This window comes from Macaca mulatta, chromosome 12 (assembly GCF_049350105.2).
Source record: "Macaca mulatta isolate MMU2019108-1 chromosome 12, T2T-MMU8v2.0, whole genome shotgun sequence".
Lineage (NCBI taxonomy): Eukaryota > Metazoa > Chordata > Mammalia > Primates > Cercopithecidae > Macaca > Macaca mulatta.
In genome coordinates this window covers 121,316,149-121,460,327 of record NC_133417.1, presented here as the reverse complement: position 1 = coordinate 121,460,327, position 144,179 = coordinate 121,316,149, and the positions used below count along the sequence as shown (strand labels likewise).

Sequence of the window (144,179 nt, the reverse complement as noted above, 5' to 3'; positions counted from 1 at the left end):
CTATGGGAAACTCACGCCATATGGTTTTGGTAGGGCTGAACCACTAAAATCACTGTAGCCATAGAAATGAGACTGTGATTCAGGCTTGGATAGTCAAAGTCTCTTATTTCTGTGTCCACAGGGGTTGATTCAGAAATTGGTATGTGACTGAAGGCTCTCCATGCCCTCCCTGGGACTTATCCAACAGAGCTAGTGGGAGACACGGTTTCCCTCCACTAGGGTTGCTAGCTGCACTTCTGTGTGTCAGGGAAAATAAAAGGTCCCATCTTCTGCTGCCAAGGAAGCATCTACCTTCTGAATATGGTCAAGAAATAGAGACACACAAAGCAAAGAGCAGGAGAGAGATGGTCCTGCCTCTCCTGGAACCACTCATGACTGAGCCAGCTTCTCCACTACATTTCCCAGACATTAGCCAATCGATTTCATTTTGCTTATATTAGTCTGAGCTGTGTGTATGTCACTTGTAATCAAAATTCTTTAAAATTGTGAATACAAAGCTTTCCTTATATCCCTATGACAAAACTTTGTGTTAAATCCAAGGATGCACTGGTTGGGAGACCAAAGACAGTAACAGGTTGCCTCCCTTTCCTACCGAGTAGGGGTCAAGGTGGCTTCCTGGCAGCATTCACAACAGTCATTCTCCTTTAATTTTTTTTTTTAAGAGTCTTGCTCTGTTGCCCAGGCTGGAGTGCAGTGGTGTGATCTCAGCTAACTGCAACCTCCACCTCCTGGGTTCAAGCAATTCTTGTGCCTCAGCCTCCCGAGTAGCTGAGACAACAGGCACGCAACACCACGCTTGGCTAATTTTTGTATTTTTAGTAGAGGTAGGGTTTGTCCACGTTGCCTAGGTTGGTCTGGAACTCCTGATTTCAGGTGAACCACCTGCCTTGGCCTCCCAAAGTGCTGGGATTACAGGTATAATCCTCTACACTCGGCCTTCGTTAATTCTCTTTGTGAATCTGTTCAGTTGTCAAATGATAAAATAGAAAGACAATATGCACCTACATACATACAGAGAGTGTTCTCTTAAGACATTTTTTAAGATTACACTGGGGAGACAAAGAAGGGACCTAAAGTGAAAAATAGGCAGACCTATGATCAGAACTCTGATCTAAAGGCTTTGGAAGGGGCAGGATCCAGTTATGAGGCCTTCAGGACACCAGGGTTCAGAATGGAAGATAAGAGGCAAGGCACAGAGCAAGACCTTGATCCACTGGCCACAGTCAAAGGGGTCCTCCATTACCCCTGGCATTGACCATGGCATGGCCCCCCAACACGTGCCACCTTACTGCTACTATTATCATTTTTCCTGGATTAAATAAGCTACCATGGGTGTCTGACTTTAAAAATGGGGACCTATGGAAGCAGAATCAGGTCAGAATCCTTTGTGAACACGGGCAAGTATCTTAGCTTTTTCGGTCTCTGGTTTCCTCATCTTTAAAATAAAGATAATTGGCCTCTGAGGACCTTTGTAATGTCAGAGATAATGCATATAAAGTAGGCAGTAAATAAATAATTGCCATTATCATTTTTATTGTTCAACAGAGTAATAGGAAATTTGTACCATTACCATAGCATATAAAAAGCAAGGTTACATTTCTTTTGGGTATATATCTGGTAGTAAGATTGATGAATCTTACGGGGTTAGTTCTATTTTTAGTTTTTCAAGGAGCCTCCAAACTGTTCTCCATAGTGGTTTGTACTAATTTACATTCCCACCAACAGTGTACAATGGTTTCCTTTTCTCTGCATCCTTGCCTGCATTTGTTATTGCCTGTCTTTTGGATAAAAGTCATTTTAACCAGAGTGAGATGATAACTCATTAGAGTTTTGATTTGTATTTCTCTGATAATCAATGATGTTGAGCACTTTTTCATATAGCTGTTTGCCACTTGTATGTCTTCTTTTGAAAAATGTCTATTCAGATCTTTTGCCCATTTTTAATGGAATTATTAGATATTTTCCTATTTAATTGTTTGAGCTCCTTATATATTCTGGTTATTAGTTCCCTGTCAGATGGATAGTTTGCAAATATTTTCTCCCATTCTGTGGGCCGTCTCTTTACTTTGTTTATTGTTTCCTTTGCTGTGCAGAAGCTTTTTAACTTGATGTAATCCCATTTGCCCATTTTTGCTTTGGTTGCCTGTGCATGTAGGGGTATTAGTCAAGAAATCTTTGCCCAGACCAATGTCCTGGAGTGTTTCTCCAATGCTTTCTTGTAGTATGATAGGGTTTGGCTCTGTGTCCCGACCCAAATCTCATCTCGAATTGGAATCCCCACAATTACCATTTGTCAAGGCAGGGACCTGGTGGGAGGTGATTGGATCATAGGAGCAGTTTCTCCCATGCTGCTTTTGTGATAGTGAGTGAGATCTGAGGGTTTTATAAGTGTTTGATGGTTCCTCGTTTACACTGTCTCTCACCTACCACCATGTAAGATGTGACTGCTTCTCCTTCTGCCATGATTGTAAGTTTTCTGAGGCCTTCCCAGCCACGCAGAACTGTAAGTCAATTAAACTTCTTTCCTTTAGAAATTACCACGTCCCAGGTATTTCTTTATAGCATGTGAAAACGGGCGAATACATAGTAGTTTCAAAGTCTGGGTTCTTAGATTTAAGTCTTTAACCCATTTTGATTTGATTTTTTTTATGGTGAGAAATCCCGATTTCTGGGATATCCAGTTTTCCCCAGTGCCATTTATTGAAGATACTACCCTTTCCCCAATGTATGTTCTTGGGACCTTTGTCAAAAATGAGTTCACTGTAGATGGATAGACTTATTTCTGTGTTTTCTGTTCTGTTCCATTGGTCTATGTGTCAGTTTTTATGCCAGTACCATGTTGTTTTGTTTATTGTAGCTCTATAGTATAATTTGAAGTTAGATAATGTTACTCTTCCAGTTCAGTTCTTTTTGGTCAGAATAGCTTTGGCTATTCTGGGCCTTTTGTGGTTTCATACACATTTTATGATTTTTTTTCTATTTCTGTGAAAAATATCACTGGTATTTTGATAGGGATTGCATTGAATCTGTAGATTGCTTTGAGTAGTATGGACATTTTAATAATATTGACTTTTCCTATTCATGAACATGGAATATCTTTCCTTTTTTTTTTTTTTTTTTTTTTTGGTATCCTCTTCAATCACCACTAAGCATATACCCTAAAGAAAGGAAATCAGTATATTGAAGAGATATCTGCACTCTCATGTTTATTTCAGTAATATTCACAATAGCAAAGATTTGGAAGCAACCTAAATGTCCATCAACAGATGAATGGATAAAGAAAATGTGGTACATCATATACAATGGAGTACCAGTGAGCCATAAAAAAGAATGAGATCCTGTCATTGCAACAACATGGATGGAACTGGAGGACATTAAGTGAAATAGGCCAGGCAAAGAAAGACAAATTTCGCATGTTCTCATTTATTTGTGGGAGCTAAAAATTTTAAAAATTGAACTCATGGAGATAGAGAACAGAAAGATGGTAAGGCTGGAAAGGGTAGTGGGAGAGGGGAAAGTGGGGATGATTAATGAGCACAAAAATGTAGTTAGATAGAATGAATAAAGTCTAGTATTTGATAGCACAACAGGGTGACTACAGTCAACAATAACTTATTGTACATTTAAAAATAACCAAAAGGGTATATAATTGGATGGTTTGTAACATAAAAAAAGATAAATGCTTGAGGCGATGGATACCCCATTTAACCTAATGTGATTATTATGCATTGTATGACTGTATCAAAATATCTTATGTACCCCAAGAATATATATGCCTATTATGCACCCACAACATTTTTTTTTTAAAAAGCAAGGTTGAATCAAAGCAAAATGAGTACCTGGAATCAGCACTGTGTCCCATTTAAGTTTTTCTTCAGTTACAAGTAACATACCCAACTAGCAGGAGTTTAAACAATTAAGGGTGTGTTTTCCTTTTGTAATAAGATGTCCAGTGTACATGGCTGCTGGCATCAGTCCAGTTGCTTGGTGATGCCACTAACAACTCAGGCTCTTTCTGTCATCTGCTCTGGCACCCTTAAAATGTTGATTTGTCATAGTCTCAAGATGATAGCTCATCTTCAGATGAGATAAGACAAGAGAAGGGGTGGCCCCAGTCACATCTCTCCTTTATGTCAAGAAAAGCTGGCCTGGCACGGTGGCTCATGCCTGTAATCTCAGCACTTTGGGAGCCTGAGGTGGGTTTATCACCTGAGGTCAGGAGTTCAAGACCAGCCTGGCCAATATGGTGAAACCCCGTCTCTACTAAAATTACAAAAAAATTAGCCAGGCATGGTGGCGTCCTCCTGTAATCCCAACTACTCAGGAGGCTGAGGCAGGAGAATCACTTGAACCCAGGGGGTGGAGGTTGCAGTGAGCTGAAATCATGCCATTGCACTCCAGCCTGGGCAACATGAGCAAAACTCTGTCTCAAAAAACAAACAAACAAAAAAACTGAAAAGGTAAAGAACTATGTTTCTACTCCAAGATGCTTCCACGTGTAGTATTGTGGCCAAAAATGTGTTTTATAGACACACTTAGCTGCTGGAGGGGCGGGCTAGGAAAGTGATTATTTATACTTTTTCTATTTATTTACCAGCTACTACTATGGAATGCACCAAGGAAAAGGAGATGGAACTGGATGCTGGGTAAGCCAGCTGGGGGCATCTGCCCCACCCTGAGAGTAGGGGGATAAATTAGTAGACTGTTTTTGAGGGCTATTTAGCAGCATTCTATTGAATTTTAAATATACATGTCCTTCAACGCAGGGATTCCATTTCTTGGAACTCTCCTAGAGAGAGAGTAGCAGATGTTGCATTCGCAAAGAGCTTGGTAAATGAGAGCAACATGAGCGTAATAATGAGACAGATTGGAAAGAACCTAAATGTCTGTCACGTGGGAGTGATGGAGTATGAGATATTGAAACCATGGGATGCCATCAGCATCACAGAATGTCATAGGCATGGAAGGACTGACAGGGAAAGGTCTCAAAATCATATCGTTAATTGAAAAATGAAATCTGCAGGACAAGATGCACAATGATCACGTACTTGGAGAACAACACCAAACCACACCTACATCTCATATGTTAAGATGCCACATCCAAAAGAATATGGAACGATACCACCAAACTGATCAGAGCAATTTTTTTTGGGGAGAGGATGAGGTTGAGGAATGTGAAGGGGGAACTTCCTTTCTGCTTATATTGTTTGCATTTTAATTATAAAAGTGAATTCATGTGATATTTGTGTAATGTTTTAAATTATGGTGCATATATACAGTAGAATATTAAGTAACTATTAAAAACAGTGAGTAAGCCGGGCGCGGTGGCTCACGCCTGTAATCCCAACAATTTGGGAGGCCAAGGCAGGTGGATCATCTGAGGTCAGGAGTTTAAGACTAGCCTGGCCAACTTGGAGAAACCCCGTCTCTACTGAAAATACAAAAATTAGCCAGGCGTGGTGACGCACACCTGTAATCCCAGCTACTCAGGAGGTTGAGGCATGAGAATTGCTTCAACCTGGAAGGTGGAGGCTGAAGTGAGCTGAGATTGTGCCACTGCACTCCAGCCTGGGTGACAGAGCAAGACTGTCTCAAACAACAACAATGACAAGTCAAATCTTTTTTAGAAAATAGGTACTTTGTATTTGGATGAAGTCCTGGGTCATCTTTCCTGAGACATTGTAGCAGGGTGGGCCCTGAGGGGTTTGGGGTAGAGGACTCCTGAGGCTTCCCACTGCCTGTGTTTCTATGGTTCTGTGATAAGGAAAGTTTGAGAGCAAGGAAATCTGCACTTCAGACTTTATTTGGTAATTTAATGAAGGGCAGGGGCAGGGAAGAGACCTTGAGTTGGACAGCAGGAGTGGCCTCCCCTACCTTCAGTTAGGCCTTGGTCATCCAGACCAGAAGTTTTTCTAGAATAGCCTTTGGAGCAACCAGAGATCTGGAGTTTTTGCTGCCAGCATGCAGTTGAGAGGAGTCCACTTGGCTGAGAGGCACCGCACACAGATGCAGCCAGGCATCTTTGAGAGTGACTGCCTGCTAGTCCAACTCCCTCTGTGCCCAATAGAAGCTGCAAGCAACTGGCAAGTATAGAAGCAGGATCGTCCAGACTGCAGACAGTTGGTTCTTTTCCTTCTCTCCTCTAAGTTTTTTTTTCCCACCTTCCAAATCCTTCCTAGGCCAGGGTTTTCCTTCCAACAGTAGATGATGGCAGACAAGGTGTATGATGCCCCGTGCCCACTCCAGGTTCCAGTCCTCAGGGGCCAGCCAGTCCTCTGCCCAGGGACTGACTGGGGATATTCACTGAAGGTTTCTGCTTGTCCAGCCAAATGCCTGAAGCCTCACAGACATCAATCCTGGCCACAAAGCCTGCCAGATGTGACTTGGGAAAGTCAGTCAAGGAGACTGACAATATGGAGCTACCGAAACAAACAAAGTGAAGGCTGCTTTCTGAGTTCCAAGGCAGATGGAGACCCTAGGGAATCAGACAGAGTAAACAAACATCAAATAAATAAAGTCCCTGTAATCCTAGCACTTTGGGAGGCTGAGGCAGGTGGATTGCTTGAGGTCAGGAGTTCAAGACCAACGTGACCAACATAGTGAAACCTGTCTCTACTAAAAATACACAAATTAACCAGGTGTGGTGGCAGGTGCCTGTAATCCCAGCTACTCAGGAGGCTGAGGCAGGAGAATCACTTGAACCTGTGAGGTGGAGATCACAGTTAGCCGAGACTGCACGACTGCACTCCAGCTTGGGCAATAGAGCGAGACTCTATCTCAAAAATAAATAAATAAATAAAGCCTCATTTAGCTAAAACAACAAAACAAGGAGGTAAAACAAATGCATTACCTTCTTTTTGTGTGTGTATTTGAAAATTTTCATGATAGAAATTAACAAAATGGCCCTCGTCACAACACCCTTTGGTGTCCTTGTTTATGTAGTTTCTCTGACCTGGAAGGCCCTTCCTCTCTTACACCCCTTGTATAAATCTTAAACAGGTCCCACATGGCCCAATCCAAATGCTTTCTCTAGGAAGCCTTCACTGATTCCTCCTCCACCCTCCATTCCCAGTGAGAGCAATTATACCTTCCTCTGGTTTCTTATTTCATTTTGCTTATACCATTTTGAAAGAAGCTATAACATTCTCACTTTTAATGTCATTATCTGCATGCTAATCCCATTGATCAGCCTAAGAGTATATTAAAGTCAGGGATTCTGGTTCATTAATCTCCCTATTCTCAGTACCTGACACATAGTATGTGGTGATGAGAACTGATAAATAAATAGATCCATTATTCATCCATTTCATAAACATTTATGGGGCATCTGAATATAACAGGCACTGTACTAGGCAGTGATGTTAATAAGACAAATAAGACAGTAAACTCCTTAGCCCCATGGAGACTGCAGTTTGGGTGATAGGGACAGCCATGTAAGCAGATAATTACAGTAAAGAACCATTGGTATAATCATGAAAGTACATGCAAGGTAGAGGGGACGGTGTGAAAGAGAGAGAGTTCAATTCTACTTGAGGGAGGTTAAGAAGGGTTTTAAGAGAGAAGTGATGTTAACTTGGTACATTAGTTTGAGTTCACAGAAAAGGAGATGCAAAGAGAGGGTGCTATAGTTTGAATGTGCCCTCCAAAGTTCATGTGTTGGAAACTTGATCTCAATGCTGCAGTGGTGTTGGGATGTGGGACCTAAAAGGAAGGGTTTGGGTCATTGGGGCATTGCCCTCATGACTGGATTAATGCCAGCCATTATCTTAGGCTTGTTATCTCAGAGGTGGGTTCCTTATTAAAAAGATGACTTCACCCTTCCCCATCTCTCACCCATGTGATGCTTTCTGCCATGTTATGGTGTGGCAAGAAGTCCCTTACCAGATGCTTGTACTTTGATCTTGGAATTCCCAGCCTCCAGAACTGTAAGAAAATAAACTTCTGTTCTTTATAAATTACCCAGCCTTTGGTATTTTGTTACAGCAGCACAAAATGGACTAAGACAGAGGGTTACATACAAGAGATTCATTGAGGGAGGGAGCAAAAAGCAGGCAGAGCCCTCACACCACGATGCAGGCCTGATTCTTGTGGAGGAAGAGAGGGATAAAGGAGGATAGGGTTGGTGAAGTCTCAGTTTGCAGAGAAGCAGTTCCAGGTAAGATTTGGCTAGACCAATGAAGAACGCTTGAGCCAAAGTCTCCCCCTGGAGGAATCTCATGTCTTATTGGATGGGGCTGCCTTAGTACCCCGTTGTACTCAGCCATTGGCTGGGAGCAGCCCACTGGCACCACAGCCTTGGTGTGAACATGGCAGCAGAACCAGAAGGCCATGGCAGTTATGCTTTCTGCAGCAAGTGGTCTGAGTGGCACACTTTCATGACCACTACACTTGGTCTTTATATTTAAGTATATATCAGCGGGCATATAGGTGAGAAAATGTGGGAGAAGACAAAAAGGAAACATTCCAGAATGAGGGATCTGCATTAGAAAACACACCAAAGCATGAGTCAATGTAGCTCATTAATGGACCTGGAAGTAATTCTGCATGAATGGAGTGAGGGGAGGGACAACGCGGCAGGAGATGAGGTTGGCTGATTGGCAGCAGCTTGGCTATGGTAGGCATTGCTTGTGAGCAGTGGAGGGACATGAAAGGGCTAACATCAGGAAAGTGGAGCAGGTTTGGGCTTGGAAAATAGGCTCTGGAGGCATGTAGAGGAGGGCTCAGAAGAAGGCAGGCCAGGCCGGGCGCGGTGGCTCACGTCTGTAATCCCAGCACTTTGGGAGGCCGAGGCGGGCGGATCACAAGGTCAGGAGTTCGAGACCATCCTGGCTAACATCGTGAAACCCCGTCTCTACTAAAAGTACAAAATATTAGCCGGGCGTGGTGGCAGGCCTGTAGTCCCAGCTACTCGGGAGGCTGAGGCAGGAGAATGGCGTGAACCCAGGAGGCGGAGCTTGCAGTGAGCCGAGATTGTGCCACTGCACTCCAGTCTGGGCGACAGAGCGAGACTCCGTCTCAAAAAAAAAAAAAAAAAAAAAAAAAGAAGAAGGCAGGCCAGAGAGGATGGCCCAGCAAGCATTTGGAATGATGTGCTGTGGAGTGGGCTAGATCAGTGGTGGTGGTGGAAAGGGAGAGGAAGAAAGGGATGGATGAATGGAAAGATGGGTGAGTGAAGGAATGAATGAGTAAATGCAAGTGGTCACATGCAAACCAGCTGTACCTCTTTCAGGGACAGTTCCATTGTATTCAAATCCCTGAATTCTGCTCTGTGTCTTGATGAAGCTCATAACTCATTCCCGTTAGAGTTTCATTAGGTAAAAAATACACCCTGATACATTGTCAAGGGACATAAGCACCTGTCCCAAACATCCTGCTCTACAAAAACACATCAGCACTTGCTGCCAACCCAGGCTGGTCTCAGGCGGGCATGAATGTAACTCTGCCTGGTTGGAGCAGGAATCCCCAGGAGACAAGGCCTCCTTTTGTGCTCCATTCATTTTCAGGGCCAGATGGTGTTTGCCTCATTGACTTTCATTGCTGATTTAGTCTTGTTTGCTGGTTTTTTACAGGTTGCTTCCTTATTTCAATTCATTTTTTCACTTGTCCCACTTTTGCACTCTGCAGCACGTTCATCGCGATGGCAGGGAGACAGCTGGAGCTCTCAGCAGGTAGAAATTTTCAGGGAGTTGGCCAAACCTAGTTCCCACAGCTCAGTGCCCTGGCTCTGGGAAAACATTGTGCAGAGGGAGCTCTGAGAAAAAACAGTAAATACAGTTTCATTGAAAAACACTGTTGATTGAGCAAGATGGCAGAGCAACCAACAGCCATGACTGAAAGGATGATTTCTGGTCCCAACTGCTTCCTTTTTCTGGTCTTTCTGTTACCATCTTGTATAAAGACTAAGTCTAAACAGCAGATTCAGGGATGCTCACCATCCGGGTGCTCTCTGATCCTGCAGCATCCTTGTTGGGTCACCAGCAAGGACAATCAACTTATCCATCTGTTCACACCATGCCTCCAGTCCTCAGATGCTTATCCCCAAATCAAAAGCTCCATCCTTTCTAGTCAAATGATATCCGCTTCCACCTTTTTTTTTTTTTTTTTTTTGAGACGGAGTCTCGTTCGGTCACCCAGGCTGGAGTGCTGTGGCGCAATCTTGGCTCACTGCAAGCTCCGCCTCCTGGGTTCATGCCATTCTCCTGCCTCAACCTCCCAAGTAGCTGGGACTACAGGCACCCGCCACCACGACCAGCTAAGTTTTTGTAATTTATTTTTATTGTTATTTTTTTAGTAGAGATGGGGTTTCACCACGTTAGCCAGGATGGTCTCGATTTCCTGACCTCGTGATCCGCCCACCTTGGTATCCCAAAGTGCTGGGATTACAGGCATGAGCCACTGCGCCTGGGCTCCCTTTCGCCTTTAAAATTCAGTTCTACACCCTGCTAGGATGAGTGTTTCCAGCATTCTCTGTTACTTTTATCTACAGTCCCATCCGGTTGTGGCTAATTATTGACTTTGTTTTGGTCTGAGTTCTTTAGAAAATTAGGTGTTTTGTTCTATCTTCCTCACTAGACTGTCAGACCCTCAAGAATGAGAATGAATCAAGTTGACAGATGAGCCATTTGAAAAAGCAAACAAATTTTTAAAAATAAAAATAAAAATAATGAGAATGGAGCCTCCTCCCTCTTTTCAGGCCTCCAAGTCTCTGGAGGAATGGCCTGTCACCATTGTGCACTCGAGTGACGTATGTCTCTGACTTGCAAGGCTTGGCTTCTAGTTCTGTCTTAGCTATGCTGTGAGTTTTAGGCCAGCACTTGTCCCTGCCCACTCAATGGAAAAACCAGCTTCTGCTCACCTACTGCATTATCTGGGTTTGGATGCAATGAGTGTGACCTAGAAAGTCTGAGATTCTACAAACAGATAGGACAAAGAGACCCATGGCTGTTTTTAGAAAGTGATCAACACTTCAACATTTTAAACAACATTGATAGCCTAACATTTAAAAAATGTATTATCACCACTCTTATGGACCTTGGTTCTTCTTATTTGGCTCTGTCATGTGCCTTTCTTGCTCCTCCTCCTTGCAAGTTTTTATGACATTGTGTAACTGCCTCACATTTGGATTTAATTGACTCTAAGTGTATTGTTCCAAAATCTTTTACCGACTAGCACATGGCTCTGCACTTGTGTGGTAGCGGTGATGGTGTGTGTGTCTGTGTGTGTGTGTATGTGTGTGAGTGGAACTGACAGAAAGAAAGCAACTCAGCAAGTGCCAACTGGCAGCTTCTCTGGATCAATAATATTAACTATTTCAGAGACTTCCAAGGAGCTATTGCCAACTCTTTTGTGTTTTTTCAATACTATTATCACTATTACAAGGGCACTCCAAGGCCCTTTTACTTAAATACATAACAGAATGACCCAAATGAGAGTACTATCGGTTTCTGTCTTCAAGAGCTACAACCTCAATGCCTCCTACAAGATGGGTGGTTGGGGTTAGGCTTAATCTTAATTTTGAGGTCAACGTTTCAGAGGGAGGGATGGCAGGATCTCCTGGGAGCTCATTTTGTGACTGGTACCCATGTGACCACGTACTCAGCCTTACCCTGAGAGTGTCCACCTACCCTTATGAAGACGTGTTTATAGAAATCTAGGACCACATTGGCAAAACAAGGTAGTGTTTAAGTGCGTAGGCCTTGGAAAAGGCATTCTGGTTCTACTCTCTGCTCTGTCATTTACAGATGTGTGATCTTCTCAAGGCCCTCCATCTCTCGAGGCTCCATTCCCTATTCTGTGGACGGTGGGACTGAGAGGTTGTCTAGTGGTGAATGACAACTGAGATTCTGTGGTGGTCATTCATTGCAGGGGTGGGAGAGCCAGAGGGAGGGCATGTAGCTTAAGTGAGAAGACAAAGGCCTGAGAACTCCATGGGAGCCTTTATTAATTAATGTACTTATTTATTTATTTATGTCAAAATATTTTCAAATTGACACATACTAATTGTACATATTAGTGAGTTATGTAGTAATGTTGCCATATAATACAACGTTTGGCTGTGTCCCCACACAAATCTCATCTTGAATTCCCATGTGTTGTGGAAGGAACCCAGTGGCAGGTGATTGAATTATGGGGGTGGGTCTTTCCTGCACTGTTCTCATTATGGTGAATAAATCTCACGAGATCTGATGGTTTGAAAACGGGGAGTTTCCTTGCACAAGCTCTCTCCTCTTGTCTGCTGCCATGTGAGATGTGCCTTTCACCTTCTGCCACGATTGTGAGGCCTTCCCAGCCATGTGAAGTGTAAGTCCAATAAACCTCTTTCTTTTGTAAATTGCGCAGTCTTGGGTATGTCTTTTTCAGCAGCGTGAAAACAGACTAATATACCATACATGTAATGCATAGTGATCAGAACAGGCTAATTAGCATGTCCATCCTCTCAAACATTTATTATTTCTTTGTATTGAGAGTATTCAATATCCTTCTAGCTGTTCATTCACTTATTCAACATGTTTCTGGAAGGCCTACTCTGTGTCAGGCAATGCTCTAGATTCTAGATAAGTGCTGTCCAATAGAAATTTAATGCAAGCTGCACAAGTACTTTTAAACTTTTTTTTTTTTTTTTTTGAGGCAGGGTCTTGCTCCGTCACCCAGGCTGGAGTGCAGTGGTACAATCATGGTTTACTGCAGCATCGACCTCCTGGGCTCAAGATATCCTCCTGCCTCAGTCTCCTGAGTACCTATATTGCTCAGGTTGGTCTCGAACCCCCAGGCTCAAGCAATCCTCCCACCACGGCCTCTCAAAATGCTTGAATTGCAGGTGTGAGCCATAGTGCCCAGCTGTAATTTTAAACTTTCTAGTAGCCACATTTAAAAAGTAAAACAGGTGAAATTAATTTTAATGATATTTTAATTTAATCCAATATATCCAAAATATTATCATTTCATTGTGTAATCAATATATAAAGTACCGATAAGATATCATATGCTCCCTTGTTTATACCAAGACTTTGAAATCCAGTGTGTATTTCAGTAATACAACTTACAGCACATCTCAATTCCGGCCCCACACTGAGTGCTGGGTAGTCACAGCAGCTAGTGGCGATTGTATTGGATGACACCACTCCTGAACATTTCCTAGTGGGAATGGTGTTGATGAGTGAGGCTGTTTGAAAGGCTGAATGATAATGATGAAGGTGAGGAGCAGTGAAGGCACAGCACTCAAATAATAGCTACCTAGGCTTAAGCAGGGACTTGGATAACAGTTGTTATGGCTAACATTTATGGGAGTGTTCATTAGGAGAGAGGCATTACTCTAAGCACTTTTCAGACATTAACTAATTTTAACCTACCACACATCTAATAGGCATTGCGTTCACACTTATTTTATGAGATGAGGAAACAGAGGCCTAGAAACTCTAAGCTGCTTCAGACCATATGGCGGCTGAGGTGGTGAGCCAAGGAACCTGGTTTGCCTGATTCCATGCACTTGGGCATGTATTTACCATCCCCGTTTATGGTGCCCCTTTGGGCGAGTCAGCCCATCTGAATCTGTTAACAGCATGTGGTTGCTTTTAGCTCACAAGGCTGTGGCGAGGGATAAGACGAAACTTGTAAATGTAATGAATTCTTTACCTCACCTAGAAAGCCAGGAATGGTCACATCCCTTTATTTCTTCCTGTTTAGGTTAAAGCTGCCCATAAGCAAATCGGCAGGAAGTTCAATGTCACATTTTTGTGGTCCTCCTTGTCCTTGGGACTTACAGGGTCTTAAAAAAACATCTGCCTGGCCAGGCACAGTGGCTCACGACTGTAGTCCCAGCACTTTGGGAGGCCGAGGCGGGTGAATCACAAGATCAGAAGTTCAAGACCAGCCTGACCAACATGGTGAAACCCCGTCTCTACTAAAGATACAAAAAATTAGCCTGGTGTGGTGGTGCGTGCCTGTAATCCCAGCTACTTGGGAGGCTGAGACAGGAGAATCACTTCAACCCGGGAGGCAGAGGTTGCAGATCACACCACTGCACTCCAGCCTGGGTGACGGGGTGAGTCTCTGTCTCAGACACACACACACACAAACACACACATGTACACACACACACACATCTGCCTGGCTCCACGACCACCTGCCACTGTTCCTGTGTGCCATGTAGGGTCATGTGGGGTACTGGGCCTCTCCCAGCTAGAGCTGTTGGTTCACACTGAAGTCGAATGGAAGTAAAACCACAGGACACCATCCTCCCACAGTGGGTTCATCCTCCTGCAGTGGGTTCTTCAAGCTACCCCAAATCAAATCTAAAATATTGAGCTATTGAGCCCACATTTTTTAAAAAGGGACATTTCATGTGAAATCTGGATGTATGGTTTCTCTAAAGAAAAATGTTTTTGAGACATGGTCACATTCTGTCACCCAGGCTGGGGTGCCGTGGTGTGATCATGAGTCACTGCAGCCTCCACCTCTCAGGAGCTTAAGTGGTCTTCCCACCTCAGGCTCCCAAGGAGGTGAGACTACAGGCACACACCACCACATCGGCTAACTTTTTTAATTAATATTTTTTGTAGAGACAGGGTTTTGCCATGTTGCCCAGGCTGGTCTCAAACTCCTGGGCTCAACTGATTCACCACCTTGGCCTTCCAAAGTGCTGGAACTACAGGCATGAACCACCGTGCCTGGCCTACAAAAAAATTTTTTTTTAATCTGATGACATTAAATGCATATTCCCACATGGCTACCAAAAGCTGGCACTGAGTAGCAGTTGTCTCTTCTAGAGGGGGCACAAGCTAAAGTTAGCCACAGTCCTCACCACACCCCACTGCATCCTGGGCACTAAAGAAGATTACAGTTTCTGGCCAGGCGAGTGGCTCATGCCTGTAATCCCAGCACTTGGGGAGGCCAAGGTGAGCGGATCATTTGAGCTCAAGAGTTCAAGATGAGCCTGACTAACACATGAAACCCTGTCTCTACCAAAAATGCAAAAATTAGCAGGGTGTGGTGGCACATGCCTGTAGTCCCAGCTACTCGGGAGGCCAAGGCACAAGAATTTCTTGAACCCAGGAGGCGGAAGTCGCAGTGAGCCGAGATTGGGCCACTGCAATCCAGCCTGGGTGACAGAGCGAGACTCCATCTCAAAATAAATAAATAAATAAATAAATAATACAGTTTCTGTCTATCATCACATGTGTGCCATTGCTTTTCATTGCAGAGACCTATGTCTCTGTGTTCATGTCTCCTGAAGTCAGACCACACACAGTCAGGCTGTGTATTTCCTTGAGGCCAGCAGCTTTACTCCACTTACCTGGCACCTCGAAAGGCCTGCCCAGTGCTCAGGGTCCACTCCTTCAGCCAAACACACAGTCCTTCTCCTCTGAAGATCCATCTTTGCACCACAGCAGGTTTCGGCACCCATCCTGCAGATCCTGCAGCCTCTGTGCCTCTTTTCAGTACTGGAGAGCCTTTGAAACCTTAAGCATTCATTCTGTTCTCCAACAACACAGTTTGAGTGTGTGAATGTGCTTTTAAGGAGGCAAACCTTAAAAATGCCAGGGGGCCATTTTACCTTTGCTAAGGCTTGGGGAAACATCAACCACATCTCACTGACAAGCTGTCTTTCTAAGGAGACCATGAAGTGAAGCGGCTAAGTGTACAGATTTGGAAGCCAGACTATCTAAGCATATAAATCTGGCTTCTACCACCCACTACTCGTGTGAACTTGGAAAAGCTAGTTGGTCTCCCTACGTGCTTCATCTTCCCAAATGGGAATGCTAATCTATAGAGCTGACCTTGAACAATATGAGTTTGAACTGTGTGGGTCCACTTCTATGCAGATTTTTCCAACCAAATACAGTATTCACTGGATGTGAAACCTGTATATATAGAGGGCTACCTTTTGAATCCACAGGTTCCATTTCTGCAGGTTCCACATGGCCTACTGTGGGACTTGAGTATGTGTCAATTTGGGTATATATACACAGAGGTCTGGGAGCCAATGTGCTCTCTCTGCACATACCGAGAGATAGCTGTATAAGGTGCTTATGATAGTATTTGGTACAGTTAGCGCTATTTAAGTGATGGCTATTATTCTTATGAAAAGACAAACCAAGTTTTCAGCAGGTCATCTCACTGGCCCATAGTAGACAGAGAAATTGCCTATTTTCTCTCTTAGTACTATGAGTACAGAGTGTCAACTATGAAACATACTTACTTCTTGTCTTAGAGAGTTTCTCATTTCATAGTAGGGACTAAGGGAACCTTGTCACTTTTCTACTCCAGTAAATATTCATGATGATATGCTACCAGGAAATTAGGCCCAACAAAACAGCCCCTGTTTACTCTGCCTGCTCTTCAACAAAGAGGGAGATGTGTACCACAGAGTAGAGCAGTCATCTACAACTTTTCACACATGAGGAGGCCTAAGCCTCCTCCCTTGTGTGAACACACTTCAAGTGGGCAGCCTGGCTCCAAGCCCAATTACAGCCTGTAGCTCATGCTACAGCAGGAGATGGGGGTCTGGGCAAAGATATTCTTTCCATCCTCCCCGCATCTATAGAAGGGAAAAAGAGGGATTCTGCTGTGTGGAAGGAAATGCAAATGCCAACCCAAAGGATGGGACGGGTGCAGCAGGGGAGCAAGGCCAACTGGACACAGGGGAGGCTGCTTTGAGGGACCTGGGTGAGCAGGATGTAGACAGGGTTTTAGGCAGCCTGGAGACATGGAATGAACAGGAGGTCTTGGCCTGAGGTCCACCTGTGCTGCTGACCGGCTGAGTAGCCTTAGGCAAGGCCTTCACCCTGCTGACCCTCAGAATCCTCAAGGAGAGGACAGGATCAGATATCCTCCACAGTCTCTTCTAGCTGTGATGCCCTTTGGCCATTGCCTGCCTCATACTTGAGTGATCATGCTTGTGATCGGTTCTGTTTGTCCCAGTGCTGTTAGACACATACTGCAATCCTCCAAAGGAAGAACTCAATGCTGTCAGAGGCATAGTGCAACCTCCAAAGCAAGGATTTTGTCTATAACAAGATCTAGGTTCCTATATCAGACGCTGCTTAGAATCTCAGCCCCAAATTGGGCTCAATAAAAGCTTTTTGATTCACAGTGATGGCTTCCATGCTGGGCATTCATACTTACGCATTCATTCATCCATTCTTTCACTGAGCAACATTTATGAAACACTTATCACACAGAACATGGTGCTGGCTCTGGGGAGAATGAATGAGACAACCCAGGAACATAAAACCCAGCAACTTAGCTCTGGAGAGGGGCTTCAAGAGGGCTGACTAGATGCATCTGGTACTTGCCTCTTCCACAGAGAGGAACCAAAATAGTGCGTAGAAAATCACACTTTGAATAGATCGTCTAAGAGAGAACACTGGAATTCAGCAGAGAAGTGATGGGAGACACCAAAAGTAAAGAAAGAGAGAGAGAGGCGAGGCAGCCTGCTCAGCCAGGATTGGTAGGGAGGCTGGAGTCTCCTTAATGCAGGGAAAGAGTAGATGAGACACCTTCAGTGGTCCACTTTCTCGTCATGGGCTTCTACAATCCTAGCCACTGTGGAGCCCCTCAACCCTCACAGGCCCTGTGACTAACATAGGGAGCCGCCTGGAGACCCTGCAATGGCATTACTCCACGGAGGGAGCTCACATTGAATCCCATAACCCCCCGAGTCCTAAGCAGTTGCAGCCCAGCACCATTTTGAGAACCCACCCTTCAACAGGCTGCATCCTGCCCTGGGGCCCCAAAGCGCCTGCATCTCCACATCTTCACTGGAGCCCCACTGACATTCCCTGCCTGTAATGGCAGCCTCCAGGGCCGAGGCAGGAACCACTAGCAGTGACCATCCCCCCAATAGAGGGGGTTCTGAGGACAAATTCCATTGCCCACAACCACCACAGTGAGTTGCTGTGAGGCGAAGGCATGAGCAAAGTTCATGTCCCCCCAGACACCTACCTATGGTTACTTCCACTGAAAGTAACCCCACGCTTTCCAGTAGCAAGGCTATAGCACAGCCACTGCTCCCCAGCCTAAGCATTTTATTGGTCACCTGGAGATCACCCTGCCCCCACCTACCACAGCCAGTGCCTGCATGAACCACTGGGGGTCCTGAGAGCAAGACCACCTAGCCCAGCTTTGCCCTCCCCCGTACCTGAGCATGCTGCCTAGGAGGCTGGGAATCACTCAGCCTAGTCCACTGCTGTTAGCACCTGAGCATTCCTTCCAGGGTCTGAGGTTAGGCCCACCTGACCTGCCACTACCACCACAGTTGAAACCCACCCCCATGCACCACTTGTAATGCAGGCCTGGGGCCTGGCAGGCCCTGCCTGTCACGGCCAATGACAACATCAGTTTGGACTGCTTGGGTCTCAAAGGGCTGCCCCACCACTGCTATTGCCATCATCCATACCATACCTGCTTCTCAGGAGATCAAGAACTGCCAACCCACCTAGCCCACTGCTGCCATTCCTGACACCTGAGCAAGCCACCTCAAGACCCAAGAATTGACCTGCCTGAACCTGCTCACACTGGTGCCAGTGTTTGACACTCTGGGACTCAAGGACAGGCATGTTCATCCACTGCTGGCACCACTGGGGCCTGAAGACTGGCCTACCAGGCATCCCAATCCCCAGCAAAATTTCACCACAGCATCTACTAAAAACCACACCCTAAGCCACCAAGGAAATCACAGCACCACTAATGCTATTTTTAGCTAAAGAAAACATATGGAGACTACACTACTGCATGTACCCAAAATCAAAGGCAAAGTGCCCTTCCCAGTCAATACCGTAGTTACATCTTCATGAAAAAGTCTTCCCCTACAATAGCAAATTCAAAAAATGGGAAGAGTGACTGTTACATCAGTTGTGCACATATCAGTGTAAGGACACAGGAAATATGAAAAAGCAAGGAAATAAAAACACCTCCAAAGTAACACAGTAAGTCTTCAGTAACAGATCCCAATCAAAAAGAAGTTTGTGAAAGCCCAGAAAAAGAATTTTAAAAATACTGATATTAAAGAAGTTCAGGAAAATACAAAAGAATACTGAAAAATAATACAAAGACATCAGAAAAACAATTCAGGATATGAATGAGAAGTTTGCCAAAGATAAATATCATAAAAAAAGAACTAAACAGCAATTCTAAACTGAAGAACTTATTGAATGAAATACAAAATGTATTTGAAAGCTGCAGCAATAGACTAGATCAAGCAGAAGAAAGGATCTCAGAACTTGAAGACAGGTCTTTTGAAAAATGCAGACAAAAATAAAATAAAAAGAACAAAAAAGGAATAAACAAAGCCTACAATGACATATGAAACACCATAAAGCAACCAAATTTTTGAATTTTTAATGTCCCAGAGGGCAAAGAGAATGAAAGGGCTAGAAAACCTATTTAATGAAATAATAGATAAAAACTTCCCAAGTAGGCTGGGCACGGTGGCTCATGCCTGTAATCCCAACACTTTGGGAGGCCAAGGCAGGAGGATCACGAGGTCAGGAGTTGAAGACAAGCCTGGCCAACATAGTGAAATCCCACCTCTACTAAAAATACAAAAAAATTAGCCAGGTATGGTGGCAGGTGCCTGTAATCCCAGCTACTTGGGAGGCTGAGGCAGGAGAATCACTTGAACCCAGGAGGTGGAGGTTGCAGTGAGTGGAGATCGTGCCACTGCATTCCAGCCTGGGTGACAGACTACATCTCAAAAAGCAAAACAAAGCAAAACAAAAAAATTCCAAAGTATAGCAGGAAATTTAGACATCCAGACACAGGAGGCCCAGAGATTCCCAAACAGAGACAATTCAAAAAGGTCTTCTCCACAGCACATTATAGTTAAAATATAAAACATCAAAAGCAAAGAGAGAATTCTAAAAATAGCTAGTAACCTAGTCACTTATCCAGGAAACCCCATTGGACTAACAGTGGATTTCTCAACAGAAACCTTATAGGCCAGGAAAGAACGAAATACTATACTCAAAGTGCTGAAAGAAAAACAAACAAAAAACCTGTCATCCAAGAATACTATACCAAGCAAAGTTATCCTTCATAAACAAAACAGAAAGTATTTCACAGACAAGCAAAAGCTGAGAGAATTCATCACCACTAAACTGTCCCTAAAAGAAATGCTTAAGGGAGTCTTATACCCAGAAGTAAAAGAACAATATCTACCATTATGAAAATACACAAAAATATAAAAGCTTCTGGTAGAGGAAACATATAAACAAGGAAAAGACCAGACTCAAATGTTACCACTACAGAAAACCACCAAACCACTTTCTGTCTCTTATTAACCAATAATAATTATTGCTTAATTATTTCTTTTATTAAGCAATCAGAGAAAGAAAGAACAGGCCAGACGCAGTAGCTCACACCTGTAATCCCAGCACTTTGGGAGGTTGAGGTGGGTGGATCACCTAAGGTCAGGAGCTCGAGACCAGCCTAGCCAACATGGTGAAACCCTGTCTCTACTCAAAATATAAAAATTAGCTGGGCCCGGTGGCAGGCACCTATAGTCCCAGCTACTAGGGAGGCTGAGGCAGGAGAATTGCTCCAACCTGGGAGGCGGAGATTGCAGTGAGCCAAGATCATGCCACTGCACTCCAGCCTAAGTGATAGAGTGTGACCCAGTCTCAAAATGATAATAATAATAATAATAATAATAATAATAGAAAGAATAAAAGACATGCAAAGCAATCAGAAATCAATTAATGAAATGAGAGGAATAAACCTCACATATCAATAAAAACCTTGAATGTAAATGGATTAAACTTTCCACTTAAAAGATATAGACTGGTTGAATATATACAAAAAATAAAAATAAAAAAACACATAAGGCATGGCCCATATATATGTCACTTACAAGAAACTTGTCTCACCTATAAAGACACATATAGACTGAAAGTAAAGGGATAGTAAAAGATATTCCATACAAACAAAAACTAAAAGCAAGCAGGAGTAGCTACCTTTATATCAGGTAAACAGATTTTAAGTCAAAAATAGTAAAAAGAGAAGAAAGTCATTCTATAATGATAAAGGAATCAATTCAGTAAGAGGATATAATAATACTAAATATATATGCACTCAACACTGGAGTATCCAGATATTTAAAGCAAATATTATTAGATCTAAAGGGAGAGATAGATTCTAATACAATAATAATTGGGGACTTCATCTCTCAGCATTAGACAGATCATCTAGGCAGAAAATTAACAAGGAAATGTTGGATTTAAACTCTACATTATACCAAATGAACCTAATAGATATTTACAGACCATTTTATCCAACAGCTGCAGAATATATATTTGTCTCATCAGCACATAGAACGTTCTCTAGGATAGACCACATGTTAGGTTACAAAACGAGTCTCAAATTTTTTTTTTAAATTGAAGTAATATCAAGTGTCTTCTCAGGCCACAATGGAATAAAACTTTGGAAACTATACAAATACATGGAAATTAAAATACCTTCTTTTGAATGACCATTAGGTTAAGAAATAAATTTAAGGAGGAAATTAAAAACATTTCTTGAAACAAATGAAAATGGGGACATGATATACCAAAACCTATAGGATACAGAAAAAGCAGTGCTAAGAGGGAAGTTTATAGCAATAAACGCTTACATCAATAAAGTAGAAAGATTTCAAGTAAACAATCTTAGCAATGCATCTCAAGGAACTGAGAAAGCAAGAACAAACCAAACAAAATTTGTTGAAGGAAAGAAACATAAGATTATAGCAGAACTAAATGAAATGGAGGCTAAAAAATACAAAGATCAATGATATGAAAAGTTGTTTTAAAAGATAGGTAAAATTGATAAACAACTTACTAACCAAGAAAAAAAGAGAAAAACCGAAATAAATAAAACCAGAAATGAAAAATAAGACATTATGACTGATATCATAGAAATATAAAAGATCACCAGGAACTATTATAAATAGTTGTTCATAATGTGCTAGAAGCAAACTGGAAAACCTAGAGGAAACAGATACATTCCTGGACACATACAATCACTAATATTGAATCAAGAAGAAACAGAAGGCCTGAACAGACCAATAACAAGTAATGAAATTGAATCAGTAATAAAGTCTCCCAAAAAAGAAAAGTGCAGGATTGGATGGCTTTTCTGCCAAATTCTACCAAACTTTCAAAGAAGAAATAACACCAATTCTCCTCAAATTATTCCAAAAACTGAGGTGGAGGAACTTCTTCCTAACTCATTCCATGAGGCCAATATTACCTTGCTATCAAAACCAGATGCGGACACAACAACAAAAAAGAAAATGACAGGCTAATTGTCTTGATAAACATAGATGCAAAAGTCCTCAACAAAACATTAGCAAACCAAATCCAACAGCAAAACAAACAAACAAACAAACAAACAAACCACCATGACCAAGTGGGATTTATCCCAGGGATGCAAGGGATACACAACACAATAAACATAATACATCACATTGACAGAATGAAAGGAAAAAACCATATGATCATCTCGATAGACACAGAAAAAGCATTTGATAAATTCCAACATCACTTCATAATAAAAAGTCTCAACAAACTAGGGTATAAAAGGAACACACCTCAGCATAATAAAGGCTCTAAATGACAAACCCGCAGTTAGCATAACACTGAATGAGGAAATGCTGAAAGCCTCTAAGAATTTGAACAAGGATGCCTGCTTTCACCACTCCCATTCCTAGCCAGAGGAGCCAGGCAAGAGAAAGAAATAAAAGGAATCTAAACAAAAAAATAAAAAAGAAAAGGAAAAAAAATGTCCCTTTTTACTTATGTTATTGTCTTATATCTAGAAACACCTAAAGGCTCCACACGCACACACACACACACACACACACACACCACACACACAAACTCTTAGATCTGATAAATAAATTCAGTAAAGTTGCAGGATGCAAAATCAACTTACAAAAATTATTATAACTTCAATATGCCAATAATGAGCTAGCTGAGAAAGATACCAAGAAGGCAATTCCATTTAAGTAGCTACCAAAAAAATATCTAAGAATAAATTTAACCTAGGAGGTGAAAGATCTCTACATGGAAAAATCATAAAAACACTGATGAAATAAATTGAAGAGGACACAAACAAATGGAAAGATATCCCATGCTTACAGATCAGAAGAATATTATTTAAATGACCATTCTACTCAAAACAATGCAGATTCAATGCAATCCCTAACAAAATATTAATGCTATTTTCCAAAGAAATAGAAAAACCAACTCTAAAATTAATATGGAACCAAAAAAGATCCCACATAACCAAAGCAATCCTGAAAAAAAAAGAGCAAAGCTGAAGGCACCACACTATCTCACTTCAAAATATATTACAAGGCTATTGTAACCAAACCAGTATGGTATTGGTATAGAAACAGACACATAGACCAAAGGAACAGAGTAGAGAATCCAGAAATAAATCCACATATTTACAGCTAAATGATTTTTGACAAAGGCATCAAGAACATACATTGGGGAAAGGATACTCTCTTTAATAAATAGTGCTGGGAAAATTGGATATCCATATGCAGAAAAATGAAAATGGATCCCAATGTCTCCCCATATACAAAACTTGAGATGAATTAAAGACTTAAATGTAAGACCCCAAACTATAAAACTACTAGAAGAAAACAGGGAAACAACTGCAGGATATTGGTCTAGGCAAAGAATTTATGACTAAGACCTCAAAAGCAGACAAGAAAAATACACAAATTGGGCTCAACAAATTAAAAAGCTGTCTTCTGCATTCCATATCATCTAGTGGTTAGAAAGAAAAAAAAAGCTTATGCATAAAAGGAAACAACAGAGTGAAGAGATGACTTGATAAATACTCAAGGTGATGGATACCCTAAATATCCTGACTTGATCATTCTACACTCTATGCATGTAACAAAACAACAAGTGAACCCCATAAACACTTAAAATACCATATCGATTTTTAAAACCAACAACTTTGCATAGGGGACGACGCATGACCTCTGTGAGCTGATGAGTCCAAGCATCTTGCCATGCACCTGCTTTAAGAATACATGCCATGGGCTGGGTGCGGTGGCTCATGCCTGTAATCCCAGCACTTTGGGAGGCCGAGGTGGGTGCATCACAAGGTCAGGAGTTCAAGACCAGCCTGGCCAAGGTGGTGAAACCCCATCTCTACTAAAAATACAAAAAAATTAGCCAGGTGTGGTGGTGAGCACCTGTAATCCCAGCTACTTGGGAGGCTGGGGCAGAGAATTGCTTGAACCCGGGAAGCGGAGGTTGCAGTGAGCTGAAATTGCACCACTGCACTCCAGCCTGGGGGACAGAGTGAGACTCTGTCTCAAAATAATAATAATAATAATAACACATGTCATGTGTTACCCTAACTTCATGAGTCAGGTGAGTGCCAGGGGTAGCAGAGTCAGGCTATCTCTAGCACCATCTAAGAAACTGTGATATCAAGACCTCTTCTTCCAGCCTGAGCCACAATCTTTTTCCACACCTTCCCTCCTTTCTTAAGGACCAATGAAAGGTATAAAGTCAAGGTATTTCCAGAGATTTTCCCAAACCGTATGTATCCTGGGCTCTGGCATCAGGAGTCTTTCTTCTTTTCCCAGAAGCCTGGACAACCTCCCACTGACAGAGCCTGATAATAAATGAGTTCATTACCAGGCTGTTGGGGCCCATGACAGCCCATCTGCTGGCATGATTAATTAAAACTTTGGCGATGGAGGTGCCATCTCAGGGTCGGAAAGCAATTCATTTGAGCGTCATCCAGACTATTATTTATGTTGGATTCTAGAATGACCAATGACAGAGAGCAAGGTCTATGTGAGTCAGTCTCAGTCTCATTGGCTTACTCTCCTTTTGTTTGTTTGTTTGTTTGTTTGTTTTTAAGATAGAGTCTCACTCTGTTGCCCAGGCTGGAGTACAGTGGAGCGGTCATGGCTCACTGCAATCTGAACCTCCTGGGCTCAATCAATCCTCCCAACTCAGCCTCCTGAGTAGTTGGGACTACAAGTGTGCACCACCATTTTCGTATTATTATTATTATTGTAGAGACAGGATCTCGCCATGTTGTCCAGGCTGGTCTCCAACTCCTGGGCACAAGCAATCCACCTACCTTGGCTTCCCAAAGTGCAGGGATTACAGGGATGCCATATTTCACAGAAATAGAAAAACCATCTCTAAAATTAATATGGAACCAAAAAAGAGCCCAAATCACCACCACACCTGGCCTCCTTACTCTATATTTCTTGCAGTCTCCTGCCCCAGGCAAGCCCACCCTAATGAAGCAGAGACAGATTGGTGGGAACCGGATCCTCAGATCCTCTAAGTGGGGCAACAGGATCATCCTCTTAGGGCTTTCAACTCCTCCCAGGAGTGGCGAGTATTGGGATTCAGAAGAGGGTTTCACTCTGTTTTCTTGACTCTTGTGAAAAGCAAACTCATCATTTTACATATTTATATTTGTCATGTTTCCCCAGAAAACAGAACCAATAGTGTATATATATATATGTATGTGTATATATATATAACATATATTAATTATAGGAACTGGCTTACATGATTATGGAGGCTGAGAAGGCCCATGATTTGCTATCTGCAAGTTGGAGAACCAGGAAAGCCAGTGGCGTAATTATCTGAAAGCCTGAGAACCAGGAGTGCCAATGTCTGAGGGCAGAAGGATGGATGGCTCAGCTCCAACAGGAGAGAGAACAAATTCACCCTTCCTCTGCCTTTTGTTCTATCCAGGCTTTCAACTGATTGGATGATGGCCACTTACATGGGTGAGGTTAGATCTTCGTTACTACTGATTCAAATGCTCATCTCTTCCAGACACACTCTCACAGGTACTCTGAGAAAGCTTTATAGCTATCTGGGCATCACTTAACCCACTCAATAATTATGGATATATAATTAACCATCACAGTCTTGATATAGCGATGCTCCCATCGCTCTCTCTGTGTTCTGCCAGTGAGCTGCAAAGCTGCTAGGTAAGGCCTCAGGCCCAAGCAGTGCTCTTCAGCCCATAGAACCAGAAGCCCTGCATTTGGGAGACGCTAGGGGATTTCCTGGCCATAAATAAGGTTGTGGTTTCGGTCCCCCACTGGCTATGATCATGGTTTGCTTATCTCTGTAGTGAGAACACAGAGGGGAAAGACGGACTCAGACTTTGGGAATAAACCCTGCCACCTCTGGAAACACACAGGAGAGGCACCACACTTCTTTTTTGTGCAGCCCACAGCTCCTGACACATCACAGTGAGTTCCAATGTGGATGTCTCACTAGAATGAAGTCACAGGAAGTCACAGGAAATGAATATTAATGAAAGTGGCCCTGATGCATGCATATTAAACTGCCCATCTCAGTCCCCATGTTCTTCTACTACACTTGAAACAAAATGTAACCCGGATCCATCATTCACCCCAAGATATAAATAGCTGATTACCGTTAAACTATTACTCTTATTAGGGGCATTGCATCTTCTCCTTTTCTAAGACAGCATCTCCCCCTGTTGACCAGGCTGGAGTGCAGTGGTGTGATCTCAGCTCACAGCAGCCTTGACCTCCAGGGCTCAAGTGATCCTCCCACCTCAGCCTCCTGGGTATGTGGGACTACAGGTGCACACCCCACATATCTGGTTAATTTTTCTATTTTTTTGTAGAGATGGGGTTTTGCTGTGTTGCCAAGGCTGGTCTCAAACTTCTGGGCTCAAGCAATCTGCCTGCCTCAGCCTCCCAAAGTGCTGGGATTACAGGCATTAGCACCCACATATGGCCAAGGAGCATCTCTATATTAACAAGGATCAAAGCCTTGAGCTATGGGAATGAGATAGGTGCAGTTTTAGAACAATGAGTGAAGGAAGGGAGCTTTGCAGTCTTTGGGACCTCCTAGAAATGACCTTTCATGTTAGCCAGTCCTCTTTTTCTGTATCCCTAATACTACCTCTTATCGAAGTTAGCATGATTTCACCACATTATCACCAGGAAGAAAGCGAGGTGCTGCATTCCTCATCTGGCTGGGCTGGTCACGTGAGACTCATAATCATAGGAATGAAGATGGAGGTCACGTGAGACTCATAATCATAGGAATGAAGATGGAGATGTCTTGGATTAAGTAGGACCTTGAATTAACTCATGTGCATATTCTAGTTAGGCTGTTGTGCTTCTGCTAGGTGATTGTGCTTTTTGGTACCATGAAGGAAAGAGGAAATGACTCAGACAAAAGTGGGAGGAGTCAGGCTGCAGGAGTATAACACAAGTATAGCTAAGAGAGCAGAGGGCAGGCAGGACATTGGGATCATCCCTGTAGGACACTGACTCACACCAAGAGATGACTATAGAGTTCAAGTTCGAGGGAGAGACTAAAGGAAGAATTTCTGCCTTGTCCTCTCGAACCCTGAGCTGTATAGAGTCCACTTGCCTCCAAGCTATATAGGAAGGAGCATCCAGACAGCCTTTCTGCCAGTCTCACTCCACACAGATATTTAGAGCTACATATTAGCAAGAGTAGGAGGGAAACACCAGGACACGGTTCCCAAATTTGGCTGTACACTGGAATCAGCTGGGGATAGTTCAACAGTATTTATTGTTGCCTGTCTCCTACATTCTGATTTAATTCGCAGGGCCTGTGACCGGGTGCTGGGCGTTTTCACAGGTCCTCAGGTGAGGTGAATGTGCAGCAAAGATTACACCAGGAGCAGGTCTGCAGCCCTGCATGAGCCTGCCAGTGACCAGCTTCCATGATGCTTACCCCACTTCTCACAAAGCACGGCTTCTAGGGACAGGACAGAGTTGCAGGATGCTCAGTCAGTGCTCCGAGTGCATGAAGGTGGGGGCCAGCATGCCTGCAGCACTGGGAAGACAGTGCTTACTTTGTTCGCCTCCTCCATAGGGCACACAGGTAAAGATGACACAAGGTGAGAGCTTTGTGGAAGTAGGTTGCAAAGAAGCGGTGACTAAGCAAACTGCAAGCACTTTCCTGAAAAGGGGGAAATGGTCAGAGGGGGATGTGGCTGAGGCAGGACAGGTGTGTCATGGTGGAGCAGTGAGTAGGGCAGGCGGCTTGCTCTGAGAGAGGGGAGGGCTGGGGTGGGGTGGGGGACAAGCTGACCCAGCCTGACACGTGGGCCGAGGGAGCATATTGGCACATGCTATTGATACTTGGGCACCTTTTCCCCAGAATCTCAGGACAGGGCTCTCTACTCTCTTGGGGCTGCCCTGGCTAGTACCTCATTCTCTCCCAAGCGATGTCAACTGCATCTGAATTGTTCTTGCATCCTGCCTCTTCAGTGCCTCTCCATCCTATCTGCACATTGCTGTCAGAATAATGCTGCTGAAGTGCCCATCTGATTGTATCTTTCTCCAAAAACAGGGTTTCTCCCACCATAACTGCCCTAACCTATCTTTGTCATCTAACATTTTCCATCATGCACCTGACCTCCGAGCAACCAAACCAGCTTTCTTGCATCTGGTCTGAACTCTGCTGTGTACTCTGTTTGAATGTCCTGGTCCTTTCCTCTCCATTAAATTCTTGCTCCATTCGTGGTTCACCTTAAATGCCACCAACTCCAGAAAGCATGAATCTCTTCTCAGTGGCTCTGAAACTCTTCTCAGCTCTTTTATAGCCCTTCTCACCTGTAGATTCTGGCTGTTTGCCACCTCCTCTCTCTACTGGACCATGAACTTCTGGGAGACAATGAATGTGTGTTCTTCAAACTCTAGTCTTCCAGAGTGCCCAGGAGAGCTTTGGATACAGCAGGTGCTCAATACATTATTTATTAAATGGAATTTTATAGTCAAGACACCCAGGACACATGTCAGAGAATGAGTAGGCACATACCTGCTTGTGGGGCAGCTGGAATATCAATAGAGAGGCATCTCTTCCTGCTAGGCGTGGTGTTGGATAAGATCCCTGTGACCCACATAATGCCCATGAGGACAAACATAAAAAGACAAGGCCGCATGCCTGGGACCCGGTGTTGTGCTGAACCCCTATTAACCTCAGTAGGGAAGGCATAAGGTTCAAGAAGCCAAAGAAGAGACCCAGAGCCAGCAAAAGAGACGTGGGGTTTTATTGAGGGCTTACATACAGGGGAAGAATCCAGAGGTGGTGGGTTGGATAGAACTGCCTTACATACAGAAGTGGCCCTGTAGTGTTGGGCTGGACAACATATCTCCATGGCCCACTGGTGGCAGGCTGGGCAGGAAAACCGCAACTGCCTGCAAACATCATGCAGTTTATACAGCATTTTCACTTAACCCCTTTCCCTAATGACCGACACCTGTCAACTGTCATTTAACCCAAAACTTAAGGCCTCAATCCTCTCTACAGCCTAGGTTTCATGGGATAGGCCAGGGGCTCAGATGTTTATTATAGATAAGAAACGAATCTCCGATTGGCCACTCCCAGATTTTCTAGCTCGAAACACACATTCAGGTGCATCTGCCATACAGGGTCATTATAAAGGTGTGCTTAAGTTATTGCTATCAGGTGCATTTACCCTACACTGGGTAAGACACTGATCACATGGACTCTTTCTTTATAACGCGCAAGAATTCATGAATAAAAGGACACAAAGACAGAATATCTAATAACAGCAAACATTTATAGAATACTTGCAGCTTGTTTCATATTCACATTTTCAATAAATGCAGAGAGATTATGTCTTCACAATTTAGTAGTCGGACCCTTTCCACCTATATAACATGGACAAACGTTTATCACTTCCTAACACAGCAAGAACATCTAGCACACGTGCACACAAACACATTTATGAAAGAAGGGGACTAAAATGGTTGAGTCCCATATTTCAGGTGCTGTTCTAGGTATCTGATATAAAACACACTCCCCAAAGTCCTGCTCATGTGTCTGTGTGTGTCTAGTTCAATCCCCTCCCTCCCCTTTTACCCTTGCCTTCCCACCCCTCGTACCACATGTATCTTCCTTTTAACTCCACACATTTGTGCTCTGGAGACATAATAATCTCAGTGGCTGTTATGGGTTGAATTATGATCCCCAAAAAGCTGTGTTGAAGTCCCAACCCTCAGTGCTTCTGAATGTGACCTTATTAGGAAATAGTCTTTCCTAATGTAATTGGTTGATAAGCTCAGATGAGTGGGGTGGGCTCCTCATACCACTGGTGTCCTTATAAGATGCCCTAGGAAACCAATACAGTGGCCTAGGAGGGGAATGTGTGCGTGTATGCATGAACGCTGGGCACTGGGATTATGCCTTGTGTGTGGACTAACAGTGTATATGTGCATGTGTGTGAGAGAAGGTTTGAGTCTGTGTGCCCATGCAATATGCATGGGAAGCCAAGGGATGATTCTGGCATTTACCATCACACACACACATACACACACACACACACACACACACACACTCTTCAGTCCTGAAGTTCTGAGTGTCCTCTCTGCTTGGACTATTAATTAGAATCGTGTATTCCTGCCTCCCTTTGCCAGTGGGCAGAAGGCAGTTTCTGAGCAGTGACTAAGCCTCTATCAGGACACTAATGCAAGTGGCCCATAAAAGGCATCTAACCCTGACACTGCTGGAGGATCTAGGGCCCAGGAAATTGGAAAGAAGGAAAGAAAATCTTTAAACAAAGGAGCCAGGTGAAGCGACATACCGCAGTGTGACTGACCTGCTGAGGTTCCAAGACCTGAAACACAAACATACACGCGCATGCACTCCTCCTCCCATCTAGAACCCAACTGTTTTTGAGTTCTGTTCTCTTAGTGGGCTTTCCATTCCTCCAACATTCTCTGAGAGGCAGCTCTCTGTTTTGTACGAGAAAATGTAGTCTGTTTGAGTGATGCACACTGGATCACAGAGCAAGTTACGGACAAAGATGAAACTGTCTGAGTGTCATTACTTATTTGCTAAACCACATAGGGCTGGGGTATCCACTCCTAAAAAGCAGAGCAGGATATTTTAAAGCCAGACAGGGGGGCTATATAGAGAAGGAAGAAAAATAGAATTGGAAGGACTGATAATGGAAATATTTACTGTACACTTACTGTACACCAAATATTTTATGTTGTTCATACTCATTTAATCCTGACAGCCCTGAAAGTTAACATAAATCCTGTTTGACAGTTGCAGAAACTGAGACTGAGAATGGTCAAGCAACTTGACTGAGGTCACAAAGCCAGCATATAGAGGCAGATTTTGAAAAACGCAGTTTGATTCCAGGCTGGGCTCTGATAATACTGAGTGGGCATTAAAAAGCAGGCTTCCGGGGAAGATGGAAAAGGAGTTGTGGAATCATCAAACGGCATGGATGTTGTACATAACTGAGGCCCTGGATTACAGAATTAAAATTCCATGTCTGTACTCCTCCCTCCCGCTCCCGCTCCACAGTTGGCAAGCGTGGGCCAGCCCAAGGCTACTGGTGGTGGGAGGAATAGCTTCATGTCCTCAAAGCACTCACCTAAATTCTGGTGTAGGGAGAGCTTAAAGGCTGTGGAAGAGACCCAGCATGCCTTTCCAAGTAGGTCCTAGGTTAGAAAGATTGGGGAGGCCTGTGTGTTAAAAGAGATGGCAGGAAATGATCCAGATCTATATCTGTAAAATCTCTGGCAATGACAGGATGTGAGGAAAGACAGGAGGATCAGGAGGGCTGGGGGGGCGACTGAAATGTACTAACACTGATTGCAAACTAAAAATAAAATCCTAGGCCCCCTCTAGCAACCGGAATAGAAACCCTCTTGGCCAAGAGGACCTCAGAAAAACCTTAGAAACTGAGTTCCCAGCCATGACAGGACAGGTCAGACACGCCTCGTTATACTCTCCTCCCTTTTATGGTTTAGACACAATTGACCAGTATTAATGTCAAAATAGAGGTCATAAGACTGACCAAACACATTCTTTGTGGCAAGATACCAAATTATAAACAGGACCAACGGCCACGCCAGGCAAGGGTTAAGTCATGCAGCCCTACACTTAGGTAATAAACTATGTTCTAACTGCCACAAGGTTTTTCGTTTTCTCTAGCAGCTAAATAAGCACTGGCCTCTAAATAAACAATACTAAAACACTTGCAGCTCCACCAGGTGCTGACTAACTGAACTCCACCAGCCGTAACAACAGCTTTGATTGGACAAGTGTGATGTCAGTAACTTCCTCCTGGTAAGAAGCCCACCAACCATGACTGGTTCTAGCGGGTTTACAGAGATTGCACACTTGAGTGCCTTCATGTCCTGAAAAGACCTTTTGATGTATAGGGCCTGATTGTAATATTTAAATATTAAGTCTCCACCCCAAGGTGAACATGGGTCATATGTAACATGCATGTTTAATATGCATGCATCAGGGCCACTTTCATTAATATTCATAGCTCCTCCTGTAACCTGTTGAATATGTGTTCAGCCAACCCATTCAGCATAAAAGCATAAAGCTCCTATCCCAACCCCTCCTCCTTGGAAGTGCCTGTCTCTGGGCTTCTGCTGGAGGAGGCTGTGCTTCCCAGCCTGCAGGATGGCCACCTGGCAGGCAGTCACCCTTAAGAAATAGTCTCCATTTTTCTAAATTTATATCTTATGATTTTTTTTTAAGTTAACATATCTGGCAAAGATGGGATTCTGAAGCAGCCCATGAATTTCTTTTCCTGTGTCACCCAGGACACCAGGTACAGCCAAGGTCACTTTGAAAAAGTCCAGTTGTTCCTGACCATGCTGCGAAAGGATCTGGGTAAGTGCTATCAGAATCCCAAGATCTCCCACTTTTAGGTTGCAGACTTGATTTCTTCTCTTAGGCCCCCTCCCTCTGCGAAACTCCAGAGGAGACCCTCCTGCTGGCCTTGGGTTTGGGAGGGCATTCCTAGTTCTTTCAGTCCTTTCTGGTTCCCTCCCTCCATGGACCCCGGAGGGAACATCTCTCCTGGCCTTGGGTTTGGAGGAGGCCTTCCTGATTCCCTCCATCCAAGGGCCCTGGAGAAAATGCCTTTGTGGGCTCCAGGCTTATGGAGAGGCATTCAGGTTGGACTCAACTGGTCCAGAAGGTTTGTGGGGATGCTCACACTAAGGGCACTGCAAGATTTGTCTTCATAAAGTCAGTGCAATGGGTAACTTACCCACTAGGGGCAGGAACTCCTGCAGAAGTTCAAAGGCATGCCAGGTTTTCTAGCACTTCAGCTAGCTACATATGGCCTGTTCTTGTGCACATTTTTAAACTCAACGGGCAAATTACAGCAAGGAAAATTCAGAGCTCAAACGCCCAACCTGCAACTATACAATTAAAATGTAGAGTTTGCTAAAGCTATCTATTTCTTTTTTCTTTTCAGCTGGCTTTGAATTTGCTGTTATTAAGCTACTGCTGTTAAGATAAACTCACTGTTTATGATATTACTAATTCAATGCTACTTGGAGATTTGTTCTTATACAGCTCAGCCCGTTGTAGCTAAAATGTAAACACTGAAAACTCATTTGAAACTTCAGAAAAAAAAAAGGGTAAAAGGTTTTTAAAAATAAAACTGCCATGAAAACTACTTTTCCCAAGACTTTGGTCCACAGCCTTCACTGGATTACCTACTGGGACAAAGTTTAGCCATGTGAACAGGTCCCAATTTTATCAGAAATAATTTGGATCCAGCTGCCTTTTGTAAAGTGGTGAGTTTGTGTTACTATCTCGTGGCTAAGGTTCCAAAGTAAAAGCTGTTAAGATCTTTGCGTGTATGTGTTTAAATGTTTGTACATGTACATGTATTATGTTGTGTTGTGTCTAGCATGGTACCAATCTGGCTTGTAAGTAAATTATACTTATAAACTAAGTAAGTCCAAATACTTTTTAGATTCTTGTGAACTTAGTAATCTGGTAAATAAAAATGGTTTTAAAATTATTGGTAAAATAAAACTAGAAATGTCTTCAGAATTGTCAGCATACTTTTTTTGGTCTGGGTTTACTGACTATTTTATATTTGCCTCTGCTAGATGTTTTAAGGTATCAGGGTTTGGTACAAAAGTTTATAAGACTATAAACCCAATCAAAAAGAGAATGATCTTTGTGTGCTTTTTTTGACAAGATTAATTTTTTTTTTTTTTTTTTTGAGATGCAGTCTCGCTCGCTCCGTCTCCCAGGCTGGAGTGCAGTGGCCGGATCTCAGCTCACTGCAAGCTCCACCTCCCGGGTTTACGCCATTCTCCTGCCTCAGCCTCCCGAGTAGCTGGGACTATAGGCGCCCGCCACCTCGCCTGGCTAGTTTTTTGTATTTTTTAGTAGAGACGGGGTTTCATCATGTTAGCCAGGATGGTCTCGATCTCCTGACCTCGTGATCCACCCGTCTTGGCCTCCCAAAGTGCTGGGATTACAGGCTTGAGCCACCGCGCCCAGCAACAAGACTAATTTAATATTGTTGGTTCAATGAAAATAGCTAAGTTGTTAGCTGTTTTGTTAGCTTCTGAGTTGTCGGCAAAAATATCCACGTTTAAGGTTCTTAACTTACATGAACATCTGATATTCACAGGCTACAAAAATGGTTAACAGGGCATACAGGCTACTAAACAGCTGATGACTTATCATATAGAACTTACAGATAAGTCACTGTTGTAACCTTGCTTTTTGGCTTTTATGTTGCTCAAAAGGTGTTTTTTTTTGTTTGTTTTGTTTTTTGAGACAGAGTCTCGCTCTGTTGCCCAGGCTGCAGTGCAGTGGCGCGATCTTGGCTCACTGCAAGCTCCACCTCCCGGGTTCACACCATTCTCCTGCCTCAGCCTTCCGAGTAACTGGGACTACAGGCGCCCACCAGCACGCCCAGCTAGTTTTTTGTATTTTTAGTAGAGACGGGGTTTCACCGTGTTAGCCAGGATGGTCTCCATCTCCTGACCTCGTGATTCGCCCACCTTGGCCTCCCAAAGTGCTGGGATTACAGGCGTGAGCCACCGTGCCCAGTCGCTCAAAGAATACTTATGAAAAGCATTTTGTGTGGGATTAAGTTGGCTGTAATTAAATTATTTCTGAAAGTCTTTCTAAATTTTGGTCCCTTATTTTAAAAGAAAGTTGTCTTAAAATATTGATTTACTCTTAATTAAAAGAGGTTTTGATTTTTAATTCTAAACCTGTTTCTTGTTGAAAACTTCTCAGATTCGTATCTTGGAAGTTCAACTTTCGCTGTGTCTTGCTACTTTGCTTTTTTCCCCCTTTGAGAAAGCCTGAGATGGTAACTTTCCCCTTCAACTGTTTTGCCAGCTCCTGTAACTTTTTTCCTCCGGTTCTAACAGACATTGTGGCCAGATGCTAAAATGTTTTATCTTGAAGGTCTAGAAAAGCAGTGTTTTCCTACAGTATAACTTGATTCTGTATTCTTGGCTTTTCCTGATGTCTGAATTGTTCCACATAACCAGAAAACTTCCCATGCTGTTACTAAGAGTCATGTATTCCCCTGTTCAAGGTACAGTTTTCTAGTTTCCTGTTTCCCCTATAATACAGAGTTCATTCATGAGCCCAGACACACTCTTCCTCTGTCTGATTAATTCAAGTAACTTTTTCCAGTTTGATTTCCAAGTTATCTAAATGGGCTTCTCACAGGAGAAGCAACCACACTGTAGGTTTTTCTTTGCCTTTTTGGTAACTGGCCTAAGAACCAAAGATTTTACATTTTATCAAGATAATTCCCATGTTTTCTTTATTAGATTTTTGATTACTTAGGAAAACTGAGGGTTAAGGTTTTTACATCCATGTGACTTTCTATATTGCATTTAAAGTCTTTTGATTATTACTTTTGGTTAAATGAATAACTATTACAATGACCTGTAATTCCATTTTGATCAAATGTTTTGAGCCTTTGAACATCTTTGACAAATGTCCTCAAAATCAAATAAACACTGCTAATTCTTCATGTTTTGCTTCTCAGAGTCAATAAAATCTTTTTTCTTTTAAACTATTTACAGCTTACAGAAATTGGGTAAAACAATGAAGATTACATTTCTCTCTACCTAGTATCTCTAGAATTTGAAAACTATTCAATCCCCCTAGGCCAATCTGCTTTCCATTGCCAAGGCACTGCTGCAAAAGTACAATACAATATCAAGCACCCTCCCAGTAGGCCCACGGACTATCACAGAAGGGGTGGCAATGAGATTATAAGGGCAAGTTTTAAGGGATAAAATTAGTTCAGACCCTCCAAATTAAAGATGGGCATACAGATTACCAAACAGCTTATGGCTCAACACATGGAATTTACAGACAAGTCACTTTTGTAACACTGCTTTTTGGTTCTTATGTTGCTCAAAAGGTTTTTAAGGGTTAATGAGCGCCTGTGAACCTCCATCCTCATCTGGCCTCTAATGTTTAATTAGTTATAAGTCTTTTGGTTCCAAGTCCCTTGGCCATAGGGATCCCACCAAAGAACAGAATGAGCCTGGGGCAGGTAACCACACCACCCCGGCAGTGACATGAGACAAAATAAATGTCTGGTCATCAATGTTGCCTCTCGCACATCTTGGCTAAAAGGGGAGAATGTCAAGTAAAAATAAAATCCTAAGACTCCTCCCCTACAGACTGAATGGACCCCCTGTTGGCCAAGGGGACCCAGAAAATTCTTAAAAACAGAGTTCCCAGCCATGACAGGACAGGAGGTTAGACACACCTTGTTATACTCCCTTCCCTTTTTTGGTTTACAGACAATTGACGCGCATTAAAGTTAAAATAGAGATCCTAAGATTGACAGAACAGATTCTTTGTGGCAACAACATAACAAATTATCATACCAGGCAAGGGTTATGTACCCCAATGCTTGACTCATGCGAGGCAAGGGTTAAGTTAAGCACCCCTATGCTTAAAGAATAAACTAGGTTCTAACTGCCACAAGGTTTCTTTCTCTCTAGCAGCTAAACAAGCAGTGTCCTCACCATCAACACTACTAAAACGCTTGCAGCCCCACCAGATGCTGATGAACTGAACTCTACCAGCCATAACTACAGCTTTGACTGGACAAGAGAGTGATTTCAGTAACTTTCTCCTGTTAAGAAGCCCACCGACCATGGACTGGTTCTAGTGGGTTTACAGAGATTGCGTACTTTGGTGCCTTCCTGTCCTGAAAAACCTTTTGATGTACTGGGTCTGACTGTAATATTTAAATGCCAAGTCTTCCCTGTGAGATGAACATGGGTCACATGTAACATGCTTGTTTAATGTGCATACATCAGGACCACCTTCATGAACATTCATAGCTCCTCCTGTAACCTACTGAATATGTATATTTAGACAACTTGTTCAGCATAAAGCTCCTAACCCAATCCCTCCTCCTTTGAAGTCCCTGTCTCTGGGCTTCTGCTGGAGGAGGCTGTGCTTTCCAGCTTGCAAGATAACCTGACAGGCTGTCACTCTTAAGAAGTAATAGTTTCCTCTCTCCTTTTCCAAACTTAAGGATTTGTGATATTAAAAAGTTAACATGGCTTACTTCATTGTGTTACTTAAATGAACTGATTTTAAATCTCAAACACACACACCAATTACCACATATATGGTAAAACTGGAGTCTATGAGGGTGAAGCAATTTCTCCGAGTTTCCACAGTAAGTGAAGGAGCTTCAAACTGCCATGCCGTTCATCAACTTTGGACGCTCTGCAAGTGGAGATTTCTCCCTCAGGCAGTGGCAGGAAGAGACTCTGCCCATCTCACTTCTGCCCACTTGATACAATGGTATGGGATTATTTCTCCTCTTTTTCCACAAAACAACATCAGGAGTGGATTGCTATGTTTCTCTATTACCGTGCATGGGTCTCACTCCTCAGCTTTTTCCGGTACAAGGTAGACTCTAATCTCAGAGGTGAGCACATTCTATTCTATTCATCTCTAGAACACAAGCCACAGGAATTTAGTGTTGACAAAGATGGTTCTTGGTGTTGCTAAAGCTGCAGAAATGACAGGAAGGACTCAGGAGAGCTTCTGCTGTTTTTGTTTTGTTTTTTTTCAGCTCCTATCAGACATTCCCAGGTGGAGCTGGGGTATTGTACCATCTGGCTTCAGAAATGCCAAGACTCCCTTTCACTCCTACCATCCGCCAACTTCTGTCAATACAAACTGATAAGAAAGGGAACCTATTTTTCAGCCTAGTATTCTTACTGTGGCAGAGATAGAGAAAAGTCATGCACATATGACGTAAGATTGTCAAGACCTGCCAGGGATTCACCCTCTGCCTCTGAGCAAGACTGTTTCTAATGTGAGTAGGAAGACACCAGAGAAAGGAGAGAGAAATCGTTTCCTGTTTTCAACATCTCCAGAGCAGATCCCTCAGCCAAGAAGAGTCTTAACCCCAGTAACAGACACAGCATCCTTGAAACAAACAACAGAAGTGATGTGGCCACATGGATACGTGTTTAATTCTTTGACAGTGTATTTGATCTTGCCCCAGTTTGGCCTCACTTAATCAAACTCAAATCCAACAGCTTGGAATGCAATTTTAAAATTCTGGGCAATGGCAAATGTCTCACACATGCTACCTTTAGTGCTTTCCTGGTCAAGCTATTATCCAGTTATTTACAAGAATAGAGTTCATTTTTGTTCTTAATTCTGAATGGGGAAATGACACGAGGCTTGATTTTGGCCACAGGGGAGGCATGGACATTCAACCTAAGGAGGAGCAGAGTTTGCTATCACCTACATTTGATGATTTCAGTTCGAAACAGCAAGGCATGCACATAACCCAGAGATGACCAGACTCTCTGGGCAGCCTGTTTTCACCCTTGCCCTCCTTGAAACAGGTCACATTCACAGCACTTATATGCATCCCCTAAAAATACCAATTCCAAGCACATTAGTGAAATGCATGTTGCACTGAATACTCAGTGGGGAGATGAAAATTCACTCAACCCAGACAGAGTAACTTAAGACTAGGATGCCTATGGACATTTGTGCTTCCCCAAGCCCCTAAAGCTGCCCTCCCCTGCAGCTGTCCATTGCTGTTGTCTTCACCCACTTCCATCTCTAAAATTCTCCCCTTAAGATAATCTTTATCAACACCAAAGCCAGTAAGCAGCCAGAACATCTCCCCTACCACCAAGTTCCCCCAGAGTGCCATCTTCCTTCTGCTTTCCTCTATCTTGGTGCCACTGCAATGCCTCAAGTAGTTCATCAACGTATTTATCCAACAAACCAGATCTGTTCCTAAGGGAAATTCTGCTGCAAAATAAATTTTAGTTTTCATCCTATTTTGCCAAGCTATTAATATATGCTGTTAGCAGTATGTGCTCATTAATCTTAACAATAACCCTGTAAGCTGTTATAATTCCCAGCATACTGAAAAGGTAACAGGAAGGGGTGTAGAGAAATTCAGACTTACCCATGCTAAGACCCCCATTCCAGGTCTGCCAGGGTCCTTACCCACAACACAAGCTGCAGTGCAAAGGTGAGCGGCCCTGGGCAATGTAAAATGGAAGGCTGTGGACAGGGCCTGGGTCTGGAGCTGCTTTCTCAACACTCCAAGCAGTACCCGTTCACACAGTCAAGCAGCTCCTGTGAGTTCCCTTTGGCTGAGAACGTCCTGTCTTCTCCTGGGCCACCCTGCCCACAGATAAAATGTAAGTGATTTATTTTGTTGCTTACAAAGGTTAAGGGACTTGCGAAGGTCATATAACTGTTAAATGCTATTGACATCTGGATTTAATAAACCTAAAATATCTAACATCCAGGTGGCTATTTAAAGCACTATGTCATTATGCCTCTTGAAAGGAAGTGTAGTCCTGGGTTACGTTTAAATGAAGGAGCATTTCTTTCCTTTCCAAATTGACTGCAGAAAGCCAACTATCTAAGCAGGGATTAGCAATTCTACTTCTGATCAGGTGAACTGACCTATATGGGGTAAAACTGCAGGGTGGGGGAAGCCCTATTTCCCCATCGCCCTCCTAATATTCCCCTGCCTGCTATAGGTAGGACTTACAAAAATGGCTGGAGACTGAGCTAGATTTATTACAGGTCGTTAAAATCCCTAATAGGTTGTTTAAACATCATATACATTTCCACTTCCTGCTTCATGCTGTCAACCAGGCACAAGCACCACGGCCTACTTTTTTTTTGAGATGGGTGTCTTGCTCTCTTGCCCAGGCTGGAATGTAGTGGCGTGATATAGGTTCACTGCAACCTCCGCCTCCCAGGGTCAAGTGATTCTTCTGCCTCAGCCTCCTGAGTAGCAGGTATTACAGGCGCCTGCCACCACGCCCAGCTAATATTTTGTATTTTTAGTAGAGATGGGGTTTTGCCATGTTGGCTAGGCTGTTCTTGAACTCCTGACCTCTAGCGATCCACCCGCCTCTGCCTCCCAAAGTGCTGGGATTACAGGCATGAGTCACCGCGCCCAAGGGCCTACTCTTTCCAAGCAGGCCCAATGAGACTTCTTCCCTGTCTTAGGCTTGGCAGTCAGTTGGTGGTAAGATCTGGATGTAGGAGGCAGATGACAAACCTAAGCCATGAGCCACAACCTAGCTGTTCCAAAGATCTCTGAAATAAGCTAATACAAAGCAGTATGTTGATTTCCATTTTGCTGTCTGCTCCTTGTGCATTTAGTTCCAGGAGGGAGTTAATAGGAGAGGGGTGGGTGGCAAGGCAGGATATGACCATTCCTTGGGCCCTGGTTGTGATACTAACTTAATATAATCAAAACCTAGGGTGACCATATAATCTATAATCCGTACCAGGACAATTTTGAGAGTGAAAAAGAGCACTATTAATTATGCTAGGTCAACAATCCATCCTCCGTAAGCTGGAATGCATGGTCACCCTGTTAAAAGTAAGAAAACCTACCCTGGGTCCTACCCTTACCTTTGATCTCATGGAGACTTTAATTTTTATGTATAACTAAGAAAACCTAGGTCCAATAACAATAGATGATTACAAAGAAGACAGCACTGGAATACTCAAGGTCTTAGAAGAAATAAGGTTAAAATAAAAAAACAGCAGCAGACCTATTTAAAAGTTGTTATGTGGCTGGGTGCAGTGGCTCATGCCTATAATCCAAGCACTTGGGGAGGCCAAGGTGGGCAGGTCATTTAAGGCCAGGAGTTTGAATCCAGCCTAGCCAACATGGAGAAACCCCGTCTCTACTAAAAATACAAAAATTAGCCAGGCTTGGCAGTGCATGCCTGTAATCCCAGCTACTTGGGAGGCTGAGGCAGGAGAATCGCTTGAACCTGGTCAGTGGAGGTTGCAGTGAGCCAAGATCGAGCCACTTGCACTCCAGCCTTGGTGACAGAGTGATACTCTATCTCAAAAAAAAAAAAAAAAAAAAAAGTTATATTCTGCCCAGGCCCTGGATTTGGAATTTTCATGAAACCATCTCATTTGTAGAAAGCATTTTAGGTTACAGTCCTTTTATGGGCATGCTCTTACTAAGCCTGAGAGGCAGGTCACAGGTTTAGCACTGTGACAGAAGCCATGCAGCAAGCAGCAGAAGCAGGACTCAAGTCCAGTATCTGGGTTAGCCCAGTGTTTCCTCCTGTACTCATGCTGTGTCCCCTCATGGCATCTGCTCTGCATGGGCCACAAGCTTGTGTCCTGAACTTAGAATATCTGGGGGAAGGCAGGGGACAACATGAAATGACGCCCACGGGAGACAGCGAACCAAACAGAACATCTGTTGCCTGAATCAAAATTAACTGCAAAGCCAGTCATTAGCACTGCACATCATCAAAACAGAAGGAGAGATCTGTGTCTATTTATTTTCGAAGTCATCCTGGACTTGGGGGAAAAAAAAATGCTGCCTAATCCCAACACGATTTTTCAATTAGTTTTCCAAGATTCTAAATCTTTTATGTAAATTAACTGGCAAAGGATTAAAACCCAACATTTAAAATAGTGATACTTAATGAGGGACAGCACATACCGTCAAGGGGGCATCTGGAAATACATGTCATCTGAGTTGTGACTTGGGTGGGGGGGGGTCACAAAGAGGATGACTCCTTTTCAAGTCAACAAATTTTAGTGACATAGAAGAAAAAGGTGACAGGGAGCATAGTCAGTGACTTGCAATTACAGACAAGCCTATCATTTGTGGGATTATTGGGTTTCTGAGGGGCAGCCCATGGCAGACTGAGGACAATACAGCACTTGCTGTCCTCCAAGGCTACACTCAACCTGGGAGTTCTGTAGATCTGCCAATCTCATTTCAGGGAAACAGGACTTTCATGTGTTCATGCAAAACATGCTGTCCCTCCTCAAAACAGTACGCTCTGATGAAGTCTACATAGCACATATACTGTGCCTGTATGAAATGGATTTGGAAAGTACATGACTCATTTAGTTCTTTCTCTCCTTAGCCTGTGAAACTAATTTCTTCCTTGAGGTATTCAGATTTAGGTGAAACAGGGTTAGAGAAGCACAAATAATCCTGCTACATTCAAACCAAGTCAAAAAGTATCAGAAGATCTAAAGGACTAAGTTGATTTAAACTTTTCCTGGCATGACAAAAAGACAGATGTTTCCAAAAAGAAATTCCCCAAACTGCCAAAGACAGGGGCTGCTGACAGAGCCATACTTACTGAGCTGATTCATATTGCTGGGAGGATCTGATAAGAGTAATGAAGATTTCAGAGATAAAAGTTTCTACTCTGTGGTTCTAAGAATGTCTCAGTTTTGTCCAAGTCACAAACAACCCCTAGGCTTTAACTAACCAGAAACTATGATGTCATCCTCTGTTGGGGTTACTTTAAATGGGCACCTGTATGTCAAGTTTGATGCAAGTGTGTATAGTATTGACAGGATGGCCTACAAGCCCAAAGTAAAGCACTCCTTTCTCTCCTCAGCTAAATGATGTTCTACCTTGCAGATCCATTTTCAATCAATGGATAAGGGTGTTCAATTCTCAGCAGAGCACTGAAGAAGTCTTTTGCAGACAATAATTAGCAGCAATTCACAGAGAAATGAGTCATTTATGCCTTTAATGTTACATGTACAAAATAGTGTATTAGCGACCACTTAAGAGGGTGCTGAAGACAGAGGTGACTGGGCACCAAGAAGTCTGTACACCAAGCAAAGAGGAATTGGAACTCAAGGCAAGAATGAGGACAAGAAAAAAAGAGAATAAGGGCTTTGTTATTTTCTTATTTAGTAAAGGAGATATCATCCAGAAAGATGAAAGCTGACTTAGGTAGAAATGGGAAAGACCGAAAAGTTACCTAAGTGTTTTAATGTAACGAAACTTTCTCTCCTTGAGGCTCTCAAGTAGAGAATCGTAAAGTGATATAATTCTAACTATTGTAGTAAATTTCTCAGTTTTTGAGTTTTTAAAGGTTCACTGATATGGCAGAGACTGGGCCAAAAGAAGGTCTTTTCTTCATGAGACCACCATCATAACTCACTGCTTAAAAGGAGTATGAAGGGAAATTGTGCTCCCCTTCCCACCCCACTTAAAGAAAACCACCTATATATAGAGCCAGAGTAATGTGGTAACTAAAAGGCCTCAACTAAAAAGAGAAGTGAATCCGTCGTTACCCATGGTTTTCCTAACCCAGCTGCTTGTTGGGAGGAAGCAAATGCTATTGCTTGCTCAACATCAGTTGTGACAGCTGTTGGAGGATCAGGCAAAGGAGGACTCTGGAAAGGGTTAAGAAACTCATCAATAACGGTGCCATGGTTCCACATGAGACACTAATCACATCACAAGGGCTGCAATTGTCACCGATATACTAGTACTAGGTCAAGAAGATAACTACTTTCCAGAACTTCAAAGCATGTATGTAATATACAAAGATTAGTAAGACCACAGAAGAAATAATACACCAACCAGAAAATAACAATGACTCTTTATAAACTTGTATGGGGTCTAAATTATCCCTTGTAATATATATGTGTGTATTCATTCCACAGAGAATTAAGGTGATCCGCCTTCGGGTAACCTGCTGGGAACTTCTTGAGCTTTTGGCTCCCCTTGAATGGCTGCATCCAACTTGTTTTGTTAGAACTCCCAGCATCACAGCGATGGCAGCTCTCTTAGATTCCCCATACATCCACGACCTATATCATGTCCAACTGTAAACAAGAACAACACACTTAGAAAGGAACCAGGACAATTTCATACCACTGCTTCTCTGGTGAGAGAGGGTTTAATGAAAATGACTCTCTGCGTTGGAAGACATGCATGTACTTGCTCATTTATTCACTGCTCACTATTTTAGGAGTTAAACATCCAGGTATCCACTCATTTTAGTAATGAGAATGTCTCTAAAAAAGGTTGACATCATAGTATGTAGTGTTTGTTGGACAGTTGTCATATGAAGCTTAAAGGTGGGAAGTTTCTAAACATTAAGGATAGATATAAAAGACAATATTTACTACACAACTTCTCAGGCATCAACAACATGGTGTAACGGGGTCCAGAAATCCTCAACTGCCTATCGGTCTATTTTGTTTACATTAAGTTAATTGAAAACATTTAGGAAGTAGCCTTTTTAAAGGCTGTTTTTATTTGTTAACCCACACAAACTGCATGTTGTATTACTTATTTTTGGCTAAGAGCAATTTCAATGAATTACAACATTTTGCTACTAATGGAATAGCCTCCCTAGTTCTTTTTCAGCCCTTCAAAGGAAAGGATTAATCTGAATGAACAATATAGCTGACACCATGAAACAAAGGAATTTCCATTACGAAATTACCTATCTGATTAAATGTATAATGGCAATTAATAATGGTGTAGGGAGCTTCTGGTGTATTGAAAATTAAAACACAAATAAGCAACAAGTCTATGATAATCAGCCTTTGTGGCTGTATTTACAGCTCAGGCGACTTCAATCACAGAACACCAGGTGCATATTAAAAGTACTTACTAAATCGTCCACATCACCACCTTCTTCAAATACAGCTGCTGTGTCTCCACTTGGTTTGTCTTTGGGGGCCAGAAACTGTAAATAGAAAGTCAGTTATCACACCAAAATGGTATTTTTGCCCCTTTGAAGGAGGGAACAATCTGCTAGCATTGCCACAGGGAAACCTAAGGCAGCCTGCTTAGCAAAGTCTCACTGCAAACCGCCCAAAAGAAACATCATCCTGGCCTAAGTTCCTTTATTTGGCTTTGGGTGAGAGGCCCAGTTTTGAGGTTCAAGTAGTCCATACTAAGTTATCACTAGAAAAAGTGCTCATGAAGAGGGAGGAAATGACATGGCTTGTCAAGACAGTGACTATGTGTAGGGTCCTGTATAAGCATGGTGGACATCTGCTGTTTCCAGTTCTGCTTCCACAGGAAATAAGTTGGCTAGCTAAGGTTAAGAAAATAACCAACCATCCCAAACTAGTATGCTCTTTTGAAAGGAACATGAGAATCAAGTCAAAATTAGAATAATCTCAAGTTGAATGATGAAGAACCAGGGGGAAAAAAAAAAAAAGATTAGAATAATCTATTCTTAAATTCCACTGTGGACAAAAGCAGTACAAGGGGGACTTCTTATGAGAAATGGATGAGAAAACCGTTCAGCATCACTGTTCAAGATGTGGAGCTTCTGAAAGGCAGATATGTAATAAAACATAATAAAACAAAATAAAAACAGATACATAATAAAAGTCCAGGAAGTGGTCTGTGAGGATCTAGGAATGACACTCAGATTTTAAAAGGGTAGTCAGGTGAGTGCCCTTGAAACTTATCTGAACACTCTTTTTCCTGTCCCTCCAAGGGACAGCAGTGGGGAGCCTTTTCCTTCAAGGCATGTGGCAGCTGCCTCTAAGAGCTGGGTTCTAGCAATGCGTATCTATCTAGCAATGCGTATCTATCCTAACACAAGAAGGTGATCTTCTGGTAGCATGCCTGCCTGTAGGAGTGAGTGTTTTAGAGGGGGCAGTGGAAGGTGGGGCACTTCTACTTTTCATTTGGGGGCCAGAAACAGTAAATAGAGTCAGTTATGGTACCACAACGGGCTGGCCCCTAGAGGCATTCTGGCATTCCTCAGGGTGAGAGTGCATGGAGCAGGCATGCGGTAAGCGAACCTTTCAGCCCACTCATGCTCTCCTGTAGTTGCTTCCACCCAAGAGGAAAAAGTATAGTTATACTTTCCTCACTCTCTCAACATGAAAAAATGGTAAGAACTGCCATTCTCTACATTCCTGTTATTTTTATGGTACAATGGACACAATCATGACCTCTGAAACCTAAGACCTATAAACTAAAATATGTCTCTTTAAAAAGTCAAACCAAAGTCAACCCTGAAATATGAGGCTGCATGCAGCAAGTTTCAGGAAGCAAGAAAGCTCTGGCTGTCCTTCCATTCCTCATATACAAAAACACACACAGGTAACAAAGTGGTAACAATGGAGGTCATGTCTGCCTTAAGGTACAGGGCCTTCGTCAGCACCATGGACATAATTGTTTGTTGACTCAACCACTCTCTTGGACTTTGTTTTCCCTCAATTAAAACTACCTCACTATTCACTAACTTCTTTTTTGACTGAGCGAATAAGGAATTTATCTTCTTTTAAGGACATTTGTGGATCTTTCCATAGTCCTTTGTTGACCCTAAACTGGGCCATGTGCAAGACTGAGAATCTATGATGTAAGAGACAGAAAATCCCACAGTGGGAGCAGACAATCAGTAAGGAAGCTTCTGTTTCATTCATTCTATTTATTCTGGGTGATTATGAATAAAGATATCTGAGAGCCAAATACAGATAAATGAATAAAAAATCTATACATTCACTGGCATATGATTTATGTGTAAAGGTTAAATAAACTGTACTTTATCCTAGATACTGAAATTGGTTTTAATTTGGGGTTTTCTGGGTTATTATCATACTTTTTATGTTGTACCTCTCCTCTCCTACTCATTATCATTAACCCCTGCAGGATTTTTGTGATATCACGACTATATGGCTACAGGATAAGACTTATCCAGTTGAGGCAAGAGAATAAAAAGCAGAGTTGCATCCGGCCATAAATCTCTGTGGGGCCACAAATGACCAGTATCTTCCAAACATCTGAAAAACTCCATGGGCTCAACGGTTCTGTAGTCCACTACACCTTGTATGACCCCTTGACTTAAGGACTTATTGATGAATCTAGAAAAATCCCTGATGTGTTTTGGCACTCAGCCAAATTTAGAATTTGCAATTCTAAAATCTCAAATTCCCACTCCCTACCAACCTGCAAAGCCCCCTTCACACTGCAATTAAAGAATAAATTAACATAGGACTGGTGGCACAGTATGACCACGGTAGATATACTTAAGCACAAATGGTACATCTCTGAGACTAGGCCAAATTCCTAGGAAGAAAGGAGCAGCAGCAAAAATTTTCATCAAGTGCTAAGTATCGTCTGCAACTGATTTGCCTGACAGATCTGCTTCACATTTCTGTGTAAGCAAATTATGTTTAAAAGCTGGGCTGCCATCCATTGTCCTTCCCAATGCCCCAGGCAAGGCTGATCTCTTCCACATATCACTCCTCATCATCAGTGTTTGTAACTGTAAGTAATTCCAGCCAATGCAGTGACAGGAAAGCAAGATAGAGCAGAGAACTCAATGACTGGCCTGCTTTCTCAATAAAAGCAAGAGATTCTCTGAATCTCTTCTGCAGAAAGGGGTAGGAGTCAACTCTCATCTTTTTTCATGTGTTCCTTCCCTCTGCAACATGCTGAGAAAGTAGAGAACAGATAGAAAGGGCACGTGTGTGACATATTCCTTCTTCCTCAAACCACCATCACTTACCCGGGGTTACCATTAAAGTGCCTCCTTACCTGGAGAACTTTATGAAATGGATAACCTACTACTTTTCAAGTACACTGAAATATAATCTTGGCCACAAGCAGAGAAATGAAATCAATAACCTCTATATAGAAACTGCCAGTCCTACCTCCCCATAAGACTAAAAAACTAACTATCATCTTGTGCTCAGACCCTTACCAACCCCCAAAGTAAAAACACATGACCTCCACTGGGTTGTTTCCAACACCATCAGGTGATTCCAAAGGATTACTCACAATCTAGATGTGTAAAAAAGCATCAAAAGTCAGTTTGCATGTACTCTGCCTAAAATGACATATATTTGGGTTTCATTAATGCCACTAGTAGCTTAATGGATGCTATAAACACTAGTATGGTGCAAGAGGGAAATCCTGTAGCCTAGTGTGGAGAACACAACCCTGTCAGTTTCTCAGGAACCCTAGGCAAGCCACCTGACCTTTTCATAACTAATTTCCCTCAAAAATAAAATGTGAATACTACTACTTACCATACCTATCTTAGGGGTTGTATGAGTCTCAGATAAAATAAAGTATAAAAAACGTATTTACGGTATTGTAAGTTTTATGTTCTAATTCCTAGGAATACACTTAACATATGTCCACCAAGTAATATATACATACAGATATATATATATATGTAGATATATATCTACAGCATCTTTATTCATAAAGCCAAAGGATAAACAAGCAAATGTCCATCATTAGGAGAATGGATGAATAAATTGTGGTAAAACCATAAAAGGGACACTACATAGCTATAATCACATAATTGGTGAAAAAAGGCATGATTCCAATTATATGAAGGTCAAAAACAGGCCAGACGACTCTCAAGTGACAGAAGTCAGAACAGTGGTTCCCTTGAGGGATGGGGCTTCTGACTGGGAAGGTACCAGGGAGCCTTATGGGGTGATGGAAATGTTCTATTATTTTGATCTGGGTGGTGAGCACCCAGGTATATGAATGTGTAAGAATTCATCAAGTTGCACAGTTAAGATCTGTGCATTTACTATACACATGTTCTACCTCAATAAAAAATTTAATATCATATCTTAAATGTATCAAGTCTTAAATAAACAATGGGTAACACTGTGATACTTTCATTATTACTTTTCTTGTACTAGCAAACTACACCAGAGAATTAAGGCAGAAAATGAAAGCAGAAAAGAGCAAAGAAAAATGTCATAGGGTCCAACAGGGGCCAGCAGTTTGACAAAAATGCTCTCAAGAAATGATTCTTAACCTTTGTCTTCAATCCTTCACTAAGCTTTGGAGAATTCCTGTGCACTCCCACACACAGAACTGGATGTCCTCTTGACAGAGGGAGCATGGGCATCCTTTCTCTAGGTAGATGTGGTCGGTGGCATTATAAGTTGAAGGCGTGAAGAGTTGGCACCATAGTGTGGTGATAAGGTGACTGTAGCAGGCATCAGGGGGTCTGGATTCCAGTCAATTCTGCTGGCCACTAGCTTGCTGCGAGGCACTGAGCCAGAAAACTTTACCTCTCTAGACAGGGGTGTTGGTAAAATGGCCACATTGCTATCTATTAATGTCTGACACTAAGGTGGAAAATCCATAAATGTCAACAATAAAGAAGGATAAATTAGGCAGTTACAAGAAAAACAAGTGCTAAAATAACTTTTTTTTTCATAGAGCTTACATCAAATAATTATTTAGACATAGCTCAGCCTCTTGGAATCTGGTAAAAAAAAAATAATAATGATGATCCCAATGCCATGGAGATAAATCCTCTTTCTTCACTGCTTTCTCAATACTAAAGGATAATGAAGGACTAGGGCAGTGCTAGAACTAGATTCCAGGCCAGTGACTTACTGTGAGCTCTCAGACACACCACTCAACCTCTTCTACCCACTACAGAGCCGGGAGAACTGACAGATGAAGGGCACACAAAGGCTATACAAAGATTCTACCAAACAGCAAATGCTAATGCCATATCTCATCATACAAACTAGAAACAGAAAAAGTGGATGAACTGACAGCTTATAACAATAATAAAAATGAACATTAAAGAATGATAATATTTATGCCTAGGTTTCAAAATTAAATGAGAGGTACCAGGAAACTTAAAAGAAAGTGACTGTCTAAACTTATGCCATGGAAAAACTTTCTATTTCTGTAGCAGAGCTGACTTCCTTCTATTTCTCAAAGGATCATACAATCCACATATTTCTAGAACACACTGGAGGGTAATAGCTCTTAAGATGTTATACAAATGTAAAGTTGTAATTTAATTTTCACTTAAAATGAACATCCCTGGATAATTACTTCCTTTCAAATGTCAACATTTAATAGCAAGAATTTGACAGCTTGCTAACTTTAAATAACTTACGGGAAGTACCTCAAAAGAATTTAAATGGACTGTGAGGATTGTTCTTTAACCTCACTGATTATAGTCAAGTTTCCTTAAATGATTATTTGGGAAGTGACCAAATTGAACATTTGAAGGCAATATAAATGAATATTTCAGTGCATGGTCAAAAGGGATTATACTTCTCTCACTTGGCTAAGAGAAATAGCTAAAGCATGTCTCTTCTATTAAAACCACAAGGAATCAGCTTCCTTGAGCCAGAATCTTCCTCCGCAATTCTCCCCATTATCATCTACATGTATACTCCTTTTTCTACACTTCTCTCCAAAAATCAACAGATGCCATTTAAACGCATTTTCAGGCCAGGAATGGCTGGTATTACATGCCTATAATCCCAGCACTTTGGGAAGCCAAGGTGGGCAGATCACTTGAGGTCAAGAGTTTGAGAACAGCCTCGCTAACATGGTAAAACCCACTCTCTACTAAAAATACAAAAATTAGCCAGGTAGGGTGGTGAGCACTTGCAATCCCAGCTACTCGGGAGGCTGAGGCACAACTACTTGAACCCGGGAGGCAGAGGTTGCAGTGAGCCGACACCATGCCACTACACTCCAGCTTGGGCAACAGAGCGAGACTCTGTCTCTAAATAAATAAATAAAAGCATTTTTAATATAAAAGATCAAGTTTTCACTCTGGAAAACAAAATAAAGGGTTCATGTGATATTAAAGCAGACACAAAAGCATAATCTCACAGTAAGGCACGATATAGTGACGGGGGTGGGGGGGGGTACTCACCACTACACTAACAAGAACTGACAGACATAATACAGTGTACACTGAAGGTGAGTCAAAATTACAGGGTCTACTCTATGACTTTCCAGGTTATTCTAACCACCACCTTGGTTCTAGGCACAGAAAGTCATCTGTTGAAATGAAGTAGACAGGGACTACTGTATTTTAGAAATGACTGGTCCAAGATTCCACTTATAAAACTTAATCCACTTGAAAATGAAGGTCTGGTGTGGTGCACAGGAACATGCATTTTAATTCTCTTGCTACCTCCATGAGCTCCAAGTGTAACCTTTACCTTTCTGGGGCTTGGCTTCCCAGAGGTAACAGGGATGGTAGTTCCTGCTCTTGGTAATTCTTAGCAGATAACTGTGAGGATCACAGAGATAATACTGGGCTCTTTGGTTCGGGAATTGAATACAAGTAAAATTCTACCATTATCTAGATATGATGTATATAGTGCTCTAGGTACACACCATACAAAAACAGTTCTTTAGAAGTGAAAGAGTTATATAAATACCTGGCATACATACTACATTGGCTGAAGCACTGATAAAAGTGGGGGGAAAAAAAAGGAAATGGCATTTTCTAGATGTCAAAGAGAGTCTGCTAGGTGAATGTGCAATGTACTTCTTTTGGAGGCTATGAGATAATACATATCAAAGTGCTTAGCACAGAGCTGGTACTCAATACATTTTTGTTGAATTTCCTAACTTCTTATCTGCCATGACAGTGAAGTTCAGTGTTGCTGGTAGTACTGGAAGCATACTCTCTGTGCCTTGACTATCGAAACACTATGTTCTAAAGGAAGAAGAGGCCAGTCAGAGCCAGGCAACCCATGGCTGAAGTAGAAGAGATTCTCTCCACTTGTTTTTTATGATGTTCTCTCTATTCAAAGATGGTGACGTTTTGAGTTTTTTTTTTTTTTTGGAGACTGAGTTTTGCTCTTGTTGCCCAGGCTGGAGTGCAACAGCACGATCTCAGTTTACCCCAGCCTCCGCCTCCCGGGTTCAAGCGATTCTCCTGCTCCAGAAGAGTTGTCTTAAACTACAACTGACATCAGTTCTGGTGATACCAGAATTATCTAAGGACACCATCTTATACCTACCCGGTCATTAACTGAAATTTCTTTCTATAGCTTCATCATCAGACATTAAAATTCCTCATGCTTAGGCTCAGTGCCTTTACATTTCAAGGAAGACATCCTATTTGCATTATAGAACAAGCCTTGCACAATTTGCAAGTGCATCATCCGTTTTCAGATTTCTTTCCTGTCTAATACTCTGGGTTAACTTTGGCTAAGATGTGCTGCTGGGAGGAAACACAAGCTTTTTTAGGTCACGGCTCCTCACTTCTTCCAAAAACTCTAATATGTACCCAATTGTCACCTGGATAACAAATCTTCTTAATGTAATAACAACAAAAAAATATTTTTCCTGATTTACTTGTTTAGCAAAAACTGATAGGTCTTCACGCCATGTGACAATTAATATTATGTGTCAACTTGGCTAGGGTATGGTCCCCAGTTGTTCCATCAAACACTACTTTAGATGTTGCTGTGAGGGTATTTTGTAGATGTGATTAACATTTACAATTAGCTGATTTTAAGCAAAGATTACTCTTAATAATATCTGTAGGTCTCATCCAATCAAGTGAAGGCCTTAAGAGCAAAAGCTGAGGTTTCTGCTTCAGGACTGTAACATAAAAATCCTGCCTGAGTTTCCAGCCTGCTAGCTTGGTCCTACAAATTTCAGACTTGCCAACCCTACAATCACACGAGCCAATTTCTTAAATTCAGCTAATAAATCTCTCTCTCTATATATGTGTATGTGTGTGTGTGTGTGTATGTGCACACACACACACACGCACACATATACGTTCTCTTGGTTCTATTTCTCTGGAGAACCTTGACTGAAACAGCCCAGTTCAAGGAGGAGATATTATCAAACATTGTATAAAGTGACAAATAGAAATAAAACCAAACAGTTAAATGGCATACTCAAGCCCATGGTGCTCAGTACTGACTGTGGCAGAGGGTACAGACACCATGGAATCGCTTCTGAGATATAATCACCACCTTACAGTATGCTTTGAAAATTCCAGGATCCTACTCCCTGAAAGTAGGGATGACATCTGTTTTGTTTTGCTTTTTTTTTTTTTAACAAAAATCTTTTGCTAGGCAAAGTGCTTAATAAAAATTCTTGTATATTTTAATTTCTCTTTCAAACCATACTATGGTTTCTGCCAAATGCCTTACTTAGTTGAAAATTGAAGATATTTAAATTTTGGCCTGAATTTAGCCTTCTGATTAACATTTCCAGCTTTGCGTCTGTCACTTCCCTAACAGATTCCTATTCACCAGCCCCAGACCAAGCTCTCCCTTAGTGTGTATAGTTATTTTCTGAGTCTCCGTTGTTTCCCTCTGCTCCATTTTAACTGCCTGAGCTTCTAGAGGACAGGGGTGCTGTCTTATCATCCAGCACAGTGCCTAGCGCACTGTAGAAGCTTAGTAACTGAGAGCTGTCAGGTGCCAGCAGGACTACATTAGTCAGTGACTGTAACTGAAACTGAATGTTATGAAGTACATACTTCTGAGCTATTCAACTTAATTCATTAAAATTTCATCACAACCTTGAGGTACAATGAAGGATTACTGAACTAAATAACTACATGTATTTGACTCATGGCTGAATCAGATTCAATACACACCTAACAAGGAGGCCTAGGCCTAACAATGTGTGTGAATAAAAAGTTCATGGGGACTGCACGGGGTCTTTTATTGAAAATACCTGGACGTCCCTTATGCTAGAATACTAGTGTTTCTCTATTCACTTATAATACAATCACCGGAGGGGTTTTAAAATGCAAACAAACCGGCTGTGCTCACGACCCATCTCAGACTAACAGAATGTCTACAGTAATTCTAATTTTTAATCAGTATTAACAACAACAGCAACAAAAAGAGGGAGGGAGGGAAGGAGGGCTCACCAAGTGACTAATGTGTGGCCAGGGTGGGAATCACTGTGGATTTCATAGCCTTTACCAGGGCTAAGGCTAAGTTTGTGCACTATGGAGTTCAACAGCATGCTCTAGAGGTACTGAAGCTGGGATTACAGATGAGTTCCAGAAATATAACCACAGCCTACAGGAAACTGAGTAAGATTATAATTTCTCCCATGAGGATGCTGTGATTGAAGCAATTTACATACTGAATACAAAATGAGTACACTCATTTAGTTACCCATAAAATTTAACTTCTTCGAGGGCATCAAGAAAATAAAGTCCACTATAATAATTCAACTGAAGACAAAGAGTTACCCCTCAATACCTTTTTGGCTTCGTCAGCTGTGACAGAACTTCCAGAGGCTTCCTCTTTGGTGATGAGAGTAATTCCATCTAAAAAGTAATTCAGAGTAACATCTAAACACAAAGATACAACCCCAATCCCATTTTCCTTTCCACACCTCCTCCCACCTTTGAGTTGGAGATTTCTTTTTTTTTTAAATAGAGACAGGGTCCCACTATGTTGCCCAGGCTGGTCTCGAACTCCTGGGCTCAAGTGATCCTCCCAAGGAACAAAAGTAGGTCCTTGAATAATGTTGTTTCATTAAAACATTGATGAGAAAAAAAATGGTTTCATTATGTGTCATTTTTCTTAAAGTCAGAATTTTCAAGAACCTATGGACAATGTTAAGGGAGGACTTACTGTAGCACATAGCAGAAGTTCAATAAAGAAATGATAATTAAATGATTGTATGCTTTTGTTCAAACCATCAGGCACCCAATATGGAACTATGCATACATTTTGTCTTGTGGCCATGTTACTGCCTATTGATAGAGTGGCCAGAGGACTAGGGAGGAAGAAAACATGGTCTTCACCAAGGGGCATGTCTATCATTTAGGATAGTTCATCAATTTTAGCTCAGTAAGAACAAATCAAGGGTAGAAAATCCACTCTTTAGTTTGCTCTTCTTCTTAAGATATTTTCCTCCATCAAATGGCTGATGATACCTGACATACTGTCTGAAAAGCATATGTATTTAACATCTATTCGTACCTATGAATGGCCTTGGCCATCTGTATTCTGTCAGTGGCATATAAGCTATCAGAAAATATGGATTTTGCATATGTCCTATAAGTTTCTTTTCAGCAAATATGCTATAGGCATTCAATAAATACCAAAACCAATCTCCTTCATTTACTGGGTCAACAGCAGAGACACAAAAGTGATCTGAGTAAGCACCCTTCACTACCCATTCCAATTCCTTTTGTTCTCCAGTGCAGAAGTGAAAGGGCTGAAAAATTAACTGTCAGAAAAACGGTTACCTGTGTGATGAAGAGTTACCCATTAGAAGGTGGACAGATAGGTATGCAACTCTTTTTATACAGAATTTGCACACAAAGAGAGATTGAAACAAATTTTGCATCTCTAGTATAAGTGAAAAGTTTCTCTGTCTCATAAACATCATCGTTTTCATAATATGTATTTTAAACAAGAAATATCTTATACTTGGGTTCTAAAAGAAAATCAGGTCATGTTCTAAAAAAGGTGGGGCAAAGGGCATGAAAAAAAGCAAAGAGCAAGCCTAACATTGAAAGAATGTGTGCTGTCTTCTTTCTGAGTTTAATTTGCATTGGTTGCTGTGCAAGTGAGGAACTGAATGGTTTTGGTGCATGAAGATGCTGGTCCGCTGAAAAAAGTCCAAGTATATGGTAACCGAAAAATAGCAGGGAGATAAAATCTGGGTGAGGTCAACCAAAGGGCTGTGGATCCAGCAGGAGTGAAATGGCCTAAGGATCTGAGAAAGCGGACAATGTTCACCCACACAGCTGCTCCATTCAACAAACAGAAAGGCACAGCCCTGAAATAGGTCACACTGAGTAAAGAGTCTAAGATGGAACTTACATGTTTATTTATTATTTATCACTTTGTATTTATGCTTATTAAGGGAGAGTTTGAGTTCACTGAACACTGAGCATTTCCCAAAGCCATGTAGAAAGTCATCGTGTTTCCCACGTAACTCATTATACAATATAGTTTATATTTAGAATTTATGTGTATATTTAGAATAAAATAGCCTAAGTATTTGCAGAAAAAGACAAATGACAACTTACCCTGAACAACAATTTCCCAGAAATGATTTAACTGTTTAATTTCCACTTTCTCTCGAAGGGCTTTCAGGAAGTTGTTAAAGCGCTGCTCTTCTGAAAACTGTGGTAGCAAGTTGGGGTAGAGGAGGCGGCAAGTCAGAGCAAACACAAAAACAAATTCAGCCCCAGACCAAACAAAGTATTGTATATTCTGAAGCACCTTACTTATTACAAAAAAATAAAATGTTCTTCTTTGGTACATGGGAAGCTGGCATTCCAAACTGAGGTGTGTTCACTGGGGACCAGAAATCCTTCCATCTGTGGAAGGCACAGAGCTTCCCAGAGTCAGTTTTTTTGTGGTGGCCTAGCTCTTTGTTCTTAACATTCAATGTAGAAAATCTCAAACAAAAACAGAGAACAATTTTGTGAGTGCTCACACACTCATAACCCAGCTTCAATAATTATCAACTCAAGCTGGGCATGGTGGTTCATGCCTGTAATCCCAGCACTCTGGGAGGAAAGGTGGACGGATAACCTGCGGTCAGGAGTTCAAGACCGGCCTGGCCAACATGGTGAAACCCCATCTCTACTAAAAATACAAAAATTAGCTGGGCGTGGTGGCGTGCGCCTGTAATCCCAGCTACTTGGGAGGCTGAGGCAGGAGAATCGCTTGAGCCTGGGAGGCAGAGGTTGCAGTGAGCCAAGAGCCGTCACTACACACCAGACTGGGCGACAAGAGCCAGATTCTGTCTCAAGAAAAAAGAAAAAGACAAAAAGAAAAAATAATAATCTCTCCATTAAGATTGAATGATATGCCACTGAAGTCTCTTCTGCTCCTCTCTCTCTCTGCCGTTTTTTTTAAGAAATACGATGTGACCTGGTATTTTTAAGGACACTGGGTGGCAACCATGCACAGAGGTGTTGTAAGACACCCCATCTAGCCTGGGTAGTGCTTTAAAAAAACAATACACTTTTACTCTCTCTCTCCATCTAACCAAATCTTTCTCTACCAAACGGAATCATCTGCAGGCTTGTCCTGACTCTACTTTTCCAAAATTTGTCTTTATCTGAAGAGTATTCAGGTTATCTACTTCTGGATCTTTTATTGTAATCTAATTTTAATGAATTTTCTATTTTCTTGTCACTCTTTGTAAACACCTAAATTATTTAAGCATTAATTCATTCATACGTTCAGCAAATATTTAATAAGTACCCACACAAGAACATACACTACAACTGTGCCCACTTTAAAAACATACTTTCTAATTTAAACTTGCTCACTTCTTACCTAAAGATACAAAAGCCTATACAAAATTTGGAAAATGTTTAGAAATATTCTCTAAAAATTCCTAATAAAACAATCAGACAGACAAAACCCACACAAAAGGCATGGGAGGAACTTACGCTCAGTGTTCTTTTTTTTCCTGACATTTAGATCCCTACTCCTGTCTTCATAAAATCTTTCTCAATAATTATACCAATATATATTTTCCATCAATTTCCCTAAAATACCCCTTCCTTTACAATAATGAGCAGGCCACCAGAGGTTATAATGGAAATTTCCTTGGTTCCCTAAATAGGAAAAGAAAGCAAAGGCCAGGGCTTCCGTATAATAAAAAGCCAACTTTCAGGGATAAAACATCCTACCTACTCATCTTTATTCCACCTCAGAAATGACAGTGATAGTAACATGAGTTTAAGTCGTTTCTAGTTCCATTGGCATACACTGCTATTCACATCGAGAATGATAATTTCCACGGCCCAGGCTCATTTCCGGGATGCTGTATGCCTCTTTCCCTGTGATAGTGGCCAACTGTTTAGGAAGAAAAGAGATGCAAGGATAACAATACCTTAATGGCTTCTTCTCGGAAGGCTCGGATGCAGTCCATGCTCTTCATAAAATATGGTGTTTCATTAGTATCCAAAAACTGTTCGATGTGATTTATGAGCTGGTTACTCGCTAAAACATAAGACAACATATTTTCTTAGATTTGAGTGATGCTTGAGAGAGGGTATGCTTCTGTGTTTATGCCTATAAGTATGTATTATAGTTCACAAGACTCATGGTCAGCAAGTACAATTGCCATACTTCTTTTAGGAGAGAGAGGAGATGCAAAATCCTGATTTCAAAACTCTGTATTTGAGAAGTCTGAATAATACCTATTGATATTTGTCAATAAATTAATTTCTAAAATGCTGAGAATTACAGTCGAAATACTCTGTATTTCTGATATTTTTTGGGATATCAGAACCTAGGTTGTAGATGTTTTTAAAATTGTTGTTGTTGTTATTTTATTTTCCCCCAGAATTTAGGGGCCATTTGGATAATTCAAAACTGCCTTTCCTATTGTATTCACAGAAAACAGATCCTCTAGTCCCTCCCCTAATTCTACTCAGGATAACTGTCGAACAGTGCTGGGTAGTGAAAAATAACGAGCCAGGGACACCCCATCTTCTACCAATCCAAGGTTAAATTAGGAAAGATCAGCCCCAGTCTTAACAAAATATCCCTTTTGAATGAGAAATCATTACTATCTATCTTATGCCCTTAGCTGGACCTGAATATTCTCCCTATTGCTCACCACTCCAAAAGCCACAAATACTTAATAAACAGTAACTGTCAGCAAGCAATGTCATAAATGCTACAGAAGGAAAAAATGCATTCACAGTGTTATCATTTCCAAAGTAGGTTACAACTTATAAAGAAACAAAAAATTATTCAGTATGAATAAAAAGCAGAGGAAAACGGAAATCTAAAAGTCATGAGGAAGCTTAATTTGCTGTGCAGATCAAAACTGACCCTTAAGATCTGTGTGGAAGAACAAATCAGTGAGATGTGGGTATTCATGCCTAAAGGCTCCCTCTCCTGTGTCCCCTCAAACCATTCACTAGCTGTGGCTGTTTGGCAATTTATGCTGAATGTTCAAGATATTCTATGACTGCATGTTTCCCCAAATCACAGCCTCCTGTGAGCATTCTAGCAGCTACGTGTGTGTGCACAGTGCTAAAGAAAACTACTTTCAAGCTTTACCAATAAAGACCCCAGGCCACTAACTCTGTGAATCACAGTGACCTGAACATTACTCAACGCCTTCCTTATTAAAAACATGAAATCGGTGCTAAGAATCTACTTATTTCCTAAGGACCACACAGCATATAGAAATGATTACAAAACTGGATGAAGTATTTTTTAATACAGCAATTTTCCAGCAAGGGAAAAATATCCCCAGTAACCGTTTCATCCCTTCTACCAACTCGGAAATTATGATCTCCATTATAAGAAAGCACTTAACAAACTTGAGGGATTAAAGAAACATTTCCCTGCAATTTCAGAAATCTTTACCAACGTATCCCGCAGAAGGGAATTAATATCCAACTACAATTCAAAGTAGAGAATGTTCAGATGAATCTTTTTAAACAAGGTAAATAATACAACCCTGATTAGTAGGCAGAGCAGAAAACCATCAACAAAAACTCAAAGCAAACAGAAGTTATCTCCCCTTTTCAGCTTGAAAAGCAAAATAACAGAAATGTTCGATAACAGAAAGTGGTGTACTTTCCCAGATCATTTGATAGAAAGTTCACTCGAAGTTACATATCTGGGCACAAATAAAAACCTTTACAGGCCAAGGACAATAATCCTAGAGACTCTAAATTCTCCATTTCTTTTGAAATGAGAATAGGAAATCTTAGGAAGCTATAATGGAAATGTTTCACTTTGTTTGATAGTATATACTTACTGTATGACTACTATGTAGAAGATACTATGTTATGTTCTGTGGGAGACAGAATTAAGTTGAAGATAAGGCCCTTGCCTTTGAGGAGTTTGCAGTTGAATAGGGGATATAATGCATTTACATAAAATTAACACTGGGAAATAATGTGAAGAGAGCTATGAGTTTTAAGGAATTATATTAATCGGTTTGAATTTTTAAAAAATCTTTGGTGATTACAGAAAGTTTCATAAATCAATATGGCTTTTTAGTTAGGCAATGAAAAACAGAATCTGGCAATTACACAGCAGGAAGCAGAATTAGCCTAAGTATGAAGAAGAAAGCACAAGGTGTGTGTGGAGAAAAGCAAATGGCCTCATACATGGACAGAAATAGGGGAAGAAAAAAGAGTGAGGATTAGACAGAAAATGGCTGGAGGAAAGGCAGTTCCAAGAAGACAGTATATGTGAGAGTCCTGAGGTAGGGGGTAGAGCTTGGCTCCTTAGAAAGTGTAGAAGAAATAAGACATTTTAGTGGTTGGATAGTGGAAAGGAAGCTGAAGAAGGTGGCTAAGAAGAATTAGTCACAGAGAGAGAGAGAGCGTGTGTGTGTGTGTGTCAGGAGTTCATGGCATCACAGATACTAAGAGAAGACATTACTCAAAGGAAAGAGTTGTCTGCTGTGTCCAAACTATTGCAAAAAGACTACAAGGAAAAGAATATAAAGAGCATAGGTAATTAAGGATAAAAACATAGGGAATCCTAAGAGCTTGGAGCCCATGAAATGACTACACAGGTACTAAACTGCTTTGCGAAAAACCAAAGCAAAACAAAAAAACAGAACAAACCACCAGCTTCCTGACTCATTTTATCCTGAACTATGATAGAACACACATACACACACACACACACACACACACACACACACACGCACGCTATCTTACAGAGAAAAATATTCAAAAGAAACAAAAATAAAGCAAATACCCAAGCCAACAATCCATTTGCAATGATAAAGGAAAGAAGGTAGTCCAGTCTGCCGTAACTTTTTTTTTTTTTTTTGCCCAGGCTGGAGTGCAGTGGCCGGATCTCAGCTCACTGCAAGCTCCGCCTCCCGGGTTCACGCCATTCTCCTGCCTCAGCCTCCCAAGTAGCTGGGACTACAGGCGCCCGCCACTTCGCCCGGCTAGTTTTTTTTTTGTATTTTTTAGTAGAGACGGGGTTTCACCGTGTTAGCCAGGATGGTCTCGATCTCCTGACCTCATGATCCGCCCGTCTCGGCCTCCCAAAGTGCTGGGACCACAGGCTTGAGCCACCGCGCCCGGCCGTAACTTCTTTATAAAAGGCAGTAGCAGGAGTCTTAATACCCAGTTTCTTTGTAAAAAATGAAGTCCTAATGTATCTGTGGGCCTATTTGGATTTAGTTTTTCTTATTTACACGTTAGACTGTTCTGCTCCTTCCTCCAGAGGGTTCACAAACACAGATGGATAAACATATCCAAACTTCCAATAAACCCAGTGAATACAAAGAACCAGATTTTGGCCTTCTAGGAATACTCAGTTACATGGCTTGTAAATCTGGTCCATGATTCTAAATTCTGTCCCTCTACCCAGACTACTTCTGTGGATCACTGACTATGATGAACCATTTAACACCAGGGAATAGCTGTGATGGATGATGTGTGAATATACTGAGTATCAAAAGGGATATAGACAAGAGACCTCCCTTCCAAAGTTTTGTGGCAGTTCACATTTCCCTGCCATTTTTACTAAAAGTAAAATGCAGAAATGGCTAACAAAAACAATATTCCACTTTGGCTGGATTACGCTTTTGATTCCCCTGCCTCACATAAAGGAAACGCTGATCATCAGGATGCTTTTCTCTGCTTCTACATCAATTACAGGGCTAAGGAACAGCTTATCAGTCTTCAAACTCAGTAAATCACAGCCCCAATTATAATTCACCAAAATGCTCTTCAAAATTAGTCAGTGACTCAATAATACTCATTAGTAGCTAAAATAAAAAATGGCCATTGGAAGGGCCATCCATCTTAGGATACTAAGTCAGGCAAATGGCTGTTACTTATTTCCAGGATTACTTCAAATGTCTGTTTTGGATTTTGAGGTTTTAGATATGGGCATCATATACTAACCCAGTATCTCACATGAGTACAGATGTTGATAACCAAAATCAATCTCAATACTTCAGTATCATATTCAAAATGTTATCAAGATTTAGAAATGTTACAGAAGAGGAAAATGGCAAAGTTTTCTTGTTTAATCTGAAATACACATTCTTCTTCTCTACTGAAAACATTTACCACCACCCAAAGTCCCGTAAAATGGACTACACCTCCCTTCTCATTGCAGTCACCAAGGTCAAAACACCCAGGGCCATGTGCATGTCTGCCTCTGACTTTACATTTACTCACTACCTCTGTTCTTTGCAAAGATGTTTCCAGCAAAGTGAAAGGAAGTCATTTATTGTGGGATTTTCTCCTCCATCTGACAGAGCTCAAAAAGCAGTAAGTTCCCTCATCTGTCACAGATTATATATAAAAGACTGTGAAGACACCTCAAACAATTTGGCTGAACTCAGCCATCATTTAGGATATTTCCCAATTTAATTCTTCTCACTTTCTCAATGCCTCATGTAAATGTAACTTATTGAAATGCTGTACATTTTGCAAATGTCAGCAGTTAAATAACTTTTAAATGTTAAGAACAAATTTATGGCCGGTCGCGATGGCGCAAGTCTGTAACCCTAGCACTTTGGGAGGCCAAGGAGGATGGATCACTTGAGATCAGAAGTTCGAGACCAGCCTGGCCAACATCGTGAAACCCTGTCTCTACTAAAAATACAAAAATTAGCTGGAAACCGCTTGAACCCAGGAGGCGGAGGTTGCAGTGAGCCGAGATCATGCCACTGCACTCCAACGTGGGCAACAGAGTGAGATTCCATCTCAAAAAAAAAAAAAAAAAAAGAAAGGAAAGAAAAAAACAAATTTATATAGCCAATGACAATCGCATCTTTGTAACACAAAATTAAAAGTGACAATAAAAATCAAGCACTTAAATCAAAATAAGTATAAGGACAGGTAATTCATTATTAAGAGAATAAAAAGGAGTAATGCCCATCAGCAAATAAAACTCCAGGCAAGCAGTCCAGTCTACCATAAATTAAATCCACGTGTAAATTACAATCATTGTTTAAGCCAGAAATTTGTAAAAGATATTTGCCTGATAAGAAAGAAAGCCTGTTTTAACACAGGCAATTTAAGAAACGTATCAAAAACAGGCTTTCTTTATGCCTCTTTACTATCGGATATAAATTGGCCACTGTGGGTAGAGGCAGTATGTACATCAGTCAGGGTCCAACACAAACAATATAAATCATTCCAAATATTTAACACAGGAGATTTAAGACAGGCAATTGTTTCGCAGGTTATGAAGTGTGTTAAAGCCAACTGAAAATGGTGCTGTAACCCAGGGATTGGTAACGGCAAGAAACCCTTAGCATCCCTTGGTACACAGGAAAAAGAAAAGAAAGGGTATAAATAGAGCTCTGAGGACCAACGGTGCTACCCAACACAGAAAGGGAGGAAGAGCTACCCTGGTTTCTCCCTCCCTACTTCCCACCAGTATCTCTCATGCTGAACCCAGTAGGAAGTCTTTAGACACGGGAGCCTGGAAAATGCAACCCACAGGAGCCAGCTCTGCCCACACCTCCCTCAGATGCAGGGCATACAGAAGAAGGGAGGGGGAGGAGGGGATCTAAGGGCACAGTGTGTTATGAACTCACAAGGGGATGGCCCATTTTATGAACTGGATATTTCCAGGAGACAGAAATGCAAGGGATCAGGCTGGGCCCAGTGGCTCACGCCTGTAATCCCAGCACTTTGGGAGGCCAAGTCGGGTGGATCACCTGAGGTCAGGAGTTCAAGACCAGCCTGGCCAATAGGGCGAAACCCTGTCTCTACTAAAAATACAAAAATTAGCTGGGTGTGGTGGCACATGCCTGTAATCCCAGCTACTCAGGAGGCTGAGGCAGGAGAATCATCTGAGCCTGGGAGGCAGAGGTTGCAGTGGGCCAAGATCTCACCACTGTACTCCAGCCTGGGCGACAGAGTGAGACTCCATTTCAAAAACACAGAAATTAGCAAGGCATCATTTAAATTATAAGGGAAGCTAAAATATGCAGGTTTATTTCTTGCTAGCGAGGTAGGATACAATGAAATTCAATTAAAAGTTACTGAAGAAGTTCAAAAGCATATTTAAAGCTTTTCCCAGCCATTTTTATTTTTTTTAAAAAGCTGTATTTCTGTAAAAAACAAATTACGTAAAAAAATATTGTTTTCACTTCTACTTGAAACATTTTTAGAGCTACATACATTTCCTTTCCTTTGGGTCTAACATGGTTGTGACATGCAACTGTGTGGACCATGACAATAAACAAGAGGTAATGGATGCAACTGAGCATTTCCCATGGCATTCTGGTCCTCTCAGAAATCAAATGTACTTCTGAAATTTTAAGTACAAAAAGAAGGTATCTTAAATATTTTTTCTCTAAATCACACACACACACAGACACAAAATGCTGACTTATTTCTTAAACACCCTTCTTTCTGCTTCCACTTCTAAAGAGTTCAGACTGAAGAGTGCTCTTTGCTCTTGGTATTCTTTGTTTTTTAGTTGTATGGTCTTTAATGAAATATTCTTATTAAGGAAAAATAAATCACTGGATGGCAACAAAAGAGAACTAGGAAAAAAGCATAAGCTTGAGTAACCTGAAAATGACATTGGAATCTGTCATCTTTTTTAAGCAGCTGGACTGAGAAGCAGACATAGCTCTGCTCTTTGCCTTAGCCTGCCCTTCTTCCACCTTCTAGAAACTATTCTGTAAGCTCTTTGCCCCAAACTTCCTCAATCTAAAAAAAAAGAAGTTCCCTGCCTCCCTTTCAGAACAGAAAAATCAGTAGATACGACAGAGAAAACACCACAGACATAATATTATGCGTGACCAGTGGCACAGGAAATTGGACTAAGGTATGCAAAGTGCTGACCACCTCAACACACAGATGCAGTCCTGTATTTTTAAATTATTACTATTCTTACCAATAACTAAAAAACTCAATTAAAACCTCACCATTTAAGTTCCACAAGTTCAGTCAGAGCCCATTTTTTCATGCTTAACGATTTTCTCATTAAGTGCAGTAATTTCTTACAAATTGCAGTAATAAAAGTAAGTCCGGCTGGGTGTATTCCCCCCTTTCATATGCTGCCTTTTCATTGATGTGTTAAATTAAAACCCCAGGCACAAGGAACAGACTAAATGCAAGGTCTTTATTGTCAGAATCCATTCCTGCAGACTATGAGATCTCTCTCCTTTTATTTCTGTTTTTATTTGAGCTAGCTGTGAATCCTACTTTGTAGCCACAGGAAGAATAATATGGAAGGTCTCTTGGCCTTAGCTCACTCTGTATAACAAATATGGTACTGGGAGCTAATGAGAAACTAGAAAAATGATATCCAGTTAGCCCACTGGCTGTAAGCTCATTTTATGTAAGACAGCATTATGATATAACATTTTTATTGTGATGAATAATAGTTCTCATCTTAAATAGCCTGGGTTATGACCAGATCTGTTACCAGGTCAGCTGGCAAATTTTAAGTTTCCTGGTAAGTGGAATAGTTCTGTGGCATTCTACGGTCTTGTAATTTTTTATTAGAAATATTCAGTTTAACCATTAAAAAACCACTGAACATATCCCACAAAGCCTGAAGGTCATCAATTAATATTTACAGGGCATACAACAGTTAACTAAAGACCAAAGAACATGCACTGCCTAGTGTAACTAATTTTCCCCAATTCTACAAAGGAGTGCACTTAAAGTAGAATATTGAGACATTATGCTAACATAAGAAAGAAACTAAAGGAAGACTTTCTCATTAAATGAGGAAATATCTTTCAGCTTTTTAGGAAATACATATGTCACATGCCTGAAGGAATGTGTTGTGGTGGGGAGTGAAGGCTAAGGGAAGGCAGAGAAAGAGGATCTCCACAATTTTCCAAGGTCCTAGAATTCCAAAACTTGGCAATGCTTACTAGAATTGATAGAGAAGAATTAAGAACCTTTTCACCATGCTTGATTCCATTCCAAATGAGCAGTAGGGGAAAGGAAAAAATGCAAGATAATAGCGATAGGTACTGTAGCAAATTTATAGTATCTATCTAGCTTCATACCTGAGTAAATGTCATCAAACTAACATAGCAAGTAAGTAGAAGACACCAAGTAGTCATAGTAACGGTGCAGCCAAGAGGAAAAAGGAACACAAAACCAATCTGGCAACGGGATCCAATTAAAAGTTGGTAATTGAACGGAACTGAAACGCAGGTATCAGTTGAAGAGACTGAGTGAGTGATGAGTCAGACTCCTCACCAAGGAGAGAACAGGCAGCCATTGTTGAATGGCTTTTGGGGAAGTTGGACAACGGGGACACAGCACACAAGTCTTCTAGGATGCCTCAAGAATTTCAGTATTTTTTGAAAGGAAATACTAGGTACCAGAAATTTTATAAAGACAGTATTCTATCTGATAACTCCTAAAAACTGATAAATAATGCCTTGTGTTTATACGGTATCTTTTCTTAGGGACCTCTCAGATTCTTCTTTCTTTTCATTTTCCCCCCTCTATCCTTTCTGATTTTATGAAGGAAGTTTTATAATATTCTAGAGGTCAAAATACAGACATGTTAGATTCTCTACTTCTTCTCTGATGGGGCTAAGACTTAGGAACTAATCCAAAGAACCAGAGAAGTAAATCTGCTACAATTCAAAAATTCAAATCATTATTACTCCCAAGCACTGTTTTATTAAAGTTGGCAATGGAAAACAAAAAAGCCAGATGAAGGTCATTTTGTCTCACTGATGGTAGAGCACCAGCAGTATCTAAGATAATGAATCATACTACAATAAAAATACAACACGGCATTGGGATCCAAAGATATACTGGTTCTCAAATCACAGACATCTCTTTAGAGTAGGATTTGGGGGTAAATACAAGAACGGTCATTTTTAATAAAGAGTTAATCAGCTTTAGAAAGCCGATGCTGCAAGGGCATTAGCAGGAATATGGTTTGAATACAAGGTTCATAGAGGGAATCTGTATAAGAATAGGTCAGGAGAGGCAGAATGGGACCAGACTGTGGCAAGTCTTGAATGGGGGGCTGAATGGGAGTAATTGATAATGGTTGACGCAGAATAAAATCTGTGCTATAAGAAGTTAAATCTGTATAAACATATGGGCAGGAATGAAGGAGAACTTTGAAGGTTATTAATGAAGGATGCTGGAACTGTCCAATGACAAAATAATGAAAGCCTGAGTTAGGATAGTGATAGGATGGAAAGGAAGAGACAGACCTGAGATGTAAATTAGAAGACGATTAGAAAGCAGAAGAGAAATGGAGACAAGGTTGTCAGAAATGCTCATTAAACTCAAGGCCAGCCATGGTGGCTGATGCCTGTAATCCCAGCACTTTGGGAGGCCGAGGCAGGCAGATGATCTGAGGTCGAGAGTTCGAGACCAGCCTGACCAAGACAGAGAAACCCCGTCTCTACTAAAAATACAAAATTAGCCGGGTGTGGTGGTGCATGCCTGTAATCCCAGCTACTCAGGAAGGCCGAGGCAGGAGGATTGTTTGAACCTGGGAGGTGGAGGTTGCGGTGAGCCGAGATCATGCCATTGCACTCCAGTCTGGACAACGAGAGTTAAACTCTGTCTCAAAAAAAAAAAAGATACTCAAGGGGCAAAACAACAGTAACACTGCCACTTATTTCTGGAAAGTCCCATTAATAGCATCAGGACACGCCATCGCTTAGGTGGTTGCCTTCCTTAGAATGCCCTTCCTTTGGGCCCTCTCCTATCCACCTGTACCATAATGGACCAGGTTATGCCAACCTCCTCCAGGAATTATTTTTAAGACAGAGTCTTGCTCTGTTGCCTAGGCTGGAGTGCACTGGCATGATGTCAGCTCACCGCAACCTCCTGCCTTCCAGGTTTAAGCAATTCTTGTGCCTCAGCCTCCCGAGTAGCTGGGACTACAGGCCCACGCCATCACGCCCGGCTAATTTTTGTATTTTTAGTAGAGATGGGGTTTTGCCATGTTGGCTAGGCTGGTCTTGAATTCCTGGCTTCAAGTGAGCCACCCGCCTTGGTATGCCAAAGTGCTGGGATTACAGGTGTGAACCACTGTACCCGGTCCCTCCATGAATTCTTCTTCAAAGGAGTAACCTACCTGCATTTGCACCCATATATTCTGCCTTCCATCCTATTGCCTTTGCTGAACTGTGTGTTATCTAAGTTATCCCCTTCCCCTTGTGCCCTAGATCCCATGCCTCTCCGCTACTCCAGGATTTCTTCCAGTCTCACGTCTTACAGTCTCTATGGCGCCTTCTCCATGATTTATACATACAACTCAGACCTTTTTCCTGAAGTCCAGACCTGTGTGACCATCTTCCCCTTCTCAGCAAATGGCAATTCGTCCAGTTGCTCAGACTAAAAATCTTGGGAGTTATTTTTAACCTCTTTCTCTCTCACACACTCTACATTCAAATGATCAGCAAAACTTGACAATTCTACTATCAAAACAGATAAAAAAATCGGACCTCTTCTTACTACCTCCTGTCACGTGGATTAATGCCAAAGCCTTCTAACTCATCTGCCTACCTTAACCTTGCCCTTTTCCTCAACATGGTATGAAATATAAAATCAGATCATCCACTACTTCAAACTCTTCAACGGTTTCATATTTCACTCAGAGAAAAGCAAAAGGTCTAGGAGGCCTTACGTGATTATGTACCCCAGCCAGCTCTCTGATCTCAGCTACTTTCTTTGCTCCAGCCACACAGGCCTCTCTGATGCTTCTAGCCAAGCACACTCATCCTGAGCTTTTCAAGAACATGCTGCTCCCTCTGTCTGCAAAGCTCTTCCCACAGATATCCACTAGGTTCTCTCTCTCACTATCCTCAATTCTCAGTTCAACAGTCAGGACTTCCCTGATCCTCTACATAAAATTATAAGCCCATCTCAACCCAGCATTCCCTATCCCACTATCCTGCTTTAACTTGTCTCTATAGTGCTGCCACGGGTTGAACAGTATCCCCACCCCGTCCCTACATTCCTGTCCTTACCAAAACCTCACGTGACCTTATTTGGAAAAAGGGTCCTTGCAGATGTGTGATCAAATTAAGATGAGGTCACTAGGAAAGGCCCTAATCCAACAGGACTGACATCCTTATAAGAGGAAAATTTGGATACAGATATACAAGAACTCCCTGTTAAGAGAGACGCAGAGATAAGAGTAATGTATCTACAAACCAAGGGATGCAAGAATTGCCAGCTGTCACCAATGGCTACAAGAGAGCACTGAACAGATTCTCCCTCACACCTCTCAGAAGGAAGCAGTCCTGTGATTTTGGACTTTAGTCTCCAGAACTGCAAGGATAAACTTCTATTGCTTTAAGGCACTCAGTTTGTGGTACTCCATTACTGCAGCAACAGGACACTAACACAAGTGCTTATCACCATTTGACATATATTTTCTTATTTGTTTACTGTCTGTATCTTGGTATGCCTGGCACACAGTAGGCATTCAACAAATATCTGTTGAAGGGATGAACAAATGGTGTAGGCCTCACTGGTTTACTCTTCTAAAAGCCTAAGGAATGAACATGTCTTTTTGTTGTTCGTTCAATTTAAACCTGTAGGCTGTGTATTTAGTACTGGCTGCCCCTTAGGGGAGTAGACAGTCTAGCACTCTCTTTTATCCCCCTCCCCGCCCTTAATTTTACAGAGATGGAAATAGTTACAATAAAGCTCTACTGAAGGGGGAAATGCAGAAAGAATAACAGGCTATGTAAGAGATATATGCAGATGCACAGGGATGAGATATCACATCCAACATTATCATGATTATATGCATGAAGACATCGTGGCTTTTTATTGTTGCTTACTAAGTATGCCTCATCTCATCTTGGTGTACACCTTTTTCTTTTCTTAGCTCAAGCTGCTTGATGCCACTGGGAACGGAGAGTTCTCCCAAAATGTACTGTCTCTGACTATATTCCCAATTCATTACACCCGAAAACAATTAACCATCTTGATCACAATACAGGGCATTAGTAGGGATGAACAGGGTTATTCCTATGAAGACAGAGAATGTGGGTATGGGCAGAGTTTCAAAGGGAGGGAGACAATAAAGAAGATGTCCACTTTTTAACTTTATATGCTATTATATTATTATTTGCTTTTTCCCCCATATAAGCATGTACTTATTCTTAATGAGAAGCCTAAGCAGCAAGTAAATCATCTCAAAACAGTTAAGAGATTGTCATACCAGGAGACAATAAACAATTGTTTCTATTTCTAGTGAGCTCTCAACAGGAAGACAATTTTCATGGGGTGACACTTAGGATACTTCTATTTCACTGATCCTTTTCTTTCTTTTTTGTTTTATTCTTTCTGAACCAAATACTTTGTTCTTTTCGTTTATTACTCATATACTTAAAGAGCAGTGGTAAAAAAGGCCCTTAGAAATAATTTCATCTACTGTCCTCAGGAAATTTGAAGCAGGTCTACAGGCATATCTTATCTTTGGTTTGTGGCTTTTACCATTCTTACAATCCTATACATTTAAAATTCCTATGTATACGTCTTGCTGGCTTCATTACAATCCACCTAAGAATAATCAGACACAGGGCAAATTGCGGGAATAATCCAACCTTAGTTATATTTTCTTCTCAGTCCATGAGACAAAAAAGGAGTCAAACAAAATAAATACATGCTTGACAAAAATGGGACAAAAGAAGAAACAAATGAAAGGAATAATGAACCTGTAAATTTTCAAAATCTATAAACATCAATCTAAGACTTGATGTACTTGATATACCTGTTGCCACTAAAATTGACTTTCATTTCTCACAACTAATCACTTTTCTGCTCCAACAAGTTCCTAAAATCTACACAATTTTTCCAGTACTAAGTAAATTTTTCCTCTACTAATATAAATTAATTTTTACTCGAAGCAAAGGATTCAGAAACACACACAAACTTGCAGCACACATAGCTAAGTTTATTTTTCTTAAAATGCCAATACCTGAAGACCCGTATTTAAAATATACTCTATTACCTGAACTGACAATGTTTTCTTTAGTGTTACCCTGTAAAAATTCACTAGGATCTCATGACCCAAGCTGGTTTAGCTAGGTGAGACAAAAATCATAAAGGTCTCACTAGCACACAAGGTCTCAAGGTGAATAACTTTCAATACTCAAAACACCACAGAAAACAACTAGATAGAGAATCAAAAGACAGATTTGAACAAACTATCAACCAAATTGCCCTGACATTTCCAGCACACTTGACCTAGTAACAAGAGAATACACGTACCTTTTAAGGCCATAGGGAACAACTGTCAGAACAGACTATATGTGAGACCACATAAGAACAAGTCTGAATAAATTCAGAAGGACTGAAGCCACTCAAAGTATGATTTCCAATCACAACAGAATTAAACATCAACAAACAGGAAGAAACTGGGAAATCTTCAATATTTGGAATTTAAGAACACATTTAAATAACCTAAGAGTCAAAGAAACAATCATGAAAGACATCAGAATATATTTAAACTGGATGAAAACAAAAACATAACACATCGCAATTTGTGGTGTGCAACTAGAAAACTGCTTAGCAGGAAATGTATAGCTTTAAATGCCTATATTAGAAAAGAGGTTTCAAATCAATAATCTAAGCTTCCCTCCACCTTAAGAGACAAGAAAAAGAAAAGCGAACTACAGCCAAACTAAGAAGGAGGAATGGAATAATAAAGATCAGAGCAGAAATTAATTAAATGAGAATGGAGAAATCAATAAAACCAATTAAAAGCTGGGATCTTAAAAAGATAAAATCCATAAGCCTTTACCTAGACTGACCAAGAAAAAGGGAAGATACAAAATCCCCAAATCAGAAATAAAGAACAGATCTCAAAAATATTATTATAAGGGAATAATAATCAATGTTATACTAACAAATTAGACGAAAGGAAAAATTCTTATAAAGACATATTACTAAAACTGATTCAAGAAGAAATTTTAAAACTGATCAGATTTATTAGTTGAAAAATTGGGCCCGGAGCAGTGGCTCACTTGAGGTCAGGAGTTCGAGACCAGCCTAGCCAACATGGTGAAATCCCGTCTCCACTAAAAATACAAAAATTCGCTGGGTGTGGTGGCAGGTGCCTGTCATCCCAGCTGCTTGGGAGGCTGAGGCAGGAGAATGGCTTGAACCCGGGCAACGGAGGTTGCAGTGAGCCAAGATCATGCCACTGCACTCCAGTCTAGGCGACAGAGTGAGACCCCGTATCCAAAAAAAAAAAAAAGAAAGAAAAAGAAAAAAAAATTGAATTAGTAATAAAAAGCTTCCCACAACCTCTTCCTCACAGTTCCATACTGAACTTGAGTTGGAGGAGGCAAGTCTAGTCTTAAAATGCAGGTAAAACCACTACCTGGTCGCCCCTAGGCTGGCTCCGGCCATTGTCACTGCTGCTGCCACCAAGAGGAGGGAGGCCATGATCCAAAGGAACCCAGCGCGGTTGAGAAAATTGTTTATCAGTGGTCTGAGTTTTAAAACTACAGATGGGTTAAGACAACATTTTGAGAAAGGCAGTACGCTCACAGATTGTGTGGTAATGAGAACTCCAAGCAAACATTCCAGGGGCTTTGGTTTTGTGGCTTACTCTTGTGTTGAAGAGGTGGATACAGCAATGTGTGCTTGACCACACAAGGTTGATGGGTGTGGAGTGGAACCAAAGACAGTTGTTTCTAGAGAGGATTCTGTAAAGCCCGGTGCCCATCTGACAGTGAAGAAAATTTTTGCTGGTAGTATTAAAGAAGATACAGTTTGAGAAATTACTCTGAAAACTATAGCAAGACTGAAACCATACAAGTTATGGATGACAGGCAGAGTGGAAAAAGAATGTACACCTTTAACTTTTGATGATCATGATACAATTGATAAAACTGTTGTTTGGAAACACCATACTATTAACAAGCACAACTGTAAAGTGAAAAGGGCCCCTTCTAAACAAGTGATGCAGTCTGCCGGATCACAGGGGTGACGGAGGTGGATCTGACAACTTTATGGGTTGCGGAGGAAACTCTGGAAGTGGTGCAAGTAATTTTGGCTGTGGTGGAAACTCTGGTGGAAGAGGAGGCTCTGGTGGTGGAGGTAGAGGTGGTGGCAGCAGAGGTGGTTATGGAGGATGTAATGGTGGATATAATGGATGTGGAGGTGATGGTGGCAACAATGGTGGTGGGCCTGCCTACAGCAGTAGTGGGGGCTATGTAGACTGTGGACCAAGATATGAAAACCACGATGGCGGGTATGGTGATAGTGGTGAAGGATATGATGGTTACAACGAAGGACGAAATTTTGGCAGTGGCAACTATTGTGGTGGTGTGAACTATAATGATTCTGGAAATTTTAGTAGACAAAAACCATCAAATTATGAACCCATTAAAGGGTGCAGTTTTGGTGGAAGAAGCTCGGGTAGTTCCTGTTGTGGTGGTTATGGATCTGGTGGTAGACGTGATAGATATGGTAACAGAAGGTCCCAAAAACAGCAGAGAGGGGCTACATTTCTTAGCAGGAGAAAGAACAAGGAGTTGTCAGAAAAGTTACAGGTTATTTGAGATAGTCATCCCAAATGCATTAGAGGAACTATAAAAATCTGCCGCAGAAGGAATGATGATCCATAGTCAGAAAAGTTATTGCAGCTTAAACAGAAATCCCTTCTTGTGCAGGACTGTCATAGCCAGCTTGCAAAAGTGCAGCTATTAATGAATGCAATACAGTGTCAATTAGATGTACATTCTGGAGTTCTTTTATCTGTTGTAGTTTTGTCTGTTTCTTCTTCATCACATCAAGTATATTGCCCTGTAAATTGTGGTAGTGATACCAGGAATAAAAAAATTAAGAAATTTTAAACTTTTCAATATTTGTGTAGTTTTTCTATATTTTAGTACAGAAACCTTAACAAAATGCAGTTTTGAAGGTATTTTCTTTTGAATTAACAAGTAAAGAAGATTATTGCTAATTACTATTTTGTATAAATTTTGCTAAAGTTAATTATAAAGAAACATATGCTGACTTGCAGCTTAAGGGGAACCTACTGTCCCCATTTCCAAACCATGACATGAATGGGCACTGACATGTGAAGAGAAGAGATATTTGTATGTTTGCAATGTATGTTTTAGATACACAGGATTTGGTATTTAAATTAGCATATTTGTGAATTTAAGAGCATTAAGGTGACCTTCAAATGAAACAATCTCAAAATTCAAAAAAAAAAACAAAACAAAAGCTCCCCACAAAGAACTCAGATGGCTTCACTGGTAAATTATATGAAATATGTAAAGAATAAATAATAGAAATCTTGAAGAGAAGGAAACTTCCTAACTCATTATGAGCCCAGTATTTTCCTGTCACCAAAGCCAGACAAAGACATCACACAAAACAAGAAAACTACAAACAATATCCTAACAAAATATAAGCTGTCTTAGTCTATTTTGTGCTGCTGTAACAGAATACCCAAGACTGGGTAATTTATAAAGAACAGATATTTATTTAGCTCACAGTTCTGGAGGCTGGGAAGTCTAAGAGCATGGCACCAGCAGCTGGAGGTGGTCACCCCACATCAGAAGGTAGAAGTCAGCCAGAGACAGAGAAGAAATGAGGCCGAACTCATCCTTTTTATAACTAACCCACTCTGGTGATAAGGGCCTGAATCCTTCCATGAGAATGACGCCTCCACAATGTAATCACTTCTTAAAGGTCCCACCTCTCAGCACTGTTAGAATGGGGATTAACTTTCCAACACATCAACTTTGGGGGACATTATTCAAACTGCAGCATTAGCTAAATGAATTCAGTATATATAAAAAGGATTTTTTAGAATGACTGGATTTTACACTTGGAAAGCAAGGTTGATTTAGCAACTGTTAAGTCAATTAATGTATTAGCAGAAGAAAAAAAATCACAGTCATCTCGCCGGGCGCGGTGGCTCACGCCTGTAGCCTGTAATCCCAGCACTTTGGGAGGCCGAGGCGGGTGGATCACAAGGTCAGGAGATCGAGACCATGGTGAAACCCCGTCTCTACTAAAAATAGAAAAAATTAGCCGGGCGCAGTGTCGGGCGCCTGTAGTCCCAGCTACTCGGGAGGCTGAGGCCGGAGAATGGCGTGAACCCGGGAGGCGGAGCTTGCAGTGAGCCGAGATTGCGCCACTGCACTCCAGCCTGGGCGACAGAGCAAGACTCCGTCTCAAAAAAAAAAAAAAAAAAAAAATCACAGTCATCTCAACAGAGGCAGAAAATGCACCTAACAAAACCCAACATCCACTCATAATAAAAACTTTCAACCAATTAGAAATAGAAGGAAACTTTCTCAAGCTGACAAAGGAAATCTGGGTAAAACTTACAACCAACATCATACTAATAGTGAAAGACACAGTTTTTTCCTTAAGATCAGGAACAGGGCAAGGATGTTCACGCTTATTTCTATTTAACACTGTGCCGGAAGTTCCAGCCAGCACGATAATTAAAAAGAAAAGAAAAGAAAACATACAAGTTAAAAAAGAAGTAAAGCCTTCTTTATTTGCAGACATGATCCTGTATGTAGAGAATCCTAAGAAGTGTATTTTAAAAAACCACAAGAACTAATAAGTTTATCAAGGTTGCAAGCTATAAGATCAATACACAAATAAATAATTTCATTTCTATATACCAGCAACAAACAATCCAAAAATAAAATTAAAAAACAATTCCATTTACAACATCATCAAAAATAATACTTGGCAATAAATTTAATAAAAGAGGTATACAGCTTGTACACTAAAAACTATAAAACATTATGGAGAAAAAGATCTAAATAAATGAATATTCCATGTTCATGGATAACTCTGTATTATTAAAATGGCAATTTCCCCTTAATTCTTCTATAGGCTTAATAAAATCCCTATCAAAATACCAGTGGGCTTTTTCATATAAATTGAAAAGCTGGGCTGGGCACGGCAGCTCACGCCTGTAATCCCAAAACTTGGAGGTCAAGGCAGGTGGATCACCTCAGGTCAGAGCTCGACCAGCCTGGTCAACATGGCGAAACTCCGTCTCTACTAAAAAAATACAAAAACTAGCCAGGCGTAGTGGCTCATGCCTGTAATCCCACCTACTCAGGAGGCTGAGGCACGAGAATCACTTGAACCCGGGAGGCGGAGGCTACAGTGAGGCAGGATCATACCATTGCACTACAGCCTGGGAGACAGAGTGAGACTTTGTCTCAAAAAAAGAAAAGAAAAGCTGATGCTAAAGTTTACATGGGAAATGCAAATGACATAGAGTAGTTAAAACATTTTTAGAAAAGAACAAACTTGGAGTGTATCCAAGTACTCTATTTTTTTAGTCCTTTTTTCTTAAACTTTTCCTTCTTAGGTTCTTTGTATTAACTTTTTAGTTACGAAATAACAACCTTTACTCTCCTCCCTTCCACCAGACACTCCCTTGCATTGTTAGCTTGTCTAATTATGTTTGCTTAGAAGTTCCAGAGACAATCCAGGTATCTGTAGAATGTTCCACCACCAGGTGATTACTTGAAGGCTGCAGCTAATTTACAACTAACTGGTCAAGCCCAAGATGGAGCCAGCCCATTCAACAGATGGGGCAATAACTCAAGATTATCAGAACAAGTCATGTAGGCCGGCATCACCTTGCAACCTCCCCCCACCTGTGTGCACTCCCAACCCAAACTGACTATGAACAGGTCCCAGGGATTTTTGGGTGTGAGAGAAATGTTCTTTGAACTGTGGTGATAATTTTACAATTCTATAATTTACAAAAGTTCATCAAATTATACTTACCAGTATATTTTATAGTAGAAAATTTTACTTCAATAAAGCTATCTTAAAAAGTAGAATTAATAAGTGCAATTTAAGAGACTTGTAGAGATTTACCACAGACAGAAGAGAGAAACTAGATGTTTCCATCACAGAATAAGTATGAAAACTTAGCATAAGTTACTCTCAATGTCCCAAGAAAACACTATCGGATTCCAAGAGCAAGGGAATTATAAAAAAGTAGTTCTTATATGAGCAATGGCTCCTCTGACTTCAACGGCTACCAATGAAGTACAGTAATTATCCTGAGTGTTACGGCTGAGCCTCATTACCACTGAGAGACATGAACAGATAACTACAGATTTCAGTAGTTTAATCTGACAGAGGAAAATGAAAACGGACCTTTAATTATAACTATTAACTGAAGATTTTTCTCCAACTGTCCATAAGGAACCTCTAAAAACAAGTTAAATTTTCTCCAATTTCCAAAAACATCTAAGCTGGTAATATTCTCCAGCCCTGCTGAAACTGTTCTATAAAGGAATTAAACTCCCTTCCCTTTTCTGGCCAAAGCAGCAAGCATGACATTTTTCTAGGTTTTATGTAGACACGGATGGATCTGACAGGCTAACTGTACCAAATTACACTTGCCACTTCTTCCTGTGTCAGCATATTTTTTGCCTTGGGCATGCAATTTGAAAGGGGAGGACCCAAACACTTTTATTACATTTAAGTGGAACTCTTAGCTGTTTCTTGGCTCCTCTTAACACATTTCAGTTGATTAGTGACTATTTTAACAAAAGCCTAACATCCTTTCCTAAATATCTTAATTGGTTAAGAGCTTCTGTTGTTTGCCACTAAAATTGGAGGAGACAATTTTCCCCAAAACCACCTGAAGTCATTGATTAAAGCAGTTTGCACATTAGTACAATCTGAAATCAGTTTCCTTTTTCAACCAGCTGGGCTTATGGAGCAATCTTGAAGACAGCCCAGTTCAAAGAGAACCAAGTGCAATACCCTATATGACAATGATCTACCATGGAAGGAAGAAATGCAGAATCTATAGGAGGTGGGAAGAAAGAATCAAATTGCCATGAATAAGTACTTGAACCGCTCTCTGCCTCACAAATCATACTCATTAGCACTTACCGCAAGGGTGAACTCTAACAGCAAGCTGGATGCCCTTTCTCCTAAGCACCCAAGAGTTCTGCATTTCCATCAGAACCAATTGTGAGCACTGCCTTGTTGCACTGATGGCCCAAGTCACTGATGCAAGCTGAAATGATATGGTTCGGATTTGTGTCCCACCCAAATCTCATATCAAATTAGAGGAACCTGGCAGGAGGTGAATGAATCACAGCAGAGGACTTCTCCCTTGCTGTTCTTGTGACAGTGAGTTGTTTTGATACCTCATGGTTTAAAAGTGTCTCTCTCTCAATCTCTCCTTCATAAAAGATTCGTACCAGGAGTGGTTTAGTATATTAAATAAAGGCTTGAATGGACTCTGGGCTCATTTAGTTCTGATGCTGAGAAAGCCTTCATGAATTCCACATTTTCAGCCAGATGGGAAATTATCCTTTCCATTTTTAATATAAAAAGAGAAAAATTACTCAGCACATTTAAGGGAAGCAACTTTCCTATGTAGCATGAGAAAACAAAACACTAGGAGAAAACAGGACACTGTCATATATTTCATAAAGACTTTTTAAAAAAACTCTCAGGAAGAAATTCAGGTGCTCACAGAAATGTAAACTAAAAATCCCAAGCTCTCCACTGACCAAATGGACCCCTCTTGACAAAGCGGACCCCCGAAAACCTTAACTGGGTTTCTGGCCATGACACGACAAGGGGGCAGGTTGCATTTTTTTTTCTTTCCTTTTTTGACACAGTCTTTGCTTTGTCACCAGGCTGGAGTGCAGTGGCACGATCTCGGCTCACTGCAACCTCTGCCTCCCGGGCTACAGGTGCACGCCACCATGCCCAGCTAATTTTTTTTTTTTTTTTTTAGTAGAGATGGCCTTTCACCATGTTGGCCAGGATAGTCTCAATCTCTTGACCTTGTGATCCGCCTGCATCAGTCTCCCAAAGTGCTGGGATTACAGGTGTGAGCCACTGCGCCCAGCCAGGTGCGTCTCATTATACCCCTCCTTTTTGCAGTTTAGACACAACCTTCCAGCATTAATGTTAAAGTAGGTATCATAAGACTGAGAGAACAAACTGCGTAGTAAACAGGACCTAAAGCCATGCCAGGCGAGCATTAACTCACAGCCCTACATTTAAAGAATAAACTATGTTCTAACTGCCAAAAGGTTTTTCTTTTTCTTCAGCAGCTAAAAAAGTACTGGCCTTGGAATAAGCAATATTGTTTTCAAAACAATTTGCAGCTCTACCAGATGCTGACTTACTGAACTCTGGTTCCACCAGCCGTAACTACAGCTTTGATTGGACAAGAGAGTGATTTTGGTAACTTTCTCCTGATAAGACCACCAACCATGGACTGGTTCTAGTGGGTTTTACAAAGATGGCACATTTGTGTGCTGTGTCCTGAAAAGACCTTTTGATGTACAGGGTCTAATTGTAATATTTAAATGTCAAGTCTTCCCTGCAAGATGAACATGGGTCTTATGTAGCATGCATGTTTAATACTCATGCATCAGGACCACCTTCATGAATATTCATAGCTCCTCCTATAACCTGTTGAATATGTATAGTCAATCAGGTCAGCAATAATGCTCTTACCCCAAACCCTCCTTCATAGTGCCTGTCTCTGGGCTTTGGCTGGAAGCCATGTTTCCTGGCCTTTGAATACACTAGGACTAGCCTTTCCCAGTCTTTCATCAAAAGTCCTACCAATAGGTACAAGGTTTCAGATACATGACCCTATAATGTTGTTTTAAAAATTGTAGGAAAAGAAGGCATTAGGAATCAAAAGAAACAGTATGGCTAAGTAAAAAATCCAGTATTTGAAAGAGACGTGTTTGAATTCCTATGTGGTCTTTGGGGAAAATTGTCTCCTCCAATTTTGGTTTATCCATCAGTAAAATGGGGATATTAATACTTACTGTAACTTACATGCGATCTAGGGTCCACTTGGCCTTGCTATTTCCACCTTGCAAGCTGAAACCCTTTATAAGAAATAAAGCTCTCTTCTTCTAAATTTATAGATCCTGTGATTTTTTTCAGTTAACAGAATGTAACTACAGCAAACATGCTTTCATTTTTATGGTACCAGACATTTCTCTTTCTTAATGGATAGCCAGGCTACATTTTACAAGAGCTATATCCTGTAATTAGGGATATTCTGATACAGACTGACAGAAACTTAAAAGGATTTTAAAAGCTGGATAAGAACAGATGAAAGCCTTTTAGGAAGAGTCGCTGAAAAATGAAAATACTTAAAAATTATTATGTGTGTATAATGGTCTTTAGTTTCCATGTCATGTGTTTTTTTATTTTTTCTTTTCATCTTTATTTCAATGATTCCACTTAAATTATTTGGCTGCCGAGTTTCATTATATTAAGATGTAAACTTCAGGGTGGTGCCGTGCCATCCAATGAAATATACACAACCAGTAAAAAGGTTTAAGCCACAGAGGCCGAGAATTGGCTCTCTGGAATTTGATCCAGAGTCTTCCACATATTTGCAATTATCTGTGAAAAGTCATCCTAACTACTCTGGGCCTCAGGCCGCCCACATGGAAGATGAACAACACTTTAAAGGCCAATGGTGCATAATTACTATGTCAGATAACACACCCTTTCAGCAGGTATTCTCTACAATTCCAGATTGATTTTTGTGTTACAATGAGACCACTTGTCTTGATAAATGAAGCATAAAATAAGCCTGGATCATCAAGTTCTGAGGTTGAACAACTTAAAGTGAGTTAAGAAGAAAACTAGTGAAAAACAAGTGAGATATTTAATAAAAATACAAAGTACAGACTAAACCTCTAGAATCCTAAATCATGAATTTCTCATGACTAGATGTATCAATGCTATTTGGAGACAGGACTAAAAAAAGTATGTCAAGTTCTTTAAGAAAAAAAACTTGTATAGGGCTAAAGATGTTTAAAATTTTAGTGACTGTATGTATTTAGTATCTTTCCTTTTAAGATGCTCAAGGTATTTGAAAGAGCTTATTTTTCTTAAATTTACCAGTGCTGTGTAGAAATACGCCATATTTTTATCTTCTTATCTATCTGGGCAGAGTTTAATTGATTATATAATTCATACCCAAGATTACATAAATCAGGATCAATTAAAAATAAAAAAAATCACACACACACCCCCACCCCCACAAACCCACACCAACACGAGAGAGATTTCTGCTAGATCACAATTCTCTAGGGTTTATTGTTTAGGGCTTGACTCCTGGCAGAAAATCACATAATGTATGTAAGTAAACAGCTATGCAAATGGCACAGTGCTATACCATACAAAAACAACACTGAAAACTATCTGGCTTTGATGAATATATTATTACTAATTGTACCATATTCTATCTAGTGCTGAAATTGCTTGGAAAAGTGAATTTTAGGAAATACCTTTTAAAAATGAAAGGCTGTTTCTGATAAGTGAGATTAAAGAAGGTTGAAGAACAAAGGCAAAAAGACTCTAGGATGAGATGTAATCCAAATAAAGTGAAAGGGGAAAAAAAAATGAACTGATCACCGTCTAATCAAATGGACAAGTACATATTACTGCTCTCTTATACCTAAGTCAAATGTTAAGGCTGTTTGGGGCCTGTACTATTTCTACTTAGGTCTTCTCTTGACAGACTTTTTTTTAAACCAGTTATGCTCGTGTGAATTCAATTTGGTAACATGGAGCTCTGCCACCCTGTCACTACACGCAAGCCTAATACAGAACCTACAATCTCCGTGGCAAAAACAAGGTCCCTGAAACAGAGAATCATCTCATTATAAAGTTAAGTCACATTCCATCCTTTTATCTGTCCCCATATATCCATCCTTTTTGGCTCTTAAGGTCCTCACAAAACCTGTTTTTGACACACCAAGAACACTGAAGCTATTTCACATTATCTCCCATACTCAGTGGGAATTTATAAATTCAGACATAATCGCACAGGAATTGTCTGGAGGAAAGAAGTAATGTGGCTTTTCCTTCTCGAATCTGCTGTCTATCTTTTGACATTTTATTATTCTATTTTAGCATTCTTCCTAAGTTGGGAAAGGGCAAGGAGTTGAAAATCATGGCATTCCTCCTTAGCAGCTCTGTTGATTAGCTGGGTGGAAGATGTCCAAACAAGTGGATAAACTCAATGTAAAGAGCCCCTGGAGACTCTGTGAAACCCACAACTACAGATAACAAATCCCAGATGATGGCATGATGTGCTTATGAATAGCGTATGTAGGGAAACAACCCTACTTTCACAACTGATAGATGATTATTATATATACAGCTGTAGTCAAAATTTTTTCTGAGCTGGGCTTGGTGGCTCACACCTGTAATCCCAGTACTTTGGGAGACCAAGGCAGGCGGATCGCTTGAGCTCATGAGTTCAGAACCAGCTTGGGTAACATGGTGAAACCTCATCTCTACAAAAACTACAAAAATTAGCCTGGTGTGGTAGTATGCACCTGCAGCTCCAGGTACTTGGTCGGGGGGCTGAGGTGGTAGAATCACTTGAGCCCAGGAGGTTGAGGCTGCAGTGAGCCGTGATCATGCTACTGCACTCCAGTCTGGCCGACAGAGTGAGACCCTCTTACAAAAAAGGAAAAGAGAAAAAAAATTGTTTTCTATTCTAACACTGTGGTGATGGGTAGGGAGAATGGAGGAAAGGGGCTGGGAAAAGGGCAGCCAGAAAGAACATGCTTCCTGGGGTTCAGGGCATTGGTTCTCTCCTCTGTGCCGGTAAGCTTAGAACAAGATACATCCCTCACACTGAAAACCAGAAGTTAAGAAAACGTGCAGCTGCCTACTATAGAAAAATGTCGACTGCTGATGTCGGGGAGAGAATCACAAGACTCTCAGTCCGACTATGCTACAATTAGGCCTGAGAAATGTAATTATGCCCATATTTTAATTTATAATGATAGGTAAAACAGCCAAGTTCTACCTAAGGGTCAAACAATCTTACCAACTATCTATCGCTGATCACCCTTTTGACACCTGAATTTTAAAAAATAAATTTACTGGAGAAAAGGGGAAGGGATTCCTGTCTCCCGACTCTGGATAGAAATCTCTCTAAAAGAAGATCACTACTAGGGAGGGAGAACTCTTTGGGCCTGCAAGAGAAGTGAGTCTCTGCTTATAAAGGGCCTTAGTAAAAAGATGCCCTAGCGGAAGAACAAACAAACAAGATGCCCAAAACAAAGAACAGGACATTAATAAAGAAACAGAATTTCTGGAGCTGGCACCGAGAACGGCAGAAGGGATAAAAGGGAAGCCAAGTTAGAACCATGAGGAGAACTAGTTGCTAAGAAGCAGTCCCATTTTCCAACAGCTCTGTGGAGAGTCTGGTTTCGTGACATCACTAGAGGGCTCTGATTTACCAAGTCTTAGACTGAGGTCAGAGGGACATCTTTTGTCGAAATACCAGCAACATGCTGGGTCTCAAAGTCACATTCAATATAAAAGGACAGTCTATTCATCAAAAGTACTATCAGTAGGCACAAGGTTTCAGATACATGACCTTAAAATGTTGTTTAAAAAGCGTAGGAAAGGAAGGCATTAGGAATCAAAATAAACAGTATGGCTAAGTAAAAAATCCAGTATTTGAAAGAGACATGTGTTTGAATTCCTGTGATCTTTGGGAAAATGCATCTTCTCCAGTTTTACAGTTTATCCATCAGTAAAATGGAGATAATTGATACTGTTACTAATTGTAACTTACATGCTATCTAGGGTCCACTTGCCCTTGCTATTTTCACCAGACTGCTGTGAATCCCCAATCCCATGGCCATGGGTAAGACATATTTTCCTAAGATGTGAGTAGATTCTCAGGAACTGACTCTCTCCTGGTCTTTTCAGACTCTGGCCTCGTGTGTGCTCAGGTGCTTTCTCTGCTCTGCATGAAACAATGCAAACTGCCAGTTTCCCCAAATACAGCACTTTAAACCTGGCATTTCCAGAGTTTTACTGATACTGAGTAATTTGTGGTCATGAGTTTGAAACGTGTCGTAGAAGGCCGTGACTGTGCGTAAATTCACCCACTTTGTCTCCCTGCCTCTTTCCTCTTCTTCTAAGTCCCTCCTCTCCTAAACTAGCTCCAGTTACTTATATGATGCTGAGGAGCTTCCCTTTCCTCTGAAGCCTATGGACTGGCCAACCAAGTTTGGGGATGGAGACTCATTCTCTACCCTAAGCACTTATCAAAGTTATTTTCCCAAGTAAAGCAATTCTCTCAAAAAATTCTGGCAAAAGCTGTTAAAGCTCTAACATTTTCTTCATTTCTTCACAAAACTTTGCAGAACTGCTAATGCAGGGTAATTAAAATATCATAATAAAGTGCTAGCACAATGCCTTGAACACAGTAAATATGAAACCGCTAGTGGCTGCCATATAATGGTGATGACAGTAGATTCAGTCCCTGAAAAGACCATACCTACACCAACCACAGAGTCTAATCACTTCCAAACAGGGGACCTTGGACTTTGGCTGAGGTAATTGACGACATACAACTGAAAGATAGGAAAGTCTCAATTTTCCTTCAAAACCATAACAGTCTTGATAAACAAGAGTTCATTGACTTGTCACAGTAGCATCTTTGGCCCTTTCCAAACACCCTGTAACAATATACAGCTGAACAGACAACAGGTATAATAATGTGAAAGTCTCTTGATCACTTCAATACATTAAAGAGAGAAATTCTGAAGTACTGTTTTCACCAGTACTAGAAAACTGTCACTTAGAACTTTAGATCTCCTTCTGTTTACATGAGGTTTTGTTTTGCGCTAAAACTCAAAGTTTTTCTCCTATATGGCAACTTTTAGCAGGACAAAAAGCTCTTCTTCCATCTCAAAACCGAAAACATATACACCCCACTTAAGAGACTGCAGATTACTATGATAACGAAGCTGTTCTTCCTCTGGAGATTCTCATGGGTTTGGCCTTTGGCATTCCTGCTGACAGGATTTAGCCTGGTAGACTGTAAGTTCTCTCTGAGGCTCAGCTGCTCATGCTTGCCTCTGGGCAACAGCACAGTAGATCTGGGGATCTTGCCAGGATTCCTAGACTCTAAGTAGTAAGGTACATTAGACCTACTGCAGGCAGTAGTGCTTCTAGGCATTTAACTCTCATTTTTGGGCCGGGCACGGTGGCTCATGCCTGTAATCCCAGCATTTTGGGAGGCCAAGGTGGGCGGATCAGTTGAGGTCAAGAGTCTGAGACCAGCCTGGCCAACATAACGAAACCCCATCTCTGCTAAAAATACAAAAATTAGCCAGGCATGGTGGTATGTACCTGTAGTTCCAGCTACTCGGGAGGCTGAGGCATGAGAATTGCTTGAACCCAGGGTGAAGGTTGCAGTGAGCTGAGATCTCACCACTACACTCTAGTCTGGGCAACAGAGCAAGACTCTGTCTCCCCCCAAAAAAAAAGAAAAAGAAAAAGAAGTAATTTTTGGCCAGGCATGGCGACTTACACATGTAATCTCAGAGCTTTGGGAGGCTGAAGTGGGAGGATCACTTGAGGCTAGGAGTTCTAAACCAGACTGGGCAACATAGTGAGACCCCATCTCTACAAAAAATTTAAAAATTAGCCAGGCACAGTGACACGCGCCTTTAGTCCTGGCTACTCAGGAGGTGAGGAGGAAGGATCACTTGAGCCCAGAGGTCCAACATTATAGTGAGCTATGATCCTGCCACTGCACTCCAGCCTGGACGACAGAGCGAGACCCTGTCACTAAAAAAAAAAAGAGTAATTCCCCTGCCTCTGGCAGGATGTTGGAAGAGAAAGTTCTATACACACATGAACAAACAAACACTCACATACATAGAAGTCAGCTCACAGACAGGCCAGATTTGGACCAGTAATAATGAATATAATAGTTTATACATAAAGCTGCAGGATTAACAACTGCCAGTTGCCATCATTTAAAGGGTAAATGAACAGAAACCTGAATGCAATCAAGTGAATGAATGTTAGTCCCAGGCCCTCTGTGCATCCCTGAAAGCTATTTTTATGTTAGCCACAGCCTAAATGGGATTCTAGGTACTATCTGATAAGGAAAAGTGACCATGTAGTCATTTTGAGAAGGATTAAACTTAGGGTAGCATCAAGGTCTTTCTGGGTCTACTATAAAACGGCCACAAACTCTTAGGACTGGAAACAAGAATTACGTGTCTCCAAAAATAGGAAGATGTGGCCGGGCATGGTGGTTCACGCCTGTTATCCCAGCACTTTGGGAGGATGAGGCAGACAGATCACCTGAGATCGGGAGTTCAAGACCAGCCTGACCAACATGAAGAAACCCCGTCTAAACAAAATTAGCCGAGCATGGTGGCACACGCCTGTAATCCCAGCTATTCGGGAGGCTGAGGTAGGAGAATTGCTTGAACCTGGGAGGCGGAGGCTGCGGTGTGCCGAGATCGCACCATTGCACTCCAGTCTGGGCAACAAGAGAGAAACTCCGTCTCAAAAAAAAAAAAAAAAAAGAAAGAAAAAGAAAGAAAATAAAATAGGAAGATGTGAGATAAAAGTGTTTTATTTATAGCTCACCACAAAATCCTAAAAAACTTCAATGACGTGGAGCTATAAGCGCCAAGGTGTTGGCCCAAAGTTTTTTAGTACAGAGACCTACAAGTTAGTTCCTTTCTTTTTTTTTTTTTTTTTTTTTAAGTTAGTTCCTTTCTGGGAAAATCTGTGCTGAGTTCACTTTCATGTGCTCATAATGTTGCCTAACAAGGGAAACCACAAAGATCCGCCAGTAAAGAAAAATGCTAAAGTGTTACAACAAAAGGCTACAGTTCTTAATCTAGACTTTAAATCAGTTAGCTTAACTAAACAGCTTCTCCTAAATGCAAAGCCAACCACTCACCTTCCTCAAAGCTGGCCTTCTTCTGTTTCACTAGAACACGGAAGTTTTCAGCAGGATTCACACTTCCAACCTAGAATATACCAACAGACAGGTTATTTCTTTTTAGCAGTACCCCAGGCAATACAGGATGGCTTAATGTAATAAGTGTGCTCTTATAAAATAAAACCAAAGACAAAGAGAAGGCCTTTTCTACTCATATTCATTTCTAGGGCCGGCAGATTTCAGTGGTCCAACAGCTGCCCTCTGTGCTTTCACTCACCTTGCTTTATGCAAGCTGATTTCTTTCCAGAGGGGTCGGAAAAGTATTACAGCTCAAGCCACCAGCCAGCCCAGCTGGAAGGCTTTGTGTAGCACAGACTGCCTGTATATCCTGTCACCCAACCAATTAGAAAGTAGAGGATTCTGCAGTGTGGGGTCGGTTTCGAATATACTTGCCCCACTAAGATAACATGAGAAATACAGCTTAATGCCTGATTCACCGAAGTGCCCATTAGTGGGACTGCTGCTGACCCTTTGGCACTGAAGTTTTGGTAGAATATACAAGCATATCCAGGTTGAATACGTCCTCAGAAAGTAAAAGCAGATTATGTACAAAGATGTACTGCAGTGCTGGGTGAGGAAGTTTGAAAGACGAAACCCTGCCATATTATATGGAACTTTCTGATTATACCTCTGTTTTTCATCTGCTGGCCCCAACCCCTCACAGGGCCGAAGAACCACTCAGCTCATAAGAAAGAAAACGATGGGGTTCCAAAATATACTAAAGCTTCCAGTTTGCTAGGGTATTGGAAGCAGAAAAGCTCTCAGAACAAGATCATGACTTTTTCCTTTACTATTATATATAAAACATCTAAATGAAATCTAAATTAAAGAAAAATTTTTAAATTTTTTTTTACACATGCAATTTTTCTGAGTTTCTGTTTGAGGTGAGAATAAAGGCATGCCCTTTATTCCCTGACTATCCTTCCTAGTATATTTTGTTAAAAAGTTATTGGCCAATTTTTAAGTTCTGTCGATTCACACTAATGCTGCTTAAAAGAAGGCACTATTTGGCTGGGTGCAGTGACTCATGCCTATAATCCCAGTGCTTCGGAAGGCTGAAGCGGGCGGATTGCTTGAGCCCAAGAGTAACATACGGAGACCCACCTCTATGAAAAAGAGCTGGGTGTGGTGGCATGTGCCCTTAGTCCTAGCTACACAAGAGGCTAGGGCAGGACGATCACTTGAGCCCAGGAGTTCAAGGCTGCAGTGAGCTAAAATCACACTACTGTACTCCAGCTTGGGTGACAATGACAATGTATTTCTAAAATTAAATAAAATATTCTTCCTCCTGGCTGAGCAAGATATAAAAATAAATAAGTAAATAAAATAAGGTAGTATTTTCAAGTTCCAAAAAATTTCTCATTAAATAAAAATCTCATGTATCAAAGGATACTTTCTTGGGGAAATCCTAAACTTGTGAATCCTATTCTAAAGTTGCATGTTAGAAATTAGGAAAGTTACACTAACTTAAATTGTACGTACTTGAAGATTAAGGCTCATACCACTAACCCCAACTTGTCCTAGCATTTTGACTAGCTGAAAAGCTGCAAAATAATGCCAACAGCAAAATCTCAACACTGAGATGTTCCATGTTCTATAGATTATAAAGAGCTCTATATACCTTATGTCATATAGATAATTCTGTAGGCAATTCATGATAATAATTACTTAAAGAAGTATGGAATGGGTCTTTATGGCTTCTATAGAGCAAGGACCAGAGAAAGTGATCATGATCTTATTTGAAAGTGATAAGAACAGACTAACAAAAATTGATGCACTCTTCCTCAAGCCCCAACCTTCCTGCAAAGGGGGAAGCACACTTGAAAAGCTTTGCTTACAGAGGTGACACTGCCTTCAGCCAGACTGGAGACGCTGAAGTGGGCACCCCCTTGCTCAGTCTTTAATTTTTTAGCGGTAGGTCCATCTTCATGGCTAGAAAAGAAAAAAAAAAAATTCTCTTAAAACAGAACAAAGAATACAAAACCAGATTGCTATTGTGAAACTTATTTTCCAAGCACCAAATAAATAAATAAATAAAATAAAATAAAATAAAATAAAATAAAGAAAAAAAAGAAGAAGAAAAGAAAAACAATAGCTACATGTAGTCCTCTTACAAACGAAAGCTGCCTCCCTTTCCCAGTCACCGGGCTCCTAAGGGCCTAACTTGAGGCAGCTCTGGCTTTGTTTCACAGCAGTATGAGAATCAGAATTAAGCAATGACATCATAAGGTCCTTGCAAAAGATGAAACTGCAAGCACAGATAACGGAAATTTAACATTTAAGTAAGAAATCCATTTACTCTTCAGATATTATTTTCTAGTTCCTGTCTCAGAATTGACAGCTATTAGCTTTCCATGTACACAGAAGACCTTTGTGTCCAACAACCCATTTTCTCCATCATGTATGTTAGAGCTTTATAAGCTTCTGTTTACAACTGTCAAAACTTACTAGACAATCCTTAATTAACTATGCAAGAGCTTTCCCTCTTAAAGAAGTCATAAACTATAAAAAAACACTTCCCCAAAAACTTTCAATTTTTTCTTTTATAAACCTAATTCTGTTTTGTGCAATATGCTAACAGTCCAATAGCATCTGTGTGCTAAGATGTTTGAAAAGTGTATCAAACATCTTGCCTCAAGTAACATACTGGCTTTAACAGCCTGTCTTAAAGTAAAGAGGAGGTCAAGTTAATTGCAAAAGAGAAGAAAATCAAATCCAAAGACTCTGCCTGTAATCTCCCTTAAGCTGCTGAACATAAAGAAATGAAGATGCAATCTGGGACAAAAGCAGCCATCAGAAATGGCTAAATGGTAAGAGAAATTAGTAACCAAGATCTAGAAATTTTAAAAATTCATTTATTTTAACAAATAAAAATTGCATATATTTATCACATACAAAATGTTTTAAAATAAGCATTTGTGAAATAGCTAAATTAAGCTAATTATTGTATGCATTATTTCATTTACTTATCATTTTATTATGAGAACAGTTAAAATTTCTCAGCAATTTTCAAGACTAGTATTCTAAATGTGTTTTTTTGCTCAAAGCCCCAACCTTCACACAATGAGGCTTGAAAATGAAGTCATTTTAAAAATGAAGCAAAAATAAATTTTAAACATAAAATGAAGCAAAGAATAAATAAAACATACATGGGCTTCCTCAATTTCAATAATGAATTTCCTCTTAGAGGTAGGTAAAACAACTAAAGTAATCATCACAGCCATACATCCATGAATTAAAACTTTCACTATCTGGCATCTTTCCCATTCACCACTAAACGTTTTCCCTTCGAGAAGTAGACAAGAGCTAAGTAGAAGACAGAAGGGTGGGAACCAAGAAACATTACAAGGCATAAGTCACCCAGAACTCTTTTCTTGCAAATAGAATAAAAAATAAACAAAGCCTTCATGGAAAAAATGAAAGAAAAAAAGCAGAAATCCAAGGTAGGATGAAATTCCATTAGCAGTTGAGTATATTTTAAAAAAAAGGTCAGAGCCAGTCATTTCAATTAACCTTTGCCAGTTCTTCCCAAGAGACAAGTCAACAACATTAAACTACTGAAGAGTTGGAGCCAAAAGACCTGGATTCTAGTCTCAATTTTGCCACTGACTAGCACTAAAATCTTATACTTTCTTGATGGCGTTCACTGTGTACTAATTTTTATCTGTCTAGAGTTTAGAGTCCAGTAAGCTACTAACCTCTCCAAGCTTCAGTCTGCTCCTTAGGAAAGCACTATAATGAAAAGTACCATCAGTATATCGACTATTCTGTTCCAAAAATACAGATTAGCTTACATAGTAGTATTAAGAAGGATTACACATAAAAAGCTAAGTTATGTGGGTATATGAAGTTGAATCACATGAAGAATTTCTTTTTTTTTTTTTTTTTTTTGAGACGGAGTCTCGCTCTGTCACCCAGGCTGGAGTGCAGTGGCACGATCTCAGCTCACTGCAAGCTCCACCTCCCGGGTTCACGCCATTCTCCTGCCTCAGCCTCCCGAGTAGCTGGGACTACAGGCGCCGCCACCTCCCCCGGCTAGTTTTTTTTTTGTATTTTTTTAGTAGAGACGGGGTTTCACCGTGTTAGCCAGGATGGTCTCGATCTCCCGACCTCGTGATCCGCCCGTCTCGGCCTCCTAAAGTGCTGGGATTACAGGCTTGCGCTACCGCGCCCGGCCGAAGAATTTCTTCAACCCTCCCAAAATGAGGTTCTAGGGAAGGAAGGGTAAACAGACATACATACAATTTTCCCGTATTGTAGAACACAGTAAAATTTAGTATGGTTAATATTCTCCAGGCCAAATCATTTAATAGCATTATTAGGAATTTTGCATATACTAAATTAATAATGTCTACGTGAAGTGGGAAAGGGTAATGACTCTCTTCCCTAAATTATCTATGAAGGAACTAAGCTCTAAAAAGTAGAAATTTATACACACAAGATCACAGTAGACATATAAATGTCAGCAGTTGGTGCATTTGGATGATGAGACCATGGATAATTTGTTCTTTTTCCTTTCTTATTTTCTTTCACAAACATGTATAAATTTTGCAACTCACTTATTTAGGCTAATATTTACTGAATATGTACTATGTATCAGTCACTAAGCTAGACTCTAAACTCTCAATATACAAAAATTAATGTACTATCAACACCTTCAGCCAAATAAAAATTTAAGTATACATATAGACAATTAACAAAATACTGTGATAGGTAGCCTATCTCTTTCAGAGGATAGAAAATAGTTGTATTGGGCTAAAGCGTAAGGTGCAAGCTGGGAAGTAGTGACAGATGGAGCTAGAAAATACATTAATTAGGAGCATTAAAAAACGTAAGGAAAGAAAATGGTTTTCTCTACACAGCATGTGTGCTGTCTGTCCTCAGTCTGGTGGCTTTGTTGCTGGGCACACTGCTCTCAGCTGATCCCTGCCGAACTGTGGGGACGGTTGCCTGGACAGGATCCTTCATGACCCCTTTTCTGTTCCTCCATCATCACGGGGAATAAATCTGTCTCGAAACTCTCTGGCCCGCTCCCAGAAAGGCAAAAAGATATTCAAAAGCCCTTCTTCCATCTTCCTTCCTTCCAGTGGGCACTGAGCCCAGCATTTGCAGCACCCACTGCTGGCAGTCTGGCCAGGTGTCTGTTACCTTGAAAAATGGCTACTGGACAGGATCGTGTGGTTGCTCTCATGGACATGGACTGTTTTTTTGTTCAAATGGAGCAGCGGCAAAATCTTCATCTGAGGAATAAACCTTGTGCAGTTGTACAGTACAAATCATGCAAGGGTGGCAGAATAATTGCAGTGAGTTATGAAGCTCGTGCATTTTGGGTCACTATACATAGGCAGATGATGCAAAGAAGTTACGTCCAGGCCTTCTACTGGCACAAGTTCGTGAGTACCATGGGAAAGCTAACCTCACCAAGTACCGGGAAGCCAGTGTTGAAGTGATGGAAGAAGTCTCGTTTTGCTGTGATTGAATGCACCAGCATTGATGAGGCTTACGTAGATCTGACCAGTGCTGTACGAGAGACTACAAAAGCTACAGGGTCAGCCTATCTTGGCAGCCTTGTTACCAAGCACTTAAACTGAAGGGTTGCCCGAAGACCCCACAACAGCGGAAGAGACTGTTTCAGAAAGGTACCTCCATAGCATATTACTTCTGCTTCCTGCCTTTGGAACCTGCTTTGCTTGGTCATGGTGATTCTCCTTGGAATAACTAAAAGGAAACTTAACCTACGGCCTGAATGAATCACAAGGACTCACATGGAAGGATATACAAATGTTCTTATCTTCCCAGGTATACGGATGTTGAGAAGCTGTGAAATCTGTATGAAAGTAAATTTTTCTTTAGATATAACTAGGGCAGGTTAGTGTTATAAACAGAAGGCAGAAGGTTGACTGAGCACTTTGTCATTGGTAGTTTACTTTGTATCATTGTAACTTAGAGTCTTGGCTTCTTCATCTATAAGAAGGGTGAGCTTTTTAAAGAGGGACCTCAGGTATAGGGAATTCAGTCACTCAAAATTTCTAATCACTTCTTAGCCCATTATCAAATACGGGCTGTGCAAGGCCCTTCTCATTGTATTTTACTATCTTTCCCCTTCATAGTGATTTTCCCACTCCCTCTGCACCCCACCTACCCTCTTGTACCCAACGATATATCAGACGTATCTTAGATATGTACATATCTTTTAAGTTACACAGTACTGCTTTATGTATGTGCCTTCTAATTACAAGAGGATTTTGTGCTATTATAGATCTCATTTTCTTAATTTCCTTCAATGGTGACCTTAGAGATCTGTCGATGTGGTTGTTACTTGCAGCATAATCCATGATATGGATCCACCATGTTTACAGACCATTTTCCCTAGTGACAAGTTCACTGGTAGCTTCTAATGTCCTACTCGGTTTACATTCCCCCTTAGCAGTACACAGAAGTTCCTGTTTCTCCCATATTCTCACCAACAACTGGTCTCATCTAATGTTTAAAAATATTTGCCAATGTTTGTTTGTTTTGCTTTGATTTACAGTTCTCTGATTACTAATTGAGACTGAAGATCTCTTCATACACTTGTAAGCCAGCTGAGTTTCTGCTCCTGTGATTTGCTTATTTATAATCTTTGCCTGTTTTTCCATGGAAAAATTAAAAAATTATTTTTTGATTTTCCAAGAGGTCCTTGTATATCCTAATTATTAGTTCCTTGTCTTTTTTTTTTTTTTTTTTTTTTTTTGAGATGGGAGTCTCACTATGTTGCCCAAGCTGGAGTGCAGTGGCTATTCAAAGGTGTAATCATGGCTCACTGCAGATTTGAACCCTGGACTCAAATGATCCTCCTGCCTCAGCCTACAGAGTAGCTGGGACTACAGGTGTGTGCCATCATGCCCAGCTAATTTTTATATTTTTTGTAGAGATGGGGTCTTACTATGTTGCCCAGGCTTTATATATATATATATATATATATATATATATATATTTTTTTTTTTTTTTAATTTTCTACTTGGTTATTGATGGGAAATGATAAATGGTTTCTTTAAATAAGTTCATTTTTTACTTGCTTTACAAAAAGAAAACGGTTTTCTCTAGATAACTGGATTATGAATAGATGCCTCTTTTCTTTCTGCTTATCTGGATTCTCTCATTTGTGTAAAAAAGTTTGACATTATGCTGAGGATAATGGGAGGCCATTAAAGCAAGGGTTTTTTAATTGGAGGTCCAAAGATGACATCAAGGAATCTGTGAACTACCAGAAATTATAACCAAACTTCAACTTAGTCTGTTAAAGCATTTTTCTAGGAAGAGGGTTCATAGATTTTGTATCAAGTGAGTTCACTGCACTCTGTCTCACACATATGATTAAGAATCATTACTTTTAAGAATTTTAGGCCAGGCATGGTGGCTCACACCTGTAATCCCAGCACTTTGGGAGGCCAAGGCGGCTGGATCACGAGGTCAGGAGATTGAGACCATCCTGGCTAACATGGTGAAACCCCGTCTCTACTAAAAATACAAAAAATTAGCCGGGCGTGGTGGCGGGCGTGTGTAGTCTCAGCTACTCGGGAGGCTGAGGCAGGAGAATGGCGTGAACCCAGGAGGCAGAGCTTGCATGAACTGAGATCAGGCCACTGCACTCCAGCCTGGGTGACAGAGCAAGACTCTGTCTCAAAAAAATACATATATAATAATAATTTTAAGCAACAGAGTGATGGGATCAGATTTGTTTTTTAAACTCACTCAGGTTAACAGCATGGATTGGAAAAGGTAAGACAAATTAGGGAAATTATTGAAGAGGTTATCTCAGTGAGGCAGGCTAAAATGAGAAGGCCTACATAAAAGCAGTGGCAGTGGGCGATGCTATTAAGAGCTTACATTTCTTTTTAATGCTTACCATGTGGTAGTCACTATGTTAAACACATTTAAATTACCTCAGTTAAACTTTGCAACAACCTTACGAGTTAGTGATTATCAGCATCCTTTTACAGATGAGCAAACCAAGCCTCAAGAAAGTTTGATCCCTTGTTTAAAGCACACAGGAAGGGGAAATAACTAATCCTGTACTCATCCATTCTCCTATCCAACCTCCAGGAAGGCAGGCATTTGTTATTGCCACTTGACACTGAGTAACTTGCCAATTTCAACTGCTTTTAAGGGGAAACGCTTGAGTTTAGCTCCAAATAATACCCCAAAATCAACGCCATTAGCCACCAGACTAACCTTAAGTGAAAGGGTTAGATTTGAGGTAAATGTAATACAACTTGGTAAACCAATTACATATAGAATGTAAAAGAAAAGGAAGACTCCCAAGAAATTAGGTGTCATTCACTGAAATAAGAGAATAATAGCACGAAGAGGGGTTGGAAAGGAGCAGGAAGAAGAAAGCAGATAACAAAGCCATTTCCGGCATACTGAACTTGAGGGGCCCACAGGCACCTAAGCTATTTAGTGGATGGGATACAAATCTGAACTGAAGATAGATATTTAGTAGTTTTGAGGCTCTGAAATAAAAAAGAGGTCTTGGGATATGCACTGCTAAGGCAAAATGGCATTAGTTTGAAGTACAAGCTCTGGAGTCAGAATGCCTACGCTTAAATCCTTACTCTAACACCTACCAACTACAATCTTGGGCAAGTTTCTCATCTTCTCTAATCCTGCGCTCTAATCCTGAGCTTTAAGTTGGGGGTCAATAAAAGAATCTATTTCATAGGATGGCAAAGTGGGTCCAAACAGATAATGTGTGTAAAGCATTTAGCACCATGCAAAGCACTTAACATTAAGTTTTGAAGTCTGAATATAATTTCAGGTAGTTCACAGATTTCTTGATGTCATCTTTGGAACCCTGATTAAAAACGCTTGCTTTAATGGCCTCTTCAGCATGAGGTTCAATAAACGTTTGCTGCTTCTGAGGACAAATCCTACAGAATATCAACACAAAAACACACAAAAGCAGCCCCCACAGGAATCTGAGAGGGAGTTGCCAAAGACTGAAAAAAATGTGGAGAAGCTGAAGTTAAGACAGATACATGAATTTTAAGAGAGAAGGAATAATTGACAGTGTCAAGAGTTACAAAGAGGTCAAGAAAGCAAAGGACCACAAAGCAGAAGTAAATTTAGCAGTTAGTGTCTTTTGGAAGATGAGTTTCAAGGATGTGGTGGGGGCAGAAGCTGGTGAGAATGAGAGCTGAGAAAGGTTGCAGAGTAGACTATTCTTCTAAGAGCCTGGCTTCTGGAAGGAAAGATAATAATAGATTAATAATTAGTAACAGGTAGTAATTAGAGGGAAGCAGCTAGGGGATTATTTTATTTTGTGTTAAATGAAAGAAATTTAACATGAGAGAAGAAAGGAGCTGGTGGTAGACGGGGAGAAGCTAAAAATACAGAAAGAGAAAAGAAATTATTAGTGGATTAAAGTACCAGATGAGGCAGAAAAAGGAATCCATCCTAGGGAACAAAGTAAGACTCTCATCTTGACAAAATATAAAAAAATTAGCTGGCGTGAGCTACTCAGGAGGCTACTGAGGATCCTCAAGTTGGGAGATCACTTGAGCCCAGGAGGTCAAGGTTGCAGTGAGCTGTGATCACGCCACTGCACTCCAGCCTGGGTGACAGAGAGAGACCCTGTCTCAAAAACTAAAATTAAAAAAAAAAAAAGAAAAGAAAGGATCCAGGGCACAGGTAAAGGAATTCACTTTAGGCAGGATGAAATAAATACCCTATTTCACTGAGACAGGAAAGAAGGAACGTAAATGCAAAAACATGTATGTTTTGAGATAAGATGGGCCAGAAAACTGGAGGAGTTCCTACCTGCTTTGGTTAGGCTTTGTGTTCCCACCCAAGTTTTTCCTTTTTTTTTTTTTAAGACAGAGTCTCACTCTGTTGCCTAGGCTGGAGTGCAATGGTGTCATCTCAGCTCACTGCAAACCTCCGCCTCCTGGGTTCAAGCAATTTTCATGCCTCAGCCTCCCGAGTAGCTGGATTACAGGCTTGTGCCACCACAGCCAGCTAATTTTTGTGTGGAGACAGGGTTTCACCATGTTGGCCAGGCTGGTCTGGAACTCCTGACCTCAAGCAACCCACCTGCCTCGGCCTCCCAAAGTGCTGGGATTATAGGCGTGAACCACTGAGCCCAGCCCCAAATCTCATTTTGAATTGTAATCCCCAAGTGTTTAGGGAGAGACCTGGTGGGAAGTGATTGGATTATGGGGGCGGATCCCTCATGCTATTCTTGTGATAATGAGTGAATTCTCACGAGATCTGATGGTTTTACATAAGGTAGTTTCTCCTATGCTGATACATACTTGCTCTGGCCTGCTGTCATGTAAGATGCACCTTTGCTTCTCCTGCCATGATTGTAAGTTTCCCGAGGCCTTCCCAGCTATGTGGAACTGTGAGTCAATCAAACCTCTTTCCTTCAGAAATTACCCAGTCTTGGGTATTTCTTCATAGCAGCATGAGAAGAGATTAATATACCACCTATTGGCCTCTACTGTCATTGTCACTGCTAACATGCCAGGCACATGACTAGGATTTTTAAAATCATTTATTCCAAACTCCATTTACTCTTACTATTTGCTAGGCACTTTGCTGGGTCCTAGGGATACAACAGTGAACAGCATACACTGCTCAATTAACCCCCATGACAACTCTATGAGACAGATACTCCTATTATCCCTATTCTACCCATGAGGAAACTGAGGCTTTGAGAGGATAAGTAACCTATGCCTAAGGCCACACTGAAGAGCAAGGGGTCTGACTCATATTGACTGACTCTGGAGTCTGAAGTCTTAACCATTAACCAACCAAGTGAGGATGTCTGCTGAGAGTAAGTGAGGAGTCTTCGTGGACCTGAAAAGAGCAGAAAGCTTTAGACTATCTGCATAGAGATAAACAGAAATCAAGATCACGTACACATCAGGTGCATAAGCAGGATTAGACCTGAGATGTCCGAATTCTCATGCAAGTTCCCCGTCCAAGGGATGAATTTTCATTTCAAGGGTGTACAGCAACATTAAGGGAAGCAATGCTTTTATTTGATAAGGGTAATATTTAGTATATTTTGGGACTACCGCGTCAAATGGTGTTCTTATCCTCTTGAAAAGAAGAAATCACTTCTAACACTAGGTATTCAATAAGTTCAAGACAAACATTAGATCTTCTCAAAGATTCAATGTTTTTTATAGATAATGATACGATTATTGCTTTAGGTTTTGACTATTGGTTTCCCTCCAAATACATTCATAGGCCACAAAATGATGTTTTGGTCAATGACGAGCCACATATACATGGTGATCTCATAAGATTATAATGAAACTGAAAAATTCCTATCACCTTGTGACATCAGGGCTGTCATGACATCACAGCACAAGGCATTACCTTTTCTTTTTTTTTCTCTTTTTAAATTAAGATGGAGTCTCGCTCTACAGCCCAGGTTGGAGTGCAGTGGCGTGATCTCAGCTCACTGCAACCTCTGCCTCCCAGGTTCAAGAGATTCTCCTGCCTCAGCCTCCCAAGTAGCTGGGACTATAGGCACATGCGTTCATTTTTGTATTTTTAGTAGAGATGGGGATTCTCTACTAAAAATGTTGGCCAGACTGTCTCGAACTCCCGACCTCAGGTCATCTGCCCACCTCAGTATCCCTAGGCATCTAGGCATCTATTATTAGATATGTTTATATATGTAAATACCTCTTTGTTACAAATGCCTACAGTATTCAACATAGTAACACGTTGCACAGGTTTGTACCTTGGGGCAAAAGGCCATACCACATAGCCTAGGTATGTAGTAGACTCCACCATGTGGGCTCATGGAAGTACACACTGTGACATTTGCACAACGAAATCGCCTAACGACACGGTTCACAGAATGTATCCCTGTCGTTAAGTGAAGGATGACAGTTGCTCAAAGTGCTTTAATATCTGTGATTTCATTGTTATATCATCTCTCGAGATTTTTCTTTAGGTGAAGAAAATCTCATAAAGGTAAAATTATTTCACCAAAATCATATCGAGTGAAAAAACTGGAATGATTCCCAGCTCTTAAGACAATTAAACTTCCCGAACAGACATTTGTCCACTCCTGATCTTAGGTCCTCTCCAGGTACACTGGAAATATGTACCCTGGATCCAGAGATGATGAATATACACAAAGACACTGCAAACTGTTGGCAATTTTTTCTTTCCTTGGAAAAATTACCTCTAGAACTGACTGGAGGTTCATCATCAAAATTGAGGGGTTTTAGAACCTTGTAGAAAGGACTGAATCATTCTTCTTGAATACAGGTGGTATTCAATATTTGCTAAATGAATCATTTCTGCAATTCTTAAAAACTAAGCTTTCTCAGAAGAGAATAGGAGCGTGAGCAAGTGTGTGTGAGTAAGATATTTCTCAGGCCCCTGCAAGAGTAACTTAGCTATGCTGCGAACCATTATGGGAGCAAAGAACAAGAAGCTCAGCACACCCAAACTTCCAGAAGAGTGCCTAGCAGGACCACAGCCAAAGGTGTGATCACAGCAGGGATCAAATGACAGAACAGCATTCTTCTGGGTCTGTGTGGTGTGCTTTTTTATCCAGCTGATTTACATTTTAATCAAAGGGAAGAGGAGAAAATGGCCCACTTCTTTCCCACGGCACCAGAGTAAGATCATGGACTGGAGCTTTAACACACACAAAGAGAATAGCCCTGTGATTGCAGTAAGACTAGAGTAAGGTGTCACAGAAAGAAAAGGCTGCAGACTTTTATTGAACTGTTTTAAAATACAAATCCAGAATGTAGATAAGGATAGCAGAGGGAAAGTGAATTTTTAGGGACAGTCTTCTTGTGTAGAATGATGATAGACTAAACAGAAACGAAAACCTCTCCAGGATGTGTAAGGAATGCACATCATAAAAATCTATCAAGAAACAATCTATCAATCTCCTTGAGAGACGGTCTTACGGGGGGCAGGCGGTGTGCGGGGAGGAACCAAGTGCATGATTTTTTTTTCAATTCTGACAAAGCTTGGATGTTAATCTTTAGGAAGTCACAGAATGTGCAAAGCTTTCTATTCAATTTAGACAGTAATTCTCTAAATCAATGATTTATAGAAAACTGTGAAGATTTCCGGAAATTACTCAATACTTCTCCACTGCGGTATTTATAAATAAGAAGCTTTGTCAATAAAGATAGTTGCGGAGAGAAAATCAAAAAAGGGGAAAAAAGTCATGGTTTAAAATCAGATCTCAAAATACAGCCAAAAGAAAGGTATAGATTATTCTGGCTTGAGAAAAAAAAAGTCACCAATAACTGGTTGACCTAAACCCAGTAAAAATCAATTTTACATACTCAATTCTGGATAAGCAACAACAATTTCTTGTTTTATTTTTGTTTTGTTTTGAATGGAAGCTGACACAGATTGTGAACAGAAGAGGGAAAAAACTTAACAGCCAGTTGTAAGCTTGATTTAAGGGTATATGAAAAGCATTTTGCAAACCTTAAAGTACAAATACCTCCCCAATAGCACAACCAAGTACATCACTGATACACTAACAGAATGGCTAAAGAACTGATAGTTTTTCACTCTCGTTTCCACTTTTCCTCCAAAAAATCTCATTGATATCCCCAACATCTAATCTCCTCCCAACCAAAAAAACCTATGATCTTCAACACAGTCATTCTCAGTACTGTACTTTAAAAAGTCTAAAGTATTTTTAGACTCAGATATTCAGAAACTTATCTGATTATACATTATATATAATTCACCAAAGAATCTGATGTTGATCAAAAAGTCATCAGCCCAGAAGGTGGCTCTAAATCCAAGGTGAACAGCAAGGATAAAATATGATCACAGCAGACAGATATAAGAAATCAGTACTTCAATGTAAGGGCCAAATAGCAAAAGGCTTCTTCCTCCCACCTTTTTAACTCCATAGTCCCCTATGTGACACCTCCAGAGCCACTCCAAAATGACCACAAATCTTACATACCCCAATTTATATGCAACTATACCGAGTACTTACTTGTCTTGGAAAATGTCCTGAGCAGTCACTTGATCCTTTTTCTTGGCTTCAATCAGAGGAAAAAGGGTCTTTATTTTAGAGAGAGGAATCTGACTTTTCGTTGTCACCTCAGCAGGAGGATTCAGCATGTTCCAAATATGCTGCTGAATTGGGGGTAGAGGCTCCCGGGGATGTAAAGCTCTGTGCAGCAGACACTGTTGGAAAAGGTAAGGATTTTAAAACACAGATGGAGACATATATGGCTTCTTTATATTTTCTGATCAAGGATCCTCCATCTTTAGTGTGGGAGGGCTAAGTGATTCATACCACATGTAAAAAATAACAGAGGATTCACCCAGAACCACCTTTCTTGGCAGGATATTGGTCAATACCTAACCAATTGTAAAAACAGGTCCAAACCTAGCAATAGTATCTTCTGCTCTGGACCTCCTGGAAAGAAGTCCCACCTTATAAATCAAAGCTGTTGCTTTTACTACTTGGGGAATATGCAAGATTCCCTAAAATACCTAATTCCAAGACCTGATAATCTGGGATTGTAACTTTCTTGTTATAATCCTTTTATCTCTCTTAATCATGCTGTGCTTTCTCTCACTTAATCTCAGAGAATGCCATGTGGTGGATGAAACAGGTTGCTACAGGGAAGCTGCCCATGCTCAGTGAGTCCCAGAGAGAAGTCTGCGAAAAGAGATGAGAATACTGAGTTGTCCCCAAGTGCTGAGTCTGCACTTTTCTCCACAAGTCCATCCATCTTTCTCCTTCCCCACTGCTACCATTCTTGCCCGGGCCCCATCACCTCATCCCTGGCCTACCACAGTCACCTTCTAACTGGTCTCCCGGCTTCTCCTTCCACTGTCTGACTGGAGGTGGTACGAGAATGAACTGCTCACTATACCCTAGGATCCTGTGACGCAGCCCTGCTTGCCTCTTTGATGGCATTGCCAGCCACTTGTTCTCCTCACTCACAATCCCAACAGGCTGGGCTCCTCCTGCTTCACTCGTACACCAAGCTCATCCCACCTTTGGGGCCTGGACCTAATGCTACCCCTGCCTCCTCTGTCTTTCCCTAAACCTCGAAGGAGTTAGCCCCACCCTCATCCCTTTTTGTTTTAAAAATCATTTTGGTCTTTGCTGAGATACTATCTCCAAAGAGAGGACTTCCCTGACACTCTATATGAAGTAGCCCCTCCACCCCATCCTACCACCCTAGTCATTTTCTGTCACTTCCCTTATTTTATATTTTTATAGCCTCCATCATTATCTAAAATTATCAATTTTCTAGTTTACTTGTTTATTATCTAACCCTCCTCCTTACAAGTAGGACTCTTCTCTTCTTTACTGCTGAATGAATTCTAAGCATCAAAAATACTACCTGGCACATAATAAGCACCTGGCAGATAAGGGCTGAAGGAATAAAGTGCTCTTTTCCAGGGCTCTAGTTGTTGACAGTGGTGTCAAGAAGCAACACCAAGGGGGAGGGGCACCAAGATCAAGGCCAGGGCAGGTTCTCCACTGCCCATATGAGTGAAGTTCTGCACAGCATGCCACCTCATTCAACCACCTATCCTGCCTCGAGTCTACTGGGCCAGGCCTTGGCAGTATGCCAGGCGTTGGCCTGCCCAGAAAAGGTAATGCTCTAAAAGGAGTATAGAAAGGTAAGCAGTAACATTAGATGTCATTAAACAACAAAGAAAGAAATGAAACTATCCGTTGATTGACGTTTTCCTTCCTTCGATAAAGATTAATTCCAAAATTAAGGTATAACTATTCCACTTTTAAACAACTTACAAATTTGTAATTCTAAAAAAAACAAACAGAACACCAGGGAGCTGAAGAGCTCCTGTAATTTCAAAATACTACTCCTATCACAAAGTATATGATTTATACTATCCCATGGACTCCTCTCCTACACTGAGGAAAATGTAAGCTGAAAGTTTCTATTCTAAAAAAATAAAAGATGCTTAGGTTTAATAGTGAGTATCATCCAAGAGTCAATGTCCAGTAAGTTTCAAAAACCCTGAGGTAGGAATTAAGTACCAACTTCCTCCAGAAATTCCATGCGCTTCTCCCTGCTCTCTCCCCATTTCAACCACCAACCACAGCTCTTCCTTCTCCGTAGTACATATTCATTCCTCTCAGAGTTTGATGCTTTATTCTTTCCTAATTACTTGACTTTCCCTTGAGCATCAATAACATCAGGCCTATTCAATGTAAAGCAAGTTAATCCCAAAATTGTTTAAGCAAATCCAAATGATCCCAAACTCTGTGAATCTACCCCCTCCACCTTCTTATTATGCATAATCCTTTATTCATAGTGCTCTCCCTTGGTTCATTAATAACAGCTTAGAAAGTCCTAAAGATGTAAAGCAGTAATCAAACACCCAACATAGCTGACTACCTCTCATAAACTCCTAAAGATTCTATCTGTGATATCCAATTGACATGTCTTGGAAAAGGGCTAGAACAACCAATGGACAAGTATCCTACCCAGCCTTCCTACTGAAAAACATTCCAGATTCTCAGCATAAACTCCAGGCAATCTTTTCAGTGTCATCATCCGTAAGTCAATAATAAAGGATCTACAAGAGATGGTCTGAAGTACCAACCTCCCTCTCGTATTTTCTGAAAGGTCACATTTTAGGCAAATTAAGCTAAGCGAGATACTTATAAAACTCATTCAGGTAAAAATTCCCAATGCATTAAAAAAATGGGATTATGAGAAAGTGACATTTCTGAGTGGCTGGGAAGCTGAGATCACAGTTCTTGACCTATTTATTTCTCTTTTAAACAACTGTTACTCGATGTGATTTTTACAATTTGAAAAAGATTAGAGGAAAAACCTACAGACCACAGTAGCTCAGAAGTTACTAATATACTGATTTTAGCAACATTGCATCAATTATTTAAAAGGTGGTTTTAACCGTTATACATTTTTAGCATTTCTTTCCAAAATTAGAATTAATCTCTTGATAACAAATTGATTATTAATCTCTCTCTCCTTCTCCAAGCTCATTTACCCTTAGCTGTTGGTATTTCATTCAAAAAGAAAAAAGTAGCCTTCTTGGGTCCCACAACCTCCTACAGATTACTGTGTCCTCTCTTTCTCTCCATCAGGAAGTCTTTCTCATCTAGGCATTGTAACCTGGCTTGCACACCACTACTCAACTGATTCTGTGTCCCCGAAGTCCTCAAACTGGACTACGAATTCCTAAAGACCTTTGCTAAGCTCACCTCTACTCGCCACTGTGCATCTGACTTGGGATTCTTTCCTCTCCAAGTCTTCTCTTCCTGTGCCTTCCAAGATGCATTTCTCCTAATTTTCTACCTTGCTGATTTTTGTTGGGGGATGGAGGTAGGAGCATTTGGTTTTGTTTTGTAACAGCCCTTTTTTATATGTCTAATTGTTCACTCATATGTTGGGGTTCTCTACTTAGTTCTCTCCTTCTCACCCAATGTGTTCTCCCAGACGATCTGACTCACTTGTCTTTCTGCCTCAATGAGGAGGACTCTCAAATCTGTGTGTTTAGACCTGACTTGTCTTCTGGGCTCTGCAACCGTTTCTAACTTCTCACTGAGTGACTATACCAGGATATCCAATAGATTTTCTCAATTTTAACTCTTGTGAAAACAAATGAATTATCTTTTCCACCTGCTCATTCTGTATTCCTTATCACATTGAATGGTGACATCATCTTTTCAGTCACCCAAGCTAGGATCCTGTTATCTTCAATTACTCTTTATTTTCCATCAATCACTCAAGTTCTAGCTATACCTTCTAAATGCCTTAAGAATAGATTCTCGTCTCCACTCTCTCCATCACTGCTTTAACTCTTAAGCCTTCAAGTGGGCCACTGAAAATTGTTTAATAATTACCCACTGCTGTAAAATCCAAATGACTGAATGTGGCATATAAGGTACTCACAACCTACCTACAATTTAACTTCTCTGTCACCTTTTCCATCATTTTCCCATACAGAACTTATACTGCAGCCAAAGGGATCCACATCCTAGCTCTTCATATTTTCAACCTTTTCCACATCATTTATTTTGCATGGCATGCTCTCCTTACAACATGCATCCCCTTCGTTCTTTTAGAACTCTGTCCGAATGCTCATTCCTCAGCAAAGCCTTCCTTAAGTCACCCACTTGCAAAAATCTTTTTCTTCTTATTCTCATGGTGTTTTCCAACCACGGTTTTAACTACTGGTTTTTTATCTCTGTACTTTTCTCACTCTTCTAGAGGGGTCCATAAAAGAAGTAAGCTTGGCTGGGCGCGGTGGCTCATGCCTGTAATCCCAACACTTTGGGAGGCCGAGGTAGACGGATCACGAGGTCAGGAGATCGAGACCATCCTAGCTAACATGGTGAAAACTCGTCTCTACTAAAAAAAAAAAAAAATTAGCCAGGCATGGTGGCGGGCGCCTGTAATCCCAGCTACTTGGGAGGCTGAGGCAGGAGAATGGTGTGAACCCGGGAGGCAGAGCTTGCAGTGAGCCAAGATCACGCCACTGCACTCCAGCCTGGGTGACAGAATGAGACTCCGCCTCAAAAAAAAAAAGAAGTAAGCTTATAGTATCTTTAGCATGTGGTCCATTATTAGTACTCAATAAATAAGTTTTTTTAAGTTTATATGTCCTAGTAAAGATACGTCTTTATACAGATAAGCCATATTAAAAGCCCTCCCCCATAAAACAAACTAATAAAAATCAAAGCTTGTGCTTGCAGCCACTTTGGAATATAAAAATGCCTGCATTTATGGCTTGTATCTGTCTGTTATTCCAAGAAACATTTATTAAAGATAAATACAACCTACCCTAGATAAGTGTGCAAAATAGTATTAATAGAAGTTCTCTTTTTCTCCATAGTGAACCATTTGGTAAAACCATTTTGAACTGGTCTGCTCCTACCTTTCCTACAAATGGCGTAAGGCTTTAGGTCTTCAAGTACACTTGCCAAAAAACACCAAAGGATTTTTATATCTGTAATTTATACTTCAGTACACTTAGCATGCTGCAGTACAGATGGTCCCTGGTTTATGATGGTTCAACTTACAATTTTTCTACTTTACAATAGTGTGAAAGCGATACTCATTCAGTAGAACTCAGTAGGACACTTGCAATGCCGGACAGTGATATCAAGCTGCAGCTCCCAAGGGTAGACAACCTCTACAGTGCATTAGGCTGCCAAATGATTGTGCCCAACTGTAGACTAATGTAAGAGTTCTGAGCACATTTAAAATAGGTGAGGCTAAGCTATAACAATCGGTAGGTTAAGTGTAATAAATGCATTTTCAACTTATATTCTCAATTTAGATGGGTTTATAGGCATGTATCCCCATCATAAATTGAGGGGCATGAGTATTCAGAGTCAAGTCTTCACATGTTAAGCCTCACATTTCTGATTTTAGAACAAAAGATTTTTTTCACTACTTAAAAGAATTAAAAGCATCAAAAAAACAGGCAGTTTCTTTCAAGTAGACGATCCCTCAAATCACAAGCCCCAATACGAACTTAAGTTAGTTACAGATGTTTCATGAAGTGAGTCAAAAGGGAGAATCTGTGGTCTCTCCAGCACACGCCCTGTTACCCCCAAGCTGCCGAAGAGGGCCCTCTGCTCCTCTGTGAGCAACAGCTTGCCTAAAAAAGCTGCTTATAATCTTTTTTCAGTTTTGTGAGGCTCAGAGAAGCCTATGTCCTGCTCTCATCAACTGAATCCAGGACTGGAATATTCCTTTCTCCTTCAACCATGGTCTAGCCCTCACCTTCCTCAGCATAAGTCAGCTCTCTTGTCAACTTCCCCAGTTTACCTTAATCCAATCTCTGCCTTCCAATTCCTTTGGCCTAAGATTCAGAAGTACATTTTTTATATTTTCTGTATTTTAATTATTCTTTACTAATTTCACAGTATAACCTCTTTATCTGACCCCATGCTCCCTTTAATTATGAAATTTTTGAGAAATGTGGCACTAGAACACTTCTTCTCTAACAATGTTATTATAGAGTTCACACAAGCTCTCCTACTATTTTGATATAGAAAACGAAGAAAAGTGTTATTTACATACAATACAGGAGAAAACCCTGAAAAAATATAAAAGAGCCATCGTGGGGGCAATGGCACACACCTTTAGTCCCATCTACTCAGAAGGCTGAGGTGGGAGTTAAAGACCAGCCTAGGAACCTTTTTTTTTTTCTTTTTTTTTTAAAGACAGGGTCTCACTCTGTCGCCCAGGCTGGAGTACAGGGGTGTGATCTTGGCTCACTCCAACCTCCGCCTCCCAGGTTCAAGCAATTCTCCCACCTCAACCTCCTGAGTAGCTGGGATTACAGGCGTGTGCTACCATGCCCAGCTAATTTATGCATTTTTTGGTAGAGACAGGGTTTCACCATGTTAGCCAGGCTGGTCTTGAATTCCTGACCTCAAGTGATGCACCTGCCTCAGCTTCCCACAGTGCTGGGATTACAAGAGTGAACCACCGCACAACGGCCAAGAACTTGTCTTTATAAAAATTTTTAAAAATTAGCCGGGCATGGTGGCATGTGCCTGCAATCCCAGCTGTTCAGGGAAACTGAGTTGGGAAGAGCGCTTGAGCACAGGAGTTTGAGGCTACAGTGAGCTATGATCACAACACTGCATTCCAGCATGGGTAACCGGCCTTCCTGTATTTTTTTTAAGTAACCTTCTTCCAGAAAAAAGAAAAGAAAGAAAACATTCTAACTTTATTTTTCCTTTTAAGAGCTCAGAATATTTTTACCTTTTGAAGTAAGAGAGGAAGATGTTATTCTTTCATTAAATAGAGCAAATGGGGCCTTTAGAGAATAAAGACATTTATTTAGGACTGGCCAATGATTGTAACTTTGCACTGAGCTCTCTTTCATTTAAAAGAAATAAGACTTCTTCATTCTTCCTCTCTCACCTGAAATAATCTCTGAAATCGAGGATTTGGGATTTTGGTGGTTGGAAACAAGTCTTCAAGGGTGTCTGTCTTCTCATCTTTCTTTGCCAAGCTCATGGAGTCAATCAAAGCATCAACAGCATTCAACTGTGCCTCTTAAAGATAGAGAAGCAGAAAGAAAAATGATTATTTTTTATTATTCTCCATGAAAACAAATGCTTTCTATGTAGAGCTATCCACAGCAATATTGGCAGGTTATACAGTCCTGGCCCTGCCAAAGTATTCTCTAGCTATGCACGCATTTAACTCAAGTCTTGGTTTTCTTATCCATGAAAAGATCGATTTAGAGTGATTGATTAGGTTCCAGTTCTACCATTCAGTGAGCCTTTAACAATGGAGTATCAGATCAAAAGCAAGAGAGTTTGTTTCAGAGGAATACAGCCATATAAAAAACAATCCCGGCCAGGCGCGGTGGCTCAAGCCTGTAATCCCAGCACTTTGGGAGGCCGAGACGGGCGGATCACAAGGTCAGGAGATCGAGACCATCCTGGCTAACCCGGTGAAACCCCGTCTCTACTAAAAAATACAAAAAAAACTAGCCGGGCGAGGTGGCGGGCACCTGTAGTCCCAGCTACTCGGGAGGCTGAGGCAGGAGAATGGCCCGAACCCGGGAGGCGGAGCTTGCAGTGAGCTGAGATCCGGCCACTGCACTCCAGCCTGGGCGGCAGAGCGAGACTCCGTCTCAAAAAAAAAAAAAAAAAAAAACCAATCCCTATATGGAGATTGGAACAAAATATTTAGTATTCATTGAGCTAATATTTTAAAAACTAGTAATTAGCTAAAGAAGAAAAACATTAAAAAGAAAAAATCTCTCTGGTAATGAAGCATAAGCATTTTAAGGACTAATATAACTTTTATCAGAGTACAGTACCTTAATAGGAAGACACCACTGGATCAGGGTGAGCTGATTCCTTCACAATCTACCAAGGCACAATAAGCTCTTCTCTCTCAATGCCTCCATGAAACTAATCACACCTGAGTACATGTCTTATTCTACTCCATTCAAACTCTCAAGTTCCATGAGAGCAGAAATATGACATCCTCTTTCCTTAGGTCTCTCCTAATACTAATAGAAAATAAGTGCTCCTCAATAAAAATCTACTCAGTCAACAAAAATGGCACAGCCCAAAGCAATATGGATGAAAGGCAATGCTCCCAAAGATAACTTCTGCCTAAACTACCGTGTGTAACTTTCATTTTGCTGATTTATACAGCAGTTCAGCTGCTGAACCTGAGGCACTATTTTTGGAACATCCACAGTCACCAGGCAAAAGGTGGAAGACAGTAAGCAGTCTCTAAAAAGTACATTATACTTCTATTCTGCACTTTTCAAATATCTCTTTCGTACAGCTACAACAAAATAAAAGACCATACACATATTTATCATGAGATATTTCTTTTCTACCTGTTTATGGACTTTTCAGGGGAGGTTTCAGGCAATGGCACAGCCAACACCATCTTGAACTTGCTAATTCAAGGCCCTCCCAGCAACAGGTAGGAGGCAGTGCTTGTACATGTGAACATTCAGTGATTTTTTATCTACTACTACAAGGTAGTAGGAGGCCCGATCATCCTGGCATTGCATCCCTACATAGACATCTACTGGGAAATACACGAAATAACTTTAATGGTCCATTTTTCCAATGGAGAAAATGTAAACAAATGTTAACTCACAGAAAATAGATAACAGAAGGCATTTAATGTTTTAGATACTGAGTGATTTATGTCAACAAAATAAACTATTAACAAAGTGGGTTTTTAAAAATATTCTGGGCTGGAAGTGATGGCTCATGCCCATAATTCCAACACTTTGGGAGGCTGAGATGTGAGGACTGTTTGAGCCCAGGAGTTTAAGACCAGTCTTGACAACATAGTGAGATTCCCTCTGTACAAACAATTTTAAAAATTAGCCAGCCATAGTGGCGCGTACCTGTAGTCCCAATTACTTGAGAGGCCGAGGCGGGAGGATTGCTTGAGCCAGAACTGGCTGTGTCCCCACCCAAATCTCAACTTGAATTGTATCTCCCAGAATTCCCACATGTTGTGGGAAAGACCCGAGGGAGGTAAACAAATCAGAGGGGCTGTCTTTCTCGTGCTATTCTGATGATAGTGAATAAGTCTCTAGATTTATTCACTTCAGATCTGATGGGTTTATCAGGGGTTTCTACTTTTGCTTCTTCATTTTCTTTTGCTGCCACCATGTAAGAAGTGCCTTTTGCCTCCCGCCAAGATTCTGAGGCCTCCCCAGCCTCTTTTTCTTCCCAGTATGTCTTTATCAGCAGAGTGAAAACAAACTAATACACAGGGAGTTTGAGCTATGATCATGCCACTGCCCTCCACCCAGGTGACAGAGTGAGACCCTGTATCAAATAAGTAATTAAATTAAATATTCTACTCATTTAAGTTTTGGAATTATCAAGAAGTAGAGACAGAGTAATACTGTAACACAGTGGCAACTTCCATACAATCAGGTCCATGCCTGCCTCCACCATGATGGAGACAGACTCATTTGTAGAAGGAAGGTAAAGATACAGGCCCTAGAGAACCAACTGATTCTTGGCCTGTTGATAGCACACTACTTCCACAGGGTCTAGCCAAAATAACAGAAAGAATTGAGTTCCGAAACCCACCTCCCAATTCCCTAATCCTGCACTGATAGAGACAGTATATTTAAATTTATAAACTAAAACATCTACGCATCATTTGTTGTTCTCTTTGGTATGTTTTCTACTTCTGCCCCCTATTATATTTTATTACAATTGTTTTAAATGATAGACTCTCTGAAAGACTGGACCTGTGGCTGTAAGAATCATTCTGTATAGGACCCTGACATTTGCAGCCGGATGCTCAATAAGGGCCTTTCATACCAAGCCTGAAGTAACTCCTAAAAGCCAGAAATAAGTAACAACGAGACTTGGACTGTTGGTGCAAACTACAAAAACGGGGCAAAGAGAAAAGTTAATCTTCAGCACTGTCACTTTTCATTTCAAAGCTACATCAGACTTTACATAGAACACTGAAATCACAGGTTTGATACTACTCAGATTCACTTCAGCAGGGGCAAACTCTGCTCACAACTAGAGATGGACATCCATTACCATCAAGTTTTCCCCTGGGTACATGCTCCAAGGCAAAAACTGGACAGTGTTGGATGAGTTTAGGGCAAACCTATCCCTACTAGTGGAAAAACACCAAGTAAACCACCTTCATCATTACTGTGTGTAAGTGTATGATTGGAAATCCAACTAATTGAACCCTGTAAATACCTGGCCCCAACCAATAACTAGCAGACAGGTGATTTCCCAAGAACAGTGTGTGTAGAGTAAATGAGTGATCTAAACGAAAACAAACTCACCAGTGGGAGCATATTTCTTACTGTTTTTCAAGGATGAAAACATGTATTGCCGCAAGTCTTCCATGAAAGGCAGCTGCACATACACTAAACACTAATGAGAAAGAAAAGGGGTAAATGCAGAAATGATCAAAGTAATGAAAAAATATAAAACTAATCCCAAATTCTGTGAAAGTAGCATAACAGAAAGATTTTAAACATCAGACAGCCCAATTCCGGCACATGAAAATTGAAGTGTTTTGATTTCTGCTATTGGCTGTTCACAACTGCAAACAGTATAAAGAATATTAAATATAAGAGAAATGCATAAAAGACAGGCTACTAAAGGATTGCTATAAATTGCATGACCAATACAACAAATGAGAAGACTGGGGTGCAGAAGGTTGACCTGGATGTCAAGACATGTGCCTTCTCTTTCCAGTTCTGCCACAGTAAATTCTCTGAGACAGAGGAAACGGTAAGGAATTTAGAACTGTATTTTACACAAGAGAGCCCTAAATAAACTGTATCACAAGGATCACAACAAAATCACATCCTCAACCTGTATTCATAGTTCTCATTTGTAAAAATGGAGGTAATTTCTCTTTCTATTTGGTTCCAATAAGTCAAGAAGGATGAGAACCAAGAAAAGGCCATAGTGAACCTTTATGATTAGATTCTTTTAATCTAAAAAGATTTTCATAATACTTAGTAAAGAGATTCTTGTAATACTTTATAATTAAAAGATTCTTATATCATTTTTATAATGTATACTTCTTCCTCCAACTGAAAGTATGGTTCACAAAACAGTATCAGCATTTTTTGAGAGAAATGGAGAATCGGTGCCCTGCCCCAGAACTACAGAATCAGGATCTGCATTTTAACAAGACCCCCAAGTAATTACCATGAACATTAGCAGCCGAGAAACACCGCTTAGACTAAACGAACTGAAGAAAAAAAAAAAATTAAGACTTTGGGTTTTACCTCATAGTTATGCTTGATATGAGGAAAAGCCACACCAACTTGAGGATTAGCTCTTTTGTCATAAGCATATCGAACTATGGCCACCATGTCTAAATCCTCCAAAGCATGAATCAGGGAGGAAAGTGCAACTGCTGCTGCCTGGTAAGAAAGATGGATGTATTAACACATATTCAACATGTGAGAGTTTTCACAACAGAACTAAATACTTTACGACTGTTATCACTTTCTTTCCATTTTGTATTTTTTAGGTGCCCCCTTACTTTAAGGACGAACTGCACACATTTGCTTTTGATTACATTTACAGCAGCTATTCTGGGACTAACCTCATTAACTAAATCCTGTCTTACTGCTCCAACCTTCCTTCTCTAAATTTATCTTTACCCTAAAAATAAACTCATCTCAGCCCTCCTAAACAAAATCTTTTGTCTCTCCCACTCCATAAATTGCTATCAGTATCTTTCCTGTCTTTACCTCTAAATTTCATAAAATAATAGGCATGCTGTTTCCACTGCTTAGTGCATAACTATTCTTCAGTCTAGTCCAGCTACTGCCCCCACTTCCTTACTAAAATTACCCTCTGAAGTCACCCATCACCTCCTAATTGCCAACTCCTTGGTTCCTGATTTTTTTGTTTGACAGTAGCATCTCACTATTCTGCTGTTTCTATACTTTCTCCTTCCTTGGCTTCAGAAACAACATTCTCCCGATTGTTCTCTTTTCCCCAATTTGTAAATTCTACTTTAGGCCTTTCTCTCCTCCTCTCACTCTAAAACTCTACTTGGGGATTATTTCATCCAGTCCCATGAGTTGATGAATCAAAAATCTGTACATTCTTTTTTTTTTTCTGAGACAGAGTTTCGCTCTTGCTGCCCAGGCTAGAGTGCAATGGTGCGATCTTGGCTCACCGCAACCTCTGCCTCCCAGGTTCAAGCGATTTTCCTGCCTCAGCCTCCCAAGTAGCTGGGATTACAGGTACCCGCCACCACACCTGGCTAATTTTTTATTTTCTGTAGAGACGGGGTTTCTCCATTTTGGTCAGGCTGGTCTCGAACTCCTGACCTCAGGTGATCTGCCTGTCTTGGCCTCCCAAAGTGTTGGGATTACAGGCATGAGCCACCGTGCCAGGCCTGTACATTCATTTTTAAAATTCTCCTAAGATCTAGACTTAGATTGCCTACTAGCCGGTGGATATTTCAAACGGCATCCTCAGTTATCTCAAACTGTTCAGTATGAACGGTTCACATTCACCACGACAAGACTAAAACCTAAACTTACTATCTTTCCCCTACAATCTCCTCCTGGATTCCCTATTTCCATTAACATCATTGCCCAATCAACCAAACTGGAAACCCCAGTCTTTGATAATGCCACCACACCATTCTCATCTTTCACTTTTTTTTTTGAGACAGAGTCTCACTCTGTCCCCCAGGCTGGAGTGCAGTGGCACTATCTCGGCTCACTGCAGCTTCTGTGTCCCGTGTTCAAGCAATTTTTGTGCCTCAGTTTCCTGAGTAGCTGGAATTACAGGTATGCGCCACCATGCCCAGCTAACTCTTTGTATTTTTAGTAGAGATGACGTTTTGCCATGTTGCCCAGACTGATCTCGAACTCCTGACCTTAAGTGATCCACCCACCTCGGCCTCTCAAAGTACTGGGCCTCATCCCTCACCTTTTAAGTGTTCACGAAACTCTACCAATTCTACCTCTACACTGTCTCTCAAATCCATCTCTTCCCTCACAGCCTGCTCTGTTTACAGAGCTCATCATGTCACTCCCTTCCAGTGGTTCCTCTATTCTGGCCTTACTGAGCTATCAATGATTGGAGGCAGGTCTCATACTTGGCCTTTGCTCATACCATTTCCTGCTAGCTAGAATGCCCCCTTACTAATCTCTGGCTCTCCAGCTTCTAACCTTTTCTGAAGGCTTAGTAAATTGTTACCTTCTCCATTCCAGATTTACCTTAGTCAGCTCTCTCTCTCTCTCTGTAGAACTCCCCAAACACTATGTACTTTTCTCACTATCATGGTTAACCTTATCAAAGTTAAAAAACTATGACCTCTCAGCCATGCTGTTGTAAAAACAAAACAAACGAACAAAAAACCTATGACCCCAAGACCTGGCCATTAGAATCCTGTACAAATTTCATAACAGAATCATTACTTTTTCAGTTCAGTTCAAAGGCTGTTTTACTCAGTGCCTGTTCTTTGCCAGGCACTGTCTTGAGCCCTGTGAAAAAACAAAGATGAGTCCCTGACCTCACTTAACTAATACATTCTTTACTAGCAGAAATGAGCTATGTAGGGATGTAGCAAATACGGAACATGTATGTTCTAATAGTTAAGTCCCATAAGAAAGGGCTAAACACAATGAGAATCTGAGGAAGAGATTACTTTCAATTTGTTTGAAGTTTTTTTATTTATATGTCTTTGATAACACCAATTAGGATGTTTAAAAGAAGGAAGGGGCCAGGCATGGTGGCTCACGCCTGCAATGGGAGGCCGAGGTGGGGGGCGCATCGCCCGAGGTCAGGAGTTCAAGACCAGCTTGGCCAACATGGTGAAACCCCGTCTCTACTAAAAATACAAAAAGTAGCCGGGCGTGGTGGCGGGCATCTATAATCCCACCTACTTGGGAGGCTGAGACAGGAGAATCACTTGAACTCGGGAGGCAGAGGTTACAGTGAGCCGTGATCGCACCACTACACTCCAGCCTGGACTATAAAGAGCCAAACTCCGTATCAGAAAAAAAAAAAGGAAGGATGGGGCTGTGAATGACTGCTACATGGTAAGACAGTACTACACCTGTGTATAACTCAACTAAAGCTCCATTTCCTTCCTTTCTTTTCCCCCCTTGTTTTCTACACACAGTGCAAATCGGCACATAAAAGTATAGATTCTCAACACAAAAAATTATATGCTAATGACCAGAGAAAACTATAAGAGGGAATTATCCAAAGAATCAGAATATTTGAGCTAAAAAACAACAGTATTGATCTAGTTTAACAACCCACACGTACATCTGACTGGGGGTGATAAAGACCTTTCTTGTAAACTTATAGAAATGGGGATCTGACCATCTTACAAGAAAACAATCCAGTGAGGACAGTGATTCTTGTTGACAAAATAATTCTTCATCTTCAACAAAAACCATTACCTGCTGTTTCCAGTTCACCCCTCTAATATGAAGCAGAGTTTAATTTCTATTCTACAGGATAATTCTCCAAATGCATGAAGAGTGCTATTATGTCTGTCATCCCTCCTACACTTGCCTACCTACACAAGTCTCCTCCAGGCAATTTTTTTTTTTAACTGGAAGTCCTCATATGACATTGTTTCCTTACTCCCTTGCTTATCTCATAAGCTCCAATTAGATATTCTCATTTTTTGACTACATCAAAAACTGACACTAGACAGTATCCCTTTGCCATTAGGAGGTAAATTTTTTTTTCTTGAGTTACCTCAAAGTGATCCTATGATATACAGAAATTAGTGTTTGTATAAGGCCAGATTCGAATTATGCAATCCACAAGGCTGCCCTTAGCTAGCAAGTCTACATAATTACCCAACATGTGTGTCTCAACACAGCTTTGTGATTCCTCACTGCATACCTAGCAGGTCTCATGAAGTGATCAGAATGTTCTTTGTGTAATGAGACAGTAAGTGGAAGTTAAAACTTCAGCAGAAGCCAGGAATGGTGGCGCACACCTATAGTCCCAGCTATCTGGGAAACAGAGGCAGGAGAATTGCTTGAGCCCAGGAGTTCCAGGCCAGCCTGGGAAACATAGTGAGACCTTGTCTCTTAAAAAAACAAAACAAAATAAAACTTCAGCTAAGTTGTGGTTTGACAGTATATACCAGACTTCCATGATTCCCAACAGGATTTGACTCAAGAGAAATCCATGAACTAGGATTCTCAAACTTGAAGATTTATATATGCTAATATTCTGCTCTAATAATTCATTCAGAACAGCGTAGAAGCCAAACATTTTCTTCCCTTAACTGTTCTGAGATAATAATGGCATAGTCATTCACTACATCAGCAACCAGCTACCTTCCAGAAGTGAGGAGAAAAAGAGAACTATACTAGTTATACCACCACCCTACCCCCACCTCATACAAAAAATATTCTTCTACATCCAGTTTATTAATTGCAAATGTAAATACTTCAGGATCTTGGAAACCTGCTTAAGCTGCCTTAAACAGATAGTAGACTGCACACTTCCAGTTAAAATCAACATCTCCAACAAAGTTAGTTCTAACTTGGAGATCAAATAGAAAATATTTACAGAAAGAGCAGATATGAGTGCAGAATGCAGCAGTCATGGGCTGTTAGCGAGAGCAAAACCAGCCTAAAAACAAAGTATCTTGGGGAGGCAGGAAAAGAGTGCTGAGAGAGGAATAGAGAAAAGACACATTTCCTCAATGACGAAAGCAGTCTAGTGAGTCACTGAAGTGCACATCCAGGATGCTTATGACAACACAAAATGTCAACCTGACCCCAACCCTCCTTAACAATTGACTGTGAAATTCCCATACTTAAATGCAGTTGTTCAAAATGTTTTTAATACTTCCTTGGTCTCCATGTCCTCGGGTCTTGTGCCCATGCTAACACAAATTCATTTACCATATCTCCATTTTCAGTTAAAGATTAGTGGATTTTCCCACTCCTATTGCAAGAATTCATGTCATTTTAAACTATAAAGCGCCAAACAACTCGTTTTCACAGACTTACAATTCAATTCTGCAGCACTACCTCAAAGACGTGCTGCCAACTCACCTCATCATCTCTTGCTGCAAAGACCTTTAGAACTTGATTTCCCATGAAGAATCTTCTCTGAACCTACAAGAGAGGAAAAGAATTGGTTTTGATCCAAAATAAGTAACATGTATAACCATAATGCCACACATTGCTAAGAAATTCCATTCAAAATCCTCTTACTGAAAAACATCCAGATACTAATAACATCTTAAAACCTGAATTTTAATTCAATTCAACACAACAAATATCTGAGCATCTAGCATACGTCCAACATTGAGTACTATAAACACAACGGTGAACAGAATATAATCTTGCTCTTGAGGAGCTTCGATAGATAAATATGAAATTAACTGCAGTACAGTATTACAGTCCAGGTTACACGGTGCTGTAAGAGCACATAAGGAGGGCAATAAGCCTGGTCATGAGGGATTAGGGAAGGTTTCTGCAAATGGTGACACCTAAGTTGAGATTTAAAAGGACAAAGAGGAACTAAGAGAAAAGTCTGGGCACAAGTGTTCCAGAGAAAACAGTAAGAATCAAAGTCTGGAGTGCTGTAAAAGCATGGTACATTTGGAGAACAGCTCTTGGAGTAGTACAGTGCCACTGTGTGAGGGGAAAGGTGAAAAATTAGATTAGTGAGATTAGCAAAGATCAGACGATAAAGTCTAAGAACAAAGCTAAGTGGTTTGCATTTCCTCCTAAGAGTAGCAACGAGGCACTGATGAACAGTAGAGGCCTGAATGAAGAATTAGAGGGGAAGGGCTGAAAGAGAAATTAAATCAAAAATGAGTACTGCATGTCTCTCCCCCCACCCGCTTAAATTCAATTAACTTATCTAGCACAGTATCAAGAGGGGTCAAGACAGCTCTACTAATATCAGATTAGAAAATGAGTACTGAAGAGTTCTGAAAATCATAACCACCTGCACTTATCTATCAAGATGAACTTTGTCTCATCTATGAAATCTGGAGCCTGGGGTTTATTTTTAAGAACATGCCATGTGCTGTATTGGGCAATGTTTCTCACGTATTTGTTATGCCCTCTCACCTCTAGAGTTGAGATATTATGAGCACTTTCACCATAATACCAGCTCAAGAAGACTGAGTCTCAAAGGGATGAGGATCAGGCCCATATAATTCAAATACCCCTCATCTCCACTTCCATTCCCCATTCAAAAACCATCCTATATTTTTAGTTTACTATGCTCATATAGATTTACTTAATGGCTCTGAACCTCAATTTCCTAATGTATAAAATACATACCATGGCAACATTAACCCCCAGACTACATTTCAGAAAGATTAAAAGTGAAATAAGGCCGGGCACAGTGGCTCACGCCTATAATCCCAGCACTTTGGGAGGTTGAGTTGGGCGGATCACCTGAGGTCAGGAGTTTGAGACTAGCCTGATCAACATGAAGAAACCCATCTCTATTAAAAATACAAAATTAGCCAGGCGTGGTGGCACACGCCTGTAATCCCAGCTACTTGGGAGGCTGAGGCAGGAAAATCGCTTAAACCCGGGAGGCGGAGGTTGTGGTGAGCTGACATCATGCCATTGCACTCCAGCCTGGGCAACAAGAGCAAAACTCCATCTCAAAAAAAAAATAAAATAAAATAAGTGAAATAAATATACCTTACAAACAAAATGACCAATCAAAAGCACACCATTTCAAGTAACAGCTAGGAAAAAGCTCATTCATTTTGTTCACAACTGTACCTGAGAAGATTTACAAAATCCCAAAACAGAGAAGCACTTCCCCTCCGATTTATATTTCATTTGTTCCTCATCCACTTTAGAGAAAGGAACTATATCACTTCCATAGCGGAACCCTGGAGAAAAAGGGAAGAGCATCTGTTAAGCATATGGGGCCTCATTTTCTACAAGCTGAAATTAGCTCTATGCATACATTAACAATACACGCACATGCCAGACCAAGCCTCCATCTTCTATTCCCTGGAATCAGATTACTGCCCCTTGTGATCAATGGTGAAAAAGCAGCAGCAGATACACAAACCACATATACAATATAGAGACGATTAAAATCTAATTACATTTTTAAAGCAGCATATTTTGCAATCTAGTTACCTTAATGATTACCCAGCCTAAAAGAAAAAATCTGGCAAACGTAACGTACTAGTTATCCTCCAAAGATAAACTATAGTTGACTGAAGTACAGCATGACTTGTAAACATAAGAACACATTATTCAGAAACCTAGAGACCTACAGAGAAAAATGCCAACAGGAAATTTTCAGAACAAAATGTTCTCAAAAACACATGCTGGAGATATGCAATGCCTGACAGAAGCTAAAACTCTTGTTTGGAAATATCTAATTGATAAGTTGTATATTTTTCTATATTTAAATTTCTTTTATTTCTGGGATTTAATTGTATTTTTTTCTTTTTAATTGCATAGGATAGTTACATAAATATAGGCTCTTGGCTTCTTGAAAAAAAAGAAAAAGAAAGTTCAACCCTGTTCTGTAGCCTGTATTCTATGGAAAATCACGCCCTTTCAATACACAGTATATGTTTTGTGGGAAGAAGGAGCATCAAAATCCAAGGATTCTGGCCTTGGATAAATGCAAAGGAAAAGCACATGCATCTTTACTCCAAGACACAATAAAACTTTCATATCCAGGGACAGATTCTGTGATCTAGTATTAGTCTGTTGATGACATCTATTTTATTAAAAAGAAACACATTTTTAGGCTGGGCACGGTGGCTCACACCTGTAATCCCAGCACTTTGGGAGGCCAAGGCAGGTGGATCACAAGGTTAGGAGATTGAGACCATCCTGGCTAACACAGTGAAACTCCGTCTCTACTAAAATTCCAAAAAAAATTAGCCAGACATGGTGGCATGCGCCTGTGGTCCCAGCTACTCAGGAGGCTTAGGCAGGGGAATCGCTTGAACCCCGGAGGTGGAGGTTGCAGTGAGCTGAGATCGCACCACTGCACTCCAGCTTGGGTGACAGAGCAAGACTCCATCTCAAAAAAGAAACACATTTTTATTTCCATTTATGTCTTTTTTAAAAAGCTAGTGACAAAACCAAAAATTCCAACAAAAATTAACAGGGAAATGTATGGCACATGATTAAGACTGGTACCTAAACCAAATGTTTGTCTTAACTCATCTCTGTCATCAGTCATCTTCTTACTTGAATCGTGTGAATCGTGTAACTTGTAACAAACATTCTAACTAAAACTGTTTTATATTTTCTTGTTCATTTACTTAAAGGGCATATAACTACAACTTTTGTACATTGTATACTTACAACAGACTACAACATTTAACCATATTCCTTTGCACACATGTGTATACTGGTACCTTGGCTCAAGAAAAACACACACACACACACACACACAAAACCGCTAGCTGATTAGGGGCTGAAAATTGGAGGATAGGCAAAGAAAGTAAGCTGGTAACCACAAAAAGGTACAGGAGAAAAGATTCACTTCTACCCTCTTTGAACCCAAGCAGTTTTTAACTCTTCCCTCTCCATTGCCCCAGCAATAAATTTCCTTTTTGCCTAAGATAACCAGGGATGCCTTCTTTGCTAACAACCAAAAGAACTGGCATTCATCCTCGTCGCTAGGTCCTTCTCCTTCCAATCCACCCTACAACCAGTTTGAGTCATATTAATCTTCCTAAAACATAGCCCCAATGGTTCCTCAAAACCGTAAGTGGCTCCACGTTGTTTTCAAGGTTATGCATAAACTCTTAGCCTATTATCCAAAGCCCTTCACTACTCAGTCCAAATTCAGAATAGTATGCAGACACAGACTCTGAAGCAGTACAGGCCTAGATCCAAGTCCTGCTAGTTGAGAGCTCTGTGGCTTTGAATATGTGAATGAGTATCTTTCAGCCTCAGTTCCCTTATCTATAAAATGGAAATAACAAAGAATGCCTGCTTTATAAGATGGTCGTTGATGATTAAAAGAGAAAATGCAGGCTGTCCATTAGATGCTACCCGCAAGTACTAACCTGTACATGCTCAATACACCAACCCAACTGGACTACTTAGTATCTCTGAGAAGTCCCCCTACTTTCCTGGTCTTGTGCCTTTAATCATGCTATTCTTCCTACTATGAGCCAGTCATTATACCAGGATCACATGATTAACCAATGATGGAACCATGATTCTAACCCAGGTTTGATTCCAAAATTCATGTTCTATGCTACAGAACTGAACTCAATAATTAGTAGAAATTGTAGGGTATTAATTACATTCTATACATAATCCATCAGGAGAAAGGAAGGAATCATAATCACCACCACCTTTAAACAACCCCCTCCCCTCCAGCACACACAAACATACACGGTAAGATGAAATACAGTGTCACAGAGGAAAAGAATTATTTTCAAGACTTGCAAATCAAAACTATACTGGGTAGTGAATAGCCTGGCAAAATATTTATTTAAGGACTCTGGTTTCTATCTTAACCATCATCTGGTATCTTAATAATTTTAGGTCTTGAACATACAGATATCCTCAGCTAGTTTCTAAGTCCTCTGGATAAAGATGCCATCTAGACACACTATTCAATCCAAATGGGTATAATAAAGGAGTACAATTTTTTAAAAAATCCTATTTAATATGAAGCAATATAATAAATGCAAATAATTTTCAGCCCCTGGTATGATGTAAAACCTGAAGTTGGCACTTAAAAGAATCATCACCATGAAAGTCAAAAATAAAATTAAAAAACCTTAGTTCAGCCATATTAAACATTCTCCTAGCTAGTGAGTTTCAAACTTTAAAATAAAGCCAAGTATTATCACTTAAGACATTTAAAACTCAGAGATGGAACACCCAAGCGTAATCCTGAGAACCAACCTGCCTAAGACCCAACAAATGAGCTAAAGGACCTAGGGTCTCATTATCCTTTCAAACTGTTGTATCTCTATAACTCAAAGACGTAACTTTAAACAAATAATAATACAAACTCCAGCTGGCATCGTATCATGTTAAAGAAAATGTCTTTCAGGCAACAGTGAAAACTCTTTCTTACTGACATACCTTGAATAATATCCTCTTTTAAAACTTCAGTTTCATCATCATCATTTAAGCAATAAACTGTTTCTTTTTGAATATCTTCTTTTTTCAGGGTTTTTGCATCCACAACTGTCCAAGTCTTTTTAACTCTCTCCTGTAGAATCTTACATTCCAAAACACAAAGGGAAAACAAGGAAAGTTGGGATTCCGATTGATAGAAGCTGAAAAACCTAATACACCCTTTGGCACAGACAAAAATCCAGAACAATTACTCTAGCTACATTATTTTGTCTGCTCATGCCTATTATGAAATTTTTAGTCTATTTCATAACAAAATATACTGGATAACCTTCTCCACATTTCATTTTCTCCCAAAGGTAATCCACAAATATTTACGTTCACACTTTCTATACAAAACCTCACACTATCCAATATTTTTATTTATTTTATTATTATTATTTTTTGAAGGCCGGGCGCAGTGGCTCAAGCCTGTAATCTCAGCACTTTGGGAGGCCGAGACAGGCGGATCACGAGGTCAGGAGATCGAGACCATCCTGGCTAACACGGTGAAACCCCGTCTCTACTAAAAAATACAAAAAACTAGCCAGGCGAGGTGGCGGGCGCCTGTAGTCCCAGCTACTCGGGAGGCTGAGGCAGGAGAATGGCGTAAACCCGGAAGGCAGAGCTTGCATTGAGCTGAGATCCGGTCACTGCACTCCAGCCTGGGCGACAGAGCGAGACTCCGTCTCAAAAAAAAAAAAAAAAAATTATTTTTTGAGATGGAGTCTCGCTCTGTCGCCCAGGCTGGAGTGCAGTGGCACGATCTCGGCTCACTGCAAGCTCCACCTCCTGGGTTCACGCCATTCTCCTGCCTCAGCCACCGGAGTAGCTGGGACTACAGGTGCCCACCACCATGCCTGGGTAATTTTTTGTATTTTTAGTAGAGACAGGGTTTCACCGTGTTAGCCAGGATGGTCTCGACCTCCTGACCTCATGATCCGCCCACCTCGGCCTCCCAAAGTGCTGGGATTACAGGCATGAGCCAACACGCCCGGCCTATTTATTTAACTTTTATTTTTTGAGACAGAGTCTTGCTCTATCGCTCAGGTTGGAGTGCAGGTTGGTGTGATCTTGGCTCACTGCAACCTTCGCCTCCCGGGATTAAGCGATACTCATGCCTCAGAAACCCAAGTAGCTGGGACTACAGATACACATCACCATGCCTGACTATTTTTGTATTTTTAGTAGAGACAGGGTTTTGCCATGTTGACCAGGCTGGTTTCAAACTCCTGGCCTAAAGTGATCTGCCCACCTCAACCTCTGAAAGTGCTGGGATTACAGGCATGAGTCACTGCACCCAGGCAGACTGTCTAATAAAAAGAGGACTATACATTTTATCATAGTTTTCAATAGAAAAAAAAGAAGCAATATATCTGTGTCAGAAATCAACAAAGAAATTTGAAAAGGAGGCCAAAATAAGAAAGGGGGGAGACTGTATTCACATTCTTAGGGACACTATTCTAGGCTTTGATGGAAGCTGAAATAAATAAAGAACTACCCCAAGGTTCTCAAGGATATAGCATGTATTTTGGAATTAAGCTCTTTAATACACAAAGAAAAAAACTGAATACATAAAAACATGTTTTTGTATATTTATTTTATGTCTAAAACGTTCCTATGTATTTTGAACACTTAAAGGGAAAAGGCAAGGAGGCTCATATGGAGGCACCAATCAGATTCCTACTCAAACTAGAATTTCATCAAATAATCACCAAAAGCAATTCATTTTTTAAAGTGTGCTATTGCAAATAAACGTACATATATTATAAAATGCAATTTTACAGTAACAAAACTTCTTTTACATTTCACAGATGTTATTACTATCAGATCATTCATAACTAAATTAGGTGTGACTGAAGCTCTAAAACTGAACTTAACTTTGGTGCATTATCTACATTTCTGCTACAATACTACAATAACACAGCTTAATGCATTTCACTTTCTTTCTTTTCAAAGAAAGAGAGAGGCCTAGAACTTATGATTAACAATCAATTACCAATGGAGAGAAAGTAAAAGAGGAGGGAATCAAACTCTATTATAGGCAATTTTTTAAACTTCCTCTCCTAGCCTGCCTTTTACACAAAAAGCTAAACACAGAGATTAAATGAGCAGGGAGAACAACTAGAAAAGCAGCAATTATAGTTCCGAGTAACACACACACGAATGGTCTGTTCCTTATATACACATATTTATCTGCCTGGCAACATTTCTGTTAAAAATGTGTACCTGCCACTTACCGATTTATAGGCTGCAATCCTTATAGACAAATTGGAGCCAATGGTCAGTCGGCAGGGCCAGTGAATGGAATGCCTCTCAATTTTCTTGAAGACACACAGTTTTCTCAGACTCTCACTTAAAAAAAAATATAAAATGAAAGCAACAATTTTTAAATGTTAACTTGTTCTGGATGATGCATTTGATTTTCTAGAATGAGAAGCGAGCTGTTGTTAATTATAAAGAGAGAAACAGCAGGGGATGGCAGGAAAACAACAACCACAAGTTGGGAGATAGCCAGGGCATGAATGAGTTGGCTTAGAAGGAAATAGGAGCTACATTACTAACAGGTGAAAAATGAACAGCTCTATCTTCCCCTTATTCAGTATTTTCTTTCAACTCTGCCAGAGGTTCTTAACATTTTTTCAGGACCAAGGACATCTTTGAGGATGTGATGAAAGCACATTCATGAATGAGCCTGCACACAATATAAAGGGTTCACCACCAACTCCCTGAAAACCATGGACCTGAGGATAAGAACCTCTGCTCAGGCCCGGCATGGTGACTTACGCCTGTAATTCCAGCACTTTGGGAGGCCAAGGCAGGCAGATCACCTGAGGTCTGGAGCTCAAGCCCAGACTGACCAACATGGAGAAGAAACCCCATCTCTACTAAAAATACAAAATTAGCCAGGTGTGGCGGCACATGTCTATAATCCCAGCTACTCGTGGAGGCTGAGGTAAGAGAATCACTTGAACCTGGGAGGCGGAGGTTGCCGTGAGCTGAGATCACGCCATCACACTCCAGCCTGGGCAACAAGAATGAAACTCTGTCTCAAAAAAAAAAAGGAAAAAAAAAGAACCTCTGCTCTAGAATATCCAAGGGAGGGCACCATCCTATAATTATCATCACTGTTTACAACTCTATAATTCATTAATTCCAATTCTGAATATTAAAGATATATGTTTTTATTTTTTTATTTATTTTTTATTTTTTTATTTTTTTTTTTGAGACGGAGTCTCGCTGTGTCTCCCAGGCTGGAGTGCAGTGGCGTGATCTCGGCTCACTGCAAGCTCCGCCTCCCGGGTTCACGCCATTCTCCCGCCTCAGCCTCCCAAGTAGCTGAGACTACAGGCACCCGCCACCACGCCCGGCTAGTTTTTTGTATTTTTAGTAGAGACGGGGTTTCACCGTGTTAGCCAGGATGGTCTCGATCTCCTGACCTCGTGATCCACCCGCCTCGGCCTCCCAAAGTGCTGGGATTACAGGCTTGAGCCACCGCGCCCGGCCAAAGATATATGTTTTTATATGTATATAATAGGGAGAGTTAAAGACTCTCCAAGGAAGAAAGGAATTTAGTTCACATTTAGTCTTAAGGTAAAACAGGTTAACTCTAGGTTTCTTACTGGTGGGAAAGGCTGGGAGAGGTGTAAACAGTGTTGTGGAGTGCTGCTTCATTTAAACAAAAGTGAAGATCATCATATTTTCATCTGGCCCCTAATCAAACACGACAGGGAAGACGACAGGACATAGATGGAATTTGTGGTATTCACTAAAATCAGCAGCAAAGGAATTAATGACAAAATACACTCAAAGCATACAGTCCAGACTTTCTGGCTGAACTCCTTGGTATAGATAAAAAAACCAGATCTACAAAGTGGTAAAGAGAATTATTTTACATTATCCACAGGGTTATGGACAGAGAGGTCTCAAGAGACTCCAATTTTCAGAAATAATTTAAAATGAATAGTAGATATCTTACCTGACACCCAGCTTCCAAAGCCTATGGTGCACAATGGCTCTGGATTTGTTGAGGAATGAATGGGTCTGAATCAGGTCTAACCTGTCTCATACAACATTACTAGTCAAACAGAATATAAACCTCATGGCCTAAAATCACCATGAGGTTTAGATTCTATTTCAGGGAAAATTCTAAAGACCGGCATCCAATATATAAGATCTGAGTAGCTGGGCATGGTGGCGCACGCCTGTAATCCCAGCTACTCGGGAGGCTGAGGCATGAGAACTGCTGGAACCTGGGAGGCAGAGGTTGTGGTGAGCCGAGATCACGTCACTGCTTTCCAGCCTGGGTGACAGAGAGAGACTCTGTCTCAAACAGAAATCTGAGAACAACTGACTCAGTTCTGCAGTAGAGCTCAATCTCCTTAAGTAGATGTCAAGTTCTGTTCCTAAGATCTATATGGAGATAGATCTAGTCCAGTGCTGTCCAGTACAACTCTCTGCAGTGATGGTAATGTTCTATTTCTAACCATGCTAGCCCAATAGACACTTTAAACACAGATACTATGACTACGGACTCAATTTTAAAATGTATTTAATTTTAACTAACTTGAATTTAAATAGCCACATAGAGCTAATGGCTACTGTATTGGATGGTAAAGTTGTGGTCTATACTTCATTGCAGATCTAAAATCAAAGAAGCTTCGAAATGCTAAAACAATGCATAGTAAATAATTTCCCTACCTGATATGCTACAGAAAATTTTAAAAAACAAAACCACTTTTTAAAGAGTAATCTATATTGGCCTCTAATTTTTCTTTTCTTTTTGAGTCAGAGTCTCGCTCTGTCACCCGGGCTGGAGTACAGTGGCATGATCTTGGCTTATCGCAACCTCCACCTCCTGGGTTCAAGTGATTCACTTGCCTCAGCCTCCAGAGTAGCTAGGACTACAGGCATGCACCACCATGCCCAGCTAATTTCCTATTTTTAGTAGAGACAGGGTTTCGCCATGTTGGCCAGGCTGGTGTCAAACTCCGTCTGACCTCAAGTGATCTGCCTCCCAAAGTGCTGGGATTACAGGCATGAGCCACAATGCCCAGCCTGATTTTTCTTTATGATATCATGGGTAGTATGTTTAGCTTAAGGCATTTATTCGCAAATTTGAAAGAGAAACAACTTAGGAACACATACCCGTACATATTGTGACAAGAACACATTATACCAAGAAACTTCACCTCACAGGATTCCTCACTGATTCCTAGGGCAATCCTGTGGGCAATTACAATTCTGTTTCCTAAATTTCCATTTACCTATCATTTTTCAAGACTGTCTGTATTTAGAAAATCAGAATACAGTTTTTGTCAATTATAGCTCATCAGAAATATTAAAAACATTGAGAAAAAATATTAAGGAGATATACACTGTAGCTACTTAAAAAAATTCCAGTTGTTGAATCATTACTTCAATGTGCTTAAACAACCTGTATTTTGTGTACAGACTGATAAGTTGGAAATAATTCATGAATATCAAGCAGTATCATCCCTGATGATCTGAACCACCCAAGCCATAATGCTATGTAAAGTACTACTGCCACTTTTATCAAATTGAACCCCATACACACACACTATTCTAGATGCCACTGATCCTTCTTAGGTTCTTTGCTCAAAACGCATGTATGTCCAATTCCAACCAAGAATAAGATAAAGGAGACGGTTTCTTCCATAGTCTCTAGCTGGATGGTTGAAAAAGCAGTTTGCTTTATTGTTACATGGTACTTCAAGGAATTCACTTGTCTTAAATCATTCTGCCTTTCCAACGCCCACATAAAGTAAGTAGGCCATGAACTCTTTACATTGTAGGTTTTTTTTTTTTCACTCAATCAAACTGCTTTGTGATCAAAAGTTTTTTTAAAAATCACTAAACCATAGTATGCTACTTTCTAAAACCTTAAATGGATGATAAGAAGATAGTGACTATCTCAGATCTGAGACCACTTTCTATAATTAAGAATGTTTTTTGTAGATGTGTAAAAAGAAAGGGCCCAAGAAATGTATCCCAAGCTTGGCATAATGAAGAAATCTACTATTTCATCTTTTGCAATTTGACTTGTTAATTTCTCATGGTATCTATATACTCCTGAACTTCGCTGACACAGGTCCTGCAAATAAATGAGAAACACGTGCCAAGAACACAAACTTTAAAAAGGGTGATTAAGGGTGGGTGTACCATTTATTTAATAAAACTCAGAATATTAAGGAATGACTAATTCAATAGTGGCCCAGAAAAAGGAAACATTTGGGAGACCTCTAATCAAAACAGCAATTTATGAGGGTACAATTAAAAATTCCCATCAATTTTTTCAATTCTTACCTGAATGAATAAATTTCATCCAACCCATCTTCACCTTCTAAAGATATCATCACCATTTTCACTATCTCAAGACCTTCTTTTTGCTGTTCGGTAATTCCTTTTAGTGGAAAGGAGGGCCCATGGCCACCCAAGCGAAAGGTGCCATCTCCTCTGTCCCCACTTCCATCTTCCATGCCAAGCGAGAAAGGCAAGCTATTAAAGAAAGATCAACAGTAGTTAGTGTTCTAACCCTGTAACTGTAACTCATCAGCTATGAGAAAATGAGCACATCAGTCAACCTTACCAAGCTTTGAATTTCTCAGCTGTCAAACGACTCTTACCTACCTTAGCCAATATTCTCCCAGTTTCAAGTGACTGAAACGTCTTTGATTTGTAAAAGGGGAAAATCACTGGCTACTACATAACCAAGTTAACTGAAAGGGCAGGGTGGCACAAGGCCTTAGAAAGTCCAGACCCAGGGTCTCAACTGTGGCAAGGATTTCCCTCCCCCTCTCTCTATTTTACCTTCATTTGCCTTTATGCTGGCTTCCCTCTCTCAGACTGGCCTCTTCCACATTGTAACGGTCTATACGTGTCCCCCAAAATCATTGTTTTGAAATCTAATCACCAATATGATACCATTAAGACAGAGGCCCTTCAAGAGGTAATGAAATCCTGAGGGTGGGGAACTCATAAATGAAATTAGCGACCTTAAAAAAAATGGAGAGGGTTTTTGCCATTTTTGCCTTTTATGTCCTTCCACCACGTGAGAACAGTGTTAGCCCTTTTGACATGGGATGACACAGCAACAAGGCACCATCTTGAGAGCGGAGATCTCTCAGCAGATACCAAATCTGTTAGTGCTGTGATCTTGGACTTCCTGGCCTCCAGAACTATGAGAAATAAATTTGTTTTTAAGATGATTTCTCATTTTATTTGCTACACTTAAAACAGGACTTTCTGTTCGCAATTTTTCTTCATCTACTTAGCAAACACAGCATGATGTAATTTGCATGTCCCACATTATTTATCAGGTAAAAAGTTTCCAGGGAGGAAAGTGTGACACACAAGGTTTGCATCAGGTTACTCCTGTTTCCAAAGCAACAACCAGAAAAGGACAAATGTCATAAAAGCGAAGAGAAAGGAAGTTATCCTGGAAAAAGAAATTACAGTAACAGTTCTGGCTATTCTGCATTAGATCAGAAAAAAGCTTCCTCAGTAGTCAGTAGAAGAAACTAAAAACTACACCAGGCATAGTGGCTCACGCCTGTAATTCAAGCACTTTGGGAGGCCGAGGCAGGGGGATTACTTGAGGTCAGGAGTTCAAGAGCAGGCTGGCCAACATGGTAAAACTCCATCTCTACTAAAAATACAAATATTAGCCGAGCATGGTGGCACACACCTGAAATCCCAGCTACTAGGGAGGCTGAGACAGGAGAACTGCTTGAGCCTGGGAGGCAGAGGTTGCAGTGGGCCGAGATTGCGCCACTGCACTCCAACCTAGGCAACAGAGTGAGACTCCATCTCAAAAACCAACCAACTAACAACAACAAAAAACCTAAAAACTGCTGGGTGGGGTAACATGCACCTGTAGTCTCAGCTATACAGAAGGCTCAGGTAGGAGGTTCACTTGAACCCAAGAGTTTTAGGCTACAGTGAGCTATAACTATGCCACTACAGAAGAAGACCTCATCTCTAAAAATAAATCAATTAAATAATTAATTAAAAACAGAACACAGTGCTTCTCTGGCTGCTGGTATTTTTTTAGTCCAATTACAACAATCAGTTGTACATGGAATACATCAAACAGTAAAACTATGAACTCTACTTTGTATGCTGGAGGTTTGTAGCACAGGAAGAAAGCACATTACCAAGAAAAAAATACAACCAAATAAAAAGCAGATAGGTTATGCTTTCTCTTCTGCACACTTTTCTGTATTGCTCATCAAAAAAAATGGGTAGCTCTTTCGAATGACATTCACAGAAATGCAGTATGCTTCTAACATGTAAAGGCATCCTGAGATTATGAAAAGGGACCAGAAGCTGAGCTGGGCTTCTGAAGTACTGAGAAAAACCTCAACTCAATAAGAAGTGTCACTTAAAAGCACTTAATTTCTCTGAAGTACCATCTTAACAAGTACTGGTTTGATGGGTTATTCTGAACTCTTTTTCCAGTCATACAGAAAGGAGATGTCACTCAGTAGTTTTAAGAGAAGACTACTCATGGCTGGGCGCGGTGGCTCAAGCCTGTAATCCCAGCACTTTGGGAGGCCGAGACGGGCGGATCACGAGGTCAGGAGATCGAGACCATCCTGGCTAATATGGTGAAACCCCGTCTCTACTAAAAATACAAAAAACTAGCCGGGCGAGGTGGTGGGCGCCTGTAGTCCCAGCTACTCGGGAGGCTGAGGCAGGAGAATGGCGTAAACCCGGGAGGCGGAGCTTGCAGTGAGCTGAGATCCAGCCACTGCACTCCAGCCTGGGCGACAAAGCGAGACTCCGTCTCAAAAAAAAAAAAAAAAAAAAAAAAAAAAAAAAAGAGAAGACTACTCATATACGCAAAACAAGTTCTTCATGTCCCCTGGCATTTTATGAAGCCAAAGGCTTACTACTCTAAGCTACAGGCTTCTTGGCATAGCTCTCAATTTGAAAAACGAGTATTCCCAGAAGATTAATAATTCAACATCCTATATCACCACTCAATTGTCACCAAAAATAGGACAAGAAAAAATAGGTTCCAAATGCAGCAGGAAGGGTTAGTGTAATGAAAAGAAATTTTTGTTAGGGATATAACACAGAGAAAATAAATCCTGGAGGGAAAATTCAAGTTACTGTGCGAGGAGGAATTCTCTCCCTAACAAACTGTGAAATACATATTTTTCCCCTAAAGTTTTATACTCCATCTCTGAATAAACATAAGCAAATCAAATTTTACATATGTGTCTACATATTTTGGATCTGTAAAGAATTAAATATAAACATGTTATGTATTTAGAATGATTCCCAAGTTGGCATTCCTGTCTACCCTAAAACATCCACTCTCTATAGGACACAGTTCTCTAGAGCTGTTTAAAAAAAAAAAAAATCCATCAATCTGCTAACTGTTTGGGTAAAGCCTTCTATGCAGGAAGGAGACAAACTGGATATCCTCAAAGGGTTCTTCTAATCCTCAATTCTTTGAGTCTAACAACACTAAACAATGATCTGCCACTAAGCTCAATTCTTCTGGATCACTGACTTTCATCTTTTTGTCACCACCACTCAGAACAGTTCCTAGAACACAGAAAGTAATCAGCAAATGTTTGCTGAGTAGTCAGTCATCTGACAGATTCAACCTTGGAGCAGAAAGTGAAAATTCCCATAAACCAAGTACTCTTTTATAAAGAGGTCCCATTCAGTGCATTAGGAAATCACAGGATTTGTCTACATGCATTATTCTTAGGCTCTTACAAGAATTGCAGGGAGATGTCACATTTCTTCAAGCTATGAATTATAATATCCAGCTGACTTTTGCTGAATCGGCTGCTGAGGTCAGTGAATATTTCAATATGCCTCTTCTCAAACTTCTTTCCTCTAAAAGACAGAGTTATCATATTAAGAAATCATTCTCCTGAATTATCATTTTTCTACAAATTCAAATATACTTGGTCACTGAGGACAGAAGCTTAGAAACAGATCTGGATAAAGTTAATAAATGTGATTACATTCTAGTAGTCCAATGAAGTTCTCATTAAATTCATAATCAACCTGATATACTTTATACTTTGAACATCTTGGCCAAAATTTCTGAGCATTATGGAAATATTATCTTTCTGGATTCGTAACTCAAATGTGATGAAAAAATATCCCTTCCCAGCCTCCATACAGGCAGAATGTAAACAAAGAATTATCCCAGCATACTATAACTTCAGCCTTGCTCAGGTTCACTTTCTAAATATCCTGCTCTGATTCCATGCAGATTTTGTGTGGCAAGACTCAGCAGAGGATATGTAGAGACTAAGAAATGATTATACAGATTTAGGCCTGGGATTTTAGTGCAAATGATTTTCCTGACAGGCAAGAGGTATGTGTATATGTACATGTACGTCTCCAGAGATACATTTCCAAGGCACAATAATTAAATAACGAATTAGGAAGCAGGCCAGGCATAGAGGTTCATGCCTATAATCCTAATATTTTGGGAGGCCAAGATAGGAGCACTGCTTGAAGCCAGGAGTTTGAGAAAACCTGGGCAAAATAGTGAGACCATCTCTGCAAAAATAAAAATTCTAAAATTAGCTGGACTTGGTGGCATGCACCTATAGTCCCAGTAGCTCAAGAGGCTGAGATGCAAGGATCTCTTGAGCCCAAGAGACCAAGCTGAGGTTGCTGTGAGCCATATTGGCACCACTGCACTCTAGCCTGGGTGACAGAACAAGACCCCAACTCCAAAAACAAAAACACCAACATACACACACAACAAAAAAGGGAAGTTGGCCAGAGTTACTATGCACTTAATGACATATGGCTTATACCACTTAGTGTTTTTTAAAATTCCTGGTAATCAGCTTAAATCTAATAGGAAGTAAACTGAAATAAGTCAAATGTTTTACTTCTCCCAGAGAAATACTCACCGAGTATAGCCCTTCCTCTTTTAAAACTCTTATAAAACAGAAAGGTTGGACTGAACCATTCAATTCTATAAAATATTTCTCCTGTCACACAAACATGTTGCTTGATTAACAATGAATCACAAAGTACATTCAATACATTAACCCATACAATTTTTGCAGAAAGATTCACTTCCAGCTCTCTTCCTTGGAACACTTACATTGTTTCATGTTGAATCACATCCATGCTCACGATTAGTGCATCCAGGACTCAGCTAGTTAAGGACAGGGATATCACCAAACAGTCTCTTCATGCCATGAACATGCAACTCTTTCCAATGAAGTCCACTGTGCTGGAAATTGTGGACACTGAACTATGTGATGACTTAAAAGTACGTGCCTGAATGTCCTTCTTCCAAAGTTCACTAACATATATTCATACATTCAATATATCAAAGTACATATTCTGCCAAAAACAACCAAGAAATATAAACACAAGGTAACCTAACACATTGCATTCATTTAACCAAAAATTATGTCATTTAATAGTATCTAGAACCCATTTTTGGTGGTCACAGTTCATTTTTAAATACGAAGCGAACCATAATGTAGCATTTGCAAGTCACTCCTAACACAACAGCACTTCCCAGTGATCAGGAATAGCACTACTAATTGATTAGAAAAAGAACAAGAGTGATCCCTTAAAATTAGGGGACCTGTGGAGTAAACTGGAAATCTCACTTTGGGTATCAATCTGATTTCTGGCACAAAAACATCTTCCACCCAGAAAAAAAGTAGAGAACACTGGGAGGATGCTCTTTGAAAAATATCTTTTATTGGCCGGGCACGGTGGCTCAAGCCTGTAATCCCACCACTTTGGGAGGCCGAGAGGGGCAGATCATGAGGTCAGGAGATCGAGACCATCCTGGCTAACACAGTGAAACCCCATCTCTACTAAAAAATACAAAAAAACTAGCCGGGCGAGGTGGCGGGCGCCTGTAGTCCCAGCTACTCGGGAGGCTGAGGCAGGAGAATGGCGTGAACCCGGGAGGTGGAGCTTGCAGTGAGCTGAGATCCGGCCACTGCACTCCAGCCTGGGCGACAGAGCGAGACTCCGTCTCAAAAAAAAAAAAAAAAAAAAAAATCTTTTATCCACCTCCAAACATTTCTAACGAGCACCCCTAAAACCCTCTGCATATAGTCAATGCTCACATGTGCTCCTAGGATCTTCCTTCTTCCTATGCCTCCCAACCTCTCAATATCATCACCCATGCAGAGAATAGGGAAGTGAGTGGAGGGCTAGGAACCCAGGCACCGTTTTAAACTGATTAATTTCACATTAAACCCTATTAACACATTACCTCCCCCTCCTCAGAGCAAAATATACCCATATACTCATAGCTGAAACTCTGGGGGTGTCTCATCAAACTGCTTTACGATTCCCGGAATAAAGGAAATTTCTTAAAGTCTTCTCTGGCAGAAAAAGGATACAGTCAGCCTGTTGAGAACCTGGTTGGATTTTGCTTTCAATGTCCTCCAGTAAATCAAAATCTGGTAGCATCAGATGTCTGTGCACTGTGATGTTCTGATACTGATCCCCACCAGAAAGGGGATTGTCAGTGCCATCCGTACCAAACAGGACTAAAGCAATCTCATCCTTGTTCTCAGCAAACACCTAGAAAAAAAGTCAGATGGCAGAAAACTATATTATAACAACCTGGAAGCAATAAAATACCTAACCTTCAGGGAGCAGGAAAACCAGACCTCCCTATGGCAGATCCCTGGGGTCATATAGTACTGGGCGGGATGAAACATGAGACTCACAGACAATGACAATTCTTAGGTTCTAAACAGATTTTTTTCATTGACTATAAGTCTCACCCTTCCTTTCAGCAGAAGTTGGGGTGTGGAAATAGGAGGGTGGTTAAGTGCTCTTGATGACTTCCAGCCAAATCAAACTCTAATTCTCAATTAGAGAACCAATCATGAATAATTTGAAAAGATTTTAGTATGTCTTTATAGAATGTCTAAGGTTTAAATTTTCCAGAGGTTTAAAAAAAATGCAGGATAGCCTGCATCCCAGCAATTTCACCGGCAGGCATATACCGTATACCCTAGAAAAATTATGTACAGATAGGAAGTTTACACTTCTGCGCCGTTTATAATGGGGCAAAAACTGGAAGCAAACTATCAATAAACAGGAGAATGCAAAAATACATTGCAGAATATTTATACAACAAAATACCATACTCCAGTAAAAATGAATAAATTTGTGCAACACATATCAACATGAAAAGATCTAAAAAAAAAGGTTGATAAAAGATATGCTACAGAATTACATGTACTATATAAAACCATTTACATACACTTTTGACAGCTTTATACAATACTAAGTATTTATGAGTATATATTCATGTCCAAGTATAAAATATACATGGTACTAACTACCAAAATCCTGAGAAAAGGAGAAGAGGAAAAAAGGGTTAGCAAGGGCCTTCAAGTTTATCTGTAACACTTTATTTAAAAAAAAAAAATCCAACAAATGTGGTAAAACATTAAGATTTATAGCATAAGACAATGGAAAAATTGGTTACCTGTACACTCTCTGCATTTGCCTCTTTTATGAAATACTTCATAATAAAGTATAAAAACCAAAAATAGTATCTGACACAAAAGACAGGCTTGTCCCCATCTAATTACTAACACAGGCCTTTTTACATTGATGGGGAAGAGTGCTGTACGAATAGATAATTGAATTCTGTCATTCTTCATTTTTGTAGGGTCTGTTTAATCCTTTAGTCTGTAAACAACACAATTACAATTCCCAGTTGTACATGGAGTAAAGGTGTCTGCTGCTGGATTCAAACATGTCTAGCATAATGGCTGAGCAGGTATCTGCTGCCTAAACAAGCAGCCATCTTAAGGCAAGGGAATCTTGCCCTAGAGAAAATCTCAGTCATGGGAGAGGAGAAAATTCAGAATGTAGTAAGGGAGTGGCACTAAGCTCCTGATTCTGACTTCCTGATTCTTTCTCCTTAAAACAGACACAAACAAAAAAACACCTATACTCTTGTTACTGGGGTGTGAGTCGGCAGTTATCCAGAGAAACTCTGCAGCGGCGACTCTGCAGTAATCTCAGTTCTTGGTCTTCTCGAAGTAAAGAATTCAAACGACAGACACAGGCAAGATTTAAAGCAGGAGGAAAAATTTATTTTTAGGAAAGTCAGAGTTTACTGAGAAAGCAGAGTACGCTTGGAAGAGAACCAAGAGGGCGACATAACAAATCAAGTGCGCTGCGCCCTTCTTTGTTTAGTTTTTAGACAGCCCCGCCCCCGCGGCGCCATCTTTTCCCGAGCTTCCAGTTTCCTTTGTTCCTCCCTTGAGCAGGCCGAATTAATCAACGCATGCGCACTAGCCCTGCTTAGGAGTGGGCCGCACGCGTAATGTGTTTACTAGTCATGCGCATGCTCAGTAGAGGCAACTCGCCCTTTTTGCTCGAGCGCCCCCACAGGAAGCTTTTATACCGGTTAAATTTCACCATCTTGCTCTTTTACTGCGCATGCTCGAAACCTTAGGGATTATGGCTTGCTAACTCCAGGTGTTTTCTGTCTGTTGTTAAAATACCTGGCGCCAATCATGGCCACTTATTACCTTAGAGTGGTATTTTATGCCCGCCTGTCTTCCCCTCAATGAGAACCTGACAGCTTTGGGGCCCCTCCCTTGCCCTGCTCATCACTTCAGAGGGACAGATTTCTAATTGCCTAACCATGGTTTCACAAATGCCCAACATTCTCGGAGGCCCTCTCTCCTGCCCTGCTCATGTCTACCTACCTTCTCTAACAGCATACTAGGGCACTGCCACGCTACTTGAATTCCACCAACACAACCATAACCAAGAACAGGGTTAGAGCACCTTCCTTGACACAACACCTCAAGGATTCCAGGTCATCAAGATTTTTAAAAATCTGGAATGACAGTTGGGACGTACTAGTGCTCAACGGAAGTGGAAACACACAGAAGAACAGAAGTGTCCAGGAGGAGCAGCAGTAGACAGTGAAAGAAGCAGAAACTCATGGACTTAGCAAAAGTGGCAGTCATACCAAGTAGAAGGGGCAGAAATAAAAATAGCTGATACTTACATAGTGTTTACAAAATTCCAAGCACTATTCTAAGCACTTTATCTACATTAATTCTTTTATTCCTCAAAACAACCCTATGTGACAGGTATTATTATTCTCATGTTACAAATGGGACACTGAGGCACTGTAGTAGCTAACCTCAAGATAGCCACCATCCGTTCTTTCTCTCCCTGTATTTGCAGGCTACTCTTTAAGAAAGGGAGTCTAATTCTCCTCCCTTAAATGTGACCTAGCCTTAGTGTCTTGTTTGACTAATAAAAAACAAACGACTTTCTGGGGTTTTTAAAAATAGGTCATAAGAAGCCACATAGGCAGGGTCTCATAGAACGGATACTCCTTAGAACCAGCTGCTTCATGTGAGAATTCAAACTATACAGAAACCACATGTAGAGGTTCTAATGGACAGCCCCAACTGAGCTCACAGCCACTAGAAAGCATCGTCTTCCAGCCATGTGAGTGAGCCATTTTGGACATCTCGTCCAGTTGAGCCTTTGGATGACTCCAGCCCCAGATGCCATCTGATTGCAACTGCGTAAGGGGCCTCAATAGAGAATCACCCAACTGAGCAACCCAGTCATCCCACAGAACCATGAATGATGATTTTTTAAAATGTGAGACACTATATTTTGGGGTAGTTTATTACATAGCAAAAGAACTAGTCACAAAGAAGTTGAAGGACTTGTTCAAGTTCAGGTTAGTAAATAACATGGCAGAGCAAGGATTCAAACCCAAGTCATCTGTCTCTAGGGACTGTGCTTTTAAACATCACTTTTTACTGCCTCTTGTTTCTGATAAAAACTGTAATAGTGAAGGGGCCAAAATGAGGGAAGAAAAAATATCAGACTGTAGTGGAAGGTGAACTTGTATGTGAGTACACATAAGGAAACTCCCCAGATTCCCTTAAACAGAGGGCTGGACACTATAAGGAGGCTGGTATCTTGCATTAGTAAGGTAGAGGCAACAAGCAGTTGAAACATGGGTTACAAGCTCAGTGTCAATCTGAAACTTACCTGTCGCTGGACAAACATGGTTATCACCTTCTTTGCTTGCTCAAATGGGGATTCTACACCAGGAATGGAGTTACTCATGGTAAAGCCCACGTCCATGCACAGCACAACAGCTGCCTGAAAACAAAGTTCCAAAGAGTGTTTGAGAAAAGAAGTCATGAGAAAAGACGGTCAGAATGTCCCTTGCTTATTGTATTCACGAACCTGTATCACTATTTAGTAAAGATGTGAGACAGGGATGTGTTCTACATAAGAATGTTTGTAAGACATAAATTTTCACTACGGAAAACCCTTAAATAGTCCTGGTACTTTCTAAAAGCTACAGAAGTTTCTACCCGGAGAGCAACATGCTCCAGATAGCTGCCACTCCTTTGGTCTGAGCCCCAGAATAACTCCATGATGAGTAGATATGACGCCAACCTGCAGGCCAGAGTTAAACCCAGTTATGCCCAGTATGCATCAGACAAACTGCAGCTGATCTGTAGACCTACAAACATGAGAAAAGATGTTTTCATTGTAAGTCACTGATTTGGGGCATAATTTGTTATGAAGCATTTTTGTTACAAGTAACTGCTAGAATCTAGATATATGCTAAGAGGTAGACCCTGACAATTTGAGTCAGTTTGTAAACTGATGATCTAAAATAAAGACACCAAATCTATTCTAGTAAAGGACACAGAAGATAACAAATAATACCAGAACAATGTGCCATGAATAGAAGTATGCACTGGGCACTGAGAGACACAAAAGGAGCATCCACTCAAGACTGGTGGAGGGGATTACCAGAGTGGTGAGGGGGCAGAAAAAGCTTCCTGAATGTGGACTTCCTTGGGTGAGTCTTAATGAGTAGGAGTCAATCATGTGAACAAGGAAGTTACAGACAGAGGGAATCACATAAGCTAAGGCACAAGCCATTACATAGCAATCACATATGTAGGAGACTAAGAAAACAAGAGAAACATAAACTAAATGCAATACATGTAAAGTTATTTATACCTGGCTTCCAAAGTTTACCTGAATACAAGCCAGAAGAGACCTGGACTGATGGCAACTCACAATTTCAGTGTGAGTTATAAAATCAATCAACAATGTGAAATGTCTTTTGCACCACATTCCCCGCACCTATCTTACTTCATTGCCTAAATACGTTGGTCTGTATCAACAGTGTAGTGAATTCAAAAAGAGAAAAGAAGGGTTTTCCGGTGAAAAAAGATAATAGCAATTGGGAGACCTGGGATCTAGTCCCATCTCTCCTACCCATTAGTTCTGAGTCCTTGGGAATGTCACTTAATCTCACTGTTAATAATACTAAAAGGTAGGAAACTGTTGGACTAGATGAGGTTTAAAGTCCTTTCTGGAGTTAACATTCCTTGACTCTCACTGATAGTCCCAGCAGTGCTTTGTACCGATCAAACAAACTGTGAGCAGTTCTGGGCTAACATCTTACCAGGAAAATTAATTACAAATGAACATGAAACAAGCAGGTTAGGGAAGAATCTGAATAATACATGATGTAAAGAACAGTAGGGGCCGGGCGCGGTGACTCACGCCTGTAATCCCAGCACTTTGGGAGGCCGAGGCGGGCGGATCACAAGGTCAGGAGATCGAGACCACGGTGAAACCACGTCTCTACTAAAAATACAAAAAATTAGCCGGGCGCAGTGGCGGGCGCCTGTAGTCCCAGCTACTCAGGAGGCTGAGGCAGGAGAATGGCGTAAACCCAGGAGGCGGAGCTTGCAGTGAGCCGAGATCGCGCCACTGCACTCCAGCCTGGGCGACAGAGCGAGACTCCGTCTCAAAAAACAAACAAAAAAAAAAAAAAAAAAAAAGAACAGTAGGAAAAAACTAGATATTTAAGGCAGATGAGAAGATTAAAGGAAACATAATAGTCTTCCTCCCCATCATTTTTTTCCCTTTTTTTTTGAGACATAGTCTGTCACCCAGGCTGGAGTGCAGTGGTGTGATCATGGCTCACTGCTGCCTCCATCTCCAGGGCTCAAGTGATCCTGCTACCTCAGCCTTCCAAATAGCTGGGACCACAGTTGCACTCCACCATGCCTAGCTAATTCTTAAATTTTTCTTTTTTGTAGAGATGGGGTCTCACTGTGTTGCCCAGGCTGGTCTTGAATTCCTTGGCTTAAGCAATCCTCCCACCTCTGCCTCCCAAAGTGCTAGGATTACAGGCATGGGCCACCGTGTCTGGCCTCCCCCAAGATATTTGACAGCTGTTGTATAAAAGGATTGGTCTGCAAGAAAGACAACAGGATCAACAGATGGAAGTTACAGGGAAACTGGTGCAACTCCATACAAGGGATAAAAAATAACATTTAGAAGTGATCAATAAAGAAATTACTCTTTTTTAAGTGACCTCTTAACCCTAGAAATGTTTTAAACACCTGAATGAATTTCTATCAAGAAAGTTATAGATGATTTCTAAATGTGGTTGTATCTCAGGCAACATATGAAAAGGAAAGATTATTTTTCACTAGTTTACAAACAACACAATGCACTAATATTAAGAGATTTCTGAAGTAAAAATAGATAACTTGAAAAAAAAAAAGGTGCTAATAAACCACAAAATTCCTTTGAGAACAGTAAAATGTATATCCCAGTTTCAATGCCTGGGGCATAATAACCTAAAAAAACTTGAGTCACAAAATATGCTGTTGCACTTATTTGACACACATCCACAAAAGCTACTTTTAAACCAGAAAACTCTATAGAGGACTAAAGCACTTTGTCATGAATTAGGTATGCAGAAAATGCCATCAAAGGTTTTCAAATATAGAACTTCTTGTCTGGAAGCAGAGTGGTCTATATATCCGAGTTCCTATCTGGCAGCAGTAAGAAAACTGAGAAAAAGAAACTGGGCAGCATAGCAACTCTTCATTTCTATACCAAAGCAATACAAGCTGTTAGAATTTTACTTCCAGTCCATCTGCCACAAACAGCTCCTCCACTAGAGCTACAAAGTTTTCAGGAGCTGAAAGAGGAGGAACAAAGGAGGTGAGTGGCATTATTAAAAGCTCATGATCGTTTTAATCAACATTTCTCAATGACGAGTGCTCAAACTCGTTTCTTGTTTATCTGTAGTGAATGAATTCATTAATCCCTGGAACCACATCTCCCTCTAGTGACCCTTCGGAGACAACTACCACCCTTTTATGTTGAAAAAAAAAAATCACTTTAAAATTCATTGTAATTTCTGTTATTGATCTGGGACACCAACGGTCATAGATTTCTAGCAACACAGGGGTTCTCCAGGGCCCTGAAACCAGACTGCTTGGATTCAAATCCGGATTTCACCACGAAAAGCCCACAGTTCTTTATTCCTCGGTTTTCCCACTTGCAAAATGGGGGTAGTTTTCACTTCAAGGGGCTGTGAAGATTAAATGAGATAGGAATAAAAGGTTTACATCCGTCCCTCACAGAGTAGGCTTTCAATAAATGCGGGATATTACGTTATTATAAAGGTAATAATACGACACTTTGCATTTTAAGTTATTTTAGTCACAGATAGTCCTTAAGTTTTACAACAAGCCCTGTGGGTAGTTGCTTTATCACAGCTAATTTTCACTCTCATAAAGATCTTAAGAACCCAGGCTCCGAAGTAATAGAGGAAGTGGGGTTAAGGAGTGGAATGGGATAAAGGGAGAGAGGGGGAGGCGGGTGGGGAGGGAGGTGAGACAAAGAGCAGATAGAGAGGGAGAAAAGGGATGGGATGGGTGGGTAGTGGAAAATATGGAGTCAGCGAGGCTCAAATTCAGGTCTTGGAACCCGAAATCCCCAGCTTTTCTCATAGCGCATCCCTCGGTCCCGGCCCTCCTGACTGAGCCCACCACCACGATCTTCTCTTGCCCCATTCTTTGGCATGGCCGTGATCCCACGATTCCCGCTTCCGAACCACCCTCTCCGGATCCCCCCGCAAGGGTAAGGCCCAAGCCCATGGCTTTCTTTATACCTTATTCCCCGACCGCACCATGTTGCCGGTCCTCAGGCGCTTTGGTCGCTTCTTCCGGGCGGGAACCTGCCGTCTCGCAACTCGCTTCCGGTGGACTAGCGGCAGATAGCGGGAAGAACCGCTTCGCTTCCTGCTAGGCCTGAAAGGGGCGGGGAAACCGTGCCCCGCAGCTCTGAGCATGCGCAGACTCCTGCCGAGCTTGCGCAGACTCCCGCCGAGCTTGCGCAGATTCCCGCCGAGCATGCGCAGATTCCCGCCGAGCATGCGCAGATTCCCGCCGAGTATGCGCCGATTCCCGCCGAGCATGCGCAGATTCCCTCCATTACACCCTACTCGGGAGCCTGTGGTCCTTGAGCGTCTTGAAACGCTAGTACGACAAATTTACTGAACGATTCGCTTAATCACTTAAAGATTCACTTCCCTTTTCGCTCATTGAGAAAAACACCTACGGCATTTTGTGTCAGAGCTGTGAAGTTAGATTTTCTTTTCTTTTTTTTTACTTTTTTAAAAAATCTTTTTTTAATTTCATTTTTTCATTTTTTTTAACTTTTTATTTTTTGTTCTCTTATCATTTGTGGATTTTTTTCTACTTTTTATTTTATTTTTGGTTATTTTGGAGTTACATTTTCTTGAGTATGAATGCAGAAAAATTTCTTCTAAAATGTGTGATAATGAAACATTTCACCGATGTGATAAACTTAGAACCTACTCAGGAAGAGTAGGACTTCCCCATGAGCACAAAAGTAAAAAGGAAATTCTTCCAGAGAAAATGGGATGCACGAACGCCTGGAGGCATGAGACGTTATCTGCTAAGGCTCTGTCAGTAGTTATCAGTGGCTGCAACTTGGAAGGGAGGAGTCGAGGTTTAATTTAGGAGACAAGTCTAGGGAGATATTATAGAAATAGCAGCTGTCATCACAGTGCTTTACTTGACTACGAGCCCTCTGTCCAGCCCGCAGCCCCTAACCCTTTGAGGGAGGCAGGCCCGAGCAGTAACTTGCATAGAAATGACTGCTTTCTCTACCAAATGACCCCCGGCTGACAGGTGGCTGGACGAAGGGTCTGGCAACCTGCAGTGTCTGCAAACCTCTGCCCAAACTGAGAAAATCAAGTCCAATAAATATTCTCTCCTGCTTGAAAATTGTTTCTGGGAAAAGCAAGAATCGAAGCTGAAAAGATGTGGAGAATCCATGAGCCAAAATTATAAATACATTGAAACCTCTAGGATGTAGAGTAAGACATTTTCAGACGTGCACATAGAGCCCCGGCTCTTCAGCTTTTGATTCAAACTCAAGGAGTTATTTAAAAGCTGAAATAATTATTTTGAATAATACTTTTAAGGAACAGCAGTGCCCTGGCCGCTCAGCTTTACGCGGGCTGCGGCAGGCAGGCAGGCACGGACACTCGCCCTTCCCTGCGGGTAAGATTCCTGAGAGAAAGATCAGCTCAGCAGAAGGGGCGGTGAAGATCTGCGAGGTTGTCAGCTAAATCTGCTCCAGCAAAAGTGGAAACGAAGCCCAACGAAGGCAGCAGGACAGCATAAATTTTCAGACAAGTAAACAAGGGAAAATGGGAGCAAAGGGCAAACAGGCCAAGTGGCTAACAGGGAAATGAAAGATTTCCCTGTGGAAAACGGTGAAACTAAAACAAGGAGAGTTCAGCCTCTGGAGAAGCAGGACAGAAAGAAGCCAAATCTGATTAGTATCACATACCATATCTTATCAGTGGTCCTTGTCTCCCTTCTTGTACAATCCAGAGCTAGAGAGAGAGAGAAAAAGAAAGAGACAGGGTCTCGCTCCGCCCAGGCTGGAGTCTGGTAGCACAGTCGTAGCTCACTGCAGCCTAGAACCCCTGGACTCAAGCGATTCACTTACTTCAGTCTGCCAAGTAACTGGGACCACAGGTGTGTGCCGCCAAGCCCAGCTAATTTTTGTGGGGCTTTTTGTGTGTGTGGAGGCGGGGACTTCCTATGTTGCCCAGCCTGGTCTTGAACTCCTGGGATCAAGCCATCCTCCCACCTCAGTCCCCCAAAGTGCTGGGATTACAGGTGTGAGCGACTGCACTTGGCCTCAGAGAAATATTTTTATTAACTATTTTGATAAGGAATATTTTTATCGACTATTTTTAAATGCAAGTTTTTTAGTAGCCCTAGAAACATTTTTTTTTTTTTTTTGAAAAGGAGTTTCACTCTTGCCCAAGCTGGAGTGCAGAGGTTCAAATTCTGCTTACCGCAACCTCTCCCTCCCGGGTTCAAGCGATTCTCCTGCCTCAGCCTCACAAATAGCTGGGATTACAAACATGCACCACCACGCCCAACTAATTTAGTATTTTTAGTAGAAATGGGGTTTCTCCATATTGGTCAGGCTGGTCTCAAACTCCCGACCTCAGGTGATCTGCCCACCTCGACCTCCCAAAGTGCTGGGATTACGGGCGTGAGCCACTGCGCCCGGCTGAAACATTTTTAAGAAGGAGGGAATCCCACCCGCTTCATCCCATTTTTAAAGTGTAGCTTTTAAAAGGTGAAATAATTCACTTGTTTGTTGTTTGGTACAACCAGCAAACAGTGGAATAGTGAA

The 144,179-nt window shown here is 40.9% G+C and overlaps 1 protein-coding gene across 2 annotated transcripts; it reads right to left on the bottom strand.

Annotated features, from left to right (window-relative positions):
- Positions 1-42,822: 42,822 nt before the first annotated feature.
- On the bottom strand, positions 42,823-141,752 carry XRCC5 (X-ray repair cross complementing 5). Of its 2 annotated transcripts, NM_001257366.1 has the most exon segments (21): positions 42,823-43,934; positions 44,732-44,806; positions 54,072-54,139; positions 55,859-55,955; positions 57,685-57,794; positions 86,487-86,556; positions 88,367-88,460; positions 100,522-100,715; positions 107,432-107,565; positions 110,826-110,916; positions 111,786-111,923; positions 116,562-116,624; positions 118,263-118,375; positions 121,569-121,707; positions 123,842-123,956; positions 127,929-128,120; positions 131,358-131,480; positions 132,718-132,766; positions 133,988-134,171; positions 137,646-137,759; positions 141,604-141,752. In NM_001257366.1, coding segments are annotated over 21 exon segments (2,199 nt in total). In that variant the 5' UTR covers positions 141,625-141,752; the 3' UTR covers positions 42,823-43,919.
- Positions 141,753-144,179: the final 2,427 nt, after the last annotated feature.

Coding starts and splice junctions, on each gene's coding strand:
- XRCC5 (XM_077956050.1), bottom strand. CDS start 141,624: ATGGTGCGGTCGGGGAATAAG. Junction 134,172..137,645: donor CCATGTTTGTCCAGCGACAG/GTAAGTTTCAGA, acceptor CTTTTTTTCTAG/GTGTTTGCTGAGAACAAGGA. Junction 123,957..127,928: donor GATGAAATTTATTCATTCAG/GTAAGAATTGAA, acceptor TTTTTTTTTAAG/TGAGAGTCTGAGAAAACTGT.